Source organism: Carex rostrata, chromosome 15 (genome assembly GCF_964058835.1).
Source record: "Carex rostrata chromosome 15, lpCarRost1.2, whole genome shotgun sequence".
Lineage (NCBI taxonomy): Eukaryota > Viridiplantae > Streptophyta > Magnoliopsida > Poales > Cyperaceae > Carex > Carex rostrata.
Window position 1 is genome coordinate 3,095,125 of NC_135932.1, and position 142,091 is coordinate 3,237,215.

Genomic DNA, 142,091 nt, shown 5'->3' on the forward strand with positions numbered 1-142,091 from the left:
TTATACATGGATTGGGTGGTTTAACCTTACTCCTCCGATACATGAATTTAGGGATTTATCCAATGAGTAAAGAATAGGTAATTAGGACGAAGTACTTAACCGAGAAGTCCTAAGTATCCTAAAAGTACAATAATAGCCCGCGAAGTACTTAACCGTGAAGTGTACGCTATTATCAATGACTAAAAATCACTTGTGTTAACTCCCCGATCAAAAAGAGTAAAGAATAGGTTATTAGGATGAAGTACTTAACCGAGAAGTCCGAAGTAACCTAAAGGTAAGATAATAGCCCGCGAAGTACTTAACCGTGAAGTGTACGCTATTATCACCTTAAACAGGATGCCCACGTATGCTTTAGAGACATGAATCGAGTAGATTGAGACCCTAGCGGATAGGAATGCCAAAGCCCCTAGAACTCCTACACTTGAATCAGACCCCAGACATTTATTATTTGCTCCTTTCAATTTAATTAGATTTAAAAACCAACCCAAACTCCGGTAGTCTAGCTTAGTGAATTGGCGAGAACCAGTACTTTACGAGTTGTCCCTGTGGATTCGACACCCGAACTACTACTTGACAAGGTTGTATGCTTGCAACCAAATTAGGTGTATTAGGGTTCATAAATAGCTATAGAAAAATACTCATCAATAATACAGAAATGTGGTATGAAGAACTAACATATGTTGCTATATAATTTTTTGAGAGAAACATATGTTGTTATATTTTAATCTTACGGAAGATTACTGACCAATAAGGGGTGTCAATGATATTCCCTACCTGTACTGTATTTGCTAAAGCAGATATGGGTTTTTTTTTTTTTTTTTGTTAGCTTATTAAGTTTGAATATGGATAAGGATCTTTTTCAATAGTTAAACGGGTAATTGTATGGATAAATACTATTTCGTAGATGCTATTCTATAGGATAATTATATAAAATAAAATTATATGATAATATTTGAGGAATAATTAGTAATGGTAAAATTTATTTGTGTGATATTTCATATGATAATATTTGAGCAATAATTAGTGATGTACTTTTATTACTTAGTGTATGTTTTTTTGCTATAAGAAAGTTAAACATATTACTTTTATTTGCATTTTTTTTATTTAGTCAAATAATTGAATTTGTCCAAAGTGATATTTGTGTTTTTTTAATTATCTTGTTTTATAGAAAAAAAATCTAGTTGGAATTGATTACATGTTTTTTTTATTAGTAATGTAAATATGTGATTGCATATGTATGAAATTAATGAGTTTTGACGTTCTAATTATTTGTAAAATATAATAAAATTAATTATTATATCAGTATCATTTGTTATTTGTTCGCTATTTGTTTTATTATCCGATAATTTTTACAGATAAAGATAGAATAGAAATTATAAAGATAAAATATATATAAAGTCAATTATTAGTGAATATGAATATAAAAATATTGTCACCCTACCGTATCATATCCATTGACACCTCTACCGACCATTAAACATAATAATTGCCATTATGAAATGAAACAGTTCTTGCCTTTATTATCCCTCTAATTGCATGTACGCAATAGCAATGATAACATCATCCTTTAATATTTAATTTTTTTTAAGATCATTTAATATCTAATTTGTTTGACTTTGACACAATTAATAGCAACTATGTTAATTAGTCTGTCTTCACAAAAATTGAGGAATATGGAGTTCTATAGTAAAGATAAGTGGAAAAATGTTACAATCCCACAAATAAATAAAAAGATGCATATTAATGATCTGTTGGCTTGAAAGAGTTCTGCATGAGCAATTGCATTTTCAAATTGGGTTGCTGGTCACACTTTTTTGTTGTATCAAAGACAGTTGGGTGGGAAAAAAAAATATTCGAAACTTTTTGTAAAAAAAAATTAGATGGGTAGTTTGACTCCGACCTCTTCTCGAAAAATATTGAATTCTTTTGGAGTGAGTCTATGGTACTATGCATATCACGGGTTGTTACTGTGTTACGGCTCTATATTCGAGTTTTTAAATCCTAACGGTCAATCCAAACCGTTCATCTTGTTCTCCATATTAATATGTGTTTGGAGACCAAATTTTACATTTTTTGAAATTTTTTTACTATTTTTTTAGATATTTAGAAAATCACTTGATCTGAAAATTCTGGACCATCCAAAAACAGTAATTTTCAATAAATCTAAAAAATAGTAAAAAAAATTTAAAAATGTAAAATTTGGTCTCCAAACACATATTAATATGGAGAACAAGATGAACGGTTCGGATCAAATCGTTAGGATTTGAAAACTCGAATATAGAGCCGTAGCACGGTGCCAAATCGTAATATGCATAGTACCATAGACTCACTCATTCTTTTGAACTAATTGAACTTTGAAAAACAGTGACTCCAACCTTTTTACAAATTTTGTACCGTCCGATCAAAATTAAATGTGTCGAATCAGAGCTATAATAGTATAATACATTAGCAGAAGAAGTGATGATTCAGTGGAAATTCTCAAATCCAGAAGTTACATGAAGCCTGTTTTGATTTTTATTTTTTATTTTTTTTAACAGAAAATTAATCTCTTTTTTTTTTTTTTTTAATTTCTTTGACCATTTGTAAATCCATCAAAGAGCTATTTCTAAAAGCCCTTGAAACCATTTAATCAATTACGGTTAATAAAATAGGAGCATGACTCCTATTCTTACTCAAAAAAAAAAAAATAGGATAATACATTATAGAGAATTTGGTCTGAATCAAAATCATCCAAATTTAATAAAACAACTTCTCTTATAAAAATTACGATAATAATATATCCTAGAAGAATTTGACTATAAGTAGCATATGAATATACGCACAAATTGTTCTATGATTAATTATACATTTCGTAAGATATATGCATCTAAAAAAACAGTTTTAAATGCATCATGTGCCTTTCATATCTCAATTGTATCTTATATTTTTTATCTTCGTTTTTAAAGTTTAAACAGTCAATCCGAATCATTTAACATGATTTTCATACTATAATATGTTTGGAATTTTTGAAAAAAAATTACTTCTTTTAGATAGATACAAAATCATAGTTTTTAGATGGTCTAGAATATTCTGAAAAAATAATAATTTTGTGCATATGAAAAAAATGCTAAAAAAATTCAAAAATATAAAATTTGGTCTCTCAACATATTTTACTATGTAGATCATGTTGAATGGTTTGAATTAATTATTTGAATTTTAAAAACAGAAATAAGAATGTGAGATACCATTGAGGTATGTAGATCATGTTGAATAGTTCGAATTAATTATTTGAATTTTAAAAACAGAAATAAGAATGTGAGATACCATTGAGGCATGACATGAGGAATTTGAACCCTACTAAAAATAAAATGGAGGTCAAAATTCCCGCGAGTCCTTTCAGAAAAATAGAGGGAAAAAATGAATTAGCACTGCATCGGAGGTGATAGGAATTGTTACACGAGTTAGTGCCGCAGAAGATAGATACTAACAAGTAAAAAAAAATGAAGCTAAGGCATGAAAACTCAGTCAGAGGATAGATACTGTAAACACATGCAGATTCGCATAATTAAAGTAATTCAACATTGATATCTTGCATATCTTGATTAGGTGAAACCTAATTTTTGGGTGACCCACTTTTAATTTTGTACCCTTATAACTTCACTACTAGATAATTTATTAATTGAACTCGATATATGTGAAAAATACTAGCTAGTAGAGAATTAATTTGCTTCTGCGCGCGTACCTCAAATAAAAGGATTAATAACATTTCAGAAAGATAATTAAGAAAATATATTTACTTTGGTTTCTTTATATTTAATTTTTAATTGAAACGTATACATTTTATTATATTTCTTTGATTTTTACGATAAAATGTGTCATATATATGCTTTAACTTCTTTCTTTTATTTAAAAAAAAAAAATGGTGGCATATAGGAGACTGAAATGAGCATCAAACACAATATAACAAAACACTGCAAGGTAAACCTAAACCCAAAAGGCATCATACAACTAAATCAACCCACAAAATGATCAGCAGAAGAGCTAGAGTCCGAATTAGAAAATAATAGGCATGCATCAATATATAGCAGCACCCTCAGCTCTATCACGCAAGAAGTCAGACAGATCAGATCATTCTAACCCAAGTCGGCCGCCAGGATCGTCCTCTGAACCCGACTGGAAGCTTACCTTTTCCTGGATATCGGAATCTGACAGGATGATGCGTGATCCACAAGAGTTACATTCATAAACAAAATTATATGCTTTAAGTGACATTAAATATAAAGGTTCCTTGAAAATCAACCTTTGATCTAATAACAAAAGATGAATTGAGAAGTTATTATCTATGTGAAAGGTCGCATGTTCGAAATATGATTGAGAAGCCCTTGTAAAAAAAATTGTATTAACGTTGCTTTATGCAAGTCCAGAGGTGCAAAAGCATTTATTCATCTTTGTCAATACAAGCATTCAAACAAACCATTAGTCAACAAATTAGTTATCATGTATATATATTTCTATTTTCCCTAAAAAATTCCTTCATTATTTTCATCACAAAATAAATCAACAGCCATCATTGCTTCAAATTATTATGCAATATATCTAATTAATGTACGAGATAATGCAATAAAGGTCTACACCCAAAAATATAAAATCAAACAAAAATATTCAAATAAACATGTATATATGAATAAAGAAAGCTCTATGTTGTATATGTGAGAATGCCAATTGGCTTAAAAAAAAAGGGACCTACTGAACTACGACGAATTAAATTCACCATGAAGTGCGTTGCCAACAAGATATGGAGACGAGAGCCCGAGCTCGCCATGCTAAGGCTATTTCATGGCCTTCATCTCTCTCAAAAACCTCAAATCCACAATTAGCACCATCTCCTATCATTGTGCATGGGCTTTTAATTTTAAGGAGGAGCTTTGCTTGGCTCAATGACCTAGAACTCATCTTTTTTCTTTCAAATCCAAACCCCTTCATAGTTTCTTTCCATGATTTATCATGCTCAAATGTTTCTTCTATGTGCCCTTGACCAATTTCTAGTTTAATTTTTTTACCAAGATAGTTCTTTTCTATATTAAACCTCTCAATGCTTTCCAAAGGCAAAAGCTCATGCAAAGAATCAAATATTGCCGTGTAGAAGTACAACAACTCCATGAAATTTGGTAGGAAGCTTCTTGTTCTTTGGTTTCTTTCTTTCTCTACCAAAACCACCAAAGATGGATTCATAGAATATACAGAGGCCAGGGTATCCTTTATTTCTTGTAAACTGCTCAAAGTTTGTAAATAAAAAGGTAAATTCACAGCTAGTGTAGAATTAGCCTCAACACCTATACTAGTAAAACTTGAACCTGTCAAGATCCCTTCAAATTTAAAGGATAGGTTAGCACAACCGTTTGCAAAGCTCTCTAGCCTCTCCTTGGTTACCCTGAGCTCCTCGACATTTCTACCGTACCCTGTTATAGTTAGAGAGATTGTTCTACTAGCTGTGGTCATATCAGAGAGGGACTGGATAAGAGAAGGCCATTGAAATCCATAGGATGCATCAAAATCGATAACATGAATGCGACCTCCATTGATCACTGCTTCTTCTTTGAATGCTTCAATGATCTCTTGATTTGCAGTAAAATGTGCAAATTGGTAGAATGGAAGAACTCTATAGTACTCCATAAATGCCAAGAATTCGTCTTCTTGGGTAGCACATATTTTGTCCATAGAACCATAAAACTGCGATCTAGGAGAAAAAAGCCTAGTAGCTAAGGCATCAGCGAAATATACCACCACTCGTTGGATTGGATCACTGATAAGAGATGAACTCATGTAGATCTCCTGCAAGGTATCGATAGCCGAACTCAGATCATGTATATCTACAGCTGTTGCAGCTCCAAAAAGTAAACCAACCAATCTTACATTCTTGCTTTCTTCATGATATCGGGGAATATCGACACGACCTTCCCCGAACACTTTATCTCTTGCTTCCAATAACCTCGAAATTTTACTGTCAACGGAGGAAACATTACCTGCGCTGACGGAATCATCTTCTCCCTTCTCTTTAGAGGTCCATTTGCTGTCGATGCATAAGCGTAGGGTTAAGAGCTCTTCTTCATCAAGAATTTCACTCATGTCCTCTCTTTTAATTAATTAAACTCTAGCTCAAAACATGTAAATGTTTTTGAGAAATGTTTATACAAGTTGGTGTACGTAGAATGAGAGGTTTGCTAGGTCGGTACTAATAGGAAATGTAGTCAAAGTGTGTCTTTCTTGAGAGAGAGAGAGAGAGAGAGAGAGAGGTTATACTTAACAGTCGCTGCAAAGGATTTTAAAAAGAAAAAGAGAGAGAAGAGATTGGAAAAAAGAGAAAGAGGAATTGGTCATGGCCTCCTTTTAGGAATGCAAAGGGAATCTTAGGTGAGGGACATTTCCTTTGGATAAATAACCTCTTCTATAATTCTATTCCTTACATTAAATTGTCCTTTTTCTTGATGGATTTTGTAACCGGTTCTTCCAAGCAGACATGCATTTTGTTTTCTTGTTGGAATTGTATGCGTCAATCGCCTAACATACAAATTAATATTGCTAAACTCTTTTAATTTATAATAAATCATTTTTGCTGACTACGCAAGTTGCTTGACTTGACTTGTACGCTAGTTTAGTATAGAAAAGGAAAAGAGAATATTAATTAGTCCTATAGTACTTTTGAAGTGTACATCTAATACAAATGTATTAGTGTAGATGCATAAACGCGTTGTTTGGAATCATTTCTAGTATATAACTAATTGTAATGCCGGTACAGAAGAGATGATTTTTTATGTTACTTCAAGCAAAGGCAAAGCCCAAATTTCCGTGTGAATTTTATATTTATTCTTTTTAGATCAAATATCCTTTGCTCTGACAAGAAAGATATCCTTTACTTTTTCCATTTGGAAGACAACTGAGTCTAAGTATTCGGAAATACATCATCAAATTCAGAAAGGGTACGTATGCATGTTGATGCTTCATTTTTCTCTGGTTTTATGGGTTTTTTGTGACAGACTTACAATTAGGACGGAAAAAAAGTTCAGATAAATATAGATTAATTTGGATTATTTTTATATATAGGAGCAAGAGAATGGTTCAGACACAAACTCATCAATACATGAGGCAGTCGCAAGTACAGCGCAACAGAGTAGAAAGCACGGGGTAAGTACAGGCTATATTAGAGGATAGACTACGGCGACATATTCACTTGGAACCACCTCATCTGCATGCAATAGCACAGGATAGATACTTGGCCCCTTCAAAATTCAAATAGTCAAATGGAACACAAGATTTGAGACTTCATGAACGCAGAAAACGGGCTCAGGTCATTGGATGGGCAGTTTTACTAGCGGCTTAATTATAATATGAGAGTAATTAAGGTTAAAATATTCAATTATTTATGTCTCAAATATGGCTCCCATTTTTAACTATATATGTTTTCAAAAGCTCAAATAGTCAATTCAAAATATTCAACATGATCTTGAACTAGCTAGGGTGTAATTAAGTTTACTATTGATCTTGAACTAGGATCGATGTACTTAACTTTATCAAATTCTTGTGTAAACTCAACTCTAAAATTTGCTGGATTAACTTTAAATGAGGAAGCCAATCCGTTAAAATCCATCTATCTTACGAGTAATGTGTCTACATGAAAAAAATTTTAACTTTCAAACTAATTCAATATAAAATCAAGCAATCAAAATTAAAAAATTTATAAATTAATTTTAATGCATTCATTTTTTGAACCTTTTTTTTACCACTCGACTCTATACAAAATTAGTTCTAAAATTAAATTTTTTTTTTACATGTAAATGCATCACTCATAAAGTAGATGAATATCTATAGTTTGAATTTATTGTTTGAAGTCAATTTGAATAAATCTTAAAATTGAGTTCACAAAAAGACTTGGTGAACTTACGAACACCCTAGTTCTACTCTTAAAATATGCTTAAAGACCAATTATATTTTCTTTTTACTATTTTTTTTAGATATGTACAAAATCACTATTTTTGAATGGTCCAAAATCTTTTAAAAAAAACACTTTGTATCTATATAAAAAGTTGTTAAAAAAATAAAAAATTTCATTTCATTTTATTATGAAGATCATATTAAATTGATCAAATTAACTATTTGAACTTGAAAATGAAATTTAAAATGCGAGACATGATTACGATGCAAAAATAGTGGAACATTTTAACCTTGCTCTATTAGTATACACTATACACTATACACTAATCGAGCACTGTGTTAATGTGTTTACTGGAGTACCTCCTAGAGCATCCGGGCCTACATCGTTAACAACTCTCTACAATTGGATACTTTTTTTTTTTTGGAGTAAATATTGGACATCAAGTCAATCAAATATTTAATATCCAGTCATCCACAGAATCTTCATCCAGATTTTAAACCTACAACCTCCTGTGCATAATCTCCCACACAAGACAATACCTTTGGTTTAGTATTTACCACTAAACTAAAGATTGATTCTCTATATTGGATAGTTTCTTAAACTCGTAACTTTTAAAACAAAAACCAAAAATCTTGACACCTCAGATCAGATTCGGTTCAAGCTATAATCCATTAAAAATTAGCTTTAGCTTATGACAATTACACCCGACTTCAAAAAAAAAAATATATATATATATATAGATTACACCTGACGTGATTCATTTACTCCATCTATTTCACTGTAATGAGTAACCGTATCTATTGAGCAGGTCATGACGATTTACTGACGGTACATTTGGCAAAAACTATTTTTTACATAATAAAGTGAATAGAAACAAACAACTGCAAATTCAAAGAAACTGCCTATAGCTAATCAACATATTCGATATTTCCCACCTCAACAATTGCCTTTGATGCATTTAGTCCTACACATAAACAAGAGCTCAGAGTCGAGTGATCCAAGAGGTGCTAGTAATATGACAGGAACTAACTTATCACAACAAAAGTGTTATACCTAAATATTTGTTGAAGTAAACTTAGGCCAAGAATGTGTGCAATGTCAGCATTTTGATTTGCGCTTTGAGAGGACTAAAATGCAAAATTATACAGATACTGAGGATTGCTGAGCTTTTTCTTCCTCCAAGAGCAAATGCACAATGGACTTAACCACCTGATTGTTGACCAAAGTAGTCACCTGACAACAAAAAAATCTTTCAACCTCAAATATGCAGCACTTTATCTATCTAAAGATTACTTGGTAAGCTGCCTTGGATCCAGCTAGTTCACAGGGGGGGAAGCTTTCGGGTTGGGTCATTTCAGAAATGCATTTGTTTGGGTTCGGGTCATTGCAGTTTGTGTTTCAGTCACTTGGTTTCAGGTCATTTTTTATTTAACCTGTTTTAGGACTCAAATCATCCTAGATTCAGATCGAGGGGCTTCGGGTTTCAGGCCAATTGAGTCTGAGACTCAGGTAATTGACCTGGTAAAGTTTATTTTAGAGCAGCAGTTGTGTTTTCGAGGTCAAATCAGTTCATAAGTCAGGTTAAGCAGATCAAGGAATCATGTCGAACCAGTCAGGTTGAGGTCTCGATCTAGTCAAATTCCGGTCAGCTCCAATTTCAGGTCTACTTAGGTCCTGGACTATAGTCGTGTTATGGTGCGGGTTGATCATGATTGGGTCAGATCAAGTTTTGGGTCATTGACCATTCAGAAAAAGAGTAGGGTCAGGTTCAGCTTATCCGATTAACTTATTCACTCCAAAAATATCACAACACAGTATATGCAGAGTATTAGACCCCCAACTAAAAACATCAAGAGAAATATTTGAATAATAACATACTACCTCTGGCTTTCTTATGAGTTCTTTTAAAACTGCATCAAGGGTTGTCCGGAGTTCTTTAAACAAGACTGCTGTTTGCGCTGGAGCAATTAACCTTAACCAACCATCTATTACCACAGATCCGGACTAGCAAAGGATAAAACAAAAGCAATGAACATATGAGTTTCTCGTTCCTCTTTAAGGAACATTAACATGTTGAATAGCCATCAGATCACAAGAGTAAAATTACCTGATGCTGAATAACCATGTGACTACCAAATAATAAAATCGAATATGGAGAGACCACACTTGAATCACGCAAAAATATTTTTGATGTCTCTACCTAGAATAAAATTAAGAAGAATAATCAAAGAAATTGAGATATTTCCTCTAAGGTCCTGTTTGTTTCAGAAATATGATCTGAAAACTAAATAAACACATCATTTGATCCCCTCGAAAGCAAGGAAAATTTCACATACACCATACAAAATATGAAAATACCACTTCTGGACTTCCCAAGTTTTATCCTAACATATCTAAGCTACTACTTCCATCCTCAATTATTGGACACACCGATGACGATGGAGGGGTAATTTAGGAACTCTTAAAAAGAATATGTGTGTGTGTGTGTATTAGATTACAATAGTTTCATGAAGCTTGAAAGGAGACATGATTCCATTATATCTTTTCAGGTAAATTTAAAAGATTGCCGCACTTATTGAATAGGAAAAAAATAATAACAATGAGAGAAGATGTACCTTTTCAAGATAGACGAGAAATGGGTATTGAAACGAATTCAAACTATGGTTAATGGAAGAAGGATGTATGTGAACTTCACGTCGTCCATCAAACAAGAAATTAGATCTAGTGCCAGATGTCCCCCTACCACTTAAGGCTCCTTTTTCAATACCTTCTATTGTAGCAGCTACATTTGGATATAGACCTGCACATATAACCGACTATATGCTACTCTGTTATAACTTGAACCAATTAGATCATTCTTGTTTCATTTCTCTTGTTCATTTGTGGTTCTGTGTAAGGTTGAGTAGACTTTCTATCTTTAACTGAGGGTTTTTTTCTTTTCTCAAGGATGACGACACAATTGTACATATAAACAAGGTTTGCATTATACCAGTCAGGACCAATAGGAGTGCATATAACTTGTGTTCCCCCAAAATAAGTAACTTGTTAACCAATTGTTGAATTTGGAAGAAATAGCAGCCTTTTAGCAAAGAATGAAATGTAAAATGATAAGTAAAAAAGCACAATGTAAAAAGGAAATCACCTTGATCACTGATGAGTGTTGTGCGTTGACATTGAATGGAAGAGACAAATTTGTGAACCAGGTATCAAGGTTGCCTTTCTTTTTCCTATCAATACGCTGCATAACCGCCACATAAATAATGGTCAAGCAACAATCTCCGATCAGAAGAATAGTGAGAAGAAGAAAATTAAAATTTGATTTTCTACCAAAATATCTTTTGGCATCTCAATGAGTCCAATATCTGCCAAGAGAGTCCCAAACTGTACACGCATGTCCCTGCAATGCAAAAGACATTAATCAATGTCTCACATTCACTTCAAAATTGTATGAATTATAAGTCTTAAATAAAAAAAGCAAAAAAAACAAAATGCTCATAACCTGATCATGTACATAACTGAGCTGTTCAAAAAGAAAGATCGACAAAACTGCTGAGCGGCTTTCGGTCCATTCTGCATCAATCATTCAAATTTTGCACTAGTAAAGGTCAGACAAACTCAGAAATCATGCCCAAATGTACCAGTAAGAGTAGAGCCTACCTGCCCTGTATCTTATAATCCAAAATTTTATTACATATATACCTCAATGAGAACCTTGGCCCATTTGTTGTAGGCAAGAACCATTAGAAGGTGATCTGACTGCTTGTGGCCACCAGTAGAAGTGGTCCCATCAAGACCTTCATTTAGTAGCATCGTTTTAGCTTTCTCCACATTTGACTTCTACAAATATTAATTATTGCATTTTATTATATGAAGGTCCATATTTACTTCATCTGCAGTTACCGTTCTAACATTAAGAAATTTAATAAAGAAATACAAAAAAGGGAACTGAATTTTGAGTCAACATAAAACCCATTTTCATGGGGCATATCTTAATTTTTTGTTCAGTTATAAATCATGGAATGAAGAAAAAGAGACCGATTTAAAGATAAATATGCAGAAGTTGAAAAGTTTATGAATTATGTTGCATTAAGTGTAAGAAACTACCTCCTCTTTGGGATAGACAAATGGAAATTTGTAGCTCAAAAATGCTGCTACTGAGAGAATAGGGGAGAGGCAACCAAATATGGCACCATAGAGCATCATCTATACAAGAAAAGTATAATATTGGAAACATTTAAAATTAAACAACAGTTTATTCACTTTATTGTCATAAAAAATATTGACGATAAAACTAATAATAGTAATGACATATATAGAGCATACCTTTCCAATCAGAACATCAACAGGTAGTTTTGACAAATGGTAACCAAGAGGTGAAAGCTTCTCATCCCCTTCGAAGGCTCCCACCTAAAAGTCGAAAAAAAGTTGGCAGTGACCATAACAATAATGACATAGAATTGGATTATTACTGTCCAATTTTAAAATGAAAAATGGAAAAGAGTTCTGTACCTTATATAACAAGTCGATGGCAGAGGTAACAGTTTCTTCTCTAGGGGGCTCTATGGCCTAGCTTGCATAACAACACAAACATATTTTGCAATACGAAAAAAGATGTGATCAATAATTCAATATAAAAGTATAGTGTAAAGATAAAAAACAAGAGAACATATTGGACAGGTGCAGTTAAGCCAGAGGTTCAGGAGGCCGCGCAAATCTGGATGCCACAGGAGCTGGATGCAATACCTCTTCAGGTGCTGGACCCGGAAGATGTGCTGATGATTGAACGGGTGACTGGTACTGATGATGAGTGATCATCTAGAAGACTTACTTTTTGTCACATCCAAAGTTTGGATTGTGTTCGGTACTACTATCCTAATGCATGGAGTATGTTATCTCCAGAGACAATATTTTGATATGCCTGCATGCATTTTACTTTTCGTAGTTTGTAATTCTGATATTATGCTTAGCTTGTCTGGGATACCATTTGATAAGATGGACTGAACTGATTAACTAGTAGAAGTTGTAAGTTACCTATTTTCAATATATGAAACGGGCCTTCGGCCTTTTATCAAAAAAAAAAAAAAATATATATATATATATAGGAATATGCTAGCATGATATGCATAGCATAGAGCCCCTCCATGCAACGGCTCGGATTTCGAGTTTTCAAAATCCTAACGGTCGATCCGAACCGTTCATCTTGTTCTCCATATTAATATGTGTTTGGAGACCAAATTTTACATTTTTTGGAATTTTTTTAGATTTATTGAAAATCGCTGTTTTTTTATGGTCCAGATTTGCTGAAAACAGGGATTTTCAATAAATCTAAAGAAATAGTAAAAAAATTCTAAAAAATGTAAAATTTGGTCTCCAAACACATATTAATATGGAGAACAAGATGAACGGTTCGGATCGACCGTTAGGATTTTGAAAACTCGAAATCCGAGCCGTTGCATGGAGGGGCTCTATGCTATGCATAGCATGCTAGCATATTCCTATATATATATATATATATATAAAACAAGAGAAAGAGAGAGCACCTTAAGAAGGAATGATTTTATGTCTCCCAAAGAGAGCGATTTTATGTGTAAACACAACTCAGTTAAGGGCATTCGCAGCATCTCAGGTACCTTTATTTACAAAGAAATTCAAGACCAAGAATAACAATACATATATATAAAACCTGTCAAAAAGAATATTCGTATATAAGAAAGAAAATAAATTCTTAAAAGTACAAAGATTGAACCTGAAATGGGCGCATAAGAACTTCAAACCGATAACGGGTATAGAGGCAAAAACAGATACCAGGTTTGACCCGACCCGCTCTCCCCCGTCTTTGCTTTGCATTGGCACGGGATATCCAATCCTCAACAATACTTGACATTTTCTGGAAAAAATATATAAATATAAAAAAAAACAATTTCAAAACTATATGGTAGTTAAAGCCGGGGATTACTTTAGTACTTATGGTACCCGGCTGTTTCAATTTTATTTCACATGGATACATGTAGTATAGCTTTGCATGTCATGCTCTCTATATAAAGACCGCCAGTGGTCAGCAATTTTCTAAAATCCAGAAAAAAGAGAGAAGAAAACGACAATTAGAGATATAAACAACAAGAGAAGGGCGAAATACATGCCTTTTGTGGATTGTACCGATTTTCTTTGTGCTTTCCAGTCTCAAGAACATATACTACATCGTCTATTGTGATGCTAGTCTCAGCTATATCAGTTGCAACTATTACCTACATGAGAGTTTTACGTTGAAAATCTTGCAAACGTTAAATCTTGAATTATGCTAAAATTGTCAAAGCCATGCTATTGGGTACCATCAGGAGTTACCTTTCGTATGTTTCCAGGTGGAGATTGAAAAACCTTTCTTTGATCAGCTGATGAGAGAAGAGAATGCAAGGGAAGAACCCAATCTGAAGAAGGCCCGCCAAACCGGTACGAGGCGGTCAGTTTATCAACAAGCAAATCAATTTCAGCTACTCCCTATAGAAACATTGTTCAGGTTGAGCATATGAGCAGTGAAAAGTACCAACCAAGCGCATGGTCTCAAAGCTTAAACAAATAGAGTAGGCAGCTGTTATTTAAACATGTTATACTCTAAATACTTCTCTATGGCATTCTTGTAGACTCATGCATTCCAAGACTTCTATGACAATTAATTTATAATGAAGGACTAGCCGTACTTAAATTCAGGACCTCTATCTCCCATACTTGTTAACCAATTAGTGTTCCAAAGTTAACACAACAGTATCAACACATAATATTTATATTATCAATAGAACCAAACTTGAAGGACAGACTAAAACAAAACAAAAAACTTGAATTTAAGACTTACAGGAAGAAACACAAGAATGGCACCAGGTGGAAAATTTTCATCTATATAGCAGACCAAATCTTCCAAAATATCAAAATCGATAACATCTTCATTTAAACGTTTCTGCATATGGAGAAGTCAATAAGGTAGTATATATGGAGAGAGCAAAGTTGCGCATTTTTAACAAGAAATGGCTGCAAATTTCATTGTTTTTATTTTGTGGAAAAAAACACAAGAATTGGCCTCGATCAGTTGGAGATGAATAGTGCAAGGGCATTGTGCACTAAAATAACATCTGGTATTTGAAGGCCTAGCATCTATTTAATCACTAACAAAACGTATTAGCTGTATGCTAGAGCCAATCTTTCCATAGCCCAAAAATCACACCTTTAAGAAGGGAGTATTTATTTACATTCAAGAAATACATACAAAAACAAAATAAGTAAAATTAGGACACTAATTTGGACTTCAAATGGAAACTTTGAGCTTTGGGGTCACTAAGGATTTATATTAGATCCAACAATAATTAAAAAAAGGATAAAGTTGAAGGAAAGAGAAAGAAAAGACAAACTTTACCCCTTTCCAAAAAAATAAGAGCACTCTGATAAATTATTAGGTACTTAACTAAGTTTTCGCATGTTCTTTCACTGTATGACTTGTATGAACCGGCATTATAATTGGGGTTGATATATTCATCAGAGAGTATGGAGTCATCACCCCAAGAAGATAGCACCAGATTCTTCTTTCCTCTTCGATTATTTACCGAATTACTTCCTTTTTGTCCCTAAATCGCAAAAAGAACAAAAAAGAATAATCATATGCAAATTGTTTAATGAAGGAAAATGAGTCAGAAATAAACCTTCTCTCTGTTATATAACATGAATTCTCCAGAGGCAGGAGAATCAGATGGTAAAGAATAATCAATTTTCTCATAGACATCCTCTAAGAAAACTGTCGAAACAGGATGAGTTCTCCCTTCTGCAGTAATCACAGGGCAATCACCAAAGTATCTTGAAAATAGACTTGCATCCACAGTTGCCGACCTAGAATTTAGATATAGAATGCATGTAAGAATAAATCAAAATGAGGTGGTTCTTCAATTCAATAAAAAAGAAGAGCACTTACATGAGAATAACCTTCAGCTTGGAACATCCACTAGAAGCTTGCTTTTCAATTAGGCTCTTTAATACAATCAGAAGGAAATCACCCTGGAAGAACAAAGAGTTGGATAAACATACAACTAAAATGTTGAGCTTAGAAAGAAAGGGCAAGATATTACCAAAAGAGAGCGTTCATGTACTTCATCAACCACAACATGGGTGATACCTTCAAAGTTTTTATTTGTCTACATAATAGCAAATTAAAATCAGAAAAAACGAGTAGAAACGTGTGCACTTTAATCATATTAGAGACAAGAAAGGCTCACTGCAAGTTTCCTAAGGAGTATTCCAGTTGTACAAAAAAGGAGTTTTGTCCGTTCATTCCTATATCATTACAAAAGAAATAGTCATCAACAAAATCAAAAGTTTAAATCAGTTTGAGGCCACATGTTAATGTTAGTAGCATGATAAAACCAGCAAAATGAACATTTTAGTAACAAGTACAAGGAAGAAAAGTTGACACCTGGCACTGTCAAGTCGAACTTGGTAGCCAACCAATGAACTGTCAGAACCAGGTGAGAGTTCACATCTCTCATCTGACACCCTTTCTGCCACTGAAATTGCCTGACAAAATGATAGGATGAGATGAAAACTTGAAAGTGGTTCACAAATAGGAGACAGTGGCCTGATATATAGCAATAATGGCATGGTAGTAAATTTATAGTTTGATCCTTTTTTTCCAACAATAACCCTACATAAAACAAATAATAGCATCCTCATCTGACTTCTTTAGTAGCTTTAACAAAATTAGTACATCAAATGTCTGTAGATGGAAAGAAATTATGAGAAATAATAAGAAGATTATTGTTCCGATTTGAATCTGTTTCTTTCTTCCCTCTCATATGAATATCAAACAAGAAAATCATACGAGCCATACTAGCTTCCTAAAGCATTTTCAGCCAATCTTAAACAAAGTTAACAACTAGCAAAAGTGAACTTATTTATTGGTATATACTTTATAAAAGAAACCTCTGTTTCAATTGTGCTACCATACCGCAATTCGACGGGGTTGTGTGCAAACAATGTTACAGCATCCGCCAAGACCAGATTCAATCATGTCATCCAATATAAATTGAGGGACCTGAAAATAAAAAACAGTCATTAGAAGACAGCAATTGGAAGAAACATAACATCTGATAGAAACTTTTGACATGATACAGAGATTACCTGTGTTGTTTTCCCACACCCAGTTTCTCCACAAACAACAATCACATCATTCTCTCCAAGTAAGTTTAAAAATTGGTCCTTTAACTTAGCTATAGGGAGAGCTGCTCTGGCCTCCATCATTTTCTGAAACAAGACAAGGATCATTTGTGACACCACAAGATTGACATTGTTTCATTTCTTTTAAAATACTTGTGTATTTGTACAATTCCAGGTTAACAGCTTGAGACTTACCATTGGTTTCTTTTCTTGTCTAAGTTAGGTCTTTTTCAACAAAATTTTTATCACCTATAGTGCATGATGGTGTCTATGTGAGTAGGCAACTGTTTATATTTGTAAAAGAGGATAGTAAATTTTACCATAAACTTGGGCAGATTCTTCTTATTGTCCATCTCTTCTTTCAAAAGTAAACTTTCAGATTGTTGCCGAGCAGTTAGTCCTAGGAATTTAATCATACATGAAAAATGACACCAACACATTTAGTTTAGATTTTTACATGGTGAGCCTCCAACCCAATTTCTGAAGAAGGTAAAGCAGAAATCCAAAAATAAAAGATAACTAAAATAGAGAGCACCTGAACTTTCTGTCATGCTCTTATGCTTTTCAGGAAATGTGTTTTCTAGCACATTCGTATTTTCAACCTTTTGTGCACTAACAGAAGTAAGCGCATCTGATTTGACTTTATTCAATAACATATCAACGAATCCATCCCTTCGGTTCTTATCTCTCTCTAAGATTTTTGGTGAGAGTGCACCTGTATACATTTCAAATATGAAGGATAATGAAATAATTCTGAAACATTTACAAGTACAACCAAATGAAGTGAGAGGTAGCAGATCACCATTTTGCCATTTTGAAACAAGAGATGAGTATGGTTCTGCAAGTATTTGGTGAAGAGGAAGATCGGCAAAAAGTTGATAAAGGGCGAAAGATGCAACTTTACTTTGTGCTTCCTGCAAAAAATATTGTAGTTATCGTTACATTGTTTGAATTGATTTTGAAGATATGTTTGTATTTGAGAGAGAGAGAGAGAGAGAGAGAGAGAGAGAGAGAGAGAGAGACCTCAACAGACTTAGATGGCTCCTCTTCATCAGATATCTGAAAAGTGGTCAAACCACCAGCCTTGCGGCTTTTACCTCTGCCAGTAGTGGTCCGCATTACATTGACAGAATATATGAAGTTGCTATCCTTGTCAGAAACTTTGCTATACTTCGGTGCCTCCCACCCCAGCCTCTGACAGAATTTCTGAAGAATTGCCTTGGGCAGTTTACCAGGTTCACCCTGCAATCACAAAATAGTAATTAAAGACTACAGTGCTAAATAACTATAAATATTATTAGAAGGAAGAGGTACAAGAAAATTACCTTCTTCCATATGTCGTCAATATTTCCTAACATGTTACCATAACCATCATCTGACACTTTTTCTGGTTTCTCTTGCTTCCATGCATCAGGGTTATCTGTGGAAGAGTCTTCAAAAAATAAGTCATTAAGCTCTACTTCCTCTTCCACAGGCTCACAAGAATCTTTCTTTCTCTCCAGTGTACTACCATCCTCATCCTCTCCATTTCGAAATACTGTAACATCAACACTTGTGTTTACTGTTTCTTCTACCGGCTCAAAAAACAGGATTTCATCACTGAGACCTGGAGATTCAGATATAAAAAGTATTTCTTAATATCTAAGGATTTAATAAAGCAAATAATACATATGTACTTGATACATACATGATATGTTATGCTTGTTAAAAAAGGTTCATACCTAAAGAAGACAACTCTTGCTTGAGTTCAGCAATAATTTTACCAAAGTGACTTTGGCTTTTCTTATCCTTTTTTTGCTTTGCTTCAAGGGCACCAATTCTGGCAAGTCGGTATTCTTCGATTATGGAATCAGCATCACGAGGCGGCCTTTTATGAGAATCAAGCTCCTATTATGGACAGGAATTACAGTGCATAAGACAATGTACTATGTCATGTACAGAACACTAGCTAAGGATTGTGATCTTGTATTTTATTCAAGGTTTATCAATTGTGCTTAAATGAGACTCTAGGCACAACATAAAGATAATAAAACCAATGTAAAAGCCTGACAAAATCATGAAGCTACCAGATAACATTCCTGACCAAAACAGTAAAGCTTGGTACCTGTATGAATCAATTGGTACCAAGACTAAGCAACTTGTGAGGCAAACCCTGGTTAGTTTCTTTTTAGATTGTTTGTACTTTAAGCTCAGTAGTGTGCTTACTTTAAGGTGGGGATATCTCTAACCCTTGTACGTACACTAATATACCAAGCCATTAAGGAACAGATTCTGGTACAAATCAAAAAAAAAAAAAAAAAAAAAAGGAGAAAGACAAGGACGGAAATAAACCAAAGAAAAAAGTTAATACCTCGTCCTCTTCTTCTTCTTCTTCTCTTTCCATGTACTGACGAATCCAAGCTGCCTGTGCAGATCTATCTTCATCCAAAGAGACCTCTGGATTCTTCCCTTTAGTTCTAACTGACAATCCTTCAATTTGCTCTTTCACCACTTCAATCTGACGTGTCTCTGGCGCCCAATCTTCACGAGCTGAAGAGAGCACCTTAACCGAGACATCTGTCCCTTCTGATCAATCACATTTCAAATACCAGAACCATATTAGCTGAATAACAATCATAAAACTAATCTGTCGGTGAATGTGTATTAGAGAGAGAGAGGATGAGTACCTTCATGATATAATGAGGTGACACCGGTAGAAAATTTGAGAGGGAGCTCACTTCCTTGCAGGTTGAAGCATAGCCAATCTAGAGCTTCCTCAAATGTTGCGGTCTCCTATTCGTTTAATTCAAAAAACAAAAAATGAAGAGAAATACACACTTTAAATGTTGGTAAAAAAAGGAAAAGCATCAGAGATGAAGTGTAAGTAGGATTACACCGAGGGAAGAGAGAGACTTCTCGATCTGATCAGAGGTGAAACCCTCGATCGACAGCTTGTCGTACACATTTGTAAGGCGCTTCACCTTCTGAGCTCTCGTCTCGCCACTAGCACCATCACCACTACTTCCTCCGACTCCGAATGTTAAGCTGGAGGAGGAAGGTTGCGCCGCCGCATCAGGCGGAGGCTGAGACGGAGCGGGGCGGTCGGTGTTGAGAAGTAAGCGGCGGAGGCGACGCTCGTTCTCTGCTGAAATCTGGAGCTTGGGTGCAGGTTTCGAGTCGGACGAACCAGCTTTTGGTTTTGGTTTTGATTTTGTTTTGGGGTTTTGCTGCTGGGTTTTCTTTTTGGGCGCCATTGCTTCTTTGCTGGTGCTGCGTCGCGCGAAAATAAAAGAAGAGAAGAAGTGGGAAGTGAAACAACGAAGGTCGGACTTCATGAATTCTGATTCCCTAAAGTAGCTCAAAATTTGTATTTGGATCTGAACCGTTCGATCAGATTCTGCATTAAGACACCATGAATTTTAATTTTTACCTCGGACCGGATTGACCAGATTTTGATCGGACGGTCCAGATCCAAAAGTAAATTTTGGGTTACTTTAGATGTCTCTGCGGATATCGCACAGATACGGAGACGAATATAATATTGTCCTTACTACAAATGCCTAACATGATCCAATATACGTGTCACATTATTGTCGATTAAATTTCTCACGAATAGGGGTGGCAACGAACCGAACCGAACCGAACTTATCTTAGGTTTGAGTTTGGTTTGAATTAATTTTGAACCGAACCTGGTTTGATTCATTTCGAACCGAACTCATTTCGAATCGAATTAATTGCGAACTACACATTTTTTGAATCGAATCACGAACTAAATTATTTTTTAGCAGTCCTAGTTATACCGGTAGTTTATACATTAATTTTTTCTCACGGGACAAAATTCACATGGCTTCCTTTTACCGGTATGAACTATGAAATAAGTGTTTTTAAGTTAAAAAATTGTTCATGAAAAAATACATCAGAGACGGCTTTCCTGGTATGAACTATGAGAGACGACCGAAGAGAGAGGAGAGACAGTCATCTAGGCTGGAGAGAGGAGTGACAGTCGGAGAGACAGCCAGTTGCCGATAGCGTCGACTAGATTTTAGAGCTAGAGGGAGAGTGAGTTAGGGAGAGGTGGAGAGAAAACTAGGTTATTGAGATTTGAGAGCGAGAGAGTGTCGGCTAAGTTAAATTATGACTCTCTATTTTGGATTTTAATTTCATCAGGTAAATGGATGGCCGGTGACTTTATGAGATTCGAACCAAAAAAAAATCACGAACCTATTTCGATCGAACAAGGCTAGATTTGAGTTTGGTTTGAATTAATTCTGAACCGAACATGATTTGGTTCGTTTCAATTCGAACCCATTTCGAATCGAACTAAACTTGAATCAAACCCGAATCAAACCCGAATCGAATCACGAATCTCGAATTTTTTTGCCAGCCCTACTCACGAGACACAAATATATGTCAACATCTGTCTAATTAATCACAGCCGATTTAGAAATATCTTGCTGATACATTGGAGATTATGCCAAACTACGTTCAAAGAGAGCCCTCTCAAGTCTCAAATACTTGTCGAGTTCAAAAGAGAATCGTAATAATGTGCATTCCTCTCTATCCATTGACACCCACTTTGGTGGGTATTGTTACTCGTTACCTCGTTCAGCTGACGCAATCGGTAGCGCCACCTCTTGTCTCGACATCTTTTCTCGCCTCTGTCTCGTTGTCTCTCCTTTAGAATCATGCCTCTGACTCAAGGTAATTTTTCTTGTAAAATTTCACTCAGAGTCGTACCTTGAAGAGAAGAATTTGTTGTAGGTAGTTAACATATTATAATGAGTTGGAGCTATGCACACAAATGTTGGTTTCTATTTGATTTTTTTTTCAATGGAGAAAGCTCCCTGCAATTTCACCTCTATATCTTAGACTCGCTATGATATAGATATATCTCCATTCTATTATTAAGCACGTTGGGTGTCCGATCCGCCAACGGCTGTGATTGAAAAATAAAACTTCGAATTTGATCTCAGTCCTCCAATTACATAATTTGTCTTCTTGTGATTAAATACATCTGATTTATGTATAGAAGTCTAAATTTAGTTAAAAACATACTCACCACATGTGCTGCCACACAATACGTTACAACTAAAATTGAACAAATATGAAATTTAGCGATATATTTATCCATTTCCTTATTTCTTTGTTTCCATATTTCTCCACTTCAATTAAGAAGACTCCACCTTCCATTTTTTTTTATTTCTCTGTTTCCTTACTTCTTCTTCGTTTCTATATGGATCACAATGAAAATCATTTTTTTTTATTTTTTTATTTCTCTTTCTTTGCTTCTATATATATTGTTGTGGGCAATTTAGAATATATTTCCAATATATAATATATCAATGTGTGTGTGTGTTCTAAATTGGAAACAAAAAATAATATAAATTGGAACGTGTGTGTGAATATATATTTCTCTTATAATATGTGTGTGTATATCCTATACATACACACGATAACATTTTTTTATTTATGTTTTTTATATCATTATATGTCGATATTGAATTGTTGTATGATATTTGATATTAGATTCGAATCGAGCTATTATTTGATATCATCGGTACTTAAAAATAAAGAATTATCCCATCATCAAATTGTTATCAGAGTTCATGATTTATTAAAAATACAGAATCATATAAATTTTCTATTAACATGTGTCTTAATTTTAGATCATTATTATTTTCATTGATATTTTTTTTTATAATATGTCCCCGTTGCAACGCACGGGTATGATACAGTATACATATAATATACATTTTATTCGAAGTCAAAGTTTTGAGTACAATTGCATCAATTTGCCTTAAAGAATTTAAGTACTGTAAATACTGTGATATTTTTGTCTAATTTTAAATTTATTGATCTATTGTAATCAGACTAATTATCAATTTACACAAGTTTGACTAATAGTGATCACTAAATTTAGTGATCGAATTTTAAAATAGGGACTAATTATCGTTTAGTGATCTAATTTTCACAATTTACATAAGTTCAATTATTGTGAAATAGAGACTAATTATCGTGCCTCAGACTAATTGGTTGTTTCGATTAAGAATTTCACAATTGACTCAAGATATATTATGTTGTTTGTTATCTTGTTTTTCACCGATACTATGCTTATGTGCATAATCAGAGTTATAAGTCTTTAAATCTATAAAATCACACTAATTACATGATTAAAAGAGAGCATATAACCTTCTTATGAATATTTAGTTAAATTTCAATTCCATTAAATATTCTTTTTCAGAGACTCTTAACTATAACATAGTTTCATTTCTTTTTATAATACTATTAGTTTAATCTTTTTATTTGAATTGTTTCCTTCGTAAGTACCAATACAGTAAATAGTTATGTCCAACCCTTTTATACAATTTACAACTTTCTAAATTTACTGATATGTTGTAGTGAAATTTATTGATATGTTATCGATGACTTATTCTAATTTGTTTTCTTAGGTATTATGGATAATTTTAAATTTGAGGAGCTTATGAATGTTTTGAACGATGATGATGAATCATGGATTTTTTTTTAAATAATATACTTCCTAGTACCACATTTGGTTCATCATCATCTTCCACACAAGATCAAGATAAGAAGCCAATGTCAGGTGTTGAATATATAAACGATATACTTAATGCGAGGCCAGAAGAACCTTATGATTATTTACGAATGAACAAAACCAAATTTCTTGTTCTTTGTGATGCAATATTAGCAAAAGGTATCGTCAATATTGATGAGGTGACAATAAAAGAACAAGTTGGTATGTTCTTGCACATAATTAGCCATGCCTCAAATATGAGAGGTGTTAGTTATCATTTGCAACGTTCTCTGGACACTGTCTATCGAACATTCAATGATGTCTTGTGGAGCATCATTGAGATTAGGAGCAATTACATCAAGTTATCCGAAGCCAATGCACCAAGACATGCTTGTGCCGGGGAACACACAAGTTTCTCTTCATTCAAGGTATTGTCATTTGAATAATTTATAAGATTAAAATATGAACATATTGAAATATTGGATAAATATTTATTATTATTAATTTAGGAGCTTTGGACGCTATTGATAGTACTCACATCCCCGCTTTCGTAAAGAAAAAAAAAAGCAACGAAGACACATTAACAGAAAGGGTTTTATTTCTCAAAATGTCATGGCTGCAATTGACTTTGACATATATTTTGTTTACGTGTCAGTCGGATGGGAGGGTTCAGCTACAGACATGAAGGTCTTGCGTTCAGCATTAAATGATGGTGGATTCATCGTTCCTTCCAGTAGATATTACCTTGCTGACTCGGGTTATGCAAACACGGGTAGTTTTCTTTGCCCATATCATGGCCACATTTATCATTTGGCACAATTTCAACAGCTATCTACATCAAATCGGTACCAAACAGCAGAGGATTTGTTCAACCATCATCATGCCCAACTTCGTAATGTTGTTGAGAGGGCCTTTGGAGTATTGAAAATGAGATTCAAGATTCTTAGAATCATGCGACCTTACAAATACAAAAAGCAAGGTCTAATTGTGTTTGCATGTTGTATTTTACATAATTTCATCAAGCGTCAAAATGAGATTGAAACTGAAAATGATATTTTCTTGGAGGAGCAGACAATGATGAAGATGTTGAGCAACCCGGAATTACCACCGATCTCAATGAAACACAGCTTGGAGATTTACTCCGAACGGATATTAGAAATAGTCTGTGGAAAAATATGCCAAACCATACAAGAAATAAAAAAAAATATGGGAATTAGATATTGCAGCTATTTCTTTTTAATTACTCATATATGCTGGAAAGGAATTCAACCTCCAATCCATTTTGATGATTATTTTTAGAAATTATTACTTCAAATTTAGATCTCATATAGCTGCATTTTGTATTATGTTTATCAGATTCTATTTATATTTGTAATCTAAAACTCTTGTATTTCTAATTTATAATTTATAATTTTGTAATATGCAAACTTTCTTTATCTTATTTAGTGGGTGCATTTATTATTTTATATTATTACTTTTATTTATATTTTAATTCTATTTGTAATAATAATTCTGGTCAAATTTAAAGTTTACTTTAATAAAATTTATTTAATTATATTTAATTAAAATTATAACACATTTTGATTCATCAATTCTATTATATGACAAGAACAATCTAAGGGGTAATTTGGTCTTTCATTCATCATATGTATATTTTATTCAAAGTACATGCTACAATCTTAATCCTTTACATTTGCTGAACACGAACTCCTTAGCGCTCTTAATCTTTCACTTCTTAATCTATGTCGCTGAACGGGACCGTTGAGGTTAAATTCTACGAGAAGGATGAAGCATTTCATTTGGTGGTCAAGTGCTTGCAAGAAGCTATAGCAGAATTACCCAATTGTCGCATCATCACGACCTCTGCACGACCTTTACACTAACTAAATTTTTTGGTATATGTTATGTTGTTTATTATCACTCTGGTTCTGCTGGCAGGGTATAATTGAAATTTTTCTTCTCGTCGTTTGCTGCTTTAGTTATTTTAGTTTTAATTGCTTACTATTATGTCTATTATGGATTTGTAGTTGTTATGTGGGGTACTGGAACTACTGCTGATGAATTCTCATGTCAAGCTAATAACATGTTTTACTTTCTTTCTGTCTGTATGCATTGGTTATTGATATTTTGGTACACATGACGATGCTTTCTAAGTAACCCAGCATTTTTCATGATATTTTTGTTTTAGAATTACCTACAACGTAAGACAGTTCTAACCTGGTATTTTTCATGCTCTTTCCTCGTCTCACATTATTTTGCTTCTTCTTTTTTGTTGTTTTTGTCTTTGTGCGGGATTGGGTCTTCTCGTATTGTTTTGGATCCATTTTCTTGGGCTGCCTACCAGGTCTCCATACCATCTATATATTTAGGTTTTATTATTTTTTTTCTCTTTTGCTACATGATTATTATTTTCATTTTTCTACTTATTTGTAAAATTAAGACAAATGAATAGGAAGTGAAAACCTAAAATGCATTTATCAAGAAATTGATTAATAATCTACAAGAATGTGTACATGATTACTAATGGTCTCATGAAAAATATTTTTTATCATGCAGTTCTCACGCTGAATTTGATCTTTCATGATCGATTATTGGGCAGCCAAAACTTCGGAAATGAGAAACAAATATTGCATAACATAAATAAAAGTTAGATGTTTTTGTTCTTTTCTTTTTGAAGCTGAGGACTAAGTTTATAACTTTCCAAATGAAGTTAAAAATTGTACATGATGTAAAGGTTACAATTCTAGTCAAATTTGCTTTCAAAAAATTGTTAGCATTGCTCCTCTAGTCTTAAAAATTTACTGTACCTCTGCCCTTAATCATTAATTTCAGTAAATCATCCATATTAAATACAAACTCAATTGATGTGAGAATATTAAGAAGAAAGGCATGTTCAACTTAATTAAATTATCAGCATATATTCGGACAACAGTCTATAGTTTTTAAAATAAAACATAATTCAAGATAAAATTGACACCAAATCACAAAGAAGATTGAATTAATATTAAACTATACAAATCCATCGTGTGAAAATAATAAGAATTTTTAATAGAAGAGCAGTTTTATGCACAGCATAATTAAAATCTACAATTAGCACTAAAAGAAAGAAAGAAAAATTTTAAATTTTAAATTTGAAAAAATGCTTGGATCCGTCTTGGCAACTGGCATGGTAGGTATGGCCTAAGAGTTCTCAGAAGAAAAAAAAAATAGCCAAAAAAGAAAGTAATAATAGAGAGAGAAAAAAGAAAGCCTTGCTAGGTTGGTAACAATTATATCTCTTATTCACAATGCAACCACAGAAATCGATCAATAAGGATATTGTGCGATTTTGACTTCAAATAAACTATACTGAATATGACATTCCCTTGCTTATATTTAGTTCATTTTTTTAACTTATATGATTATTGCTCCCAAGTATGGTAAACCAAAGTCACTTCGTTGGTGTTCTGTTGTCATTTTTTTTTTCAATGTTAAAATCCACTAGCAAGTAATTACCCTGAACAATTTCGATAATATTAACATATTTTTAACTTTTAAAGCATGGACGGATTCAAAAAAAAAATTAGTAGATTAGAGCAAAAAATTTGAGTGACACACAATTTTGTTTTGAAATGTAAGTATAATTTTATAGTTTTTCAGAAATAGAAGCATATTTTGGCGACTGAGACATAATTTTATCATTTTTAAATCTTATATATATTTTTATAATTTTCTAAAAAAAATATAAAACTAGATGTATCTTTTTTTATATCAAAGGGCATGTATATCTTCTGGCTCTATGTGACTCTACTCCTGACATTACATGATATACCAGCATGAATATTTTATATCTAGGAAATGATAAACTTTAATTTATAATTTAAATAATTAAACAATTTGAACTTTTCAGATAATAAAATATAATGATCATTAAGTAGTCTATAATGATAATCATAATCCATACAAACTATCCGAAGCATCAGTTATGACTATTATTGGTACAGACCATGACATATTTCACGAGAGTAATTAAAGTATATTAAAATTTGATTAGTTTGATTAACAGCAATTAGTGAAATACTAAAAAAAAGTGTTACACTTTAGATTGATTTCAAAATACTATTAAGATCGTCAAAATTATTATCATTTGTTTATACTTTACTCAATAGATATCTCTTTTATCTCTCAAATCCCCGGCCTGCAGTAAATAGTGAGAAATAAAACCCCCCTTTTCTTATTTTATTTTATTTATTTTTAATTAATTGAAAACTTATCTCCCAAGTTACAAATTGCAATAACTCATAATACACAATTAAATATCTCTCTCTCACGCCTCATTAAAGTGTATATTATCTAATTATGAACATTCTAATAACATGTTAGGAAATGAGAGCGGTGGAAATAATTCCAACTGGCTCGGACCGAAATGCATGCGATGCCCGATCTAAACCGTCTTATCATTGATGAAATTTGCACGATCAGATTTAAATATGTACTAGTTTCAATTATTCAACCAATTTAAATCGTCTGCACAAATCTTAATGTGATTCGCCATGTGTCCATCAGAATCCCTCCTTGTGGAGAAAAATGATGATCCATCTAGGCAGGGGCAGAACTAAGAGGGTGCAAGCAGGGGCAAGGCACCCCCCATAAAATCTGATTTTCTTAATGAATCTACTGTGCATCAAAGAAGTAATGTTCATGTGGTACCTCCCAAATTTATCAAATAAAAGCCTCCTGATTCCACCTCTGCATCTAGGTGGTGGTCGTTACCATATCCTATGTCAATTTATTATCTATTTTTTACGAAATAGATAATAAATGATTTCGATCCGATCCATGTTCTTTGCTCAACCTTCGCAAGTCTAATCATTGAGAGGAATGTCTCATTTTAAGTTGAATTTATAAAATAATTTTGCAATGAGGGAGATGGTGTGAACAGTGTTACCAGAACCGGACCGGACCGGTCGGTTCGACCGGAAAAAACCGGAACCAGACATCTGTTCGGTTCGGTTCTTCACAAGTATCGTTTAAGATAATAAACCGGTCATAGCCGGTTTAACCATCCGGTTTTATTAAAATTCGCTGAATCGAACGGACAAAAAATACCCGGTTCATTTCTCAAATCTCCTTCTCAGAGTTCTGGTAAAATTCGCTGACTCCATCTCAGATCTCTCTCAAGTTTCGATCTCGCTAACCTAATAAGTTCCATTAAATTTAATAAGTTTCGATCTCTCAAGTTTCTCAAATCTCCTTTTTCTGGGCTTTAATTTTTCTTTGATCCGATATTGACACTTTGTAAAATGAGGATCAAAGATTGATGCTGCCTTTGGTCGTTTTGTGAGGAAATATGTAGTCGTTGGTATAATCAGCTGTTAAAAAATTATTGATTAGTTGTGGTGATAAAGTGATACCTAGTACCTTCAATTGTTGCCCTCGTTGTCCCATATCACTTTTTTTTTCGGTTGTAGTTTTTCAACCAAATAAAATACTTTTCTCTACTGTAGTCTGTTTTTTATTTTATTCATTTGTAAAGGCACCAGAAGAAGTTATAAAACTTACAATTCTTTCTATTGGTACAAGTACAATGTTCGAACTTGTGAAAATTTTATACCATCAATGATATATCCCTTTTCAAGGATGGAGTCAGTCACGAGCCTGTACACAATAGCTGCAGGTACTGGTAAAACATAGCTGTTGCAAAATGATGGAGATTTAAAACTGTACCGGACTGGTACATGATACTGCTTGTACGATAGGAAGAAGAACCAGGGGCTCTCGTGTGAAATAGCAACTTCTAAAGGCTGTTTCTTTTGTTTCTGTTTTTTCTGTCATTTTTTATTCGCCCATTTAGGGACTTCTCTTTCACTTGCTTTAATTTTCTCCAATTTATTTTCTGGTTTCAAGCTCAATTGTTTTGAGCATTTAAAATTTATGTAAACCGTGAATACAAACTTTGTAACCACAATTATCAATTAAATATGAAATTTGACCCAAATTTTTCTTAAAAAAAGATACATCCTTATTCAAGGGTCTTCTCATTTCCTTGTTTCTAATTATTAATTCAATTATAATGTGTCTCTGAATATTTAACTCCAATCAAATTGGCAAACTTTGTTTTGTTCAATTTGAATGTCAGACTACTTATATTCCTAATGCAAGTGTATCATATAGCATGAACAATATTGACCTATTAACAAGTTCTGTAATTTATGCAAGTGCAACAGATTTCAATCTGTATGAACGCGTTCAGAATTGTTGGATAGAGTTGAATTCACTTGGAAAAAAAGAAAAAAAATACTCTGCTAATTTGATCTATGATTTGCAGAGAGATCAAATTCTTGATCAAAGCTCACATATAACTATAAATATTATAAAAAATTCCTAGAACGTTTATTCAGCTTATTAAAAAAACCAGCAATTAAACCGGTTAGACCATTGGTCTAACCAATGAACCGTTGAGCCGGAGCTTTACCGAATCGATGTCCGGTCCGGTTCTGATAACATTGGGTGTGAAGGTGTTACTTGCCGGTTACCACTTACCAAGCAACAAAAATGATAGCACAGTTGACAATTCATATAACAGAGTACACTTACCAAATTATAAATTAGCATGCATGTGCCTATCAAATGAAATTTTATTCTATTAAATACAACAATTTATGTTAATATTAGAAACCCCGAGACATTAGAAAGAAGTGTTGATTGGAAATGTAATCTTATCGAATTTCAAATCTACCATCTTTTACACAGAAAATAATATTTTAGTTATGAACTTTTAACGTAAATCTTAATTAGATTTACCAAATGATACTATATTATAAATTATGTCTTTGCTTCATTTCTTTATTCATTTTTTTTTTTTTGCTAGTTGTCTATTTTGGATTATTAAGTTTGAAATTGAGCAAACTTCTTGCTGGTGCCATTAATTAAATATAATATCATTGCACCCGTTGTACCCCATCAAAGTTGTTAAGACGTGCTTTATTTAAGCTACATAATAAAATAATAATAGAAATAAATTTTGCAATTATCTGGCAGCAATGGTGGCGAAGGTCTGTGACCAAGCAATAAAAATGATTGTCATGTCAACAACTGATAAAATTAATTATACTGATAGTGTCTCCATGCATTTAGGTAGGAAAGAAATAGAAAAGAAATTTAATTACATCTAATTACATCAATTAAACTAATTTGTGGCCAGATCTCCACAGTTGACCTGATCTAACGGTTCAAAAGAGTAAGGAATAAAGGTGTGTTGATATTTAGCAGGACTAGATGCCCATTTTTCTTTTGTCATGGAAAGAATATCAATTTTGACATCAAATTTAATTGCAGTTAATCTAACCCTAACAAACGTTGTAATTTGAATAAGTCTTAATTAAGTGTTTGTTTATTATCTGCAAATTTTCATGTCTTTTTATTTCTCTAATTCGAGCTTCTTCTTTTTAACAAATGATAAAGATATAAAAATACTTTATTATAATTCATATTTTTTAGTTAATATTTTACTAAAAATTAAAATTAAGTTTTAAAGGCAAAGCAAAAAAAAATTCCTACCATCATCAGATTCAGATGGTTAATTACTGAATTTTCTTTAATAAAAATATAATGTACTGTTGCATTATCATATATTTTTTTTGTGTTGCTTGACAATAGTTGACATGGCCTTGGAGTTGGTTGGGCACCTTTGTCACTTTGTGCATTGTTCCAACTAACACTAACATGCTGTGTGGGGTCCACTGTCCAGGAATTAACAAAACCATCACAAATTCTTCAAATTTTTTTTTAATAAATTCATTCTCAAATGAAATCATGTACCTTGTATGACCATTTAAATGTAAAACGGTTGCTCTCTCTTCATCCCGCCATGACCAAAAGAACATTTCCCTAAAAAACATTCCACCATGACTCCATCCTCCTCCTTCAATCCTAATTTCAGGTATCTCGCCCCAATCCTTGGCTTCGTGCTCCTATGTACTCTGTTTCTTTTTTCAAATCTTGATTTCTCGACCTACTCGGTATCACCGGCCTCGGACCCCTCTGTTTCATCTCCAGTTATTACCACCAAAGATCTCTCTAACCCTTCTCCAGTTGTCCTCACAGCCGTTGATTCGATCGGGTCAAGACCGAAAGAGACCTTTTCTAACCTTATCACAACCTTTGACCGGTGGGATAAAGAGGTCGGTTGTGACCGGTTTCAGGCGAAATTTAAGGGATGGAAGGTCAATGCATCGGCTGTGCAGGAGATCAACCGGCATGACTGCTCTGAGCTGAAGATGTCGCATACAAGCGTGTATGTAAAATTGGCCTCGTGGGTCCCAGATATACTTGACGGGTTGTATCAGTGCCGGTGCGGGTTGAGTTGTCTGTGGACCCGCAATGAGGCTCTTGCCGACAAGGCGGATCTGTGGCTTTGGGTTACCTTTCATCTTCAAAATGTAATATTTCTTTCCATGTCTATCTCATAATTAATTAAAAGTGGAATAATAAATGTTCATGTATAGTAGTACTGTTAACATTTAGCAAACAGACAGGCCTTGTCACTATTTTCAAGAAAAATAAAACATTTAGCAAACAATTTGTGGGGTCATCTAACTTGGATCTTTGCATTTTTCTTTTCTTTCTTATTTTTTTTTTTTTTTTTTTTTGTGGAAATCGGACGCGTAGTGTCTTAGAGATTAAACTGCTGAGCTAATATAGACAGAAAGATCCATTTTAAACTTTAAAATGATTTGAATCTTCAAATTCAATCAACCTTTGGTCAAAGAAATTTGTGGATAAACAATTCATATTTCGTTGTCTTCTTGCAGTCCAAAATTGAAAACCTGTGCAAAGAAAGTGTCCCCTTATTTATCTTTTGAAAATTCAACCTTCTTTTAAATAGCGACTTGTTTTACTGATGATAAAATTATTACTTAATGTTACTTGCAAAGGAGCGTCACTATCCATGAGAAATTGCTAGAACATGTTTTTCAAATAATCCAAAAATGAATTTCTTTTCCACGTAAACAGCAGCATTACAATCAATCGAAATGCATGTATATCTGACTTTAATACCCGATTTAAATAACAGAGAACAGAAGGGGATCCTCTACATGCATTCTTCCAAATCGAGGCACCAAGATGGCGATCAGGGCATGAGGATATTTTCATCAGCTATCATGCAAGCAGCGAAGTCCAAGCAACGTATGCCGGCAAATTCTTTCGCATGCACCGCAGTTACACCGTGCCCAACAACAAGCGTGATGTAAGTACTTGCACATTCCAATCAATAAATAGTTCATTTAAAGGATAATATTGTTCATTTTTTAATCAAGTATCCCTCTTGCTAATTGCAGGATGTATTAGTCTATTGGTCTTCGTCCAATTGTCTCCCGCACCGTGACGAGACCGCCAAGAAATTTCTCTCTCTAGTCTCTCACCACTCCATGGGCAAATGCCTAAACAATGTTGGCGGCAGCGACATGGCACTAACTTTCTATCCCGATTGCAAGATGGAGGAAAACCCGATTCCACACTGGTGGGACCACCTCCATTGTGCCATGTCACACTACAAATTCGTGTTGGCCATAGAGAACACATTCACTGAGAGCTATGTTACAGAAAAGCTCTTTTACGCATTGGATGTTGGTGCAGTGCCGATCTACTTCGGTGCGCCAAATGTATGGGATTTGGTCCCGCCTAACTCAATCATAGATGCATCCAAGTTCAAGTCCATAGAAGAGTTAGCAGACTACGTGAAGGCAGTTGGAGAAGATCCAGTGGCATATGCCGAGTTTCATGCTTGGCGCCGGTGTGGTGTGTTGGGGAATTATGGAAAAGTACGGGATGCTAGTCTCGACACATTGCCATGCCGGTTGTGCGAGGAAGCTAGTGTCCGAGGCGGGAGGAAGGCGCCACTAAGAACACCGTCATAATAGGTCTAATGCACATTATTCAAATTAGATAAATTCAATATGTTATAAATTCCATGGTTTGAGGATCCCTGTATAATAAATTCTCCATAGACTTGAAAGAATTTTTGGTATGCACTAATGCTTCAAAAATGACTTCAACAACCTACGGATTTTACATATACTTTGAAAAAGGGATCAAAACATCAGCTTGTAGTTTCATATATAGGTTATCGAATTCAATTGAGCCTCTTGCCAAAACACAATTTAATTTATTATTATATATATTTTTTTAAATGCTGACAGTGGCTGTCAGTTACAAGATACAATTTAATTTTCATGTTGTAGAATTCTTTTATGACTTGTAATATTGACTTTGGGATACTAAAAAATTGGTTGCTATTTATCATCAGTATGCAATATTATCTAGAGTGATAGAGATAATATTATCTCCTTCAACTTTAAGGCAGTGTATATAATTATTGTTCATCAGATACAGGTTTCCACAATTTTATAACACATCTATGCAAATATATAGCCTATTTGAGTTTCTCAGTAGGATTGAAAATTGAATTTCCAGAAATAAAAAATACATCTGGACTTATATCTAGCTTTCTAGATAATTGACATGGCCCAATTGCTACTTATGATTCAAATTAGATTTTAGCCTCATAGTGCAATGGTGTGTATTGAATAATAGTAAATCACGGACCACATTTGTTGTCAGAATTTGTGCAATAGTTTGCACCGCATCAGGCCCGGTACATGGCCCTTTTTCTACTAAGCTATTTCTTTGGAAAGCTCCTACGGAGACAGGAAATTCCCTGATAAATTAAGCTGTTAGTGACAGGTGAACTCATATTGGCCCAAATGGAAGATGAGAAAATGATAGAGAGATTCGGCATGGTGCTCACTAAACCCTCATAATATCTAACAAGTCGAGTTATTGAAAACGTCAGCACTTAAAAAGAGGATAAAAAATAACATTCCCCACTAAAGAGGAGGATGAATTTCTACCAAAATATAGTCATCTCAACTAGGGGCGCATAATAAACTCATGACTCATAAGTCGTTTAGAATCAATTTAGATTCAACTCGCTAGCAACTTGAGTGGAAACTGACTCGAGTTCATTGACTCGGTTGTCTCACGAGTTGAATTCAAGTTGCTCTTAACTCGGTTTGGAATCAAACTCACCGACTTGATAAACTATATAATGTTTTGTAATACTTTGTACATTAAGTAATTTGATAAACTTTGTACTATTTAATTATGTATTTGCCACTATTTCATTATGTAAAGTTTTAAATTGTGTACTATTTGGATAAACTATGTACTACTTATTTTGTTAGACTTTGTTTTGGCAATTTTTAATTTGATAAACTATGTACTATTTACGAGTTACGAGTCAACTCGAGTTGTTCGCGAGTGATGTGAATTATGCAATGCAAGTAATAAATCCTAAATTGCACTCAATTTGGTTGCAAGTGTACAACCTTATCGAGGAGTACTTAGGGATCGTCTCCACAGGGACAAGTCGGAATTTCAAGTCTAACCTAATCAATTTAATTTAGTAAAAGAAAATAAAAGGAATTTGTTTGTTTTTAGGATGGTTTGGTTGTGATTAAATTGAATTAAATTAAAGTCTTAAAGCTAAATTCGGTTTATAACAAGTATGAGAAAGTAGGGTTTCTTAGGGTTCCTATCCACTAGTGTTATGACTAATTGGTTTATTAAATTTGTTCTTTTAGTTATGAAGGCACAGTTGGGTGTTGTAGGTACAAAGGGATATCTCTATATTAATACCATCTTTAAATTAGAATAAACGTCACTTCTCGGTACTTGGCTACCCTAATCTAAAGTCATTAAGTTCTTACTGTCCCAATAAATCTAGAAAACTATCTTTCACCTCTCGGTACTTAGCCTATCAAATACCCTATTCCTTATGGTCTTGACCTAATATTCAATTTCTCAATTGCAAATACCAAATCCTAGGGTTTCATGTTATTTCGATTAAGTCCTCACAATCAATTAAAATAAAGAATAGATCACAACAAAGAACAAGAATATATAAAATAAAACCAACTAAATCATAACAAAAGTTTCAAGTACAACCCTAATCAACCCTAGAAAAGCCCTTAGCCAGTCATGGCTAAAGCACAAATCAAATCAAAAGAATAAAAGAGTTTCAAAGGAAGAAAAGAAAATAATAAAACCGGTTGATCAATGATCTCTCCTCCTTTCTTCTCTCTTCTTGCTATTCCTTGCTTTTCCTTGTTAAAACCCTAGAAATTCTGCCTAAAAAACGTCCCCCAATATGTTCTACAGGTTCCTATTTATAGCCCCCTCTAAAACCTAGAAATAACCAACCAAAAATAGCAAATTCGGACTCTGAACCGACCTAATTGCGGGCCGCAATACATTCATTGCGGGCCGCAATGTACTGTAGCAGTTAACAGACTGCGCAGAAAAATTCTGAAGAGGTCCTTGCGGGCCGCAATAAAAGTCCTTGCGGGTCGCAATACATTCCTTTTATATTCTCTGGTTGTAGATCTTCTCGTTAGCTTTCCAAAAAGTGGTCACAAGCCTAAATCGGAGTTACGAGTCAAAAATTATGGCCGTTTTAAGTTCAGACTCTATTTTTGGCTGACTGCTACAGTGCGTTGCGGGCCGCAATAACTGTGCTGTAATGAAGAGGCTCTGACTTGTTTGGTTGCAGGCCGCAATAACTCCATTTCGGGCCGCAATAAATGTTGGCAGAAGCTCATTTCTTCGTGCTAACTCACCCGTTTTGCTTCTTTAAGGTCCAAACACTTGATTACCTGTAAAACAAACATAACTAGGGCAGTAACTTGAACTTTTGGACATTTCTAACCTAATTAAACCTAATTTAAACTAATTTAACCAAAACTTGGCTTAATTTACATACCTAACCCTAGGTTTAAATAGATACAATTTTGGCTTATCAGCGAGTTGAATTCAAATTAAAATTTCTGACTCAAAATTAAATTAGCAATTCGGACTGAACTCGACTCATGAATTCACAAAGGCCCTGTTCGGCCGCGTTACTGTTCACTGAATTTTTTTTTTCCCACAGAAACAGTACTTTTCAGTTCAATTTCTGTGCCCATGCCCATTCTCAATTGGAGGCCGAACAGGACTGAATTGAATCCAAATTATCTTCAATTCAGGCTCATGAGTGGCCCTAATCTCAACAGAGGCCGGCCCGCATGTTGGTGTTGCGCACGCAGTTCTACACTATTTGATTATCTGTGATAATATAGTTTTCACACTTGGTCCTTCCATTACTGTATCCAATGATGATGGTGTAGTTGTGCCTGGATTTTGTGATGCATTATTTAAGAGAACATAGAGGTTTTGCATTACCTTTTTTGTTTGTAGTTTGTACTGGGTGGATAGTCCAAAAGGTTAAAATCAAAATTGATTTTAAATTGATTCTCCGTTTGAACCCGAACTATGTAACTTTGATTTTCATGGAAGGCATATTTTCTACGGACTTTTAATGATTAAAAAAAAATTATCAATTTATGGCATGGGTTTTACAGTTTTTCTTTTGTGAAAAGAAATAAATATTTTTTCAAAGAACAGAGAGAGATGGCCAAAAAAATTCGATGTCATGAAAAGAACCGCACTGCACCAAATGTGCTGTTTTCTTTGATAATTTATCTAGGATTCTCATATTCGACGTGATTATTTAGCGTGACACAGTATCATTCAATCGACATTCACAAAATTTCATTGGAACCACATATTTGATGCGGTTTATTTATACTCTTGTCTTTTGCGCAGTGCATTAATTTTGCTATTATGCAAGAAAAAAACTTTCAGAATATGTGGTTTCTTAAGGAGGATAGCAGGTTGCACGATCAACCTTACATTACTGTAGCATACTAAGAAACTGCACCAAATATATAGTTCCTTAGCAAATTATAAAAAAACCGCATGTTTGATACGCTTCTTTTTATGTCATCGATTTTTTTTTTTTTTTTTTTGCTTTCATTCTAAAAAATATTAGACAGATTCTGGAATCGATCAAAAATATTTTGGACCATTCATTTAGTTACGATCGAATGGTTCAGATAATTTGTAAGGACCAAAATTATCTGTTAAATTTAACAGAATATTTTTTCGAAAGGGTATCGCTGGAAACATAAATTGGCGCCTCCTTTACCAAATAAGCTCCAGTTGAGTCTCGCCAATTCTCACGATGCTTGAGGCAACAAGGACGAGAGAAACAAGAATTTGTTAGCATCGCACGGCTGGGGAGGCGAGAGAGCAACGAGAAGGGGCAGAATGGTAGTATCGCACGGGGGTCTGAGGAGTGGTAGCGTTGCACGGACTGGGTTGCCTCTGACGGCGGGAGGAGGTTGGAATATAGAACGAGCGTGTTCTTCTTCAGAGAAAGAAAAGGTTAACGGAGCAACTAACGGAGAGCACTACATAAAGTTAAATACCAATATCACCCTTAATCAATTAACGGCTCTGATTCATCTAAAAATTTTAGCACTTTTTTTTTTGGTCCATGACAGACTCACTCAAAATATTAATATATTTTCTAAAATATAATAATTGGGCAATTTGACTTCAATAGTCGTTCCAAAACTATAATTTATCATAAAATTAAATTAGCATCCAAGTCTGGCATAATTAACGTGAGTCCGCCCCTGGATCCAATACAAGTTAAATTGCAATTGACATTTTGACATTCAACTCTATCGATTCAAACATTTTACTTGGGAGGCGCTTAAAAAGACAAAAGAAAATACGCATGTGGGTGTTTTAATTAGATTGACTTGTTCTGCTTTCCACAAATTCCGTTTACTTATTTATGGTTCTCCTATTTCAAGATTCAAAATCACACCATTAATTTCTTACAGGTTCCTATTCATCAACAAACTCGTTCTGTATAGAATAAGGACCGTCAATTTTTAATTCTTTGAATTCCACGGGTCCTGTGCAAAATCTCAAAACTATAAAACAGTGATTGATGGAAATTTATGAAATGATGAAGGCCATTTCAGCATATTGTTTAATTATTTTAAATAGCTTTTAAGTTCAAGGGTCAATTGTCAGCTCATCTTTGGTGCCCCACATGGCCGCATGCAGCCACGCTATTATTTATTAATCAACTGGGTCAAACAAGAAACCAGGGAATAGCCGAATAGGTGATTCAGACTTCAAATATAGCTACTCTTGAGAGGAGAGAAATATGACTTGTTTAAAAGTTGTAATTAATTGCGCTAGTTTGATTATGAATAATATATGGTTCAATTGTGATTAAACTGACTGTTCCCGATTGGTCCCACCAAAAGAGAAGTACTAATCTGTAAGACAGAGACGTTGTAATAAGCTTATGTAATTATTTCAATCAAAGAAGCATCCACTGACAGAGACCTTCTAGCTGTAGATTCTGTTCATATAAATTGAAAATTATTTCTTCAATTCAAAACACGCATCTCCTCTCACCAACCTTATTCCATGGCTGCTTCAAATTCTAACTCCAGTTCCATTTTCTCAACCAATCACATATACTACCTCGCACCTCTCATCGCCGTTGCCATCGCACTCACACTCTTTCTCCCGTCTTTTCTCGGCTCATCCTCATCCCTCTCACTTCAAGTCAATGACAAAGAAGACGACATTCAAATTCCCATAAACATCACAACTGCAGTCGACTCCATTGGGGCTAGACCGAGAGAAGCCTTCGCCGACCTAAAACCGGCCTATGACCGCTGGGACTCTGAGATTGGCTGCTCCCGGTTCAGGGACAAGTTTAGGAGATGGAAGGTAAATGAATCAGCAGTACAACAAGCCGATGATAGAGATTGCCCGGAGTTTAAGCTTCACCATGTCAGCGTGTGGGCCAAGGCGGTGTCGTGGGTGCCTGAAGTCTTGGACGGGTTGTATGAGTGTCGGTGCGGGTTAAGTTGTTTGTGGACCCGAAATGAGGTGCTGGCGGACCAGCATGATGTCGACTTGTACCAGGCTTTCGGTCCACCTGAAACTGTAAGGTTCAACATAAACTTTTTTTTCCTTGATCACCCCACCCCCTCTAGATTTTGTCCTTTGTAGTGAGACAAAGCTGTATGAGAATCTCTTGAAATTAAAGAAAACAAAAGAACCAATTATTGTCAAATGATTATTCAGAGGTGCACTAGAACTTCCTGTTGTGCTGTGCTGAGAGTTCGATGATCTATGTGGACCCGCCAAATAAAATAAACCAGAACTCCCGAAAAATATTCTGTGTAAGATGTGTCATTTAAACTTGATCAGACAGTCCGGTCCACATGTGGCAGGGTCCAGAAAGTTAGGTTCATTTAAATGGAACCTGTAATGTGGAAAAATAAAATGTACCTGGAAGGATGTTTGCAGCTTTTAATTTTGTCTTGCAAACTTTAAGAAGAAAATATGCTGTGCCTGTACAATTGTTAATTTTCAGACTCATAATGTCATTATGTAGAGAAAAACAGGGGAGCCACTTAGAGCCTTCGTAGATCTGGAGGCTTGGAGAAAACCATCAGGGAACGAGGATATCTTTATCAGTTATCATTCCAGTAGCGATGTCCAAGCAACCTATGCTGGCAAGACATTTCGCATCATCCACAGTTACCATGTGGCCAGCAAGAAGAGAGATGTACTTTTCTCTCTTTCTCTCTTTTAAATATTGGCAACAGCTGCCAATTGAATTAAATTGAACAAAGAATAGTACAGACATCATTACAAGAAGGAGCCGGACTTCTACTTGGCTTACATCCATATCTACCTAGCGCCACATACAAACTTGAATTTTAAGAACATCAAGCTAAAACAATTTAGTCAGACCAACCATCAAAAAAAACAATTTAGTCAGACCACAAACTAGTCCGGATCCGGAAATAAATTATTACCCATCAACCTTCTATTGCCTGCGTTGCAATGTAATCTACATCCTACCGAGGGTGTCGTTCTCCCTGAGAAAGTTTTCTCATTTTGTCGATGTGCCAGCATGCGCATACAAACATAGATTGTCATTATGTATGCCTTTTGAGTCCCCGCTCTGTTGTCCTTTGATCCGAATTGAGCCAAATTTCCTCCACGGTTGCCACCGGTATCAGGAGCCGGTATCCAATTTTAACTGAAATTTCATAACAGACTTCCGTTGCAATCGGGCAGAGGAAAATTAGATGGATAGCTGATTCCGTGGGACAGTTGCTGCACATTATTCATCCTGAGTCTCTCTCTCTCTCTCTCTCCCGCTCATTCTCTCTCCTCTTTCACACACATTTTCATGGATATATAAAAAATCAAATGGTTTCTTGAATGTCATTTCCTGACTAATACTCTTTTTAGATGCAAAATCAATTTTAATTATATATTTACTGAATTTTTGAACGGGAGATGATTAAAAGATGCTAAGGTTGAGAATTGACTATACTACAGCTAACCCCTCAACATATGTCTATTCATATGGCAGGATGTGTTGGTCTACTGGTCTTCGTCAAGATGCATTGGTCACCGAGACGCCACTGCAAAATCCTTCCTTTCCCTTGTGCCACATCACTCCTTCGGCCACTGCCTCAACAATGTTGGAGGCGAGGACAACGCTCTGACGATGTACCCCGACTGCAAGATGGAGGAGAACCCGATCCCACACTGGTGGGACCACCTACACTGCGCCCAGTCACACTACAAGTTTGTGCTGGCCATTGAGAACACATGGACCGAGAGCTATGTCACCGAGAAATTGTTCTATCCCTTGGAAGCCGGGTCAGTGCCAATCTATTTCGGTGCACCCAATGTGTGGGACTTTGTGCCTCCCAATTCGATTATCGATGCATCCAAGTTTGAGTCGATTGAGAAGTTGGCAGAGTATGTTAAGTCTGTCGGAGATGATCCTGTGGCTTATGCAGAGTTCCATGCATGGAGACGATGTGGCGTGCTAGGAAATTATAATAAGGTGCGCTCAGCTAGCCTTGACACATTGCCATGCCGGCTTTGCGAGTTTGCTAGCAAGAAAGGTGGAAGAAATGCCAACTCTACACAATGAGCTTTTATTTTCAATTTGGTTAGCCTTTTGAAGATTAGTTTAGCGGAGTAAATTTTTGTCCGTTCTCTCCATACCATTGAAAAAATTTCGTGCTCTTTCTAAAAAAATATTTAATACTACTATAAAAATAAAATAATTGTGCAATTGGCTTCACTGGTCGTTCAACAACTGTAAATTTATCGTACAATTAAATTAGCATCCAATGGAAGTTAAATTGCAATTGACTATTTTACAACCACGTTCCAATGCATTCAACTCTATTGATTCAAATATCTTACTTGGAAGGGGCAAAAAGAGAGAGAAAATCCGCATGTGGGTGCTTTGTTTTGGATGTATAAAATGAGAATGACTTGTTCTTCTTTCCACAAATTCCGTTTACTTATTTATGGTTCGCCTATTTCAAGATTCAAACTTCAAACCATTTCTTACAAGTTACAACTTCCTAGCTAGTTCCTATTCGTCAACAAACTTGTTCCGTATAGGATAAGAACCGTAAATTTTGAATTCTTTTAGTTCCATGGGTCCCGTGCAGAATCTCAAAACTATAAAACAATAATTGTTAGAAAAAGATAGATTAAATATAGAACAACCCATCGCTGGCTTGAAATTAAGTATTTTCAAGAAGCTGTCTTTGCTTCCTCAGCACAGTGCCCATGGCTTCTCATTTCTGTTTTATCAAAAATTTTGGGATCTAATAAAGGATGACCTCTTGCTCCTCTGTACACACTTCTATCATCATAGACTTGAATAGAATTAGTAAGTCCATTATTTGTCTGATTCTCAGAAAAATATGCTTACCTTATAAGTAAATTTAGATCAATTAGTATAGTTACTGTAGTTTCAAAATTATCTCTAAAATACTTACTAATAGACTAGAAGTGATTATGAGTAGAATTATAGATATTAGTCAATCGGCATTTCTTAAAAGCATAATTTAGATGATGTAATTCTTAGTCAAGAGTTAATATATTACTGTAAAATTCAAAATAAACCTGGTGTAGTGATCAAAGTGGATTTTGAGAAGACATATGATAAAATCCACTGGAATTATATACTAGAGATATTATCCAGTAGAGGATTTGGAATTAAATGGAATAGATGGATTAAGGACTGGCTTATAGTTCTCAAAAATGTGTTAACTTTAATGGAGAACTCACACAATACTTCCTCTGCAAAAGAGGGATAAGACAAGATCATCCCTTGTCACTTTGCTTATTCATCTTAGCAAAAGAGGGGTAAGACAACATCATCCTTGTCACTTTGCTTATTCATCTTAGCAGCAAATACTTTGTGTAAAACTTTCTAGACAAAGATAAAATAGTAGGATTAGACCCTAAATGTTTAGCTGGAAAAGCTATAACAAACTGTCATTATGAACCTCCTCAAAACTGAATTATATCCAATACACACATCAGGTGGTGCCACATATGCTCTGTAGGGCCTTGTTAGCACTTGGCAAGACGTAGAAAGTGATGCTGGTGCTCCAACTGAATAACCGATGAATTAGTTCTTTTACTTTTGGATAGATCCTTGTTTAGGATTTCAGATCGATGTACCCCAGCTCCATTATAGCCTTATAGGTGGCTTAGAACTATATTATTTTACCATAATTGTGATATGGTGGCTACGGAAACGTAGAGCATTTGTGTTTTGCTCTATATTAGTTTTTATGCTTTTATTATGACTTGCTATGGACATGTAACGGGTATGTTTGTTTGTAACTTAACTTTTGGTTTCATCTAATGAAACAGGCATATATATATATATGCCTTCTAATTATAACAAAAAAAAAAAAATTGATGGAAATTTAAGAAATGATGAAGGCCATTTCAGCACATTGTTTAAATATGAAATAGTTTTAAGTTCAAGGGTCAATTGTGAGCTAAGCTTTGCTGCCCCCCACATGCAGCGACGCTGTTATATATATATTAATCAACTGGGTCAAACAAGAAACTAGGGTATTAGAGTTTAGGGTTTAGCTACTCTTGAGAGGAGAGAAATATGACTTCTTTCAAAGTTGTAATTAATTACGCTAGTTTGATTATCAAAACTATATGGTTCAATTGGGATTAAACTAAACAGTTGTCAAATGGTCCCACCCAAAGAGAAATCTTTCCCTAGTATTTACCTATAAGACAGAGACATTTCAATTATGTTTATGCAACCATTTCAATTAAACAAGCATCTGCCTAAGAGTTTTTCATCAAAAAATAAAAAAAATCAAACAAGCATACCCTGACAAAAACCGTCTAGCAGCAAATTCTGTTCATATAGATTGGAAATTATTTTCCAATTCAAAACACCTCCTCTCACCTACCTTATCCATGGCTGATTCAAAGTCCAACTCCAGTTCCATTTTCTCAACCAAACACATATACTACCTAGCACCTCTCCTTGCCGTTGCCATCGCACTCACTCTCTTTTTCCCGTCTTTTCTTGGCTCATCCTCATCACCATTCCATCAAGTCTATGACAAAGAAGACGACATTGAAATTCCCATAAACATCACAACTGCAGTCGACTCCATTGGAGCTAGACCGAGAGAAGCCTTCGCCGACCTAAAACCAGCCTATGACCGCTGGGACTCTGAGATCGGTTGCGCCCGGTTCAGGGACAAGTTTAGGAGATGGAAGGTAAATGAATCGGCAGTGCAACAAGCCAATGATGGAGATTGCCCGGAGTTTAAGCTTGGCCATGTCAGCGTGTGGGCCAAGGCGGTGTCCTGGGTGCCTGATATCTTGGACGGGTTGTATGAATGTCGGTGCGGGTTGAGTTGTTTGTGGACCCGAAATGAGGTGCTGGCAGGTCAGAATGATGTCGACTTGTACCAGTATTACGGTCCACCTGAAACTGTAAGGCTTGACATAATTTCTTTTTTCCTTTATAACCCCACCTCACCTACTCTAGATTTTATCCTTTGTAGTGAGACAAGCTGCATGAGAATCTCTTGAAATTAAAGAAAACAAAAGAACTAATTATTGTCAAATGATTATTCAGAGGTGCACTAGAACTTTCTGTTGTGCTAGTAGTTCGGTGATCTGTGCAGACCCGAAAAATATTCTGTGTAAGATGTGCCACTTAAACTTTGATCAGACGGTCCGGTCCACGTGTGCTATCACAGGGTCCAGAGAATTAGGTCCATTTAAATGGCAACTGTAATGTGGAAAAAAAAGGTACCTGGAAGGATGTTTGCAGTTTTGCATTTTTCCTACAAAGTTTAAGGGAAAAAAAAAATGCTGTGCTTGTAGGCCCTGTACAATAGTTAATTTTGAAGCTCTTAATGTCATTCTGTAGAGAAAAACAGGGGAGCCACTTAGAGCATTTATAGAACTGGAGGCTTGGAGAAGACCATCGGGGCACGAGGATATCTTTGTCAGTTATCATTCCAGTAGCGATGTCCAAGCAACCTATGCTGGCAAGACATTTCGTATCATCCACAGTTACCATGTGGCCAGCAAGAAAAGAGATGTACTCTCTCTCTCTCTCTCACACACACACACAGAGACCCATATTTTATGGAAATATTGAAAATCAAATGATTCCCAACATATTTCTATTCATATGGCAGGATGTGTTGGTCTACTGGTCTTCATCAAGATGCATGAGTCACCGAGATGCCAAAGCTAAATCCTTGCTGTCCCTTGTGCCGCATCACTCCTTCGGCCACTGCCTCAACAATGTTGGAGGTGAGGACAACGCTCTGACGATGTACCCTGACTGCAAGATGGAGGAGAACCCAATTCCACACTGGTGGGACCACCTACACTGTGCCCAGTCACACTACAAGTTTGTGCTGGCCATTGAGAACACATGGACCGAGAGCTATATCACCGAGAAACTGTTCTATCCCTTGGAAGCCGGGTCAGTGCCGATCTATTTCGGTGCAACCAATGTGTGGGACTTTGTGCCTCCCAATTCGATTATCGATGCATCCAAGTTTGAGTCGATTGAGAAGTTGGCAGAGTATGTTAAGTCTGTCGCAGAAGATCCTGTGGCTTATGCAGAGTTCCACGCATGGAGACGGTGTGGTGTGCTAGGAAATTATAATAAGGTGCGCTCGGCTAGCCTTGACACATTGCCGTGTCGGCTTTGCGAGTTTGCTAGCAAGAAAGGTGGAAGGAATGCCAAATCTACACAATGAGCTTTTGTTTTTGTATTCAATTTGGTTAGCTTTTGAAGATTAGGTAGTTTAGAGGAGGAATAAACTTTTCTGTTGTTCGGTTGTCAAACGAGTTGTAAAACATGAAGAGTAAGACGGAGTTACTATGAAATAAGTTGAAGGGTCCACTGTTGTAGACGTATATTCATTTCTCAATTTATCTATCATTCAAATGGATTAATTTAAATCATAACTTAAACTGTCAGCTCAGATATAAAACAAAAAGAAATAAGATGAAGCAAGCAAATCTTCTTTAAATTTAATTAGCAACCAAACGTGGCCTTTTTATTTTCCCTGCACCTGTTCGAACTTTCAGACCGAGTCGATGACTTAAAACTTTTGCGTTATTGCGACCTACCAACCTAAATAACTCTTTAATACCATGAGTCCCGTGCAAAACCTCAAAACTATAAAACAACAATTGATGGAAACTTAAGATCTGATGAAGGGCATTTCAGCATTATTTTTTAACTATTTTTTTTTTTAATAATAAGTTCAGGGGTCAATTGTCAGCTCAGCATTAACGGATTAATTTAAATCCAGGGGCGGAACATAGTATGACCTAAAGGGTGCTAAGCCACCCTATCATTTCAATTTTTTCTTACCAAGTGTTAGAAGTTCATCTGAATTTTACATTGTATATATAGCAGCCCCCCATGTAATAATACAAGCTTATAAGGACTTGAGCATAAAAGTTGAAAAGCAAAACTTCCTGTTCCTACCCGCATATTTCATATCATGTCCCTAGGTTTCCGCATCATCTATATTAAAAAAATGAGGAGGTTCAAATGCCTCCATTTTTTTGTCTCCATTAAGACTCTATTTTTTTAAACTTTAATAATTTAAAATTCAAATCTTAAAATTTAAAATAAAATTGTTAGATATGAACTACATCATTTTATCTATGCATGTGTAAAAAATTATGGCATTTCAACTTTGTTTTGGTTGTCATCTTGAGCTTGTAAAAATGTATACTAATGTGGATAATTTCTAGACGTTGATTTTTTAACTTATTGATTCACATAAAAACAAAATCAAAATGTGATAATTTTTTATGGACACATAGAGAAAATAGTATAGATCACATCTAATGGTTTTATTTTAACGTTTAAATTTTAAACTTTGAGTTATTTAAGTTTAAAAAAATAGAGACATGATGGAGGCACAAAAAATGAAGGTATTTGAACCGTCCTCTTAAAAAATAAAGAAACTTCTTGCTTTTGAAATTTGGAAAGCCCTCATTCTGTCGGCGAATAGAGAAATTCAAATTAATTACACGAGTTTGATTATGAAAAATAAATGGTTCAATTGAGATTAAACTGAACTGTTCTCAAATGGCCCCACCAACTTGCTTTTGAAATTTGGAAAGCCATCATTCTGTCGGCGAATAGAGAAATTCAAATTAATTACACGAGTTTGATTATGAAAAATAAATGGTTCAATTGAGATTAAACTGAACTGTTCTCAAATGGCCCCACCAAAAAAGAAATATTTGCCTAGGAAAAGTACTTACAGATAAGACATAGACAATGCAATAATTAAGCATATGTAATATGTAATCATTTCAATCAAACAGGCATCCTCTGACAAAGACCTTCTAGCAGCCAACTCTGTTCATATAAATTGGAAATTATTTGTTCAAATTGAAAACACGCCACTTCTCTCACCAACCTTATTCCATGGCTGATACAAAGTCCACCTCCAGTTCCATTTTCTCAACCAATCACATATACTACCTAGCGCCTCTCCTCGCCATAGCCATCGCACTCACTCTGTTTCTCCCATCTTTTCTCAGCTCATCCCCATCCCCATCCCTTCAAGTTTCTGACAAAGAAGATGACACTGAAATTCCCATAAATATCACAACTGTGATTGACTCGATTGGAACTAGACCTAGAGAAGCCTTTGCCGACCTAAAACAGGCCTATGACCGCTGGGACTCTGAGATTGGCTGCTCCCGGTTCAGGGACAAGTTCAGGAGATGGAAGGTAAATGAATCAGCAGTGCAACAAGCCGATGGTGGAGATTGCTCAGAGTTTAAGCTTGACCATGTCAGCGTGTGGGCCAAGGCGGTGTCGTGGGTGCCTGAAGCCTTGGACGGGTTGTATGAGTGTCGGTGCGGGTTAAGTTGTTTGTGGACCCAAAATGAGGTGCTGGCAGACAAACATGATGTGGATTTATACGAGGCTTACGGCCCCCCCGAAACTGTAAGGCTCGACTTGACTTTGTTTTTTCCCTTTATCACCCCACCTCCCCCCTATAGATTTGTGAGGAATCTCTTGCATGAAAGAAAACAAACGAACCCATTATTGTCAAATGGCTATTCAGAAGTACACTTCAACTTCCTGCTGTGCTGGCAGTTTGATGATTTGTGTACAAGTTCACATCTGCAGCCATTGAGAGCATGATAGGTGGACCCCCACCAAAGATAAAATAAAATAGAACTCCCTAAAAATCTTCTGGGCAAGATGTGCCATTTAAAATTGATCTGACGGTCCACATGTGCTATCACAGGGGCTTACCATTACACCAATGGCAGCAAATACAAAACCATCTTTGTACAGGGTCAGACTGGTCTGTTATATTTGATTTCAAACAGTTTTTGTTCCAGAAAGTTAGGTCCGCATTAAATCGAAACTGTAATGTTGAAAGAAAAAAAAAACTCAAAAAGAATGTTTGAATGTTTGCAGTTTCAACTTTTCCTGCAAAATTAAAAGAAAAAAACTATGCTGTACCCCTTCAATTGTTAATTTTTAAGCTCGTAATGTTATTCTGTAGAGAAAAACAGGAGAGCCACTGAGAGCCTTCATAGATCTGGAGGCTTGGACAAGACCATCGGGGCACGAGGATATCTTCGTCAGTTATCATTCTAGTAGCAATGTCCAAGCAACCTATGCCGGAAAGACATTTCGCATCACCCACAGTTACCATGTGGCCAGCAAGAAGAGAGATGTACTCTCTCTCTCGCTCTCTCTCTCTCTCTCTCTTCACACACACACATTTTTTCATGGAAATTTCAAATCAAATGGTTCCTTGAATGTTATTTCCTGAATAAAAGGATGGCTAAAAGATGCTAAGGTTGAGAGTTGACAACAGCTAACACCCCTCAACATATGTCTATTCATATGGCAGGATGTGTTGGTCTACTGGTCTTCGTCAAGATGCATCGGTCAACGGGATGCCACTGCAAAATCCTTCCTGTCCCTTGTGCCGCATCACTCTTTTGGCCGTTGCCTTAACAACGTTGGAGGCGAGGACAATGCTCTGACGATGTACCCCGACTGCAAGATGGAGGACAACCCGATCACACACTGGTGGGACCACCTACACTGTGCCCAGTCACACTACAAATTTGTGCTGGCCATTGAGAACACATGGACCGAGAGCTATGTCACCGAGAAATTGTTCTATCCCTTGGAAGCTGGGTCGGTGCCAATCTATTTTGGCGCACCTAATGTCTGGGACTTTGTGCCTCCCAATTCGATTATTGATGCATCCAAGTTCGAGTCAGTTGAGAAGTTGGCAGAGTATGTTAAGGCTGTTGCAGAAGATCCTGTGGCTTACGCAGAGTTCCATGCATGGAGACGATGTGGCGTGCTAGGAAATTATAATAAGGTCCGCTCGGCTAGCCTTGACACCTTGCCGTGCAGGCTTTGCGAGTTTGTTAGCAAGAAAGGTGGAAGGAGTGCCAACTCTACACAATGATCTTTTGTGTCTGTATTCAACTTGGTTAGCTTTTTGAAGATTAGTTCAGTTGTGTAGCAATTACTTGTGTTGGATTCCAAGTCATTTGATTTTATTCTCTTTTCTGGAAATTTGGTTATGTTCAGAAGTTCAAGGAACAAAGATGTATATAGAATATAAATTTTAATTCCATTGCTTACAAGCAAAAGTTGTGGGCGCAAAAATACAAAAACACACAGCATATCTTGCTTCAGCAATCCTAAGAACAACTCCATATGACGCATAATATGTGTGAGGTCAAGAAGACAGAACAATCAAAATTGAACTCCAAGCTGAAAACAAATTTAACTTAGAGGTGCAGATTTGGGAAGAACATTGGAGAATATAATTACTCGGAACAAATTACACGATGATCTTATAAAGCCATGTTCTTTATATTTAATCATACCTCTTCATCAAATTATAATGCAAGAAAGCAAAAAAAAAAAATCACAAAAGCCCCACCTAATGATACAACCAATTCCTAGCATTTGCAACAGTACAACAAATTTATCTCCACAAAAGTACTAAAGAAATTACCTCCAGTGAAGGTCTCACATTCTCGTGCATGACGGGTCGAAATCATCAGGCGCGACCTGTTGGATCCAAGTCGCCAAGGTTTTCTTCACCTCCATATGATTGACATATGCAAGCTCATACATACTACATAGATTGACCACTATGGTTTCATCCACAGCCACCGTTGGAATCCTCTCCAATGCACCCTCCAGTCCTTTCACCGCATCAGAGATATCCCTTGAGTACATCAAGCACACTGCTTTATTGTTCACTGCCACCACATCAGAACTGTCTCTCTCTATGCAGGTCTCATACTCTCTCACTGCTGATGTGAAGTCCTTTGCCACAACAAAACCGAGTGCATTGTTTCTTCCTATAAGATTCCCTGAAATGATACAAGAAGCCACTAGAATCAAACAGATACACATGAGAAGTGCTGGTACGCATTGACTGGTACGGACTGGTACTGAGATCTAATACTGAAATCCAATCAGACTGGTTATAAACCAAAATCACGGCCGAACAAAATGAAATTTATAACTTTGATGGCATTCAAATAACCAATTTACCTTTTGCTGCATCAATCTCTGATCCCGCTTCTCTAAGTGCTGATTCGACTCTCTGAAAAGAATCTTTGGCACCGTTCAAATCTCCAATTTGAAGTTGCAAATACCCCAGTCTAGACAGAATCACTGGGTCAGAAGGGTCCTTGTCCAGCATCTCTTCAATCAGAGAGAGCACCACGTCATACTCCTTGAAAGAAAAATGATGAGCAAGGAGAAGAGATAGCACGTAAAGTTCGCGGCGGGGCCATTGGTGAGTGCGACAGAGGGATAAGAGATCGTACAGCCGATCAAGGGTTTGCGGCCGGTCGCCGAGCCTGTGGGGGAGGAGTGCATGAAGTATGCGCAGAGAGAAGGGCACAAAGGATCCAGAGAGAGAGGAGTAGATGGCAGGGTAGGATTGGAAATGGTATTGAGGGGAGTCCAAGGGGGAGAGAGTGGAGAGGAGCCTGGATAGGTCGGGGTAGCGGCGGAGCTTGAAGAGCGAGAGAGCGGAGAGAGTGGAATGGAGGAGATGGAGGTGAGGTGGATCGGAGAGAGGGGAAGAAGCGGGGACGGAGGAGAGTAGGAGGTTCCACTGGCCACGATGGCAGAGGGAGAGAAGGGAGGAAAGGGAAGGGGAGATGTCGTCTGGAGAGGTGAAGGTAACAGGGGAAGAAAGCGGGTCGGGTTGAGGAAGTGGATCCATGGGAGGAGAGATTGGTTGAGAAGAGAGAAAATCAGAAAAGAAGAGAGGAGAGGCATTGAGAGAGGAATTCAGATCCAGTGCAATACCTGACTGCCTGAGTCGTCAGTTTTAATCTGCACGAATCTCTAAACAGATCTCATGTCCAAATAGACACCGTTTTACTTTGGTTCGGTTGGGAGTATTGTGAGGAGAGGTGGGTTAAAATGGGCCGACTAATGTGCACAAGACGAACACACAAGGAGACGTACAAATTCAACAGAAGGCCCAACATACAAGGGAAGCGTATCCTCTGGGGAGTCGTTCCGTGCGGAGCTTTTAATCTGGTCCATTCGTTTCGGATTGGAAGGATCAGATTAAAAGCTCCGCAAATTTTGAGAATTTTTTTTTTCAATTCGGGCAAGATCTAATATGTTCCGTCCGATTCGAAACGAACAGACCAGATTAAAATCTCTACACAGAACGACTCTCCGCAGAGGATACTATTCCACATACAAGACATGTGTTTAGTTGGATTTTGCGCAGGCGATGGGAAGGCCAGCGCATAGGATAAAACATACTGTGTGCTTTTGTAACGCACCGAGATATAATACGCTGTGATTTTAGTCTTGTTCCGTGGTATGCCATGGTTAAGTTAATTTTGTAACTGTCATGACTAAAATATCAAGAGGTGGTCACGGCATGCAAATGATTACGCCATGTGAGTCATACTGTTCTCAAATGTGCCGTGACCAAACGTGTCTCACGTGACCATTTAATCATAATTTAAGTTAATTTATTCAAAATTCATCATTTAATCAATATCTAATCGTCATAATTACACGTGACTCGCATGACTACGTATCGTACTGTACCGTAACTAAATTTTTCACGTGACGTGCCGTGTCAAAGTTTCAAAAAATGGTCACAGCACGGGATACACAAGGCACGTAACTGATACACGTGTCATATCGTTCTGTTCCGTATCGTAACCGTGTCGTTCCATGACGGAGCCAGCTACCGTGCCATTTTCAGCGCAATTGGATTAAAAAAAAAAAACCAGCAAGAATTTACTTGAGCCCTTTCAACAATTCCAGTGTTTTGAATACTATTGGTAATTTTAACCAATTCAAGCTTCTATAATTTGTCTTTTAGCAGTTATGAGTGAGATCAATGAAATAACAAATATTTTAAATAACCAAGTGGTGCATCAGTATTTAGGCGCAACATGCATGGAACAATTGGTAGCAGCCATACTCTCTTCTCCTTCGGATACTTTCTTTTGTTTTTTTTTGGGTCCTAAAGCGATCCCCTCAACAGATTACACCGGTTTTCTTTTTTAGAAATTGACATATTGCCAAAATAATTACAGATATACATTCACATAATACAATAAACAAATGATAATTTTTTTTTCTCGAAAGGTAAAAAATACTGAAAAACAAACTTCTAATATGATAATTAATAATAAATAAACGAAATTTCAGAGTTAGGTATCTCGTAGTGGAAAGAAATTTCTCCATATAAATTTTGATCTTAGTTATTTTAAAATGTTATTGTTTTAGCGGCAAAAATATAAGAGACGTGTCGAAGCTCATTTTTAAAATTTGCATCGGCTTTTAATTATTTAAAAGATGTCATTGACTTCTGACAAAAATGAGGGAACCGGTGAATGGTTTTCGGATAAAGGTACGGTAAAACCATTCATTAGATTTTGAGTGAGTCTATGGTACTATGCATATTACGATTTGTTACCGTGCTACGGTTCTATATTCGAGTTTTCAAATCCTAACGGTCGATCCGAACAGTTCATCTTGTTCTCCATATTAATATGTGTTTGGAGACCAAATTTTACATTTTTTGAAAAAATTTTATTATTTTTTTAGATTTATTGAAAATCACTGTTTTTGGATGGTCCAGAATTTCCAGATCAAGTGATTTTCTAAATATCTAAAAAAATAGTAAAAAAATTTCAAAAAATGTAAAATTTGATTTCCAAACACATATTAATATGGAGAACAAGATGAACGGTTCGGATCGACCGTTAGAATTTGAAAACTCAAATATAGAGCCGTAGCACGGTAACAACCCGTAATATGCATAGTACCATAGACTCACTCTTAGATTTTTATCAAAAGCATATCCAGAAACAACATTAGTTAACAAAAGGAAAAGTATAAATTTAAATTTACTCGACTGTTCTTTGTTACAACAAACACAGAAATAACCCATCTCAAGTGCCACATTATTGCTCCCGATCAGATCATCAGACTCACACTAAAAAGATGCAACAGCAATTTTCGTACAAATAATCAACAATACCCGTATAACATCAAACCCGACTAGTATACCTTTTCCAAATTAGGAGATGTAGAATAAAGGGAGGAACCAAAGGAAGGATTAGACTTGGGATTAATAACTCCAAAGAATGCTTCAAAGCTAAAAAAAAAAAGAGCAACACATAAGTAGGTTTCTTCTTCTCTTTCTTGCACCCACCTCAACAAGTCCAAGAGGAAGATCTCTTGATCAAGGGTTTCATCAATCGATCTTCCTCCAAGGATATCATGCCTAAATGAGACGGGTCTTCGAGCAACATTTTCGCAACCAAATAGCCGGCAATTGACCAAGTTTGGAATTTACGAGCTTGTTTACCGACATAACGGCCAAGTTTACCATCGTAATACTCAGGCCATCCATCTTTCAACAAACGGCTCTCTGCTAGGTCCATCGCTCGTCGAGCAATCTGAGGCCGACCGACCTTGATGCATGCGGCGGTCAGAAGCCACAGAAGAACTGCAAGGGAAATTTTGGAAGATGAATATAACATACAGGGAATAATAAAATTGAGCTTCTTGCAATGTCAGGTTTAAACTATAAACTAAGTTTGACTCTTTGCCAAGAGTTAAAATGGAAGGGGGAAAAATAACAGAAGAAGGTTTTTTTTAATTAAAATAGCAACAAGAGATATTACATGAGGCTATGGTACTACGCATAGAGCAGATTGTCTGTACTATGGATCAATATCTCAATTTTCAAAGTCCAAATAGTCAATCTGAACCGCTGAATATGATCTTCATATGAAAATTACTTGTAGATCAAATTTTATATTTTTTACAAATTTTTTACTATTTGTTTAGATAGGTAGAAAATCACTTGATCTAAAGTAGTGATTTTCTACTACCTAAAGAACTTGTAAAAAAATTCTAAAAAATGTAAATGTAGTATGCAAGTACATATATGGAGATCATGTTGAACGGTTCAGATCGACTATTTGAACTTTGAGAAAGCAGATATTGATCCATAGTACGGACCAATCCGCGCTATGAATAGTACTATAGCCTCACACAAAGAGCTTTATGCATGCAACTAACATCCAAATCTTTCAGGGGAGTTGTGACCGACATTCACAGACTTAAAGGAAAGGTTAAAACAATAAACCAATGTTCTGCTGGAGAAAGAGGAAGCAATTCATAAGGTGTCATCCAAACTTAGACCTCCAAAACAAAGTTGTTGATTTGATATTAATTCAGTATGTAATTGGAAGAAAGTAAAATCTGGAGTGTGTTGCAATTCGGTAAAATGTTAGGTGCAATCTAAAATAAACAATATAAATACTAGCGTTGATCTCAGTTACCTGGCCAGGAGCCTCCATTGTGGTAACTCCATCGAGTATTTTTTGGGTCGCAACCTGTTACTATCCTCCATTCATGGCTCTCGATTGCGGGATAACAAATTTTCATAGGTGTCTCTCCTATCAACTCCTCCCACCTCTCCTCTAGCAGGTCCATTATGGCTGTTGACTGCTCTGGTGTGGCAAGAGAACAAAGAATCGCTACGCAATTCCCCAATGCAAACCACCTGAAATTAGGAGTTCAAATAAATAAATAACAATGAGTAAGAGATAATTGATATATATAACTGATCATAAATTTAAATGCACATACCTAAATTAAATAGTCTACACTTTCATTCTAACATACATTGAAGTCTAAATGTATGAATTGCAGAAGGTTGTTGATTCTGATGCCATTACAAGTAAATTAAGTTACTACCTAATAAATTGTATTTAGCATAAACTATGGATCTATCATCTACATCATAATAATCAAGCTAATCTATAATCTTCATGGATTTGACTAGACAAGGTTTAGAAAATATCATATTTAATTTCGTCAAAAGACTAATTATCAAATTAGCATCTACCTAAAATCCATTCTTGCCGGGCTGACATTTCCAATGAAATAACCACCACGGGACGGCATGAAATCAAACACCCAGTCAGGAATAGAGTCGGGAATAACATTGAACTTATTCACAGCTGTGTGGGAGTATTCCTCAGTCTTGAACCGGTATATATCGTTTAGCTGTTGGAAATCAAGCCAGAAATAGGTCCGCATGTGGTAGCTCAAGGCATGGAGGCGCGTTACTATTCTCTCTATAACCTCTTTTCCCTCAGCATCGTGTTTTAGCAAGGACAAAGCACACCTCAGTGCCATGAAGAACAGAGCCTGGATTTCTATGGGATAGCCATACACTCCCTACAGAAAGTAAGAACATTCAAATTTTAATTCATAATTTATGTTAATTTAAGGCCTTGTACATAATGGAAGCTTTACTCACTGAAATTGAGGGCTTGATTGAAAATTTGAGTGTGCATTGTGCCAAAACTAGACTATTGAGGCTTACTTAGGCTTATTTAGGGTGCTTAATCCAATATCTCCGGCACAGTTGACACATTATTAGTCTGAATTAAACTTATGACAACTCTGGTGCAGGTAAAGACTAGTACAATATCCCACCAGTCAAATAATACATTCAAACTTACCATTCTACGATCAATCATGCAGCACCCATCAGCACAAAGTAAAGTGGGGAATGTATCAAACCCCTCCGACAAGCACAAAGACAATATAAGCCTCATTCCCTTCTGACACTGAGCACTCTCTGCCAAGGTAATATCTCCAGTAGATTTTGTGTATGCGCGAAGCAATATAATCCACCAGAAACCAGAGTCAACCGGTGCGACCCGACCAATGGCACTCTCACCAAAATCAGCGACAACAGTATCAATACCTCTGTTTGGGTCATGAAGGACCTTGAAACTAGCAGGCATAACCCCTTCTCCGAGCTTGAACCGGTCAACTTTCTTTTCCCAGCCTTGGAGTAAAAGTGTTCTTAGTAGGAAGTTTTTTACAATTTCATGTTCACCATTCATTAAGAATGCGAGTGCACTTGGCACAAAATCTCGAACAAATACCTGAAAGGATCAAATTGGTTTGATGTGAGTTTAATTAGCAATTGAAAGGTACAAATTCATTTTCTTTTCTGAGAAAAGTGCAAGGAGCCAGCAATTTCATTAAAAAAAAAATCCAGATAACAAAGAAACTGAAATTTATTAGTTAAGCACATGTTTTAAGTATATTTGTGGACTTAAAAATCAAGTCAGGTCAATATTGATTTGCTATATATTTGTTCTGAATATAAGTCGTGAAAATGCTAGCTAATTTATACGAATGAGAGTTGCTACATAGCTGGAGACCTTTGTGTTTTTTTTTTGTCATAAAAAAAAAGAACTTGATTCAGGTAAATAATCTCTTGGAAGAAGTCCATTGGACAGCTAACACTTCAAAAGATTTTTATGCATGCAATCAACAATAAAGGAAGTAGAATATTTGAGCTGGTTATGCCTTACAAACACAACGAAAGAAAAGAATCCTGCGATTAAGAGCTTCCTGGTATCAAAATTTTGCAAAAATACACAGCAGAGAGCATTAATCAACCTGTAATTTGGCCAGTATGACCAAATAGTGACAAATCAAACAAAAACGATACACATCATGCCAAGCATGAAATACATGTCCAAGGTCTGATGGTGCTGCACACCAGCACTGAACTTGAATATTGCACAAACAATATTTTTAACAATGATTGCATACCTGATCATAATTGAGCACCTCCTCCGATGCATGATCATAAGCCGCAATTGTCCCCACAGGTTGCCCCTTAAAATAAACTAGTGACCGTCTCAGTGCCTCCCATGCCTCACCTACCATGGGGTGTGGCTCGAATGAATTTCGGGCTGAACTGAGCGGTGTGTCGAGACCTGATATGATACCGGGGGAATAGACAGCATCATATCCATCCATACCGGCTTTGATGTTGCCCCCAATTGAAAATTCACTCATTGACCTGTCATCAAATGATCTCTGCCGTTCAATGTTAAGTCGAGGCTTATCCAACAGTCGAGATAGATCATCGAAGGCGTCTTGCTCGGTGATTGAAGCATGAGAAGGTGCTTTTCTCATGTCCCCTCCTACAGTAGCTGTTGCTACTGCTGCGTCCATTTTTCTTTTTCTCGTTTTCTTTTTCCTTTCTTGTTTCTTTTTTTGGCTACCTACTAGCCGTTTTCTTGAGTTATATATTTGGTGCGCGGAGGGTCCCTTGAGATCTGCACAGACGGTTCAGATTAGATCAGGTCCCCACTCTGTGAGGAATAAGAGGTTAAAAATAAGATTGTATAATGATCTCTTTCTTTCAGAGAGAAATTGGACTTTTCTTTGTGGAATAGACTTCTATTGCTGGACTCTCACTAATCGCAGCTGGAATAGACAAGGATAGGACCTGTAATATGCCTTATCCCAGTCTTGTCATCTGCAAAACGCTAATTTAAAACCGATCAGGTAAAAAAACAGAACACGTATCGCTGTCAGGAAACATTGGAGAAGAGATCTGAAGAGCAAACAGCCAGATCTGTTAAAAGTGCATGCACAACAAGCGATTTAAACCGTGGATGTACCAATCCTATATGAACTAGATCCAGAGCAATCGACGATCGAAAGAAAAAGCACATAGAACAGTCCAAAGAACTTACGGGAGAGCAAAAGACAAATATCAAAAGTAAAAAGGTACAGAAGAGGGGAGAGATAGTGAACAGTTGCAAACCTGAGCTCCTTTGAAGGAGGAGAAGGGGTTCTGCAGGGGACAGGTGGAGCACAACTGGAGAGGAGGGGAGGGAGGGGGTAATGGAGAGTATAAAAGGAGGAGAAAGAGAGGAGAAAAAAAGAGCATGAGGGAAGGAGAGGGATATTTATAAGAGAGGTGGAGGAAAGAGTGGAGGAAAGAGAGAAGGGAGGGACGAAAGGAGTGGGGGCTGCTAAAGAGTGGGGAAATGGTCTCCTCTTCGGCTTCGCCTTATTGGGTCGGGCATCATCTCCTCCCATCACTTTTCCTATTCGCTTGGACATTTTTTTATTGCATGCACTCGGTGTATATTCCGTCAACTGGTTGTTACTTGTGGCTCCCGGCGCCAGTGACCTGTTACTAGGCTGTGGGGTTTCCTGAAATGAATGAAGATCAGACAAGCAACGATATTTGATAGAGAGCATCTTTTAATTGCCCAAACAGTTTAAAATGCTTATTTATTTGATCCGAGAGGGCTAGAATGTATTAATGGCACATTATATTTGACAATGGTTGTAAATATTAATTCTGTTTTTTTTTTTCTTAAAGAAGTGTTAATTTATGTTTCTACTTTTGTTCATTCATCTCTTTCTTGGAAAATATTTATAATGGGTCTATCACAGTCCACAATTGAAAAATATATATATATTTGAAAGTGTTGCGATTTAGGTTGTCATACTTTAGCAATCTTATTATGTATCAATTAAATAGAAATGAATTGGTTCAAATTGGATCTTTTTTTAATAATAATGTATGTCAAATAGAGTAATGTTGATTAATATTTCATTCCTTTTATTAACTAAATACAATTTGGTTTGGCAGATCAACTGGCTCAAAAATATAAATCAACATTTTTTTATTAATTTTTCTTTTTATTAGATATTGATAATTACATCTACATTAAAAATAAAATAGCTTCTTGTTTGATTTTTTTTTCATTTTTATTTCATTATTGCATGTGTTTTGATTGGATTGAGAGTTGTCCCTCTTAATTAATACAAAACACGAGACATTCTAACATTGTAAGGTACATCAATCATTGTATCACTAAAACTATAATTGTGATGGAAACGTAGCGTGTTAAAACAATGATAAATTAATACTCTTATTGTTATGTGTAGGAATAAAATAGTAAGATTCAACTTTTTATTGAGATAGCGAAAATGAAATTTAAGCTATGACAAATGTATGTTGAATTGATTTTAAGCGATAACGTTATGTGATAGAATACCTATTCCGAACTATTAGTTGTTTGCATCATTCATAAGAACAATGCTTTTAACACAAAAAATATTGAAATGTCAATAGAACAAAGGCTAAAATTCACTACTCATATCACAATGCACTTCAACCGCTACGCAGCATGCTCGGATTAAATATTGTTATTTTTCCATCTGCACTAAACTAAAAAGAAAATATAAAAATGTTAGAACAGTGTTTATTAAGAAAAATGAAAAGACATAACTTCAAACATTGTTGCAAAAAAACGAAGAAAATACTACTTTTAATTATTATTTTATGAGAATCGAGTTTTGATTTAGTAACAAAAGGCAATGTCTCAATGTAGAAGATTGCAGATTCAAAATTAGATGAAGGATTTCATGTAAATATTATAACTTACTAGCAAAAAAAAAATTATTGGTTTCTTTAAAAAATGAAAAAGATAATTTCATGTAAATATTATAACTTACTCGCAAAAAAAAATTTATTGGTTTCTTTAAAAAATGAAAAAGACAGCCGGTAGACCAAGATTTGGAGAAGGATAAAAAATCCTACAATAAAAATATTACATTAGTAAAAAAAAATATCCGGGGCTTACCAAAGCTTGAGTCAACCAAAAAAATTAGTTAAGAAGGAAAAGAGAAGTAGGGAACTCTTATAACATTTATCACGTCGAAACCAGCAAATTTGACCCCAAAACAACGGGCTTGTGCCAATTCATGCTGACATGGCAATTGAAATAATGCATTTTTTTATTATATAAGGAAGCCTATCTTAAATTCCCCACAATTGTGAAGCAATAAATGGAATCCAATTATCCTATATTAAATTGGCATTTTTATTGTAGACACTTCCCACCGCGCAATTAATTTTTGTCTACCCTCTGAGGCTGCCATTAAACCCCAAGAGCGAGGAGATCGGAGAATTAAATAATTATAATAAAAAATTGAGGCTATGATACTTTACAATTCGCACATATAAATGAGGTTTGTTTTAATAATATGCAACCTAAAACAGCTAGATCATTGATATATCTAATAATCTCTTTGGTACTGTATTGGACAGGAAACAAAAAGACCAAGACCAAGACATGACAGGAGGCAACAACATGGCTCCCTGATGAGGAGATTTTGGAGTGCATCCCTCTGCGGGTGATTTTCCCAGGAGAAGACGAGGCAATTTCCCTTCAGCTAGAGAGTGAAGACTCTGCTCAGGGGAGTTTCACCACTAGCTAGAACAATTTGCCTATAGCTATATATCGGATTAGTGTGACAAGCAGGAAATTTTGACTTGTAAGATAAACCTGCATAAGTGTTTGTTTAGCGCGTATTATTCTGACCAAGTCAGAGATCCTTTTTTATTTCATAAGGCAGAGGTGTATTGATATCCTCTGGGGATCCTCCCTGATGTAATCACTGAACACTTAGTTTCATTTTTATTAATGAAACTGGACCGTAGGTCTTTTTAACCAAAAAAAAAATTCGCACATATAATTATTTAAAATTAAAACATTCCATCCGAACTGCTCATATAATCTTCATAAGATTATGTACTTAAACAAAAATTTCCATTTTTTTAATTATTTTTTTGTAGATAGGAAGAAAAACACTATTTTCATATGGTTTAGAATATTTAAATCGAGTGATTTTCTTTCTATATAAAAAGAGAGTATTTGTTTTAAAAAAAATAATGTAAATTTTGGTTTGTAAGGACAATTTTTATATGGAGATAGAATTGAGCCGTTTGAATTAATTATTTAAATTTTTAAAAACATACGTATAAATTCGTAGTACATATCTAAGCACACTTTGTAAAGTACCACGTCATCACTCGTAAAAAATATATATGTTAATTATTAAGGTATGTCCATAACCCCTGTGCCGATTTGTTGTGCTCACTTTGTCATGGTCAATGTGATTTATTGAAAAAATAGTGGACATCCATCCATGCATTCAATCATATGTTGTTCGTTAGAATCTGCTTTGAACTTTAAAAATGATATGATTTATTTATGTTGCTTCCGGTTATCAATCACCTTGCAAATTGGAATGCAAAAACGAATTAAGAAGCAAATTATCATGGGAACGGAAAAGCAATTAGAACAACCTTATCATATTGTTTTTTTATTAAAATTTCGATTTAAGTAGCTCAATAAATTAGTTATATAATAAATTTTTACTATTTTTAGAATTTTTTTTACTATTTTTTATGATTTATGAAAGATGGCAAAAAATGACATAAAATATTGACAATTTCTTTTATTTTTAGGCCATTTTTGCCTATCTTTCATAAATCATAAAAAATAGTAAAAAAAATTCTAAAAATAGTAAAAATTTATTATATAACCAATTTATTGAGCTACTTAAATCGAAGTTTGACATTTATACGATAGGTTTTTGAGACCGTAGCACAGATGACCTTATGCTATCCATGACACCCAAGCCTTACTCATCAATGATATCTTGATAATGATGGATATTAATAGAAATGTTAAGTAGGGGTGACAAAAAAGCTCGTAGCTCGTGAATCAATTGTGACTCGCATCTGATTTGTTTGCTAACAGCTCGTTCATTTGTGGACTGAGTTGTTAACGGGCCAGCTTGCCACTAGTTCAGTCTAAAATTAACAAGTTTGAGCAGGGATCTAGCTCGCTGGTGAGCCAGCTTGGTCCAGGTATAAATTTGTTAATTTGTATGAATTTGTGTGAATTCAGTATGCATGAATTTATTTTGTGAAATATAATTGTACAAATTTGGAAATTTAGTATTTTGATACGTATGAATTTAGTTACAAAATTTATGAGAGTTCACTTTATAATACGTTATCTATTGCATTTGGACTTTTAGTCTATGAGTTTTTACGAGCTGATTCGGCTCGCTCGTTAGCAAAATAAGCGAGTCACGGACCACTTTTTTTGGCTTAGACTCTAATGTTAGCTCGTTCATGGCTCGCTCATTTCAACGAGCGAACCATAAACTTGATCAGACCGAGCTGACTCGTTGCCACCTAAACTATTAAGAAATAAGCTCTTTCAAGATTTAGAGTATCTTCTCGCCCAAAATTTACCGGTGACATTCAGAAAAGTGGAAAATCATAAGCCAATTATTTATTTTAACAATTTCAACTATTATAAAAATATATAAATTTAAAATAAAACATTATAGACAGGTCTATACTATACACATACGATGTATATAATAGATAGCGAGGTTTGATGTATATTTTAGCATGCATTAAGAAACATGAAATTTCAACTGTATAAAATCAGCGATGCTTCGTGCATCATCAAGCAATGCATTTCAACTTTATTTGAATTTTTTTAAATATCATTGTTAGAATTGTCAAACGATCCCTCTTCTTTAAAATTATTTTAAAGCAGCATCATTTTACATGCATTTTAACCGTCAATTTTATATAAAACCTAGAAATATATATTTAATGGGGGTAGTTAGAACAACTCAACAATGAATCATTATTCATAAACTGGTAGAGTAGGGGCGTATATTCAGAATTAATCGTCGCATCTCATGGATAGCAACAGTGAATATAAAATTAAAAATTAAACCTATTTCAAATGATCTAGTTGCATAGTCAGACAAAAATGAAAATAAATAAAAAATTGCATGAACCAATAAACAGGCAATACAAAAAAATTACTCTCACCGATAAAGATTCTCATCTCTGGTCATGCTGCCCATCATTGGATTTATAAAAGAAAATGATAGTATCTAGTTTTAAAATACTACTTTACAAATGAGTGGGTTTAAATGTCCTATATATTGATTTTTTAAATATTCAAACAGTTAATTTTTACAGTTTAGCATGATATTCATGTTAAAATGTGTCTGGAGATTAAATTTTATGTTTTTTTTTAGAACTTTTTTATTATTTTTGAAATAGGCACAAAATCACTATATTTAGATTGTCCAAAATCTTATGATTTTGTATCTATCTAAAAAATAGTAATTTGTTTATAATTATTATAAAATTTGGTCTCCATACACATTTTAATATAGATATAGTGTTGAGCAGTTCAGATAGAGTGTTTGAACTTTGAAAACAAAAATAAAGATGTGGGACTAGGGCTGTATAAAAAGCTCACAACTCGTGAGCTGCTTGAACTCAGCTCGGTAACGAACTCGCTAACAACTCGTTCATTTAAAATTTGAGTTAGTTTGACTCGAGTTGAGTAACTCGTGACTTAAACGAGTTGAGTTTGAGTTGGATTCAACTCGTGACTCGTTTGATTAACAATTTCCTCCGTAACCTTTTAAATATGTACTTTGTTTCTTTTGTTAAATGATTACTCATATGTTTTTAATTTGTGGATTGTTTGTTGAAATGTTATGGGCTGGTATGGGGAGGAAACAGTTGCTGAAATGTTATAATTTTTTTCTTTCAATCGAACTAGTTGCTGAAATGCACATTCCCACTTTTATTTTGATTCTGATTACTATATATTTCGGCAGTCAGCACAGACTGTATATGGCATATGCCTATGCTAAATTAAAAATAATAAATAAAATCTTACTGAAAACGAGTTGATTTATGAGTCACAAATCAACTTGAGTTCGAGTCAACGAGCCAGCTCAACTCGAATCAACTCACCTCACTGTCTTCCAAATTGAATTCGAGTTATTTATAACTCAGCTAACTCAGCTCATTAGCAGCCCTATGTGGGACATAAGTGAGACATGAAAACAATGATAACATTTTAACCACACTCTTTACAAATACATCTATTTAAATCCACATTGCACGTATTTATACGGGGGATCTCTATTCCACAATTACTGTCAAAAAAATTGGTGTTGTGTGCGATATTAATTTCTCAAAATTGCATCCAGAATTTTGAAGGAAAATTTAAACTTCAAATGGTATTTTTACTTATTCAACAATTATTTTAACTCATATAAAAATAATAAACACTACTAATATATAAAATGGTGTAAAGTTCACATATAAATTAATTCTACATTAAATGCAAAAACTTTTATATAAAAATGCAGAAAGAGAATAGAATGCAAAAGTAATTTTTTTTTTTTTTTATACAAAACGTTTCCAACGCTGTCCGTATAAATCCCGTCCGGTAGCTGACGTACCGAATCCCACAACGTGGGCTCCACTTCGCTGAAGCACGAGCCGCACGCGTGTTATTTTATTCATTTGCTTTTTTTTTTAATTTAAATTCGTTCGCACTCGCGGCGCGCCAACCGGAACGTATGCGTATCCTCTGCATTAACTCAAAAAGGAATCTTCCGAGTTAATGAATCTCAACCGTCTGATTTTAAACGGACGCCAATTCGGCACCTGCTTATACTATAGGGGCTTTTCAATATTAGTGTATATCTAATCCGCACAAATCTTAAGACAGAGTGACAGTTGAGATTTATTAACTCAAAAGATTTCCTTTTGAGTTAATGCAGAGGATACGCATTCAACCGGAACCTGCTCGGCTGCTCTCCTCTCTCCTGGTGCCAGCGCTATATTAACACGTGGCTGTTTCCCATTGGTTAAAAGTGTCGCTAGCGATATTTGACCAGAAATTCTCACATTATCCGCAATTGGACGCTTTTTGTCCGGCTGTCTCCTTTCTGTACCGTGGGGTACGTGACATATCAACCGTTGGATTTGGTCGTATAGTTGACTGAACCACGAACTTATTTGGATGGACGTGGAGTTGTGGGGCAGATTTGATTTCTGAAATAAAGAAAATATGTTGTGAGCGGGCAATGATTTTGGATTTGAAAGTTAATTCTTATTGAGGATGTTTATTGTGGAATGTTATTAGATTATAAACGAATGAAGAGAATTAACTAAAATATTAAATAGTCAATTAAGTATTTATTTACTGAAAAGAGATTACTCGATAGACGTTTATTTATCGAGATTTTATAACCAGAGTGTTATGCATCGTGTACTGTTATTTTTGATAATAATTCATTCATACATAATGTAGGTAGGTTGATCTCGTACGTTTATTATTTTTATCGGTTGGTGAGGAATATAAAATTTAGTGTTTCAGAATCTAATTAATGATAATAAGAAATATGAATACATAAACATGTTAGATATAATAGTTGAGAAGACTTTTACTTCTAATTTTATTCTAATAAAAATATTAAATTTGAGCTCACTGCAGTGATTACCTGATTAGTCATAAAACTGGTAAATTCTTGCTTATTTGATTCATTATGATAATCACGGACATGCGCCGAGTGCATGAACTGACTGCAGCTTCTACAGGACAGAGGGAAAGACGAGAGGTCAGAGGAGCCGTAGGAAGAGTCTGGCCCACCTACCGCGCCAAGTCACCAACTCGTTTGTTGGGACCCTGCTTGTGAATCACGTGCTATAGGAGCACAGCTAACCCCCAAAATAGGGACGTCGCACGTGACTGCACGTCAGTGCGGCCGTGGCTGCTCTCGGAGCACTTCCATTTTCTGAGCCGTTCGGATGTGATCTGCTGTTGCGTCAGCAGTATTACACTCCGTGCGATGGGATTTTGTTGCTTGAATTAATGGAATTCGCATCCTCTGCATCAACTCAAATTTTGAGTTGAGATCTGAACCGCCCGATTTAAATTCGCACTAATGTTAAAGAATAAGGTGCGTTTATGCAGAGGATGCGGATTCAAATTGTTGGAACTCAAGAGAATATCAAGTATCAACGCTACCGAGTTCCCGAATTTCATACCGTGTAGCTCTTCATGAATGTATAGTTGCTCAATTTAGGATTGATTCACAGTCAAGTCAAAAGTGCTTAGCTTCTTTTATAATTTTAATTTTTTTTATTATGTATATTGAAATTTAATTAATTTTCTTTTAATATTTTTATTTAGTTCATTCTTTCTAATAAATTGCTAAATTTGTGTCTGTATTAGTCGTTAGAATTCCACTTTGTAAAGATCTATATTCAAATTTCAAGTGTCACATATTGCATTTTACTTTTGAACTTTTCAATTAAATTTGTTTAGTTTTGCCGATGGCTCAAGTACGTATAATTACAGAAAATAACTATAAATTTGAGATTGGAGAGTTGAAGAATCTAGTATAGTATAGTGCAGTGTAATTTTATTTTATAAGAAGAGTTAGAAATAATGATGTATATAAAACAAAATTTTCAATTTTCAATTTATAGGAAAGTTTAGCCTCATTTTTTTTCATTGTCATCCGTTCTTGTTTTACTAGCGCTTTTATCTGTAGAGAAAAAGTTTGTAGTATGCTATATTCAAAATTTTATTTTAAAAGGGTTTTATATTAATTTTGTTTCCTTCAATTTGTTATTTATTACGGGCAAATTTTAGTCTAAGTTTTATGTTTAATAGTATACCATTTTATGGATTAGTGATTTGCGTTCAGATATTTTATTGTAAATGGTTGAATTTGAGGCAGGTTAGGATCAAATTCGAATTTAAATTACGTCTTTTTTACAGTGAGGATTATAAAGATAAAAATATAATTCGATTTGAGGTAATATTTCTACTGTAATACTCAAATCTGATCAAACTTTTTTAGTATAAAATTCTGAAAGATTTTGCACTGTTTACCTACAATGAAACCACCTCTTTGATCCGTGAGACTGAGACCCGTATCGATCTCACGGCTGAAAATAACGTACTTTCTCACACTTACGTTTTTTCTCTTCTTCGCTGCATATCATCTTTTCTTCTCTCTGTCGATAGTTGTTCTCCGTTCGCTCATCGTATCAATATATAAAGATACGTGTAACAACAACAATACCGTACTTTATGATATTTCTTATGTGATAGCATATCAATAATCAAGTAAAATCGTATTTTTATGACTAACAATCACTCCAAAGTCCAAACTAACAATTAAGATTTTTAATCACTAATGTCAATAATTAACAAATATTTTTAAGATTTTCTAAATAAATTAAAATATCATATAATTTCCAAATTTTATAAAAGTTATGATGTTAATTGACACCACTAAAACTTTACCAGCTCTGTCGCCAATCTAGCTGCTATCTGTTCAATGCCTGTTAATTTCATGCTCTACACGTCTGTTTTACAACGGTTGCATTTTATTATCATATCTTTTTTTGAAAATTTGGTAGTAGCTACCAAGGTTCATGAGGGGGAATCGAACTTTCGACCTTTGGATATAACAACTTTAGAACATTTTTCTAGCCAATTGTGCTACCTCCCTTTCTTGCATTTTATTATCATATCAATTTGATATCCCACATGTGGTCTAAATTCATCTCCCAGTCCTCTAAGCAAGCAATTAATGTCAAATGATAAGTGCGGCATTCTCTCTGTCAAAGGTTGTAAAGTGATACGTTGATTGGTTGATCTCCTCGGCATACTACCAAAAGAGAATAAAACAAAAGCAGATATATAGCACAAAGCAAATCGACAAACAATTTTTTATTTATTTTAGATAATAATTTATTTAAAATATAACAAATCATTTATTTGTTTTCTAAAAAGAAAAATGACCGACTAAAGTCTTGAGCGAAAACAAAAACAGGAGAGGCACATAAATGATGTAAAAAAATGTCAAGATCAAGAAACCAGAGCCAGACAGGTAACCAACAAGCAACAATACATTGACGGTAGATATGCATACAAGCACTGGACACTGCCCCTTTGGACAGGCAAAAAAACAAAAAGGAGATTGAGCATCTCAGGAGCCGTAGAGCCGTAGAGGTGTTTTCCTTTTTATAAATTACAAATCAGGCACAACATTGGACGAATAACAATAACAATAATACAGAAAACTGTAGATAAGTCTAGGACTTTGTAAATATTTCTTCTTTTTTTTATCAACACAAATATTAACTGTAAAACCGTTAACCTTAAAAAAGGAAATAATAATAATAATGAATTGTTAACGGTAATAACATAATGAAAAACAAAATCAACAATAATACAACAGAAGTAAGGGGAGGCTGGTGAGGGGTCCAATCTCCGAATTCATATCTTCTGCATTAACTCAAATTTTGAGTTAAAATGTGGACCGTCCGATTGAGATCTGTACTAATATTAAAGAGCCCCGTGCGTTATAGGCTTGGGACGGATTGTACGGTTCATAAATTAACTCAAACAGTACGTTAATGCAGAGGATATGTGTCCCCAATCTCCTGGGTAACTAAATTTTAGAGTTTGGATTCGGACCGTCTAATTAGAATGTGGAGTAATGTGTACCGATTTGAAATTTTACAGGGTGTCTTTAATATGCGTGCTAAAATTGCTCGGACGGTTCAGATTAAAACTCAGAATTTTAATTATCTTTGGAGTTAAAAAGGGATTCGACCTCGAAAGAGATGAATAAATTAATTTTGGGCCTTTGGCAAACAGAGAAGCACGACATGAGCAATTTGTTTAAATGTTGAACCTTTTTATTTTATATAAATTGAGAACTTTTGCAATTTGTCATAATTTATTTGTTGCTTAGTATGCTACGTATCTTTGAAATAGAGTTAATTGGTGGTTGCTTTTATCTTCAAGGATGATGATTGATGAAATATACAGAATAATTATTGCTTGGAGATTCTTAAGCTTTAAATTAATTCTAATCATCATTATTTAAGCAATTATTCAAGGAGTAGGGATCCAAACCTTAATGAAGTATCAGAAAAATAAATAAAAAATAAGTGCAGAATTCAGATCCAGTGCAATACCTGGCTGTCTAATATCTGAGTCGTTCATTTTAATTTGATACGAATCTTAAAGCGGACCCTCCATATTCCAAATAGACACCGAATGGACCATACCACCATAGATTCCAGAACTTATTGCATTGATGTGGTACCACCACAAAAAAAATGTATGAAAGATTAGTTCATAACTCATACGCTAAAATACTTGAGGCTGAATAATAAAATCCAATTAAACAATTTATTTTTCCAATTGCCACCTATAGCTGCTCTCATTTAAGAGGACGATATTATTGATTAATAATTGAGCAAATTGTCTTTGTAAGAGTCCGTATTTATTATCTAAAAATTGAAAATGTGTTTCTTGTGGGATTGATCTTCTTACTCAAAAAACATAATAAATAATAATTGCTAATACATCAAAAATCAAACGGCCAATTGTGGTGACTTTATGTGAGGAATACATTTGGGGACCACTAGCATTTAATTTCTCAAACTAAAATTATATTTTGCCACCTAACTCTTATTAGTTCAAAAGAGGAATATTATTGAAGCACTATTTTGAACTATCCTCAAACACAAGGCAGTTTTCCTTTCTAGTTTCTACAAACTTATCCTGCATTAATTACATAATAATTCAGAATTTGACATCTTCTATCATTCAAGAAAGAACCACAACATCTATATCAAAGAAAGTAGAATATAATTAAATACAATTGTCATTGAACATTTTTATTTTTAAAATTAATTAAAAATTGTCACGTTGGATAAAAAATTAAAACTGCTAGCGATTGACAATCAATGGATGAAAATCTATAATTTTGTCAGTGTGAAAATTATAATATTTTTTTAAAGAAAATTTGCTAATTTTGAAGTTATCATAAATCTTAAAAATTTGAAAAAAAAAAAAAGTTAACACTTCGGATAATACCTCTAATAGAAAAACCTAACACAACTTCATTTTTACGGTTTTAGTTGTGTGTCTGTTAATGGGAGCTTCAAAACAGGTGTGGCTTACTATTAACAATTTGGTTGTTGTTTGAGGACTATAATGGAAGGTTCTTCGTGCTAAATAAAATTTCAATGTCAACAATATTAATCGTATTTCTTTTATTATGCGTAGATTCTTGATTCAATGCTAAAAATAAACACGCTGATAGTAAATACCATTCGAATCTTTCCCCTGCAAAGAAAGGAAGACAAAAAAAAAAAAACTAAGGTGGTGCTTGGTGAGATCTAGAGTTTAGGAGGTCTAAGTTAGTTAACTTCGCTTAGGTTAATCTAACAGGGGCAGACCTAGCATGTAACAAGGGAGGCAGTCGTTCCCTCTGAATTTTAAATTTTAGTGGTGATCCATTGGTACTTATTGATTTTGTCCTTTCTGAAATTTTTTTTGTCCTCCTCTGAATGTTTGATTTGTAATTCGGATTAAATTTAGTGTTAAAATCAAAATAAATTTTTTGAATTATGATAGATAATTAGAATTATAAGTTAAAGCATCAGAAATTACAAGTCAAGAGCATTGAAAAATATAAGCCAAAATATATTTTTTTTATCGAATACCCAATTCGTTAATGAGTTTAAATCCGATTAGCTATTTAAACCCGATTCGATATTTTTTTGCCTCCTCCCTCCTGACAAAAATCCTGGATCCGGTCCTGTGGCCTAAGTTATTCATGTTTGATTGAGTACTAAAGTTATGTCATGTTTTAAATTATTTATTGTTTGATTAGATTTTAGTAGCCTAAAGTATGGATTTTTTTTATATTTTATTTTTTTGGGGTCCACTAACTGTAATAATTTAGGTAATAAGCTCAACGGAAAAATTATGTAGGTCTTGCAACCTTTTCTGACTTACCTTTTCTATTAACTTTATTTTGGTTTATTTACTTTACTTAACTTGATTGTACTACAAAAACAAAACAAAGAAAATTGAATTAATTTCAATTTTTATTATTCCAAAACATAATACAAAAGACTGGTATCAGTTCAAACAAGCTTTTATAGTACCAGCTTAATTATAGTTGAAACATAGTAGTACAAATTACGAGTCACGTGATTTCTTACAAGGAATGAGAAATAGCACAGAAATATATAATTACTACAAAAATATTACAAAATTGTATAATTTCAAACATTACAGTAAAAATCAATAGAAGGAATGTGAAATAATATCATTACATAATTTCAGCAAGATTCAAATGCAATTGCATAGTAGCAATATCTTACAAGAGTTCATGTTAGATCTAATCTTTTTTTTTTTTTTTAATTTGTACATGCTAAATGTAATTAGGCTAGTTCATTGATCGCGCTTTTTAATCATCAAGATAAAAGAAAATCTGTGAAAATTAAGTATATTTGCTTTAAGAAAAGCTAATTTTCTCGAGTAATCAAGCTGGTTCATTGATAACTATTTTTTATCAATCAAAGCCAAATGGAAACAAGTGAGAAGAGAAAAAAATTATCACAGCTTTTGATTGATCAATCAAGAGACTCCAAGTGTACACAAATGCAAGATCATGTGAAAAAAAGAAAAAAAGAAAAAAAAAGTTAGGCCACATAAGAGACTAAACGTTAAGCCATATTGACATGTGGCTTAATTTTGTGTACGTTAGACTAGTTTAAAGCTTGACTTATTTCATCTTAGTTCGGCTCAATTAAATTATATTTGATGGCAACACTGAGGCCTAAACTCTTTATTCCATGATTTAGACCACAACCAAACATAATTTTTTTCCTCCCATGAACTAGCATGTTAATGATAATTGTATCAAATTGGTACCAAAATTGAGAACCATTCACATCTATTTTACTCAGTTAAAACAATGTAGAAAAACCATATTTTATGAAACCGATTAAATGGTTACAGTGGAATATAAAAAAAAAAATATTAATAAATCAAATATTACGATATGCACATTAAGCCAGAATTAATTATTTTCTTAAAGTTTTAAAGAAGAGGGTAGAGATTCAATCCAGCCAACTGTCTATGAACTTTTTGTTTGAGATTCAAATATGCATTTTTGTCATCGGATAAAGGGTTGGTTATTAAAGTTTCTTAAATTATAGTTCCATACTTCATTATTTGAAAAGGGCAAAGGGTAATAAAAGAGATTACCTATAATGGACAAGTCTAACAAGTCTGGTATCCATATTTAGTGTCTGTGGAGACAAAATACACATGACTGTTTCAAAAAGTCATCCTAATAATTCTGGAGGTTAAATTCGGGAGAAAATGATAGTGATGGAGAAAGAGGATTGAATTTCTCTCATAAATTTAAAAATTGTGATTTTGTATATTAAATTTGAGGAGGGATCTATTTATAATATTTTTAAGTCATTATATCTTACAACAATTTGGTTTTGTAATTTTTAAAGTCTAAATAGTCAATCCCGTTCAATATGATCTCGATATTAAAAATGTGCTTGGAGATCGAATTTTACATTTTTTTTAATCTTTTTACTATTTATTTATTAAGTATTTTACAAAATTTGTGTTTTATAGATAATTCTGGACCACTGAAACAATACTTTTGTAAAATACTTAATAAGTATTAAAAGAACAAAAAAAAATATAAAATTTGATCTCCAATTGCATGTAAATATAGAAATTACATTCAACGATTTGGATCAACTGTTTAAACTTTAAAAATTATAACACTGAATTATTGTAAGATGTTGTAACTTACAAATGTTGAGAAATAAATCTCTCAAATAACTCTGTTTTTTTTAACGTATCAATACCTTTTTAACTTAAAATTGGAGTGAGGCTAGAAAATCACTACTTTCGTATGGTCCTGAATTCATTTTTAAGATCGGTGACAATTGTCACCGACATTTGTATCGATGAAAAGATACACAACCGAGACTTTAAATCAAGGAGACTGTATCTCAATTACATTATCGCTATTTCTTAAAAGTAATTGCTAAAAGAACACAATACATACTCGCATAATCTAATGATCTGATCCCTCATCCAACCTAAGCAAATAGTTGCCACTTGTGAACATGGTCTAAAATTTTTACATCAAGTGATTTTCTATCTATCTAAATAATTGTAAAATAATATAAATTTTTGTATCAAGTGGTATGAATTGACTGTTTAAACTTTGCAAGTGAAGATATGGATCCACAGATGTGCGCTACACCAGGAGCGGATCTAAAGCCAATCAAAAAGTGGCTAAGCCACCTCTATAATTTTAAAATATTAATTATATATACTAAGATTTAATTAAAATTTATTTTTTTGGAACATTTTATATAGTTCAGCCCCTCTTATAAATCATCACATATTCACTTTAGTCTAGTAGTAAGGACTTATGTAGTGTTGGAAAGAGCTTGGGTTCAATTTTCACTAGCTACAATTTTTGTATTTTAATTTTTAGCCCTCCTATCAAAATTTTCTAGTTCTGCCTCTGCGCTGTACGCCTATACATAGTACCGTAGCATCTACACTGAATTAAATTACACCGCTTCCAATCTATAATTTCTAGGTTCCATAAACTAATATTGAGAAAATGAATTACAAATGAATTAAACTTTGAAACAACTCTGCTTAACAAATGAATACTCCAATGGGCACCAAATGCGCCAAAATGATTTTCTCGAGTCGAGTCGCTTCTGAAGTCTGAACTTCTGGTTCCAATCATTTTGTTTCTCAACCTACGGGCTACTTGCCTAAATAATAAAAAATAAAATAATAGGCCCAAGGCCTGTCTGGCCCGTTTCAAAAAAGCAGGCCTCTATATCTGCTCATTTTAATCGGGCTCTGATTAACTAATAATTTGCATCCAGATTGGTTTGTATAACAAATCCTGTTTGTATCTTTTCTCAGTTCTTCATTCGAATCACTATCCTTGCTAAAACCCTAACGCCAAAGCCCCCCCCCCCCCCCCCCCCCCCCTCGCCTTCTCTCAGTTTGTTCACTTTCACTATTCCGGCGACCAACTGCGCCTCTCTCACTCTCTCTAGATATCTATCTATCTCTCTGTAGTGCGCGAGAGCGTTATTAATGGAGCAGAGATGGGGAAATACGTGGAGGCCTACAATAAACGAGAAGCAATTCATAGAAGAGGCGCTTCGATCGGAGATTCGAGTTGACGGGCGCCGTCTCTATGACTATCGACGTCTCACTATCAAATTCGGCAGGTACACAGTGTCCTCTTTGCATAACTGTTCTGGCATTTATCCATGGGTTTTAGTTTGAGAATGTTGAATTTGAAAATGTCGTCATTTATGAACAATTGAGATTTTTATTCACATAAAATTGCAGGGAGGATGGTTCATCGGAGGTACAGCTCGGTGAGACCCATGTGATGGGCTATGTAACGGGTCAACTAGTGCAACCGTACAGAGATAGGTCGAATGAAGGCACACTTGCCATTTTTACTGAGTTCTCTCCCATGGCCGATCCTTCCTTTGAGCCAGGCAGGCCCGGCGAATCAGCCATAGAGCTTGGTCGCGTGGTTGACCGTGGTTTAAGGTTTTTTGTTTTTTCTGCTCTTCATATTTACTTTGTATAACATATGAAGTTGTTCTCTAAACATTTGTAAATAATTGGTAAACTAATGCTGAGAAAGAAAAAAATGACAAAACCCTAAACGAACCGCAAAGACATGCACATGGAAGAAAGATTAAAATAAAAAAGATTATGCAGGTATGTGATATCATCCGCATCCGGTAATGTAGTGGTACCAGTTCATGAACCATACTTGGCTTGGTACAGACATTGTAGCTTCTCATGCTGTACACAGTTTATAATTTATTTGTGGAACTGTTAATTACACTTGCTTAAGTTGTGTTGTTATTTCACTCCCTGTTGCAACTCAAAAGAGGGAAAATTTATATACATTTCTATTACAGGGAAAGTAGAGCAGTTGATATGGAATCCTTGTGTGTTGTGGCTGGGAAATCAGTGTGGGCTATTCGCGTCGACCTTCATATCATAGATAACGGAGGGTATACTTGAATACATGCATATATTGTTATATCTTTTGTTTTCATACAATACCTTCAATTAAAGTTGGAGTCATCTGCTGACAAGTTATTAAAGAACTAAAGAATTTTTAAATTAATTTCACTAACCAGGAATCTCATAGATGCGGCAAATATTGCTGCCTTAGCTGCTCTTTCAACCTTTCGGAGACCTGAGTGCTCAGTTGGTGGTGGTGATAGTCAAGAAATTATTGTGCATGATCCCGAGGTTTGTTTTAGTGCTTACGGATTTAAAATATTATTTAATGCCCCTCTTGTAAAAATGGGTTTTGCGTAGGTTTCTATGTTTAGGTTTCTAGTCTGGTGAGCTATGGTGTTCTTGCAGCCAATGATCCTTTTCTCTCACTCTTTGTTTTTTTGGTTTTCCAAGTGATTATCTTGGTGCTTTCTAATCGAAACATGATGTTTTTTTGGATTTGCTGATTTTTGCCCATATAAATAATGCTCTTTTATCTTGATGAATATTTTTACTTCAAACTTCTATATTATATATTGATGCTTTCTGTTCCAAATCTTTGGCTGTACAGGAGAGAGATCCAATCGCACTGACAATACACCATTTCCCCATAGCGGTGACATTTGCATTCTTCAGTGAAGGCAATACCTTGGTATTTTCTAACATGACATTTTGTCATTGCATTAAATTTTATGTAATCATTGGGTTTTTAACTGCATTTCTTTTAGGTTATCGACCCTACTTACAAAGAAGAGGCGGTGATGGGAGGTAGAATGACAGTTACCATGAATTCAAATGGCGAAGTTTGCGCAATACAGAAGGCGGGAAGTGACGGCATTCTGTCAAGTGATGTCGTGCGATGTTTACGTATTGCCTCTTTAAAAGCCGCTGAAATGACCACAAAAATTAAAGAAGCCGTAAGCCCTGCAGGACCATGTTTTGTTTTTATGCCCCATATTGGTACATACTCGCTTAACCTAAAGTAACTCAATTTTGAGTTTAGATCCTGACCGTCAGATCTGTTTTGGCCCGAATATTAAAGGATTCCCGTGCATTGATTCTGATCAGTCGTTCCGGATCTAAACTCAAAATTTGAGTTACTTCAGAGGATCTGGACTCATATTGGTACTGTACTAGTCTGAAATGGAAGTTATACAACAAACTTTGCAATCCTGTAATGATCAATACCAGTTCCTGGTCCTTTTCTATTAAAAGTATTGGAAACCCAATAGGGGATAAAATGATTGTTACATTGGTTATCCATTAATGGCACAGGCCACTGTATAGATATTTGAACTTAAATTTGTTAGTACTCTGTTACTGGTATGGACTTGCAAATTTAGCTAAAAAAATCTGATTTGCTGGTACATACAGGGAGCTTAGCATTCTGCCAGTATATCACTATATGTATTGGTAGCTGAACCTATAGCTAAGTAGCTAATATATTCTTTTTTGTCTTTACAGGTCGAAACCTATAATGCTGAGGTAGCACTTAAGAAGGTGAAGCGGCACCCCTTGTTGGTTGCTCAGAAAATTACTGTACCAGATGTGGCAATGAAGGAAGCTTCCTTTGAAAAGATGAAAAACTCTGATGGTGATATGGAGAGCAGCCCCAATCAAGCTTCAACAAGTCGTACCAATGCCGATGCGTCTGTTGGCCGCCCTAAAATTTGGTATTATTTTCTTGTTCTCTTAATTCGGTAAACAATTTAAAACTAGATTCTGTCTTTCGCAGTAGTTTATTTTTGTATTTTGTATATTATTGGCATGCTTATCTTAGCACTGCTGTTTTTGTTGTTATCCTTCACCTCTTTATAAATTTTGTGCAGGGATCCTTATTCAACAAGCGCACCTAGTATAAGCTCCTCTCAGTTACCTGGTAATTCATTTAAATCCACTGTTTTATTGACTAGTATATGTTTCACTAATTTAGTTTGCAAAGAACCTACAAAATGCTAGTAGTCGTTGCACTCCAGTTAAAAATGGTAGATTTTTCAAAGAGAGAAATTGCAGTATATTTGTAACCTTATTATATGTGTTGGCCTTCTTTTTTGAAACTCAAAACACAATGCAGGTACAGTAGGTACGAGCAACGAACTGAATGAAGATCAAATTATGCAGACAGATGAGGAATCTAAACCCGATTTAAGAAATGACCAAATTTCCGGTGCAACTGGTGTCTCCAGTGCGATTCATCAACAAAACAGCCCTCCAAAGAGCTTGAAGGATGCCGTTAAGCCAAAAAATAAAAGAAAGAAGAATGCCGAAAGGAGTGCAAGATAGATTTTGCTCCTGGTCTTTTAATCAGAATAATTTAAGGTAGGCAATTAGATCTTCTTGATTTGGTGACTAAATTACACCTTGTTAATATTTATGTAAAAGTGTGTTATAGCAGAGAGAAGCCAGCCTAAGTCGATTTTGCAAAGATGCTTTTCATTTGTCTCGAACTTGATAATTTGGAGTTGTTGTTTATGATGAGGCACACTGGAGGAAGATTGGTTTTGCAAATGAGTCAGTTGGAGACGGGGGCAACTTATTTCCATTTGTGGTAAATTTATTGGCATCATTCCACAATTGTTAAATTTGTGGTTTTGCCATCTTTCAATTAGAAAGCGTAAAATTGGTTCAATGTTGACACATAGGAATAGGGTTTAGGAATTTTGTCTGAACGAAAAGCTTTCACTTGTACTCAATTTTTGTTTACTCTTTTGAAGGAATGCGTACCGTTTTGCATGAGCTCAAAAATATTGTTACTTTGGTAAAAAATTGAGGTTCTAGAATGAGAATGCCAAATGGTGAAATTTTCCCATATTATTTTTGTACCGACTGTTTTTTTCTTTCAGAATCTTTGTTGGCAATATAAATAATTATTCACCACCATTTTTCTTGGGTGATTTCCTTTTACTGCAAATGAAAGCATTAATTAAATAAATATCATATTTTCCAGTCGACGAAGTACTAAGGGTCACTAATCAGCCGCACAACTAAAAATTGATACAGATTGTAGCAGTAATGTTAAAATGCACAATTTTTTTTGACAGAATTATTTGATTGATCTCTTGTTTTTTTTTTTTTTATTATTATGGTTCTTTTATTTAATTCGCTCAGCCTATAGTATTGGCGAAGAAAAATTTCCAAAGAACCGTAGCATTTTTGCGGTTCATTTTAATAATACTAAATTAAAAAAAAAAAAAACTGTTCTTTTTAACATACTATCCACATATATTCGAAATATTCGCTGTATAAAATGTTTCACAAATAGTGTCTTATCTCTTATCACATCCGGTCTAACTGTGATCTCATAAGTCATAAGGTCATTTTTCCATAGACCAAAAAAAAAAAAATTAGGCCGATGCTTTTGGAAAAACGGTTGCGAAACAAGTTGTAAGTAGGAAATTTGGCACGGACATCATATTGTGAAACTTTTTTTTTGAAATAAGGATAGAGAAATTAATATACATATTCTTCATTTAGGACACTGCTCTAATTATTTTACTACTAATCTTGTTGTAACATAGAGAATTTTTTTTTTCTAATACCCTAGTTTCTGCAAAATTTCCCAATACCGCTCTGGGAAAATGTCATTTCGCAAATAATGATCAGAGTTTAAAGTTGAATGATATTATTATGTCGCTTTCTTGCATTATAATTCGACGAATAAGTATAGCGTTAAGTATAAATAATCTGGATTTATAAGATTATCTGTGTGATTTATTCAAAATTATTATTTTCTTTTATGTCCTTCACAAATCTGCAATTTCGTCAGTGATTTCTTTATAATAGAAAGTCTATAAATTAATTTGTTGAGACAGTAATGTTTGCTTGGAAATAATGGAACTAAATTGTTTATTGAATGAATACATCTCTGATCTTTACACTTACTGATTATTACTAAATTAATTACCAGAGCAGAGAATAAATCAAATAACTTGTGAACAATTAATTAAAAAATAAAACTACCCAAGTTTGAATGCAAAACATAAAAGCTCATTGTGTTGCAGTGGCATTCCTTCCACCTTTCATGCTAGCATACTCGCAAAGCCGGCACGGCAATGTGTCGAGGCTCGCCAACCGTACCTTACCGTAATTTCCCAACACACCACACCGTCTCCACGCATGAAACTCTGCGTAAGCCACAGGATCTTCTGCGACGGCCTTAACGTACTCCGCCAACTTCTCAATCGACTCAAACTTGGATGCATCAATGATCGAATTGGGAGGCACAAGGTCCCATACATTTGGTGCGCCGAAATAGATCGGCACTGCGCCGGCGTCCAAGGGATAGAACAATTTCTCGGAGACATAGCTCTCGGTCCATGTGTTCTCAATGGCCAGCACGAACTTGTAGTGTGACATGGAACAGTGGAGGTGATCCCACCAGTGTGGAACCGGGTTATCCCTCATCTGACAGTCTGGGTAAATCTCCAGAGCCTTGTCATCGCCTCCTACATTGTTGAGGCAGCGGCCAAAGGAGTGGTGCGGCACGTGGGACAGGAAGGATTTGGCCGTCGCATCCCGGGAATCAAGGCATCTCGATGAAGACCAGTAGACCAACACATCCTGCCATAAAAATAGATGTATGTTCAGTGATGTTAGATAGTCAAAATTGCAATAGTCAATACAAATTTTACCATAAGATTTTCATAAAGACTATTAACAAGGGGATAAGATTTTAAATTTTTAAGGAAACATGTAATGTTTGATCAAACTTCTCCAAAAAAATAAAAGAAATGTAGAGGATGCATGAGAGAGTACATCTCGCTTCTTGTTGGCCACATTGTAACTGTGCATGGTGTGAAAAGCCTTGCCGGCATAGGTCGCTTGGACGTCGCTACTGGAATGATAGCTGATGAAGATATCCTCGTGCCCTGTCGGTGCTCTCCACGCCTCCAATTCTACGAAGGCTCTTAGCGGCTCCCCAGTTTTTCTCTACACAATGACATAATGAGCTTGAACATTTACAATTCTATTTTGCTATATAATATATATATATACTTGAAATTGTGTCAAAAGCCTTACAGTCTCTGGCGGACCGTAAAACTGGTACAAGCCCACATCAGCCTGGTCGGCCAGTGCCTCATTTCGGGTCCACAAACAGCTCAACCCGCACCGACACTCATACAACCCGTCCAAATTGTCAGGTATCCACATCACCATCTTAACATGCACGCTGACATGGTCAAGTTTTAACTTCGAGCAATCTCCACTGTCGGTCTGTTGCACTGCCGTTTTGTTTACCTTCCATCTCCTAAACTTGTCCCTGAACAGAGAGCAACCGACCTCAGAGTCCCAGCGGTCATAGGCCAGTTTTAGGTCGGTAAAGGGTTCTCTTGGTCTAGCTCCAATCGAGTCGACTGCAGTTATGATGTTTACGGGTATTTTAGCATCGTCTTTCTTGTCAATGATTTGAAGGGATGGCGATGTGCTGAGAAACGAAGGGAGAACGTGAGTGAGCACGATGGCTACAGCGAGGAGAGATGCAAGGTAGCATATGCGTTTGGATGAGAAAATGAAACTTGATTTGTACTTTGAATTGGCCATGGAATGAGGTTTGATGAGAGGACTTGTTGAAATAATTTCAAATTTATATGAATAGAAATTAGAATGGCGTTACAAGGTCAATGTCAAAGGAATGGTTGTGCTTCAATTTTTTTATTTTTAGAATGGCGTTACAGTGGTATGCTTCAATTTTTTTATTTTTAGAAATATAATAATTAAATTATTAAAAAAAACACAAGTACTGAACTACGTACTGATTCCGTCCCCTTGAGGTATTTATAGGAATTATGTAATTTGTCCGAAATAAATTTGAAAACTATAAAGCAAATCATTGATTAAGTTCTTATAGAAGTTGTCAAAATCGGATAATTCTAAAATCACAGAAATTAAAGATAACAAAACACTTTAGCCTCTGACCAAAGGGACTCAACCAATTTTTATGTCTATGAATAAAAAAATGGACATCCTTTGTTCAGTCCTACTCAGCCCGATTAATTTTTTAATCAAACTTGTGGAATCAATTATTGGTTTAAAAAATTATAATTTCTCTGAAGAAATGCTAGATTTGAAGTTCAAAACCACCTATTTATATTTTTGTTTGTCAAACCCAGTGAAAGTATACTCCTCTTAAGTCTTGGACCTGTTCGGAAGTAATCTCAAATATAGAAATTGATGGGATATTGAGTCTGGTTGGAAAATTTTCCAATTGACTGTTCGGCTGTCTCTTTTTGTGGAGATGGGATTGAATGTGAATTTCCATTTCTGTTTTCGTTTCTTCGTTATTTTGTGGGAATTTTTTTTTGATCAGACTCAATTTGTTTTTTTTTTCCCCTACTTTTTGTTACTTGTTGCATCTCTCTCCACAATTTTTTTTTTTAATTAAGAGATAACACTAATATGTGATAACTATATATAAACTTCTTCACTGATTCATTTTTTCAAGTTTATTGATAAATTGTTGTGTCAAAATTTTGAGGTTTGTCCATACCATACTCCGGAAATAAAAAAAATATATATTCCGGATGTTATGTTGCAATAAGGTAATATATATATATTGTCAAATAATAAGGCAATTATTAATAGTACAAATAGGGGAAAACAAAAAGGAATTTCAATAAGAATTGCATTTCAGTCGAAATAAACAATTCGGTATTTCGGTGCACACATTTACGTTTCGTCGGGAAACCAAACAGTACCAAAGATTATCAGTGTGGTTGATATAACAAAAAAGAAAGTGTACTGTTCCTTGTTCCAATGGCTCACATTAAAATTATTTGGCGTCTCTTAATTACTATGCTTCATAGCATGTTGATGTGTTGGCGCGAACAGAAATAATAGCTAAAGCAAGTGTTATATATGTTTAGTTTCTAAACAAGTATCATGTTTAACAATTGAGTTACAGGTTAACAAGTAACATGTTTAGTCTCACAGTATACTAAATATATTACGCAGGAGCAGAGTTAGACTTTTAAGTTATAGATATCAAATGTAAATAAAGTAAATTATATAAATTTTTCATGTTGCGTATGTGAATTATTTACGGTATCCATAATATTAACCCTCATTTATTATACATGACTCCACTTATGATATTACATGTTGACATAATGATAAAATGAGATGTACAAGACAAATAAGTAATGATAAAAATGTTTAACTAAAGATCATCTTGTGGCAAAATAAGAAGTGATATAATTCGACTTATGTGTCAATTAAAATATTTTATTACGTAAACATGAATAAGAAGATCAGCAATTTATTAAATCAACATGTAATCGGATTTAATAAGATAGTTTAACATATCATTTGTCAAATCAATTACATATAAAATAACACTATAGGTATAGCTTATTTTGCTCAAATCCCAGACGTTATTTAAATTTAACTTGAAAATTATAAATTCAAAATTTCAGTACCGCTTTTACTTCGTCTGACATGAAATGCGTTAATTAAGCCGTAATGGGGGAGAATAAGAAATTGTATTATTTTTTAAAAATTATTTGCTTTCCACTTGTCGAATTTTTAATATTCAACCCTGTGTGTTTTGACCTTCAGACTTTTGACCCACGGGAACCCAACCACCTTTCCCATTTAGGGCATGTTCGGCTGTTGGGGTTTTGATGGGATTTGATTGAATTTCCTATCATATTTCCTGTAGGTGTTCGGATGTTTAGTTTTGGCCCACTTGTTCCTATTTTGGATCCCACCTCGATTTGAGAGTCAGTGTAATTTGATGGGAAAAAAACTATTGACTCAAACTTAATTTTTTTTTTCCCACAAGCTGTCACGTCTCTCTTTGTTCTCTCATCTCTTTACTATTGACTCAAAATTAAATAAAGAGTTGTAATTTATTTAAACAACCACATATTAGATTGATCCGAACAACAATCTTTTATTATTATTATTATTATTATTATTATTATTATTATTATTATTATTATTATTATTATTATTATTATTATTATTACTATTACTATTATTATTATTATTATTTTACAAATCACAACAACTTTCTAAGATATAAGATTTATTAACAATTTCATTCAATTAATAAATGAAACAACTAAAAATTCATTTTATTAAATATAACAGTTAGATTACATTCATCTCATTAAATACAATTTATTTAGTTATAAGAATAAATATTTATATTTCATAAATAAAATTAATAAACATTTTTTTTCTAATTATATATTTTAAAATAAATATTATGTTATTATTTAATATATTTATTAAATTACATTATTGATAATATATTAATAAAGAAAATTATATAATATCAAATATTTTAGAAAGAAAAATAGAATTTCCCATAACTAATCCCACGGTACAACCAAACACTCAATTTAATACATTCCCATAATTAATCCTATGCATACCCATACCCGTGGGTTTTCACCTTTTTAAAAATGAGTTCCCATCCCCATCAAATTCCATCCCGTTTTAAACCCGAGCATCCGAACAGGCCCTAGCTTTCAATTATTTTTCGCTGTTCATCCTTTCGTCTAGGGGTGTCAATGGTACCTTTTCAACCATTTACCTGATCCGTATCGTATTCGATAAGACGGGTATGGATAAGATTTTTTTTTCGTTAGCTTATTGGGTATGGGTATGGGTAAGAATTTTTTTTCGTTAAATAAATGGGTAAGGGTATGGGTAATGACTATTTCGTACCCGTTACCCTATAGGGTAATTATAAAATCCAAATATATATTCAATTCAATTTCCAACCCACTTAAATGTATATTCGTGTTTTTGAATTTTTATTCTTTATAAAAATTAATTTAGTTGGAATTGATTGCACATCTATTTTATTTTTATTAGACATGCACTTATATATGTGTTAAAATGAATGAGTTTTTGATGTTTAATTTGTAAAATATAATAAAACTAATTATTATACTAGTATTATCCGTTATTCACCCGCTACCGTTTCGTTACCCGATAATATTAACGGGTAAGGGTAGGGTAGGGTAAGATCAATTTTTAATGGATATGAGTAGGGTATGGGTAAGATCAATTTTAATGGGTATGGGTATGAAAATGTCTCCACCCGATCCGTACCGTACCCATTGACACTCCTACTTTCGTCTATCTCTATTAGCAACATTTTTTCTTGCCTTTTCGCTTTTTTTTTTTTTTTACAATTCTGATTTTACATAATTTTTATAAATATATTAATTAATGTTTCAAAGAAAGATGTTCATAATTTAGCATAAGCATCTGACTTTACAAGATTATTTTTAGTAAATGTTAGAAGTCAAGCTACTTAACTATTTAATTTTTACAAAGAATTCTTCTATACAGCATTTGAACTTGTGATTTCCTAGACAGAGAACATTGCTTTTGCTTTTAGATCAAAAGCTAGTTCTCGATCTCGCAAAATTTAATATTGAATAGTTAAAAATGAAGTATAAGTATTGATTATGCATGTGTCAAATGTTAATAGGATAATAGAAAAAAACATCTAACAGTGAATGTATTAACAATCTATAATGTATCATGTATCATGTATCATGTATCATGTATGTATAAACACAAAAAATAACAAACACCTGACTATATTTCATATGAAACATAAATTCATATCATCTAAGGGAACAAAATATTTATGTATAGATTCGGACTTTCTGATCAAAACTCAGCAAGAATATTAAAGTCACTCACATTTTATTTCGGGCCGAATTGGTATTGGTATGGATTCTGATCGAACGTCCATATTTAAACAGAAATATTATATTACCTCAGAGGATATGGACTCAGTGAAATATTGGGGCTGATTTGTAATTCTTTTTTATTTTTTTTAATGTGAGGAAGATCATTTATTTTGTTATTATAAATAGTAAATAGTTAAGTAGATAAATTTGATGAATGTAATTAGATGCTTACTTTATTTTCTTTGTTAATGAAGCACGCAAGCAATTTGTTATTAGCTAAAAGAATACTATACATAAATCTTATACTACACTGAAAACCAGATAACAATTTATAGGAACCATTAGAAATGTGTGTGTCATTAGACGATGGTTTTTCTTGAAATGATTTAAGTTAACCTGTTTTTTTTTTTCTTTTGAAAGAAGAAAATTTGAATCATTAAACCTGAATTAGTTGGAACGTGGTTGTCAGCCAATTTTGAACTACTTCAACGGATATATATATATTTTTTAGAACTTCAACGGATATATATATATTTTTTAGAACTTCAACGGATATATATATTTTTTTTAGAACTTCAACGGATTTTAATTGTAGGATAGAATATTTTTAAAGTATATTTATCTCCATTTCATAAAATGATGAATCAACTAATTTTAATTTGACCTAATCAAGCCAAACATATTCTTTTTATGTAGAACTTCAACGGGTTTTAATTGAGTATAAAAAGAGATTTTGTACGATCAATGAAGTACAACTGTACAAGTATATAAATCTCCATTCATAAAATGGTGTATTTAATTTTAATTTGACCCAATCAAGCAAAAAATTAAAACAAATCGTCATGGACCGGGCCTTGTGCGGTTCAAAATCAGATAATAAAAGTATTATAATATAATATATCCCCAGTTGTTTTCAGTTGCAACTAATATTGGTATATCTGTAGCTTCAGTTCTAGATTCTGAGAATATTAACTTAGCTTTTAGGAGACAACTAACAGGAGAACTTAGGGATGAATGGTATAGTTTAGTTTCTCAAATGAGGGTAATGCACTTGGATATTGACGCGACAGATACTTTGAGTTGGAGATGGAATACTAATGGTAAATTTACGGTAAATTATTTTTATAGTTGGCTTGAGTATGGAGGGATTCAAAATGTTACTTTTAATACTATTTGGAAAGCAAAGATTCCATTTAAAATTGATATTTTATTGTGGCTTGTTAAGCAGGATAAGATACTGACTAGAGTAAATTTGAGCAAAAGAGGATGGCTAGGAGATGTAGCTTATCAGTTTTGTGGGGCATCTAAAACAATAGATCACTTGTTTGTGCAATGCCCCTTTAGCGACATTTTTACATAATTTGAGCAAAAGAGGATGGCTAGGAGATGGCTAGGAGATGTAGCTTGTCAATTTTCCCATTTAGCTTTCAATTATTTTTCGCGGTTCATCCTTTCATCCATCTCTATTAGCAACATTTTTTCTTGCCTTTTCGCTTTTTTTTTTTTTTACAATTCTGATTTTACATAATTTTTATAAATACATTCATTAATGTTTCAAAGAAAGATGTTCATAATTTAGCATAAGCATCTGACTTTGCAAGATTATTTTTAGTAAATGTTAGAGGTCAAACTACTTAACTATTTAATTTTTACAAAGAATTCTTCTATACGGGATTTGAACTTGTGATTTCCTAGACAGAGAACATTGCTTTTGCTGTTAGATCAAAAGCTAGTTCTCGATCTTGCAAAATTTAATATTGAATAGTTAAAAATGAAGTACAAGTATTGATTATGCATGTGTCAAATGTTAATAGGATATATAATAGATAAAAACATCTAACAGTGAATGTATTAACAATCTATAATGTATCATGTATCATGTATGTATAAACACAAAAAATAACAAACACCTGACTATATTTCATATGAAACATAAATTCATATCATCTAAGGGAACAAAATATTTATGTATAGATTCGACTTTCTGATCAAAACTCAGCAAGAACATTAAAGTCCCTCACATTTTATTTCGGGCCGAATTGGTATTGGTATGGATTCTGATCGAACGTCCATATCTAAACAGAAATATTTTATTACCTCAGAGGATATGGACTCAGTGAAATATTGGGGCTGATTTGTAATTCTTTTTTATTTTTTTTAATGTGAGGAAGATCATTTATTTTGTTATTATAAATAGTAAATAGTTAAGTAGATAAATTTGATGAATGTAATTAGATGCTTACTTTATTTTCTTTGTTAATGAAGCACGCAAGCAATTAATTTGTTATTAGCTAAAAGAATACTATACATAAATCTTATACTACACTGAAAACCAGATAACAATTTATAGGAACCATTAGAAATGTGTGTGTCATTAGACGATGGTTTTTCTTGAAAGGATTTAAGTTAACCTTTTTTTTTTCAACTTTCTTTTGTTTTTTTTTTTTCTTTTGAACGAAGAAAATTTGAATCATTAAACCTGAATTAGTTGGAATGTGGTTGTCAGCCAATTTTGAATTACTTCAACGGATATATATTTTTTTTAGAACTTCAACGGATTTTAATTGTAGGATAGAATATTTTTAAAGTATATTTATCTCCATTTCATAAAATGATGAATTAACTAATTTTAATTTGACCTAATCAAGCTAAACATATTATTTTTATGTAGAACTTCAACGGGTTTTAATTGAGTATAAAAAAAGATTTTGTACGATCAATGAAGTACAACTGTACAAGTATATAAATCTCCATTCATAAAATGGTGTATTTAATTTTAATTTGACCCAATCAAGCAAAAAATTAAAACAAATCGTCATGGACCGGGCCTTGTGCGGTTCAAAATCAGATAATAAAAGTATTATAATATAATATATCCCCAGTTGTTTTCAGTTGCAACTAATATTGGTATATCTTAGCTTCAGTTCTAGATTATGGAAATATTAATAACTTAGCTTTTAGGAGACAACTAACAGGGGAACTTAGGGATGAATTGTATAGTTTAGTTTCTCAAATGAGGGTAGTGCACTTGGATATTGATGCGACTGATACTTTGAGTTGGAGATGGAATACTAATGGTAAATTTACGGTAAATTCTTTTTATAGTTGGCTTGAGTATGGAGGGATTCAAAATGTTACTTTTAATACTATTTGGAAAGCAAAGATTCCATTTAAAATTAATATTTTCTTGTGGCTTGTTAAGCAGGATAAGATACCGACTAGTGTAAATTTGAGCAAAAGAGGATGGCTAGATGTAGCTTGTCAGTTTTGTGGGGCACCTAAAACAATAGATCACTTGTTTGTGCAATGCCTCTTTTTTAGAACAATTTGGAATTGGATTGCTGATTATAATAATTTTGCGTTTGATATTACAACTATGGAGGAATTGTGGTTTATTGATGCTTTAATTCCTTTCAAGCTTCTAAATAGCTAGCTATAGCGGTTTTGGACCCAGAAAGCTAAGCTACGGGCTAAAACTGCGCTAATCAAGCTATGACCGCTATAGCGGTCCGCTATAGCGCGTAGCGGCAATAGCGGTCCGCTATGCTACATGGGTTATGATTTTGCAATTTTTTTTTTCTGAAAACATGATTTTGCAATTTTAATGGGCCTTAATATCTAGATTGGTTTTTTTTTCTTTTTTTACTTTATTAAGCTATATCAATACAATGGAACATGTGCGGGCTATACCGCTATATCAATTAAATTTTGTATCATGCATTAATATATGGTAGTGGTATATTTTGAATATAAAATATATCGATAGTTTTTGAATTAGGGATATTTTGAATGACAATTTGAACTTTGTATTGGTTTAATATGAATAATATTAGAACTTCTTAATTAATTTGATATTTTTTTTCTTGATGAGACATTTTTACTAGGCAAAGCCTTCTATGGACATAAGGACCTATTTGTAAAATGAACATATTTTTATTTTTAAAGTTCAAACAGTCGATCCGAACCGTTCATCTTGTTCTCCATATTAATATGTGCTTGGAGACCAAATTTTACATTTTTCTGATTTTTTTTACTATTTATTAAGATGGGTACAAAATTCAATGGTCTGAATTTGATATTTTTTATACCCATCTTAATAAATAGTAAATAAATTCAGAAAAATGTAAAATTTGGTCTCCAAAGATATATTAATATGGAGAACAAGATGAACGGTTCGGATCGGCTGTTTGAACTTTGAAAATAAAAATATATTCATTTTACAAATAGGCCCTTATGTCCATAGAAGCATCACTCTTTTTACTATTAGTAGAAATATAAAATATAATTTTTGAAATAAAAAAACGCTATTTATAATAGCTTTCGCTATCACTAGTGGAAAATATGGAATCAGGATCGGTTATATACACATATCAGTATCGGAATCCAACCGATCCTGTTGAAGGCGATACTGATACTATCAGGATCGGTTTTATATTTTTTAAAGAACCGATCCAAATAGAAACTATTAGGATCGGTTTTTTAACAAAACCGATCTTAATAGTTGTTATCTAGATCGGTTTTTGACTAAGAACCGATCCAGATACGTACTATCAAGATCGGTTTTTATAAAAAAACCGATCCTGATACAAATTTTTTTTTTTCAAAAAAATTTCTGCAAAAAAAAAAAAAAAAAAAAAAAAAAATCAAGGTCGGTTTTTAATAAAAAACCGATCCTAATAGTATTAGGATCGGTTTTTTATTAAAAACCGACCTTGATTTTTTTTTTTTTTTTTTTTTTTTTTTTTTTTTTTTAAAAAAAAATTGTATCAGGATCGGTTTTATTGCTAAAAACCGATCCTGATAGTACTATCAAGATCGGTTTTTATATAAAAACCGATCTTGATATTTTTTTCGAATTTTTTTTTAATTAAAAATTACATATCAAGATCGGTTTTTATATAAAAACCGATCTTGATAGTATTTTCGATTTTTTTTTTAAAATTACATATCTAGATCGGTTTTTGAATAAAAACCGATCTTGATACGTACTATCAAGATCGGTTTTTATATAAAACCGATCCTGATGTTTTATTGAGGCTAAAAAAAATATTTTTATTTATTTGACCAGCTTCCATATATATTTTGCTGGCCAGCATCCTAAATTTTTTTTTTTTGCACAGTAAGAAGCAATAATCAATTAAATATCATATACACATTCTAAATTAATTATCATACACATCTTAAACTATTACAAAAAATTCATGTACTTCATACAAAGTTTTGTGAAGCATTACATATTATAACAATAAATTTAAATCCAAAAAAAAAATTAATTAACAAACATACAAGTGACTAATTGGGCTATTTCTTCAATTAACACACATTTATGCAATATACACAATTATGCAATTAATGTAAAGCACAACAATAAAAAAATCAATAATTACCTCTTTTGCAATCACATCACTTGAGATTAAAAAAAATCCTAAAAACAAAAACAAAGGTAACAATTAGATAGAAAAACATTTTCCAATAAAAAATACAAAAAAATGTGTTTTAAAAGTATAATAATGAGAAAATTAGATAAAGCTAATACCATGATAGTTGATCGGCCGGATGATTAAGTAACTTGAGAGAGATGTCCTCAAAACTGTAAAACAATATACAAACACCATTAATTCATTTTTGAAACAATAAAAAAAATAAAAAATTGGCACAATTGAGCCGGAGGTGCGAGATGCTCGGATTTGAGAGGAAGAGACGGAGAGAAAGATAGAGAGACACACGGAGGAGAGAGAGAGACGGAGACAGAGAGAGAGAGTACTGAGGATTTGAGAGGGAGATACGGAGACAGAGACAGAGACGCTAAATTGAAAATGAGAGGCGCGAAATGAAAATAAGAAGAACCCTAGCTAAGCTGGTTATATAGAAAGTTATCATTAGGATCGGTTGTTTATAAAGAACCGATCCTAATAGTATCAGGATCGGTTTTTATAAAAAAACCGATCCTGATACTAATTTTTTTTTTCAAAAAAATTTCTGCAAAAAAAAAAAAAAAAAAAAAAAAAAAAAAAAAATCAAGGTCGGTTTTTAATAAAAAACCGATCCTAATACTATTAGGATCGGTTTTTTATTAAAAACCGACCCTGATTTTTTTTTTTTTTTTTTTTTTTTTTTTTTTTTTTTTTTGCAGAAATTTTTTTGAAAAAAAAAATTGTATCAGGATCGGTTTTATTGCTAAAAACCGATCCTGATAGTATCTGGATCGGTTTTTAGCAATAAAACCGATCCAGATAGTTTTTTTTCTTTTATTTGGAAAATCTTTTCATATGGTTATGTTTAAATAAATATAAAAAATTACATATTAGAAATATAAGTTAATTATTTAATAAAAATTTTATTTAATTTTCAAATGACTTGTGCATATAATATATTTTCTTTTCATATGGTTATGCATCAATGACTTGTGCCATATAATATATTTTATTTTCCATTTCAACACTTAAATAAAATGAAGGAAGGGGATTTTTTTTTTTCAGCTATATGTTTAATTTGATTATCTTTAGATATATATTGTGGTATATGTATAATTACAATAATAATTTATGGAAGAAACTTTCTTATTAAAACAACAGTTATCGGGTTAATAAATTAACAATGGCTATTTATATGATTTTTATGTAGGAGATTCTCTCTGATTTATAACAATTGACGACCAATGTCAAATTCATTAATTTCTATGTATATTTTGACCGGTTTGAAATGATCAGATTTGCAACGACCAATATTGTTGCTCTTTATACTAGAATTGTTATTGGTCGTCAAAAGAACGACCAAAATGACTTTAAGATTCTCAAATATCATTAATAATAAGACAATAAACTTTTACATTTTTTTTAATTAATGTATATATATATATATATATATATATATATATATATGACAAATGATGTAAGCCTCATATACATATAGTGGTAAGTATAATATGAGTAAGGCTGGGGTGCTATGGATAGCATATAGGCCTCTATGCTACGGCTCAATATTCAAGTTTTTAAAATCCAAACGGTCGATCCGAACCGTTCATCTTATTCTCCATATTAATATCTGCTTGGAGACCAAATTTTATAATTTTCTGAATTTTTTTACTATTTATTAAGCCACTTTGAAAATCGCTAATCCAACGGTTTTACTGTTTTGTGCAGCCACCGTTGGATCAACAATTTTGTAAAATACTTAATAAATAGTAAAAAATTTCATAAAAATGTAAAATTTGGTCTCCAAGCAGATATTAATATGGAGAATAAGATAAACGGTTCGGATCGACCGTTTGGATTTTAAAATATGAAATATTGAGCCGTAGCATAGAGGCCTCTATGCTATCCATAGCACCCAGCCTTACTCGTATAATATATATGGTTCATCTCTCATGAGTCATGATTATTAGATACATGCATTAATTTTGGATTGAGAAAAAAAAATGCACGCTTTCTAAAATTTCTATTAAATAATTAACTTATATTTCTAATATGTAATTTTTTATATTTATTTAAACATAACCATATGAAAAGATTTTCCAAATAAAAGAAAAAAACTATCTGGATCGGTTTTATTGCTAAAAACCGATCCAGATACTATCAGGATCGGTTTTTAGCAATAAAACCGATCCTGATACAATTTTTTTTTTTTTTGCAGAACCAATTTTTAAAAAAAAATTGTATCAGGATCGGTTTTATAAAAAAACCGATCCTGATAGTATCAGGATCAGTTGTTCTAAACAACCGATCCTAATAGTTTAACTATTAGGATCGGTTTTTTAGAACAACTGATCCTGATAGTATCAGGATCGGTTTTTTAGAACAACCGATCCTGATAGTTCACAAATTTGGATCGGTTGACTAAAAAACCCGATCTAACTAGTTTTTAGGATCGGTTTTGTTCAGAAAACCGATCCAGATAGGTATTAGTATCGGTTGTTTCATATAACCGATCCAGATAGGCCGATCCTGATTCATGTTTTTCCACTAGTGTATGGCTCCGCTATTCGGTAAAGCTTTTTTTTTTGTCTCCCCGCTACACCGCTATAAACGCTATTTAGAAGCTTGATTCCTTTTAAAGATAGGTATTTGATCGAATTGGTAAGAAAGGCAGTATTGTGGGTCACGTGGTTAACAAGAAATAAACTTTGTTTTCATGGGATACATACTTCTCTTAAATCCATAGGATCTCAAATTATTTCTTTAGCACAATTTTGGGTGAGATCCAAAGGAAGGGGTACTCTTCTTACACTATCCTTAGTTCTACATACTGATGTGATTCAATTGCCTGTTTTCTTTGATAATTTTCTATTGCAAGAGGAGAGGGTAGCTGAAACAAATGGTTTATAGCATCAGACTGATGATGATAGCTTACTGGTAGTTCATTCGGTCGTTTCTGACATTTAGCTAGATGATATGTGTGTTATTTTGTATATGTTGCTGTTTGATGGCTTTGTGTTGCAAACTATTTCTCTAGTTTCAATTTGTAGTAGGCTATGTGATTTTCTTTGATGCATCGTTTACTTTGTAGTAGGATATGTGTAGACAGATACCAGAGGTTTGGTACCACGTCTGATAAACTCTGTAGGTTTCGTTTCTTAATGAAATCGGTGGTATGTACCACTTTTATCAAATATATATATATAGAACTGGAGAATCCAGTCCCCCTTTATATCATAAACCAATAATTCTACCTTGGAGTTAATTGACCACTTGATCAAAATCAAAAGGTTCATTGTATACCATGAATTTTAGGTTATGATTTTTTAATATAATCTGAACGTCCGATTTAGATCCAATGGTTCACATGCAAACTATGACCCAAAATTATGTCAATAGACAATCTGTGATTCACTAATATTGAATTTGCAATTTCGCCCCATGAGCCCAAATCAGAATCTCAGATATTAAGCAATGTAAAATCTAGCCAAAGTTTGACCCATTTTTTAAAACTATATATATTCTACAAGTCTAGATGTTTTCTTGATTTAAGGTATTTTGTTTTGATACTTTTTTTTTTTTCTGTTTTCCTAGATATTTTGATTGAAATAGGGGATTTTTGTTCCTCTCTTGGATCAAACTAAGGTAATAATTTCTCTGTAAAGAGAGTAGTGATTAGATTGTTGGACGTGTAATTTTTATTTTATTAATCCATTAGATATTGTGTTAAAAATGTTAAATATTGATGTACTGGAAAGAGATTATAAATTATATTTTTTTAGCTTCTTTTTCTCCCTGCTCTCAGAGATATTATTCTCTCGACGTGCCAATGATAAAAGGAACAATGAATTTAGTTTTCCAAAAGACAAGTGACATAGATTTTCTACAACAAGAAATTAAATTGTGTTTTGACAAGAACCTCAGCAAAATTCATTACTCAGTAATGAATTTACAAGCTGGTGTTCTTCTCCCCTAGAAATATAACATATATGTTAATTTTCCCTAGGTTATAAAATTCATCAGTGAAGCATCAGTATACACCATAAATTCTTTCAATTCTATGGAGAATTAATTTATCATACAGGGATCCTCAAACCATAGATTTCCATAACATATTAAATCTACATATTTTGAATCCACATATTTCTATGGCAGATATGGAAGGAAAGGAATGCAGCCATATTCAGAGATAAGAGATTAGAGATACACAGGTACGTAACAGAGAAGATAATGCGAGAAGGATACCTATGGAAGAAATTAAATACTATTGATGCATGAATAGGGGGCAACAGTGCCATGCAAAAGTAGATGTTGCATATGCATTTTGTTTTATTTTCATTGCTGTTCGTATGTGAGCTGTAATAAACTTCTAATATGAAACATTGGCAGCATCTGTCAATTTCTTTCAAAAAAAGAATGTGCATTAGACCGATTATGGTGGTGTTTTTAGCGGCGCCTTCCTCCCGCCTCGGACACTAGCTTCCTCGCACAACCGACACGGTAATGTGTCGAGACTAGCAGCACGTACTTTTCCGTAATTTCCCAACACACCACACCGGCGCCAAGCATGAAACTCGGCATATGCCACCGGATCTTCTCCAACTGCCTTCACGTAGTCTGCCAATTCTTCCATAGACTTGAACTTGGATCCGTCTATGATTGAGTTAGGCGGGACCAAATCCCATACATTTGGCGCACCGAAGTAGATCGGCACTGCACCGGCATCCAATGCGTTAAAGAGCTTTTCTGTAACATAGCTCTCAGTAAACGTGTTCTCTATGGCCAAGACGAACTTGTAGTGGGACATGACGCAGTGGAGGTGGTCCCACCAGTGTGGAGTCGGGTTCTCCTCCATTTGACAATCAGGATAGAATGTCAGTGCCATGTCGGAGCCGCCTACATTGTTTAGACATTTGCCCATGGAGTGGTGAGGGACGAGAGAGAGAAAATTGTTAGCAATTTCGTTGCGGAATGGGTGACACATGGACGACGACCAGTAGACCAGTACATCCTGCAATTAGCAAGAGGGGTACATTTATTGAAAAGAAAATCTTTTTAAATTGCAGAAAATAAGCAATTTTATCTTTTATCTAAACTAATCATTCATTGGAATGTAGAGGTTACCTCAATCCAGAAAGTACCAAATAAAGGCGCCTATGCAAGATCAAATGGCAATGCAAACCAGCAGTAATTATAATCTATATTTTGGTCTCTTCTCTGAAAGCAAACAGGTAAAGATATTGACAACTGTTTTGGCTTCATGCAGTGTACGAGTCCTATATTTTTTTATTTTATTTTGACACTATTGTTCATGCGCTGAATGAAATAAAAACAAATATCCGGCAGGGATTTGGGCTACAGTATTGAGGAATCTACATGGCATTACGAATGTGGACCACTTACGCAGAGGCGAAACTCAACTTTGAGTATAGGGGAACTAACAGACTAAACATCATATACTCAAAAAATATTATAATAAAAATCAAAATCTATAAAATACAAAATAATACGATTCTTCACTATATGATTTTATAAAACTTACAATAATTAACAAATACCAGTAAATGACATGTTTAACAAAATAAAAAAATAATATATTCAAACATCATATTTTTTATATTAATTTAATTTAGATCTACGCTTTTCTAAAATATCAAATTTGACAATAATCTCATCTAAGATATTCTTATTAACTATTTCTTTCTCGATATAAACAAGCATGTAATCTCTAAAAAAATTTCTAACTTCAAAAATTAATTTGCTACTTTCGAAATATATAGAATGATTATTGATGGAGCACTAATTTTATCTTTCTTATTTTAAATTTTGTCTAATATGAAAGCTAATTTGTTGCTTTCTTCTCTTGTCATTGCTTTTTATTTTTACAACTTGTTTTTTCGCTCATTTAAATTTACAATACTTTTTTTTCGGTAACCGTGTGTATGTTGTCTTTTCTCTATTCTTTTTTTTTTTGAGGGAATCTTTTCTCTATTCTAGTTTGTACCTTTTTATACTATAATATTAAACAACTCTTAAAAGTTTTCAAATGAGTCTAATTGGTTATTGGTCACGGATCACGTGAAACTATACCATAATATTAAACAACTCTTAAAAGTTTTCAAATGGGTCTAATTGGTTATTGGTCACGGATCACGTGAAACTATACCAAAATAGTTGATGTTACTTTTACACATGAACCCTTGAAATTTTTTGTATCATCATAGACGGGGCTGAGGCATACAAAATATAAATTTTAGTAAATTTTCAAGGTACTTGTTAAAAAATTTGAAAATACTGGAGTTTACTCAGCCACCTTTCAATAGTACTACCTTCCGCCCCTGCACTTACGCGATGATACTAATGCATCTTTCTTTATCAAAGATATTGCCAAACTGGTTCACTTTTACAACTCGGTAAGAAGGGTAGTTGATTTAGAATGGCGATGGAGTACATCACGGGCATTCACATGCTCGTCGGCGTATAGAATGATGAATGACAGAGGTATAATATCACTCGTGGGTAAGAAGCTTTGGAAAACAAAAATCCAAATAAAAGTCAAAGTTTTTATGTGGCTGTTTTTTGACAATAAAATCCTGACTCAGGATGTCCTTATATCAAGAGGTACAATTACGCTGGACTGTCTTCTGCAACTCAAGCGTTGCGGAGACAAGAGACCACTTGATTTGAGAATGTGCATTCGCAACATTATTTTGGAGGGGTTGTGCGCAAACTTTAACATTATTTTGGAGGGGACACGTATCCTCTGCATTAACGTACTGTTTGAGTTAATTTCTGAACCGTACGATCAGAATTCGGGCCAGTCTAATCTATCCCCGAGAGCAAGAAAGATATGGATCATAGCTTGGGCAGCGGAGGTATGGGTAATTTGGAAGGAAATAAACTACCGAAATTTTTATTAATAGGAAATATATTAAATAAATATTAAAATTGGAGAACGCTTTTGAGTTTTTTCGAGATATAGTGAAAATGTGATTATTAATCACGGTCTTTGAACGTTATGAATTATCATGGCCAGCATTAACTCTTAATTAACAAGATTAACCATTCTAACTGAACTATAAAAAAAACCCTGTCCGTGATAGATTGAAACGGCCAGACGCAAAAAAAATAAAAATAAATCATGTCCGCGATAGATTGGAACGGCCAGCCATTTTTTTTTTCAAAATTTGCTGTGGCAATTTATACACACTGATCAAGGATGTGGGCTAAAGTCAAGTAATTTGTAAAATTTGAATTGATGAACATTTTGTCTTATTAGCCTATTTTACTATCATTCTCATAATTAATTACATGAAAGCACAAACTACAAATCGTTAGAATTATGGGCTGAGTGCCCAAAAAAAATATATATATGGTGCTAACAAATTGCTAAATTAAAGTCATAATTTCTCATTTTTCATGGTTCAAACCATCAATAATTGCTATAAATTTGAAAATAATGTTCAAACAACAATCACGAGTAGAACTAGGGTGTTCTTAAGTTCACAAAGTTCTTTAGTGAACTCAAGTCTAAAACCCGTCAAATTGATTTTAAATGACAAATCCGAACTGTTGAAACTTGTCTACCTTACGAGTGATGCGTCTACATGTGAAAATTTTAAATATTTGAATTAATTTAGTATAAAGTCAAGCGGTCAAAAAACGTTCAAAAATTGAATGCATTAAAATTAATTTATTAACCTTCTAATTTTGATCAATTAATTTTATGCTAAATTAATTCGAATGTTTAAAATTTTCACATGTAGATGCATTACTCGTAAGGTAGGTGGCTTTCAACTGTTCGGATTCGTCATTTGAAACCGATTTGATAGATTTTAGATTTGAGTTCACCAAGAAGCTTGGTGAACTTAAGAACACCCTAGTTCTACTCCAACAATCATTTTTCATTTTTTATGGTTTCCAAATACATTTTAATATGAAGATTATATTGAACGATTCAGATCAACTGTTTGAACTTTACAAATAGAAATATGAATTATATGGAGCATGATTGGAGCATAAAATCCACGGTGCATTTAACCCTACACCTATACTATATTTTCATTTAGCTATCGGATAAATATGAATCGAATGTTAACTAAATAGGGAAGGAATGTTAATAGAGTGTGTCCCTTGTCATGATCTCTTTTATATCCTACTATTATTGACATAAGACCTCCACGTAATAGTGTACACATCTAATATAGATAATAAGAGAAATGTTCTGGTACCTCGAGCTATCATATCCGAGTACATCCTCCAAGTAGTTTAATAGAAAAAACTTTCAATGTTGTCTAATTTTCATTTTCAACGCTAATATCCAAAAATTTAAAGCTATGTTTATAACATTTTATAATGCTACTCACAAGCATATAAACCTCTGTTTGAAAGCATTAAACTTCTAAATCTGTATAGTTTTAACTCCTAACTACTTTTGTCTTCAAGCTAAAAACGAAAAGATTACTTTCACCCACTCTTTTTTATTTTTTCTCTGATCATTATAATTTATTTTTCCGATGATCCATGATGAATTTTACGAATCTAAAAATACGAACGTTTTCTATTCGATTTTATCTTTCAAATAAGATCCATGAAGAAATATTTTTGAGCAATTTTAAAGTCATTTTTTTAAAGTAAAACTCATGATTACTTTAAATTTTAAATCTCAGTCACAACCATTAAAATTTTCAAGGCTTTGTACATGAGGTTTATATGCTTTGTAAATGAACTTTGTAAATGCAATGTTATTGTTGAGGTTTAAATTCTTTGTACATGAGGTTTATATGTTTTATTCGAGAGATTTTAAGTGTTATTAATGAGGTTTATATGCTTGTAAACAGAGGTTTAAATTATTTTGAAGCAAAATTAAAAAAAAAAACTGAAAGTCACAAAGATTTAAAATGACAAAAAAATTACGACACAAATATAACTCGAAAGTTATTGTTCATTGATCTTATTTGAAAGAGAAAATCGGATAAAAAACGTTCATATTTTTAGATTCGCAAAATTCATCACGGATTGTCGAGAAAATAGATGAGAATGATCAGAGAAAAAATAAAAAAAAGTGGGCGAAAAGAATTTTTCGTTTTTGTCTTGAAAACAAAAGTAATTAGGAGTTAAAACTATACAGATTTAAAATTTTAATACTTGCAGACAGAGGTTTAAATGCTTGCGAGTAGTATTGTAAAATGTTATAAACAGAGTTTTAAATGTTTGAATATTAGCGTTGAAAATGAAAGTTAGATAACATTGAAAGTTTTTTCTCTTAAACTACTTAGGAGACTCGCTCAGAAATTTTGTTTGGGATACAATTATCAAGCTCCTAAAAATTATATGAAAAAGGCAAAGCTAGGTACACCATATCAAATTTTCCAATGTAAAACTAATTAATTAGAGCTAGCTAGATTTAGGTGTTGACTAATTAATAACAACCATGTGTACAGAGTAGAGAGATATTGATAAAGTGGGCCCTCACCAAGGGTACTATATTTTATTTTTACCATTTAAAATATAACAATAATTGGGAAGAATTGGCAACAACTTTGGCTGGCCGTTCCTGTCTATCACGGACAAGAATTTTTTTTTTTTCACACCTGACCGTTTCAATCTATCACGGACAGGGTTTTTTTCCGGTTTTTTTATGGTTAAGTTATAATGGTTAATCTTGTTAATTAAGCGCTAATGCTGGCCGTGATAATCCATAACGTCCAGAGGCTGTGATTAATAATCACGTTTTCCCTATAGCTCGAAAAAACCTAAAAGTGTTCTCCAATTTCGATATTTATATAATATATTTTTTATTAATAAAAATTTCGGCACTTCTTTGGGGAGAGGAAATTGGTGCAGCGTCTCATAGCAGAGGCGACGCTGGAAACGACTGAGTGGTTGAGACATGTTTAGGGAGGAGTTCATAATTTGAATTTTATTTTTTTATTTTTCTAAAATTTCGTATTTTTCTATGTCGTAATTTCTGTGTAAAGGAGGTGGTCACAGTAACTAGGAACCTTGTAATTAACTTTTTTTAATGAAAATTATAGTTCGCGGTTTTATACGATGGACCATCAAAAAAGAAGAAGAATGAAATCAAAACATCACTCTCAATATCTTTACCCGAAGCAGACGTGCAATTTGGGTATGCATTCAAAAGGGTTCCTTTAAAATTATTGTACACAAAGAAACTCAAAATTCTTTTGCGTTAGCAACTTAAGGGAATCCGATCCGAAAAAGGAAAGCCCGATCCATTTCGTTACTCAACTTTCATGGATTATATATGCACATTGCTACCTAGCAGTGTCTTTGCTGTGGATGTTGTTTTTACATATTTTGCTGGTTTTTGTTGGGTTATATACTGTGTTAGTTTGCTAAAAGATATTACTGTTAATACCTAGTGTCAGTAGGTTTGTAAGTGTTGGGTCTATGATACCAGAGAGGTGGTACCAGTTTAAAGACATTGTAATGGTTTTCTTTTGTAGAAATTGGTGGACAACCCACTTCTTTAAAAAAAAAAAAAAAAAAAAAACCTAGCAGATTTCTCTTTCTTTTCTTCTTTTTCTTTTTAAAAGAAAGGTATTTGGTATGAAGCACTTACATCGCGCTTGTTGTTGGGTGCATTGTAATTGCGGTGCATCGTGTAGGATTTTCCTGCATACGTTGATTGGACTTCGCTGCTGGCATGATAGCTGATGAAAATATCCTCATGTCCCGACCGCCATCTCGCCGCCTCGCATTGGTAGTATGCATTAAGAGGACCCCCTTCTGTTCTCTGTTAAATCAGACAGTACAGGGTAATTAATTAAGCTATTATAGCCACTGTTCTATTGTCGATTTATTAGTGGTACAGTTTAATTATGAAAAACAATTCATTTTTGGATGATTTGAAAAACATGGTCTCGTAATTTCTTAAGAGTAGTGGTATTTCTTGCAAGTAAATTAAGTAATAACTAATAACTTCATCAGTAAAACAAAACAACTATCATTAAGTTGAATTTCTGATAAAATACCACCACCAAGAAAAAAGAGAAAAAAATGCAAGGCGTCAAATGAGCTGATACAAATTGTCACTAAAACGATATATAAAAATTTACTATTTAGTTGTCATTATGAGATAAGAAAAGAGAAATTACATTTTCAAGTTGAAAGGTAACCCAAAGCCACACATCAGCCTTGTCAGCCAGAGCCTCATTGCGGGTCCATAGACAACTCAACCCGCACCGGCACATATACAACCCTTCCAGTATGTCCGGCACCCATGAGGAGATTTTTACGTGCACGCTTGCATGCGACATCTTTAGCTTGGAGCAGTCGTACCGGTCGATATCTTGCACTGCTGATGCATTGGGAGCCCAATCTTTAAATTTCGCTTGAAATCGGTCACAACCAACTTCACGGTCCCACCGGTCAAAGGTTGTGATAAGGTCAGAAAAGGACTCTTTAGGTCTTGATCCAATTGAATCGACCGCTGTGAGGATATCTGGAGAGAGATTAGAGGTTTCAACCGGAGAAGGGGTAGAAACAGCTTTGGTGGTAGTAACTGGAGATGAAACAGAGGCGTCTGGAGCCGGTAATACTGAGTAGGTCGAGAAATCGAGATTCAAAAAAAGAAACAGAGTACAGACGAGCATGACACTGAGTATGGGAATGAGATACCTGAAATCAAAATTGGAATTGGTCATGGTGATGTGTTTTTTAGGGGAAAGTTTTTGGTTTATGGCGGGTTGAGATGAAGAGAACAACCGTTTTATAATTAAAACTGTTGTACACTCAACATCACTTGAGAATGAATAAATCTTTTAAAATTCTAAATTTTATTTGTTTCAAGTTTCTAGACCCGGTACCAGGTTTCTTTCAACCCAGGACAAAGTCAATCTGGTTTTTCTTTCTAATTTGGTTTTTATCCTAAGCTAAGAAGATTGAATCATTGGAGTTGAATGCAATGGCATGTTTGTTGTTGTCACTTCAATGTTAGTTGATCTCCAAGTCATAAAATTGACTAGTTTAATTATTTTGAATCAATGGACTTCATGTTTTTTTAATAGTAAAGACATTGTCAACGCTGATTTAGCTTTCATATTACGCACAAACAAGAGAGTAAAAATAACAAAGTACATGACTTGTGCTCTGCATAAGATCAAACCAGTACTGTTAATATCCTTGCTCTTTTTGGTTGATTCAAAATAAGATAACAGTTGTTAACTAGTAAAACTAAAAAAATCCAAACCCCTTCATTTATCTTATTTTTTTTAGCTTTCCCCAAAAAGATGAGAACTGCTAAAGATATATTGATCGACATAATTAACGTTTTCAAATTTAAATTATTAAATTTTGAAAATTAGATTTTGTCAAACCCCAGCTTCCTTTTGAAAAGTTCAAAATGCCAAACACACTAAACACAAAATGTCACAATTGCATTGAGTAAAATTGCTGCAGCCATTAACAATAGAGACATAAAATGAAGATATTGAACAAGGTGAGAACTGAGGAGACTGACAGATTTGTGCGGTCGTTTCCGTTTTTTTCGCTATATTCATGTAAATCGGCACATTAATCTTCACAAAGCAAGCTAGTGCATTTGCAAAAAATAATAGGAGAGAAGACTTCGAAATTCTCCTTGAGTCCCTGTCATTGTACCAATTTACGGCTGTGCCATTATTCTGCTCTTGAGATGATTTACCGAAATACCCTCAGGAATCACAATGCTACAAAGTGCCAGTAAAGGTCTCACGCCATCCGCCTTCCATTGGTTGAGACCAGAGGCTCAAATTTGTTAGGTTTTGGGTTTTACTTGACAATGCTGCTGGTGAGTCAGTACCTATGTGACTGGTACTGCAATTCATCTTGGAAGGAAACGCTGATATGTGAACAACAGTCTGATTGCCAAAAAAAATTAAAAAAAAATTCTATGACCAGTTTCATTAAGGTGGAGAAGCCTCTAAGCGTGATTTTATCATGAAATTTACCAGATCATAAATTTTCAACATGTTTCAATCCAATTTTCAAAACAGACGTTACAAAACTTCGAGAAAATACTTTTCAATTAGAATTGGTTGGGGTGCGCCAGGCCTATGCAATAGTGCAGCACAAAGGCGACGCTCGAGGGCCCCAGTAGCAAGCTACTGTGGTGGACCCTCCCCCACAAAAAATAAATTTAATATCATTGTGAACACATGGTCCACATATCAGATATTAAACTGATAAGAACAGATACTACACTTGATCTTAGCCAAAAGGCCGAGAAAGGTATGAATTGCTAGGCTGCCGCACCTCCTATTTTATAGGAGCTCTTGAGACTTCATAAGATAGCACATGGGTTGTGGGACTAAAAAAGCGCTTTGCTCTTTTAGTTGTGAAGCGAACCGGTCGTGCATGCACTTTTTTAATGGACTGGGTTATTCTGGACCAAAAATTGATTTCAATATGGGCCTTACTTTAATAACTTTAAGCTCGGTGCTCATTTGTAATGAGCGGAGATGTTTCAATTGGTTCTAAAAACCTAATTTGTGACTATAATTTTTCTTCATGATACTTATTGTATGTGTAAAAGCGACATCGTGTGATTAAAAATGAATTTAGGTTTGGTTTTATTGTTGGAGATCAAATAATTTTATACCATTACAACTTGGTTCCTAAAAAACAGTTTAGGATATTAAACTTTCCTCATGTTTGCTTATACTACCCATGACCAATAGGAAAAAAAAAATTTCAGTTGATCATCAGAAGTATGCTGGTGTTTACTCCATCTTAGTTCTTAACTGATGCTTGTGCATTAGTCATCAGTAAAAGATAATAAAAGACAAAGGTATGAATGAGTTCCTTAAGTTCTATTTTTTTTTTTTTTTTGCTTGAGGTATTTTTTATTTTCACATAGGAAGAACATGAAGCAGTTTTCATGTCCAGAGGTCCAACACAGACACACAGTTACGACCAGTCCAATTAAATGATATGAAAATTTTGAATTTAATTTTAACTTAATAATTTGTCCATCGGTGTGTATAAAATGACTTGTGCTCAGCATTTGAGCAGAGATGGCGAATCAATTAAATAAAGACCGCAATTCTATTGAAAGGTGGATACGAAAAATTTGAAACAGAAAGGATATGAACTTTTGGATAATTTGACCACTTAGTTATTTGAAGGAGTTTCTTTTAACCAAATGACAGGCTTACAGCATGCTGCCAAATTAGCCTTAGATTCTGACACTGGGCTTAAGCAGCACACTTGCGCTATAATTCTTGTTTTCTCTTGGGCAGTAGAGTTATTTTGTGTGAGGAGAGAAGTAAAGAAAAAGAGAATACCTGTCAATTTGATTTTTAAAATAACTAAATAATATGTTAATAAATTTAAAAAAGGGATAAAAGAAATAATGTTAAGTTTTGATGGAGATATTAACTATTATAGTGTTTCGATAGACAACTCAACCCACACCGGCATAAATACAACCCCTCCAGTATGTCAGGGACCTGCGAGAAAAATTTTACGTGCACGCTTGCATGAAACATCTTCAGCTCGGAGCAGTTATACCAATCGATATCTTGCACTGCCGATGCATTTGGAGTATAATATTTAAATTTCACTTGAAACCTGTCACGACCAATTTCACGGTCCCGCCGGTCAAAGGTCATGATAAGGTCAGTAAAGGACTCTTCGGGTCTTGATCAACGGCTGTGAGAATAACTGAAGAAGGGGTAGAAACAGCTTCAGTGGCAGCAACTGGAGATGAAACAGAGGTGTCCGAGCCCGGTAATACTGAGTAGGTAGAGAAATCGAGATTTGAAAACAGAAGCACAGTACAGAGGAGCGCGGCACCGATTATGGAAATAAGATACCTGAAATTGAATTGGAATTGGTCATGGTGATGTGTTTCTTAGGGGAATATTTTTTGGTCATGGCGGGATGAGATGAAGATCTACATCATTTGAGAATGAATAAATCTTTTTAAAATTTTACTATTATTTTTTTTAAGTTTCTAGACCCGGTATCATGTTTGTTTAAGCAAAGTACATGTAAACCTGGTTTTTCTTTTTAATTTGTTTTTTATCCTGAACTAAGAAGTTTGAATCATTGGACTTGAATGCAGTGGAAAGTTTGTTATTGTCACTTCAATGGATTTTGATTATATGATAAATTTTTTTTTTTTGTGTGTGTGTGTAATCAGTGAAGTAGATCTCCATGTCATAAATTGACGAGTTTAATTGATTTGACTTATATATTATTGGGCCTTATGATGTTCTTTTTCGGTAAATATATTAAGAAGGATATTTAGTCAAATAAAAAATTATATATATGACTTGTGCGCTGTATAAAATCAAACCAATATTGTTAATATACAAAATAAGATAAAAGCTGTTAACCAGTAAAACTAGGAAATCCAAACCCTTCATTTTTTTTTACTTTTCCCATAAGGATGAGTACTCCTGTGAGGAGATATTAATCAACATAATTAATGTTTTCAAATTTAAGTTATTAAATTTTGACTATTAGATAGGACGAATTTTCAAACTCCAGCTGGCTTTTGAGAAGTTCAAAAATGCCAAAAACTCTAAAAACAAAAATGTCCCAAATGTATAGGTGAAATTGCTGCAGCCTTTAATGACTAGAGATAAATAAAATGAGGATATTGAACAGGTGGGAACTGACGAGGCCAACAGATCGATGCTTTCGGTCCCGTTTCTTTGCTATTTCCACGCAACCTGGCACATTGATCTTCACAAAGCAAGCTAGTGCATTTTCCAAAAGAATAGGAGATACAAAACATTGAAATTCCTAATTGTACTCTATGTCATTGTCATCGTACCAATTCACAGCCGAGTCGTTATTCTGCTATTGAGACAATTTACTGAATTACCCTCAGGAATCTCAATGCTACAAAGATCAGTGCACCATTGGTTGAGACCAGAGGCTTCAATATGTTAGGTTTGGGTGTTTACTTGACAATGATGCTGTTGTGGCGGTACCAACAGCACTTTAGGGGACTGGTACTGTAATTCATCTTGCAAGAAGATGCTGATATGTTCACAACAGTTTGGTTGCAAAACAAAATTTTCTATGACCAAGTTTCATTCAAGTGGAGAAGCCTTCTTTCTAAACATATGTGTTTTTATCATAGAATTTACCAGGTCATAAAATTTCAGTCTTAAGTTTTGAGTTCTGTTGGGCTGAAATTATGTAGAGGGGGAAACAAAGGAGTGATGCATGTGTTGGAACCTTCATAGGCTGCATTGAAGTCGAGTGTTGTTCACATGCATGAATTGCATGGTGAATGGGATGCTTTTGCAATTTACTTTTTCTTGTTATCTAGGCTGGTAGCTTCTTCTTTCAAAACAAAAAATGTTTTGAGTTCTGTTTTCGTTAATACATGTTGATATTAAAAATTGACCAAATTAGGGTCAAATTGCTGAACCAAAGCTTAAGACCCAATTCACAGTATAAATCTTTTCATATTTATACTTACAAATAAAATAAAAAGAACAAAAATACTTTTCAATTGAATTTGGTAGGGGTGCGCCAGGCCTATGCAATAGTGCAGCGCAAAGGCGACGCTCGAGGGCCCCAGTAGCAAGCTACTGTGGTGGACCCTCCCCACAAAAAATAAATTTAATATCGTTGTGAACACATGGTCCACATATCAGATATTAAACTGATAAGAACAGATACTACACTTGATCTTAGCCAAAAGGCCGAGAAAGGTATGAATTGATATGAAGCGGCACCTAGTATTTTATAGGAGCTCCTGGGACTTGCATAAGATAGCACAGGGATTGTGGGACTAAAAGAGCGCTTTGTTTGTGAAGCTAACTGGTCGTGAATGTACCTTCTAATGGACTGGGTTATTATTCCTGGACCAAAGGATTGATCTTAATATGGGCCTTACTTTAAGTAGCTTTAAGTGCGCTGGCTGTTTGCAGTGAGTGAGAGGCTTCAATTGGTTCAAATTTTAATTTGTCAAAAGACTAAATTTTCCTTTTTCATGATATTAATTATGGGCGATCAAATAAAGAGATGGGCATTAGATGCGCTGAAATGATAGTCTTGCTAACATATATATAAATTGCGATGCTTTATGTATTTATAGAATGCAACTAGAGATATATATAATTTTGAAGAAAGCAATTAGATGCGCTGAAATGATAGTCTTGCTAACATATTTGATGTCTTGTATCCCTCTTTTTGCTACCATTTTTGAATTGAGTGTGTGCTATTTTTCTAGATTTTGATTTTTGCATGGCAGTAGTTCAAATATACTAATTCAGCTGGTTTTACTAATTTTTGACTTTCCTTGCTCGCACAATCATGCTTTCACGTTTTGAAATTTGAATTATGAAATTTACCAAGTTATCATGAATTTTATATTGTTTATTTATTGATATTCTTTTATAGTAGATAGAATATGTTCACCAACAATCAACATTTGACTTGTCAGTTGTCACTGATTAAATAAAATGTAATATTACAATTTTTCATTACCAAAAACTATTTTTTTATCCCAATTATTTTACCATGAAGAATTGGATATAAATAGTACAATTTGTTTTGAGTTCATTATTGTACAACTTAATATGAGTTGCAGTACTTGTAACATTATTTTAGTCCTTTTTATGTAATATATATTCAGTTTGGATTCAATATAAATGGAGAAGCAATGAAAGTATAACAAATAAAATCATATTCATTGTTTTATGAAAGTAATTAATCAACAAAAAAGAGCAAATCAAGTAATTAATCAATTAAAATATGGCTCTTTTTTTAAGCTGGTGGATCCCAGTATAGAAAAAGTACTAATCTTTATTAAAAGAAACAAGTGCGGTGATTTAAGTAGGGTGTAATTTCTGAATTCACATCCTCTGAGATATCTCATATTTTGCGCGACTTTTTGGAAAATCCCCAAAGTTCAAATATGTTCTACACGAATCTCAAGCTGAAATAATACTGGCCCCCTCGCTATCCCCGAATAGGCACCGGACACGTCGGTCACGCAAAATATGAGATATCTCAGAGGATACACACTGATAATTTCTAGCATCCTAGTTGTGAGAATCTCAATGAAGTTAATTAATGCACTAGTTAAAAAAGTAAGTGAACGATTATAGATGAGTGTACTCCCCTTGCTCCTCAATCAGAAGGAAATAAATCTGCTACGATCCTAATGGGGATTGTAGGGTCCTACGATTCTAAATCCAACCTTTCATTTTTTTGAGTTGTACGAATCTCTATAGAAGTTGTTTTTATACACGAATCTCAAAACAAATGAAAAGTTGGATTTAGAATCGTAGGACCCTACAATCCCCATTAGGATCGTAGCAGATTTATTTCCCAATCAGAAAGTATCTGATTAGAGATACACACAGATCTTGATGTAATCCAAGGAGGCAATACAGGCAACAATTTCGTACTCGAGGTAATTGTAGCTTGGAACTTTTGTGCATTAGAAACTAAGCAGCTAGTAATCATTTCAAATAACCATAAAATTGTTAACTTCAACTACAAATTCTGATATATTACTCAGGACAAAAAAAACCTACATTAAACCAACAAACAAGGGAACATACAAATATTCCCACTACAATCTATACTTCTAGTCTTACAGTGGCATGTAAAAGTAACTTTTAAAAAAAAAAATCTAGAACAAAGGCTGGACCCACTTGTCAGTCCAAGTGCTCACCGCGTGCGTGAGAATTGTCCCCGCTCTGTCCACCAAAGTGTTGAACAAGCATGAGAACAGCAACAATAAAAACAATTAAATATATCGAGTTAACAGTTATTAGCGAGTTGATGAAACCCATAAAAGAAGGTCCCTTCAATTTCTTCTTGATAGTGTTCCCTTGCCTATACCCTTCGAGAAATCGGCTTATTTGGGTGCCTCGATCCTCTTCTTCTAGCCTCTCTGACCCAACAACCTTTATTAAACAAAATAATATTTTGTTATAAACATACAATGGTTTATGAGGAGTATCATACAACTTGTACATTTGACATAATACAACTTGTAAATTTGACATACCAGTATTCATCATGAGGAAATGACTAACCGGTAATGTCTTACCTGGTCACCTAATATATATTCTATGTTTATAAAAAATTCTCATCTGTATTCATGTTAAATTAATTAATTCAAGCTAGAATGAGAGAAAAAATATGTGCCATAATATCAACAGGGAAAACAATGTTAAAAAAGTCTCACCAGTTCATATTCTTCATTTCCATCCCAAACAACGACTTTTGGAAGTTGCGCGCTTTTTGTTGCATCAAACCCATCAGCAAACTCCTCCCATTGCTTGACCCCGACAAAGCTGAATATCAAATCCCGATTTGCATTTGCGGCTGATCTCAAGACTCTAATCAATTGTTCTGAGTTTTCGTGCATCTCGTCTTGCACTATTGTCAGAACAATTTTTCGGGTCTCCTCCTTGAGCATTTTGAGGGTTTCGTGGTTAATTGGTACGGTAAGTGGCAAAAGAGATTGCTTTATGAAATCCTCCAAGAATTCACCTAATCGAGAGAGACAATTAAATTTATATTAGAGATTAAAATAAAATAATACTTGTCTAATTGTTGTTTGTTCACAAAAATGAGCATGAATGTGCCTTTTTAATAACATTGCTGAGCTTATTACAAGCATTTTGTTTTACTAGTTGTAGGAATGTGTTTTTCAATTAGCCTTCACATTGTTAATTTGTTCTCTAGAATCGGTACCAAAACACTATTAAACCAACCAATTGAACAATTGGTTCCTTACTAAAAATTGAACAGTATAATGATGAAAAATTAAAAAATAAATACAGCATAACCAGAAAATGCCTAGTGGTTAACTTGAAGCGCAACTATGAAAATTCTAGATTCAAACTAACCTTCAAAGGGGCCATAAAACACACTCTTTTCACTATATTTAGGATTGATAAGTACCAGAGCCGGCACTTTGTCAAAATCATAGATCAACATCATATCCTCTGAGAAATCTTTTGCAATAGCAAACCAAGCTTTCTTCTTGTATTTACTCCCAAATTCAGCAATTAATGATTCATCTAGACCAAAGCCTAAAAATATTGGGAAGCTTTTGCCGGCCGAGTCGACAAAATTTTGAATAGCATCATCCGCCTCAAGACGAGAAACATCAGGTGTAACAAACTTTTTGAGATATTGGACTAATATCTCGGCTTTTCTTGGTCCTGTGTATTCTATTGGCACTCCATGGATGAAGAACTTCAGTGTGGGAAAACCACTGAATTTTTTTTTTTAAAGAAAAAAGGTAACGAAATCTAATCAGGCGCAAACAATAATCAACTGTATGCAAAAAATTAATGAACTTCCTCAAGTGCAAATTTACCTACAGTGGTAAATATGATCAAATTTGCAATGCAATGCACTGAGTTTTTTTTTTTTTTTCTGATGGATATCCACAACTTAAATGTCAAAATGAACAGGATTTACTGCATTTAAAGATCTAAATAATAAAGTAAGTAGTGGAATCAGATCAAAAGGAAGAAAGAACCTACTCGATTTCGTATTTGGAAGCAATCTTGCTGTACTTGTCAGCATCTACTTTAGCTATAAAAATAGGTTTACTAAGCCCAGCTAACACAGGAGCAGCCGCATCTAACTAAAACAAAAAAGGAAAAAGAAAAGAAACCAAATCAGATCCTGAATTCACTTAAATATAATATCTATCTAATGGGTCGTGAAATTTGATTCGAGACGATCCTGTAAGGCTGAAATTTTGATCCAGAGAGAAGAGAGAGGGAGAAATACGAAGTACTACTAACCTCAGGAGAAAGGCGCTTGCAGTGGCCACACCAAGGAGCGTAGAAATCCACGAGCAGAAAATCAAAGGCGGAGATTGCAGAGTCGAAATTGGAGGAGGTGAGCTCGATTACTGACCCATCTCGCCTGAATTCGTCTTCTCCAGTTGTCGCCAAGGAGGGAGAGAAAAGGATCGAGATCCATAGAAGGAGAATCGCGATTGATTTCGCCATGAGCTGCTTGCTCTATGTTGTAGACGGGAGTTATTCACTATGGGACTATGGGTAAACTGATACTGAAACGCCGGTCCCACGCACACTTCGGTTCTGATCCTTTTCATTACACGGACACAGTGGAAATCCACAATCCGGGTAAAAATAAACCGTAAATTTTTATCAGAGCAATTTTGGCGTCGTGCAGCAGCGCGTGGACTCCTGGTAGAAAATCAAAATTATGCTTCGTGTTCTGTTAAAATCTTTACCCGTTATGTAGCGTAGTTGTAGTGCTCACTGCTCTTCAGATTAGTCCAGATGGGGTCTTGACGAGAACCAAAATTAACCGTCCGATCTGAGAAGCATTGTGTATGAATGCACTCGCAAATTTTGTTTGCTGACGCAAATGCGCAAAGCTCGGGGCCTGTGATTCAGAACAGGATTGGCTGCAAGATTTGGATGCAGAGAAAATAGAAGCTTAAGGTTGTATTTGGGCCTATACTGTTCGTGAATGAAAGCCCCTTAGCTAGGGGTGCAAACGGGTCGGATATTACCCGTCCGAATCCGGATCCGTATCCGAATTTTTGCAGATTCGGACATTCGGATACGGATAGTTGCGGATTCGAATACGGATACAGATTTTTTTTATGCGGATTCGGATACGGATACGGGTTGAGTTTCGGAATCGGATACGGATACGGATAATTATCCGGATCCGGATATTTTAATTTTTCGGATATCCGGATAGGAATAAGCTAGCATGATATGCATAGCATAGAACCCCTCCATGCAACGGCTTGGATTTCAAGTTTTCAAAATCCTAACGGTCGATCCGAACCATTCATCTTGTTCTCCATATTAATATGTGTTTGGAGACCAAATTTTATATTTTTTGGAATTTTTTTACTATTTCTTTAGATTTATTGAAAACCGTTGTTTTCAGCAAATCTGGACCATAAAAAACAGCAATTTTCAATAAATCTAAAGAAATAGTAAAAAAATTCCAAAAAATGTAAAATTTGGTCTCCAAACACATATTAATATGGAGAACAAGATGAACGGTTCGGATCGACCATTAGGATTTTGAAAACTCAAAATCCGTGCCGTTGCATGGAGGGGTTCTATGCTATGCATAGCATGCTAGCATATTCCATCCGTATATGTTAAGATTTGAGAAAAAAATTTGTGTCTATTTATTTTTTGTATTAGAATATCTTTTGTGTTGGTATTTTTAATTAAAGTTATAGTTATGTTGGTGAATTTTAGTTAATCAGATATATATTTTGTAATGGTGTAACAAGTTAATTAGATATATATTTTGAATTAGAAATCCGAATTATATCCGTATCTGTATTCGTATCCGAAAATATCCGATCCGTATCTGTATCCGTTTAATATCCGATCCGTATCCGTATCCGGTTACTATCCGATCCGTATCCGGTTACTATCCGATCCGTATCCGTATCCGGAAAAAAATACGGATACGGATATGGGTTGAGCACTATCCGATCCGTATCCGATCCGTTTGCACCCCTACCCTTAGCCGAAGTTCAAAATCTAGAAATAGCGATTGGCACAGCATTAAATTTACGGCTCATAAATAGATTCTCTTTGTTAGTTCCTGTGCTTTTATTATCACTAAGGGGTTGTTTGGCTGCCAGGCGAGAATGAAAATGGGTTTGAGTTCGAATTCAATTTGAATAATCGAAACACTATGTATGGAAAAAAAAAAAAATCACTCGGATTGAATTTTTTTGTTCCTACATGAACAGTAAAAATTAGTTCAAAATATTTTTCAATCCCATTCCTATACATCCGCTGAACAGGACCTGGGTGAAATTTTTTTTCCCACAGGCCCTAATAATGACAAGTCATGCAAGTACTGGTTTTAATTCCATAATATTTTTTATTGTTCAAGTCCGCTATCAGTGCCCGATCTCCAATATATTTTTTTTTGCCATAACTCTTCATTTTACTGCGCATTTATGAGATGCCTTTTTATTAGCAGCAACTTCTATAAATTAACAGTGAGCCAAGATCTTGCGTCCTGAGGAAAACCAAGGACAGATGAACAGCTTAATGGCGTGGTGCCTCAGAGGATATGGAATCACATCGTGCAGCACTACCAGAGGATAAAAACACATTAAACTAATGCTTTGCATTGCAATTCGGCTCAAAATCGTTAATAACATCTTCAACAGTGAATAGACTAAGCGATCTGGTTTCCTCGTCCTTAGATCAGGAACGGAAGAATGGCAACACAGAAATTTCTACCCGCAGCACTTCATAAAGGTCACTCTCCCTATGGCTGTCTTTACTTTCCAAATTTAATGAAGATTATTTGTAAAATAATACATTAATGATCGACCGCTTTGTTTCCGACAATATGTAATTATCTTATCATGTTCTGGTGGAAACAAGTTTCAGCATTAATTCAAAGTATGACAAACAGTAATAATAAGAATCAACAGACACAACCATTCTAACTGTAGGAAAACATCAAACACAGAAAGGCGAAAATTACACTAACATCACCAAATAAAAGATCAAGTTTACATGCCTGACAATCATGGTCTTAGCCAAAGTTTTTTTCTTTTTTGACCAGTTAGCCAAAGTTATTATGGAAGCAAAATGTACGATGCTTCTTTTGAACAACAAACAAATTCTTAGAAAAAAAAAAACAGGAGCTGTAATTAAAGTCTCATTTCATTTGAGATATTGGAAAGTGAAGGAAAAAGAGATCAGCCAGAGGCAGTCTTTTTCTGCATAAAATCAACAGCGATCAGCGGCACGGCAATACCAATGCCGAATACACCAGCAACAGACAGATACATCTTCAGCTTTTGGTTCTTCATCCTGTGAAGATTGTACATATGCTTTGCATGGAGATAGTATGGTTCATCGTGCGCATGGGCACTGAGTCTCTTCGTGCCAGTAGCATGCAGGCTGCGAGTAGCTGTTGTACATTACATAAAAAAAATGTTTGAAAACTAGCAGTAAATCATTGAGGGAACTGAAAAACCAGAAGCATAGACCTGATTGTAATAACGTGACTGATTGAGTTTTTAAAATATATATATATATATAGAGAGAGAGATGAGCTACGGTGAGCCATGGAGTAAAACGCGTTTGTACTCCACGCCATATTTTCATTTTGAAAATCCAAACGACCGATCCGAACCGTTAGATGTTTAATCCATATTGAAATGTGCTTGGAGACCAAATTTACTGTTTATTAAGCATTTTGTAAAATTGCTGTTTTGCTGTGTGAACAGTAAAATTTTCTGGACCATCGGATCAGCGATTTTCAAAATTGCCTAATAAATAGTAAAAAAAATTTCAAAAAATGTAAAATTTGGTCTCCAAGCACATTTCAATATGGAGATTGTGTTGAGGGGTTCGGATCGGTCGTTTGAATTTTCAAAATGAAAATATAGTGCCATAGAGCACCAACGCGTTTTACTCTATGGCTCACCGTAGCTCATCTCTCTCTATATATATATATTGAAGAAAAGTTTTTAAAATATATTTAACACACATTGGTAAAGCTACTCATTTCAGGGAAAAAAAAACACACACAGTGAAAAACCTTCTTACTATTGATTTGCTGGAGAAAGTGCTAGTCTGAAATAAAGACTCCAATGACTGATTATGTCATTGTACTAACTATAGATGGAACCAGTTACAATTTAACAAAGGCTCCCATGGTGCTTCTTTCTTGGCTTTCATGGTTGTGCTCGGTTGAAAAATTTCAAATTATTATTACATAGATGACTTATTATATTTCATTTAATATCAATTACCAAAGTATTCTATTGGATTTGGTCATGTAACTATGTAAGATTGCTAGTTCCTGTACTAGTCTAAAACTCCATTGCTAAAATCCACAAAGAAAATAGAGTGAGGTCTCAAGCTCCCGTCTTTTTCAAAGAAAGAGGTGTTGCGAATTGAATCGAACTACAACGTTAAATTCTACGTTAAAATTACCTGATCTCGAAAGGAAGGCTTCAGAGGCGGCGAACAGCTTCAAGCCAGACTGGAGACTTCTGTTCAATGCCATTATTTCCTTTCGTTTCTTCTTCCTCTTCTCTCTTTCTCTCAGGAATTGATTTCTAGGAGACGAAATCGAAATGCCTCTGACTCGAACTGAAACAGGAGAAAAAGTACGAAACCAGGATAGGTACTCAAAACTGTGGGCGATGATACAGACATTTTCTTGAATCAGATTCACTATGGAATTCGATCACTATCTTATCATGTGGTAAACTACTGACGTGATTGTGAGACCCGAGATAATAAACGATTTACGACAGAGGGTCCCAGATGTCAGTAATCAATTCACAGCCGCGAACTTTGCAACCCGCTCCTCCGCTCCTTTAATTTCAGGTCAGCCCATCGAATTCGCTTCCTCTAAGATATCTCATATTTTGCGTGACTTTTTGGTAAATCCAACCGTTCAAATATCCTGCACGAATCTCAAAGCTAAAATAATACTGGCCCTTGCGGTATCCCCGAATAGGCACCGGACACGTTGGTCACGCAAAATATGAGATATCTCAGGCCGTCTGGGTTGCGCTTTGCACAACTCGGAGGACTGTAAAAGGATGCCCCGGCATCGCATCAAATTAGGTCCAGTAGGAGGTTAGACGCGTCAGATTCAGATCAACATTCGAAAATGTTTAATTATCAATAAAAATTAAAAGTTGTTCGTGGGAATCTCAATTCTAATCGGACGTCTATGATTCTGCACAACTTATAACTACTGCTGTAGATCTCTTTGACTTTGATCGATTAAATTAAAGTTGTTCGTGAGAATCTGGATTCTAATCGGACGTCTATGATTCTGCATAACTTATATCTACTGTTGTAGATCTGTTGTACCAATGTGCCGTAGTCTGCATGCAGCTCTATCGATTAAAATTAGGCGGTCCACGTAAAAGGCATAATTAATGTTTCGAAATATGTTTTTTCTCATGCGTGTGAAACATCACGCATGTTGCATATACGAATTTTAATGTGAAATTATATATTTAAATTTTAAAATGAGTTATCAATATCTATGATCAATTTCTTTGTAGTCGTGACAAATTAATAAAGTAATATCCAGAGTCATAAGTAATGATAACATTCAATTTAGAACAATATTAATAAAGTGTGTTGTATAGAAATTAGAATGTCTGCATATGCATCCACATAAACAGGGCTGCATATACGACCACATATTTAAATTCATATATGTGATTGTATGATATTTTTAACAAGCCAATAGACCTCATACAAATACATTGTCCATACAACCAGCCGTAAAAACACTAGTCATAAACGGCTCCCGCTTGAATATATCCAATTTGACAGGCCGTGTGATCTACAGATTCTGGTCCAATATACTAAAATGGTCTGCTCAACAAGACCCAACCCATACTGGGACTTCTTTTAAATTATGGAAAAATAAAAGCCCGTTAATATAGTCGGGTTCGGTCCAATCCAATAAGCAAAATATTCTAATGGAAGGGCTTCTGCCTATTTTTCCAAAAAAATCCAATAAACAAAATACCCGAAACCTATTGCACGACTTTCTACTTTAGAAAATTAAGAAAAACTAAAAGCCCGTTAAGGAAAAAAAAAACTGAAACCGAAATACCCCCTTCTCTCTTCCTTATTCTTTTCGCCTCTTTACCGGGAACCTCTTCTAAGAAATAGCACGACCTTTCCTCTTATATGAATGGCGAAGCTTCTTCTAGAAGTTAAGCGCTACGGTCTCCTATGGCTCGCTGGGTTTAAAGAGGCTTGTTGCTTTCACCGCGCCATTTTCTTCTGCGCCAGGTTTTATTTTCTTCTACTTTTTTTTTTTTTTTTGGATTTTGTTCTGATTTTCAATTAATTAGAAGAAAATAGTTGAATTATCATATGAATTTATTGTGTGCAGTTCGAAAATGCTACTGATAAGAACTGGACAGTGTTTCCTCTTGAACGGACTAATCTTCCTCGGAAGGTAAATCTTTTTAGATTAATGTATATGTTTATTTTTAGACCTTACATTTTTCTGATTAATATGTTTACTGTATAATTTATGTAGCTTATTTATCCTGAGATCATTCGTAATTCCAATTCTCATGTGGATATTACCCGATCAATGTGATCAGATATCAGCCGTGGCACTTTATTCCTTTCTGCGCTCTTTTCTAATCCAAATTTTCTATGTAAGTCATTACTCCAAGTATTCTTCTCTACTTAAGTGATTACTTTGAAAAATGTAATTTCTAATCCTTGCTTACTCTCTTTTTTATTTTATTTTATCTACAGGTGCTTTGGGTTTATCCTCTCTATCTTTTCAGTTTAATACTGGGATTTTTATGGTATGTTAGTTCATCATAACATATATGATTTTGTTTTATGTTGCGTATTACGGAATTTAATTTCAGCTCACATGTACTAATACTGTACCAAACTGGTACAGCATAAGCATAGAAAGGGTGCTAGCTGTAATTAAACCCAATTAAACCCAGTCCCTATGTAAGATAAACCTTAATTAAACTCAAACAAAAGGGTGCTAGCTGGTCCATGTAGTGCTGCACCGGTACCAAACTTTACTGGTACAACTGGGCATCAGACTCCGAGATGGTAATCTCTCCTCTTTACCATTGTAATGCAGCTTATTAATTGAATGACTTCGCATGTAAGCACTAGTGCCTTCATTAATTTTTACAAGAAGTAAATGGTAGAACTAGGGAGGAGACAAAGAAATGGTTTTACAATGAATCTCTCCAATGAAATTTGATATGTATTTTCTAACTTTGGTATATCTTAAAATTAGGTATTCCGACATAGCCAAGTATTCTTTTGAGGTAATAAAAGAACGTGAAAAATCTAAGGCTCAGCCATCCGACAATAGTAGAAATAATGGCACAGAGAGGCCAGGAGTTGATGGGTAGGTCCATAACCAGATTTTGATAATTTTTTATTCATCTTTTGCGAGACCAGAAAACTTATGCCCCTAGAAAATATGAAAAGTATTTTCTGTACCACTCACTTTTCCTTATTCTTCACCACTCTTCCTTTCTCGTGTTTTCTCTTTATCCAACTTCTCTTTGGTTTTTACTATTTTCCTTATCTTATGAGGGAGAGAATTATTGATTCTTTTACCCGAGGATACATAGTATTGTCAGATTTTGAAGGGGCACGTATGAATTTTTTTACCCATTTTCTTTTTGGGTTTTAACTTTTTGCAATATGTTTCTCTCTTATTTCATAGGCTTGCCATTGGGATAGGTGAACAGATCTATTCGGGCCTTTTGCTGACTATATTCTTTTTCGAGGTGCAGTGGTGGTGCGCTTTTATTTCTTTTATTAAGCTCTGTTTATTGCTGGAAATCTTTTTACTGCTGGTTCTAACTAAATTAATGTTAATATATGATTTAACAGGTTTCTGTAGCTGATTCCTTGCCCTTTATTGGAAAAGCAACAAGTTTTTTTCTACTTTCTTGGATGAATGCATACTACTGCTTTGAGTAAGCAAAGACTTAACGTACTAATTAAAAGGGAAATTCTTGTCCCCGTAAAAGTATCTCTCTTTAAATCTCTTGAGTTTGAATAGGGATGCATTTTCTCCAAAAAAGAAAAAAAAAAAGAGGAAGAATGACATTATAAAAGTATTCTTAGAAATTATATGTTATACTTTTTTTATTGGAAATGCATTATTTCTTATGAAACAATTTTTTTTTTTATGTTATGATGAAAGGAAGCCTTGAAATACTGTGCACTATCAGCGTGGAGAAAACTGTGGGATCATAAGCCAAGTGCAATTTCATCTTTAGCCCTAAGCCCCTAATAAAACATGAAAATGTTTGCTGAAGCCCTGCAAAATGAGAAATTTTGTTGATATACTCATGTAAAACTAAAAAAAAAATACCATCGATGCCCCTGTTGCTTTTAACCTGCCAATGAAGCAAAGCTAAAGGATTTTCGTAGTTTTGTAGAAGTATCAGTAACATTCATCATTTCTCATAGTTATATTGAACATGTAATGTCTTTCAGAGACACCTTTGCTTTGACATGAACTAAGGATTGCAATAACAACCAGTACCAGTATGACTCAATTGGCACATTCTATATGGGCTATATTAGTAGCCTCGTCATTCACTTATAACATGCACAAAAGAGAAACAAAAATAAAAATTAAGGCGATTGCTTAATTTCTGTTAGATCCAAGTGGAACTACTCTGGAGTGAGCTTGAATTCCAAGCTTGAGTTCTTTGAATCTAATTGGGCCTTCTTTGCTGGCTTTGGTACGTTTATGGTTATCTCAATCTTTTCTTTTACTTCAATTGTGCTTATTAGTTTTTTCTGTATCAGAAAACGGAGATGAAATGCTTGTCAAACTAAAATGATAATCACTTGCAAACTAAATGTGCTGATGTTTAATTAAACAGGAAGCCCATCTGTGATTCCAAGCCTCTTCTTCACTCGACTTATTAGCAATGGAATTATCGGTTTCCTATATCCTGTGGTATGAGATAAAGGATTTGCAATTGTTTATTGTCGAGAAAATAGTATCGATTTTAATTATGCTCACTTTGTAGTGAATGAAATTTGGAGGTTTCAAAATCCATCATATCTTTTTGCCTTTGAATGATTCCAGATGCTTAGGTCTGGTAACTAATACTATGAAAATATGTTCTTATGTTTATTGGTGGTTTGCTAAAATAAGGGAATCTGAACATTCTACATGTAATAATGTGAGTGAGGCTATGGTACATAGCATGGATTGGTCTGAATTATGGATCAATATCTTCATTTTTAAAGTTTAAACAGTTAATCTAAACCGTTGAACATTATCTTCATATGAAAATATACTTGTAAATCAAATGTTACATTTTTTTTACTATTTTTTTAGATAGGTAGAAAATCACTTGATCTAAAAATTCACCATTCAAAGGTATTGATTTTCTACCTATCTAAAATAATAGTAATTTGTTTTTTAAAAACATGTAAAATTTAGTATGCAAGTACATTTTCATATGGGGATCATGTTCAACGGTTCAAATCGACTGTTTGAATTTTGAAAACAAAGATATTGATCCATAATACGGACTAATCCGCTCTATGTATAGTACCATAGCCTCACTCCATGTAATATCTAGACTTATTGGCTTTTTTTTTCTAAATGGAGAGTATATCTCACCATCTCTTCTTCTTTTATTTTTATTTTTTTGTAGTTTGTACTAACTGCAGCTGGGACCCGAGAAGAAGATGTAATTAATTATATATCAAGATTGAGTGATGGTGTACAAGGAAGAAAGATTCCTATATTCTATTTCTCTCAGAGGATATCGTAAGTATACTCGCTGATGCATTTTTTACTTTGTTTTTTTAGTTATTTGTGGGTCTGGCCTGGATTCAACTTGATATATAATTAATTATATATCAAGATTGAGTGATGGTGTACAAGGAAGAAAGATTCCTATATTCTATTTCTCTCAGAGGATATCGTAAGTATACTCGCTGATACAAATCTTAAATGATTAAAATCTTTAAAGACGCCCTTTCCTACCCACTGGTTAAAGCAGATTCAACTTGCACCTGCATTTACTGCTTTCCTACTCAATTTAATTTAACACTCTTCATTAATTTCTTCAACAATAAGAAAGATAATGTGGAATTCTAATATGTGTTGAACTGTTGATTTAATTATCATTCTTAAATTTATTTATTTATCTTGAACTAAGAAGTGAACATCAAATAAATTCTTTCTTTGATCTCGGTAGGCCTAAGCCTTGTATTTGAGTTTTTTTTTTAATTTTATTTTATAAATGTGGGGAAGACCCATCGATTCCATTACAAAACCAGAATGTTCTTAAGCGTACCAAACGACTGGTACCACTTACAAAGGACCTTGTTTTGGAGTTTGAGAGAATATTTGACGGAAACTGAGTTCCAGCCTTAGTCCCAAATTTTAACTCTGCAATTTCCAGCTGTTTGGTACCAGTCCTTTCCAAAAACTCTTCTCATTTCTCAATGAAATCGGTGGGAGTACCCACTTTTGTCAAAAAAGAAACAAGAAAAAAATACAACTCTGCAATCAGGCATCACTACGGGTATGAATGTTTTGATTAAATGTTTTGTTAATCAAAACACTACCAAAGCTTAAATCTGTTTGCCAAATTTCAGGGAAGAATGATGCGGACCTAACTTAATACCATTAGATTAGTTAATAAAAGTTATAATAAAACAACTAACTGCTGTTATGGACCAAGTTATTTAATTCCCAAGGATTGAGATATTAGATTCGTATGCTATCCCTTATGGCTTCATTATACGTGTACATTTCAGGACCATGGTGCTCGATATATTCCCTAAGGTAGAAAAGGAGAATTGATTTGATTTAGTCAAATCCCACAAGGACAAATTCCTTTTAGTTTTAATCATTTGCATATCTGTCAATTATATGTTGTACTATTGTATTGATGTTTGTAAGATAAAACGTGTTTGACTACAACAAATGTATAGTTCAGCCAATATCTTGCTTGCTTGATCTGGCCATTGTTGTACAATGTATATATTTTATTCAGTTGTTGAAGCCTTTATCCAAAAAAAGAAAAAGAAAGAAGAGCTATTCAAATCCACTTACATCATTCCTTTTTATGGATTTATTTGTTTTTAACTTTAGAACTGTACATGTTCTTTTACGTTTGCATCTGTCAATCATTTGATTTAGGTCTTGCGCTGTAGTCAAAACCCACTTGCACTACCGTATGTGACAAATTATTTTGGTTATTATTAGTTTATAACTGCAATTTATGAGTGAGTCTATGGTACTATGCATATCACGGGTTGTTACCGTGCTACGGCTCTATATTTGAGTTTTCAAATCCTAACGGTTGATCCGAACCGTTCATCTTGTTCTCCATATTAATATGTGTTTGGAGACCAAATTTTATATTTTTTGAAATTTTTTGACTATTTTTTTTAGATATTTAGAAAATCACTTAATCTGAAAATTCTGGACCATCCAAAAACAGTGATTTTCAATAAATCTAAAAAAATAGTAAAAAAATTTCAAAAAATGTAAAATTTGGTCTCCAAACACATATTAATATAGAGAACAAGATGAACGGTTCGGATCGACCGTTAGAATTTGAAAACTCAAATATAGAGCCGTAGCACGGTGCCAAATCGTAATATGCATAGTACCATAGACTCACTTGCAATTTATTATGGCATATGTGATTGAAGTTAATGAAATGTGACCCAATGCGAGCAAATTTTCTAATCTATAGAACCTATTTTTGTCTTTTTTGAGCTTGAACTAGTTGTGCAATTATAGTACAGGTAATTAATGTCCATGTTTAATTCATATAAACTAAGGTTCAGTTTGTACCAACCTTTAATGCAAATCTCAATTTTGAATAAAAACAAAGAAAAAAAACTCCCAAAATTAGTGTTAGTACATGAAGTAATTGCCTCTTCTAGGAGGGAATCAACCTTGATTGCATTTTCTAACTACTTCAAAGCATGTGTTGTCTCCTGTATATATCGCTTCTAATGGTATTTCTCTTTTTAACCATTTTCTTGATACTGATGTTTTGCCTAATCCATTATGAGTTTCATAGTGCTGAAAAAAGGGATTTTAAAATTGTATCACGGATTTGTCAAGCACTACATCACTATTATGTCTTTAGAGGATTATTTAAAAAAGAAAATCATTTTTTACTGAAGAATTTATTTTTAGTTTTTATTCCTGCCAAAACTCAAAGATTGTTTCACATGAGAAATCAGTTTTTTATCGAGAGATTTAAAGGCCATGTTTTTCATATGAAAGGTCATAGGTTTAAAACATAGATTGAGAGTCTCTTGTGGATAGTTACACCTTGTTTGGATGGAGAGTAGAGAAAGGGAGGGAATGGAAAGAAAATAAAACTTTTCGTCGAATCGTGTTTGGTTGACAAAATTATAGCGAAGATGAAGGGTACAGGAGATAAAATGTTTAACCTTGTATCATTGTAATTTATAGAATCGGTTTCCCTCTCAATTTGAGGTGTAACGGATGGAAATAAATTTTGTTACAAATATTTTTAGAAGAAATAACACAAATGCCTAACTTTATATCTTATCAATATAATTCTCATTTAAGTTTTTTATCACAAACCTACAACAGCCACCAAATTTCTCATTAACCTTCTAAATTTTAATCAATCAAACAATAAATGAGACAGAAATGAAAGTTAAATTTATTTTCTCTCATTAGTCATTCACACACGAATATGTTAAATATGTTAATCTTCCTTTCTATTCCATTCCACTTCCTTCTATTGTTCACCTCCCCTTCCTCTACTCTCCATCCAAACATGATGTTAAAGGTGGAGCTTGTCTTCCATTTTTATTTTAAAAAGAAAACTAAATGATATGTATGAATCTTTATCTCAAAGATGAAGGCTCGACCCTCAATCTTTTCTCAAAAAAAAAAAAAATCATCATCAACATAAAATTGCAATGTAATTTTGCTAGATTTCATGTGCGCCTTTCAAAAACCGTGAAATTATGTAATTTTTTTTTTCCAAAATTTATAGCATCATATTAATTCTTTTAATTTAAAAAAGTCTCATATTTGTCAAATTCATTATCATGTTTACCCTTCAAAACTCTATATTTAGTTTTAGTGGAAAATATAATGAATTGCGTAGATACAATAGTTTCTAAGTTTAAAGTAAATATTATATTATGAATTTTGGAGTGAGAATTAAGTAATTTTGATACTTTTCGAATGATATAGATGAAATTTTGCCTATAATTTCATTGGCAATTGGAAAGAGACAAAGAGTATACACCAATTACAGAAAGTAAGCAAATAAAACAGTGCCAACAAAGTGCACCCCTACAAGTTAGGCACTTAGTGCATGACAGTTTGGTAGAGGCACAACATCAAAACAATTTAATATGCGTACGAAATAAACGTAGTAGACATATATGCTAAAAAAATTGATGCTTAGGATACTTATAGTTGACAATTTTAGAATATCATGGCACATCAAATCATTACATTGTGTACAGTTATTTGCCTGACATAACCTGAGGTGACCCTGTATTCTGTTTCATTAAATTAATTAACAATTGATCTTAGCTAATCATTTCCGTACACTAACTATATAGTAATATGTTTGGTGAAAATGATGAAAGTAATTGATTCACCAACCAACCACAATTTTTTTTTATCTCTACAAATAATGTTGAAGTTCTTCAAATTTAAACAATAAAAAAAAAAAAGTTTTCTTCTTTTGGATGTGCCCTTGCTTTCCTTTTCTTGAATCCTTGATCAAGTTGGAAAAATACCTAGATACATAAATTATGATGGTACTAGCAAACCTTCCATTCCCCAACCGACAATTTTGTTGTTGAATCTCTACAAATAATGTTGAAGTGTTTCAAATTTAAACAATAAAAAAAATAGTTTTCTTCTTTAGGATGTGTCCTTATTTCTAATTTTTTGAACCCTTGATCTAGTTGGAAAATACCAAAATACATAAATAATGGAACTAGCAAACCTGCCACTACCCAATTATAAAATTATATTAAAGGACAAATTTATTAATCAGGAATCAGGTGACGTTCTAATTAGTGACACTCTCCAATGATAAAATTATATTAGAATGATAAATTTATTAATCAGGAATCAGGTGAGATTTTAATTAATTAGTCCAACAAATTAAGTTGTTTTGAATTTTAGCACACCTGGTTTTCTTATGTACTGGGGTGAAAGAGATTTATACTTGCATTTAAAGCATGTCAAAACTTTATTAACCTTGTAATATACAAGTCTAACTACTATTTTTGTCTGTGATTGCTGCTTGATCAGATAATTATTCTTGTTTACTATGCATAAATAGTTTTATGATTGACTGTATTAGTTCATAATTCTTTTTTTTAATTATGTATTAGTTCCTGTCTCATATCTATTTTTTTAATTTCCTGTATATCCTACATATTTTTCAATGGCTTGCCAAGTTAAATATACACCAAGCTTCTAAATAGCTAGCTATAGCGAAGCTATAGTGCCGCTATAGCGGTTTTGGACCCAGAAAGCTAAGATACGAGCTAAAACTGCGCTAATCAAGCTACGACCGCTATAGCGGTAATAGCGGTCCGCTATGCTATATGGGTTATGATTTTGCAATTTTTTTTTCTGAAAACATGATTTTGCAATTTTAATGGGCCTTAATATCTAGATTGGTTTTTTTTTTACTTTATTAAGCTATATCAATACAATGGAACATGTACGGGCTATACCGCTATATCAATTAAATTTTGTATCATGCATTAATATATGGTAGTGGTATATTTTGAATATAAAATATATCGATAGTTTTTGAATTAGGGATATTTTGAATGACAATTTGAACTTTGTATTGGTTTAATATGAATATTAGAACTTCTTAATTAATTTGATATTTTTTTTCTTGATGAGACATTTTTACTATTAGTAGAAATATAAAATATAATTTTTGAAATAAAAAAACGCTATTTATAATAGCTTTCGCTATAGCTCCGCTATTCGCTAAAGCTTTTTTTTTTTTTTTTTCTCCCCGCTATACCGCTATAAACGCTATTTAGAAGCTTGATATACACACACGCCAAGTTACAGACCAAATTAATGTAAATTGTGCTAGTGGTGTGGAACTAAAGGAACCAAATCTGCTCCTCTTCTCCTAAAAAAACAGGAACTTGTTTTCCTTCTACTGCTTTTCTCCTCTTCAAAATCTGTACGGCTGAAAATATTTCAACAGTTCGATATAATAATAATAATAATAATAAAAAATAAATAAATAAAAAACAGGTCCCCGCCTCTCACCCAGAGCTAAAGATGCATTCAGTGTATGGAGCTAAAGATACATCAAAAACCAAATTCATCAAAGGAAACATAGTATGATGGAGTTTGTTGCTCAACACACAACAGTACCCCATGCCTGATATTGAACCACACAAACCACATATATAATTTTAAGCATACTGTTTGGTAGATGTGGCAAGTATCCATCATGATACTCTTGACTGCTTCACTATTATGAAACGCTATCCTCTGCGGAGTTTTTCCGTGCGGTGCTGTGCAGCGCTTTTAATCTGGTCCGTTTGTTTCGGATCGGACGGACTGGATTAAGGGTTCACCAAATTTTGAGTTTTTTTAAAATTCGGACAAGATCTGATCTGGTCCGTCCGATTCGAAATGAACGGACCAGATTAAAAGCGCCGCACAGCACCGCACGGAAAAACTCCACAGATGATACTTTTCCCACTATTATTCTGTATTTTTATGGGAAAAGTTGCATGAAAATGAGATGAAATGTCTGATCAACTATCTCTTTAATTATTGATCACTACAAAAAGAAGTCTCTTGTTTGAACTTTGAAGGGACAAAAAGATGCCCCATAATTAATGGTTATATGTTTCTTTTTTCTTTTCCTTTATTTCATTTAAATTTTATTATTTCTCTGTGAGTTTATTTTATAGAAAGCATAGTTTCTCATAGGTGGTCAACCATTCTAGATTTGTTGATGTAATATGATCCATGTTAGTTAAACTGTCGCTTTTAACCTTGTACTGAAAAGGCTTTCCTGCATTTTTTTTTCCTTCTTATTTTGATCTTAACAAGGCAAAAATCAATTATTGAATAATTCATTTTCATTGCTTTATGATGTTTGTCCAAAAATTAATGTGAACATATGTTATATGAATATGCATACGAGGATATGTAGTTTTTGAAAGAAAAAAAAAATCCACGACATAATATGTACTCTGTATATAGTTTTTATTTTATTTATTATTTTTGGGTAAAGAAAACAATAAAAAAAAAAACTAATTTTCTCCTGTTAACAAATATAAAAGTTAAATAATCTATAAAATTACCTCCAAGATAACAAAAAGTTCAAAGGGTTTTTTATTCTGTACATGGTTTTACGATAAGTCGAGCTATTTTAAATAGTAAGATACGCTTCCAATATATATCTATCGCTTGGATGTCGATATGAGATGTGTACCCAACATAGATAATTTACTTATCTCAGTTTAAACTAAAAAAATTATGGAATTGATTTCAAACAACGAATTTGAATTTGAATTGTAGATCTCAATTTATTTCATAAGACATACTTTTCAATTTTACTTTTTTTTAGTTCGTTTTGTTTAAAAGTGCATCAAAATAATTTATTTATTTCTTACATCAATATTTTACAAAATAAATTTAAAAAATAAAAAATTGTAGTATAAACACTGATTCACTGATTTTTAATTGAGGCCTTCAAATTTATAAATTTCCCCAATAAGTCATGCTTCATGCGAACTTTATTCAATAATGTAAAGTATTATTCAAGCACCAAATCAGACTAGCTCCGATAGCCAAACAAGTTTCTGATGAAATTTCCAATTTAACCCATCTATTTTTTTTTTTTTTTTGGGTAGAGTGCTATGTTTTTCATTCAGTTCACAAGAAATTTGCACGAAGACAAGTGTGAAGTGTTTTGTTATTGTTTGATTTCGTCAGTTGATCCATTTTAATTTTACAATAAGGAAAATGTGGAGATATCCATTTACCGACAAATAACAATAATTGACGAGGCCCACTAATTATCGTGTGTCATATTTGCTGTGGACTTTTCTGCATGTCATGTCATTTATAAATCTTCATTTAATTTGATTTCGTCACTTCAGCATGCCATGCCATGCCATTGTTATATGTCTACCAGTCTGAACTCTAATACTTTTCATCTCATATAGAATAATTGTTTTTCGAATATTTATAAAGGGCAAATTGAATTTTTCAAATATTAATACTAATTCACTGGACTTTTTTTTTTTGGTGTGTTATACTCTACGAGCACAAAAATTATAGATGTATCATTTTGACTCTTCTATTTTAATATGCATTAAGAGGAGCAAAGTTAGGGTCCGATGTTCTCATTAAATTTTTGTGATTATCAAGAGGATTTGGTGAGCACAACTCTAAAAATTTATCATGTTGCTTTTAAACGATGAATCCAAATCGTTGAAATTCATCTACTTCATGAGTGATGCATGTATATGAATTTTTTTGAAAGTTTCGAATTTCATTTAGTACAAAATCAAGCGGTTAAAACAATGAACCATTCATAAGTTGTTTTATGTATTCATTTTTTTATTATTTTTTTTACCACTTGATCTTGCATCAAATGAATTAAAAAATTTTAAAATTTAGCATGTACAATTCTACATGCATCACTCATGAAGTAAGTAGATTTTAACAGTTTGAATTCGTCATTTGAAGACAACTTAATATACTTTTAAAGTTGTGCTTACTGAAACCCTCTTAATTAATGAGCACATCAAACTCTAACTTTTCTTAATACATACTAAAATAAAAGAGTCAAAATGATACAACTAAATTTTTGTGCTCGTAGATTATAACAAATTAACAATTGGGATTAGGAAGTTAGTATTATTTGACAGTAATAACAAATTAACAATTGGGATGTTTAATTTCGTCTTTAAATACTACTTTTTATATATGGTTAGCAAAACGACATATACACTGCATCTTATAATTCTATGCTTTGGGAAAACTACATGTGTTCCTATTTTGTCTGTTTGAGAAAAAAAAATGTCATACTTGTGCCTTAAAAAATGGAAAATTTTCTAATAATTAGTTGCTAATCATTTGTCGCTAATATCAACTGCTCCACACAGACAACCTGCAATCAAATTCTTAATTTTTTTTCCCTCAAAAGGCAATCATAATTCTATGCATAACTCATATGTAAGTTTTATTTTTGTACCGTGTATATTTGGGATAATTTTTCATAATTTTTACACGAGAAAACTTCATGATCAAGTGATAACTTGATCTAATCATAGCTCTCTATAGAGTTGTATGGAAAATGTGTACTTCGAGATCGATTTGAATTTAACATATTGACCAACTTAAGTTTAAATCTCTACTCAAAATTATTTTTGTTGATTTTCTCAATCTCGACTAGAAACAACTCAATATGTAATAGTTTTATTTAATTTAGAATATTGTCATAAATAAGATAATATAAATACAAATATTTATATTAAAAAAATTAATTGTAAAAATCGACAAAATATTAGTAAGTAAATACTATAATTTAAAAAAAATAAACATTAATTATTACGCATATTTAAAAAAATAATATTAATAAAAATACTTCTAAAGAATATTAAAGTAAATACAAGAAAATATTCAAATAATTTAGCTCATATAGAGTTCAAGCTTGATTGAACTTGAATTTACATGAGCTATATATAGTTCAATTAATTTTTCATCTCAAACTCGATTCGATTCAGCTTTGTAATCGGATCAACCTAGAACTACATTTACCTTACTTGAGCACTTTAATTGTACGGCCATAGTACTACACATAGCGCGGATTAGTCCGTACCATGAATTAATATATTTATTTTTAAATAATTGGTTTGAATTTAATTTAAATGGTTCAACATAATTTGTATATAAAAAATTATTTGCAGACTAAATTTTACATTTTGTAAAAAAAAAAAATTATTTTTGTAGACAGGTAAAAATCACTACTTTTTAAATGATTTAGAATTTTTAGATCAAGTGATTTTCTACATATCTAAAAAAATTCTAAATAATATAATAATTGATTTATCATATTTTATATGAAAATCATGTTAAACAGCTTAGATCAGCTATTTGAACTTTAAAAACAAATATAACAATTCATATTTTCAAATTTGTGGTATACAATACTATAGCCTCATTCTATACATAGTACACAACGGTCCATACTTTAGACTCATATTTTCAAATTTAAAATTCCAACATTTGATCTGAACCATTTATCACGATCTCCATATAAAAATATATTTAAAAAAAATAAAAGAAAAGAAAATGTATTTAAAGAGCATATTTTATATGTTTTAGAATTTTTTTACTATTTTTTACGCAGGTAAAAGTTTACTTAATTTGAAAATTATGGACCATATAAAAACACTTATTTTCTACCTATCTAAAAAATAATATACAAAATTTAAATTTGGCTTTAAATATATTTTCATATAAGATTATGTTTAACAATTCAAATAAACTATTTAAATTTTAAAAATAAATAAAATAATTTTATAGCACAGATTGATATATAACATGCGTATTATTATATGTTCACTCATATGCTTATGCGAGAATCCGGCCTTGGTAAAGAGAATAAGACATGACAGTTAGATCAAGTACAGACAGACAAGAGAAAAATAATTTAATGCAAAAGGCTATTTCGCCTCTCCCATTTAATTGCGATAACATGAAAAGCAATTTATGGGATAATTTTTTCTAAAACAGGAAAATAAAATAACTGAGAAAAATAAACGGTCATAAATTTTAGAAATTGATCAGAACGACAAAAAAAAAAAAAAAATATCCCTCGAATGCAAGAAGAATTTTCGTTTTAGCGGTACAATACGATCAGAATTAACTGCGACGACGAAGGAAAAAAAAAAGAATCAACAGAATTTTAGAGATCTCAAATTCAGCAGAAAAATCGCGGTCGTAATGGTGGAATTTGTTGAAGACTACTAGAGTAGGTAAAGATATTAACAGAGCATCTCTGACTTCATGCAACATACTAATGATGAAATCAAAACAACGATGTATATGATTTGTGCCCTATATGAAGTTAAATCTGCTCTGTTAAAAATTTTACCCTGAAGAGTACTTGTGACCGAGCAAAAATGGGATAATAAAATTCTGATTAGTTGTGCCTTCACCTATCCTCCTTACCACTTTACTGATTTTGTATTTTTTTTAATTTCAGTTTTTTTTTCTTCATAACTGTAATTCTAGTTTTAAGTGTTTGAATGATATTTGTAGTAAATTGGAAGATATTAATGGATTTGTCATCCACAATACACCTTTCCAGTTATAGAAATTCAATTTTAAAACAGTTCTATTTAATTTATTCTATTAGATAAGAATAATATATGTTGCATAATATGTATATTATAGATCAGTCCTACTATGTATTCATATTTTTTTTGTATTAAAAATCCAAACAGTCGATGAGCTGTTTAATATGATTTTTATATGAAAATCTACTTGAAAAATATATAATTTTACTTCTAAAAAAATAATATTTTTTTTAAAATGTGAAATTTGATCTTCAATATATTTTCATTAGAAGATCATTAAGCTGTTTGAATCGACTTTTTAAATTTTAAAAATAAAGATATAAATTTATACGAATACATCTTCATATCACCCTAACCTCACTAATTAAAAATAAACTAAATATTTCTTAAACGATGGTTCCAATCAGTTTTTTTGTCAAATCCGGATATTACGAGATAATGTACTGTTTGAGTTCCAATCCAGACAGTTCAATGAACCAACTCAGCTCAAGGCCTCAAGCATATAATGCACGGAATATCTTAATCGCTAGCACATAACGGACGGACCGGATACAAACTACAAGATGTGGTAACTTAGGTGATATGATTACCTTGTGTTCTCGGTAAGCTTTGTTGGAAACATATCGGCTTGGGTCCCAATCTGGTGTCAACTATACACCATCTCCAGTCGGCGACACTTTGCAGAAAGCTGGCAAGTGTCAAATCGGTGAGAATATCAACAAATACTCTATAACGGACGTATCCATTTGTTTTCAATGGAGACTATGATAAGATTCACATTTGAAGAGAATTTGTTTTCAATGGAGACTACGACAAGATTCACATTTGAAGCAATTCTCTGTTTCTCTTACCCCATGATTCCGACGGGAAATTGGAGAAACCGTACTACTTCCACCATCGCACCATTATTACTTGTATGATAGTTCATGAAAATATTTATTATTTTTCTTACTAACTTCCTCACAACTCACAAGAGCGTGAGGCAATTTATTACATTATATATAATTAATTTTATAAATATATATATATATAACATCATATACACACATGCACACTCTAATCACCTCCTACAATAATACCATCTCTGCTCCGCTAGATAGATACCTTCTCTCTCATTTCATTTCCCCTTTCTTCCCTCCAAAAACACAAAAAAAGAAAGGAAACGAAAAAATGAAGAAGAAGAGGAACAAACCTTCCCCTCCCCTCCCCTTACCTTCCCCTTCCGACAAGACGCAACCCACCTCCACCTCCTCCTCTTTCTCCTCCTTCTCCTCCACTGCCTCTACCTTCCCTTCCCCTTCCCTCTCCCCTTACCACTTCTCCTCCTCTGTTCCCTTCTCCTGGGAGCGTAAACCCGGCGTTCCCTTCACCCCGCTCCACCCCCTTCTCCCTCCCCCTCGTTTCCCCTCATTCCGCCCTTTACCTCTTCCTCCTTCAAAAGTGAAATCCATTGACGGAAACCTCGCCACGATCCGTCGGAGGAGAAAAGGTTTCGAGGTTTTTCTCGCCTTGATCGGACGCTTGGCGGGGCTAGATCCGTATCGTTCGTGTAAATCTGTGGCGTCCGATGATGTGACCAATCGTGAGGCTAAGACCAGCTGGAGCTCTCGCAGACGCCATAAGAGATGAACTCGAAGCTTGTGCTGTGTAATGTGTAGTGTATAGAGAGAGAGATCAATATATGGTACGTTTCTGTTCTAGTGTAGCACTCGTCGTGTGGTCTTCTCTGTGGTTGTACGCCAGATCGAACGCTTTGGCTGAGCACTTGATTAATTCTGATCTTGCATAAGATCATGCAAGTGCCATATCCAAATTGGGACTTCATTTACTGTAGATTGTTTAATTTGTGTCATGATACCATAAATAATATACCGAATAAAGTTAAGGTAATTTTTCTCGTACCTTGTGTGGATTTTCGCATTGTTTTTTTTTGTTTGTTTTCGTTGGTTTTTCTCAAGAGTGTGGGCTATATATTGTGGTGTTCGTTATTTTTCGCGTTATTAGTATAGAAAATTAATGTTCTTGTTTGTTTTGTCAGGATATGGCTTTTGAGTTTAGGATATTATAATAGTGCATTAATTAATGTTATACACGCTGCTAAATATGCCTTTTTTCCGCATTAAAAATCTCAAAAGTTGTTTTTCCTGCAAAACATTTTACCATCTTTTTATAAATGAAACTTCATAAAACTTTTTATATAATTTTTTATTTCTTTTTTTTAATCCTTTTCTAGAGATGTAAGGGCGGATCGGTCTCATGTCTAGTCGAAACTGATCGATCCACATCAAAATTCATGATATTTAATTTGCACAGATTTTAAAATTTTATGTAATAATCTTGATGTTGATGGAACGACTCTGACCGAACATTGAATCGCTCCATATTCCTCACCCTCAATATATAATCAGAGAATTTTGCATCAGTACATCAGAGTTCATTTAATTTGGGATACGCATACTGCATCACTAATAATTGCTAATTATGGAGATAGTAATTAATTATTTGTGGGGATGAGATATTAATTAATTATAGGAGAATATATATATAAATATTAATTGATTTTAGAAGCTAGTACAAGTACAGAGTTGGAGACAAGCAATTAAAAGGTGGAGTGTTTGTTGAGGCACGATGTCTGCCTCCTTGCTGTCTTGTAATATTTGTTTGTTACATAGTATTATATGACCTAATTAATGTATTATGTATGGCGTCTACCTCAATTAACGGGATTAATTAATTGATGTCACTAGACTTGCAACATTTTCTTCATATTTTATAAATGTATTTTGGTTATAAAAGAATTATCAAAGTAATATTAGGGGGTACTTAGGTTAGGGGTAAGATTTTTGAAGTACTAATCACATATATAAGAATTTAATTAGTATTTTTATTTTGACGTATGCTAGTCCTTGTTATTCCATTACGTGTAGTCTAAAAAAGATATAAAGTAATATTATTGTAGTGTAGATTACTTTTTTTAATTTAATTTGAATTATAAAATAAATCACTAAAAATAAGTGGTGGTGGAGCTAATAAAAAGAAAAAGAAAAGGTGAACTCAAATTGATACCACGTGGTTTATCAAACTACAATTAGATATTCAGTTTTGAGTAAGGCTTGGGTGTTATGGATAGCATAAGGTCATCCGTGCTACGGTCTTAAAAACGTATCGTATAAACTTCAAACTTTTATTTAAGTAGCTCAATAAATTGAGTATACAATAAACTCGTAGAATACTAATTTTTACTATTTTTGAGTTTTTTTTAATATTTTTTATGATTTATGAAAGATGGCAAAAAATGATCTAAAATATTGACAATTTTCTTTTATTTTTAGGCTATATTTGTTCATTTTTCATAAATCATAAAAAATAGTAAAAATTAGTAACTTAGAAACTTATTATATACCCAATTTATTGAGCTACTTAAATTGAAATTTGAAGTTTATACGATACGTTTTTGAAACCGTAGCACGTATGACCTTATGCTATCCATAGCACCCAACCCTTTTTTGTTTTGCTTGTTATATTTATAAGAAATTTGAAACATCAATTAAAAAATGTTTCACTTTATCAGATAAAATAAATTTGTGTTACATAAATAGTATTTATCAAGATTAATAGATCTATTTGTGCAAGATTAATAGGATCTTTACTACAAAATATATATATTTGAACCGCCTTAATTAACTTTTATATATATAACGGCATAACTAACATCTACTTTTAACATATTTTGAATTATTATTATTATTAAAATTAGAATTAAAATTGTGACAAAAAAAAATAATTCACATTGCAAAATAGAAGATGAAGCATTTGAGAGTTGATGCTTCATCTCAGTATGGGCATCAAATTTAAGTACAATTCATGTACTGAGGCCTGAGGGTCTGACGCTCGTGCAAAAAGGTGTCGCACCAAAAAGATTGGTAAAGTAGAATTATACATAAAAGGGTACTGAGATCATGTGTGACGGTAGCAAGATACTTTTCGCAATTGCAATAATTTCCGTAGTAGTCTAATAGACAATAGCAAGATAATTTTTTTTTTTTGGTAATTGTAAGATAATTTCCATAATTGGAATATACATGCACCTCTCCCTTTTTAATCCTTTTTAATGCATGTGCCTCCAATATTCTTTACTACAGAAATTATTTATATTTTGAATAATTATTTTAGTACATGTGCTACAGTACTTGTGCTACAGTATCATACTTAGAGGAATACTGTATTACGGTCCCCCCTAATTATAATGTCTCTGGTGGCCGGCCCCCAACTAATTATTATTCTAAAATTCTAGCAGCATCATTTCTCTATGGTTCCCACTAATTATATAGTTTTCCTTTTACAATCCCCGCACTCGTTCTCGCGTCAACTTTTCTCTAACAAAAATAGTTGACTTCATAGAAATAAATACTTTAATGCATAGATATAAATACTTTCAGTACTTAGATATTAATACTTTCAGTGTCATATATAAAAAATACTTAAATATGTATACATTCGTAGTTATAAATACTTAGAAAATAAGATTTTAACACTTAGAAAATAAGATTTTAACACTTAAAAAATAATAATACTTTGATACATGACTTGTTATGATTATCTCTTTTTGAGTTCCCCAATCATCCCCGCATCAGCCTTCCTCTAACAAAAATAGTTGACCTCATACGTATAAATACTTCAGTGTATAAGTATAAATACTTTCAATACTTAGATATAATACTTTCAGTGTCATATGTAAAAAATACTTGCAAGTATAGGTATAAACAGGGGCGGAACCAGGGGGGTGCAAGGGGGGGCCAGGCACCCCCCAACTGAGGCGGAAGTGCTTACTGGGGTGGTTATTTTGATGTGGTTTTTTTACAGATGCATACCGATTGGCACCCCCCATGCAGTTGTTCTTTCGTCTTTCGGCAGCTCGGCCCCCCCAAGTTCAAGTCCTGGTTCCGCCCCTGGGTATAAATACTTGTAATGAGAGGTATAAAAACTTACGCGACGACGAGTCTGAAAGTACGTCATCATGGATCTCATTTGAAAGAAAAAATTGCGTAGGTATTAATAATATGGAAAAAAAAAAATTTGTGGAGATTTTGCAGTCTCTGCAGGAAGTTATCTTTTTGCATTGAATTTTCGGTGGTCCTCCCGCGGGTACAGTGTTATAGGTACTATTATTTTCGCACTTCAGTACCCGCACAATAAATAATTGTTCACCTCATAGCTATAAATATTTCCATACATAGGTATAAATATTTTCATGCATAGATATTAATACTTTAGGAAAAAAAATTCAAATTGTGCAGTTTTTGTGATCCCCACAGAAGGTTATTTTTTCATATTTAATTTTCGGTAGTCCCCTGTGAATACTGTAGCGAGAGTACTGTTATCAGCTTCCTTATATTTTAATTGAATTTTGTTCTTTAGGTTTGCTCTCATATTTGTTGAATTTATCTAGCCATTTTTAGTGGTTGGTTTATAGAATTTGCATATAAAAGAAATTTATTTATTAAAAAATATATGTACCACAAACATATAAATATATGTAAAAAGGTCATTTCAGATAATAAAATAAACATTGCATCACAGGTTAGAACTTCTTGCACATATCAGTTGATAAAACTAAGGTCAAGCATAACTGCATAAGTAACATAATTAAAAAGCAACAATAATAAATCATTAAATATCCTTTTGATTATTCCACAAGTAACATATATTAACTACAATAAGATGTACTAAACAAACTTTATATATCAATTAATAAAACTTTACCATAGAATATCCTTTTGCAATATCAAGAAAGCACAAGATCCAAATAGATGACTTTTGGACTAAGCTTTTTCTATGGTTGATCCAAAGCTTATCAATCATTTATTTAATGCAAATTAGAAAAGTATTGATACGATGCTTCCTATAAGATCCAAAAGTTGACATGATTTCTTGGTTTTTGTATGAAGTAACTTGTTGCTCCAAATAAACAAAATATTTTGTTAGTAGAGAGGAATCACTAGCTAGTTCTTAGGGGCAAGGTGTGTGCCTAACTTAAAGTTTTGGTTATCTTTCTTTTCATATGAAAAAAGGTATTATCTAGAAAAATGCTTTATGGCTAAATGTAAGTAAACGAGTGAGATTATTATATAAATATTTGTATTTTAATCGAAATATAAATAGTTTACACTATGATTCTTTATCTCGTTGTTAGTTTTATTATACAATGCATAGCTCATTATGTATTTTATAATATATTTTATTTTTTTGAAAAATTTGTTATACAATCCATAGCTTATTTCAATTCCAATGCTTACATTTGTATATATCATAACTTTTTTGTTTTTAGTTGAATATATATCAAAACTAAACATCGAACTATGACATAACACTGAGGGGTGTTAATATTTTCAGGAAAAAAAAAAATAGAAGGATAGTAACAATAGTCAATAGTGCACCATAGGCCGTCCTAAACAAGCAACATTATTTTTCTATAATGTTTTTGGATATAATAAAAGGAGTGAGTCTATGGTACTATGCATATTACGATTTGTTACTGTGCTACGGCTCTATATTCGAGTTTTCAAATCCTAACGGTCGATCCGAACCGTCCATCTTGTTCTCCATATTAATATGTGTTTGGAAACCAAATTTTACATTTTTTGAAAAATTTTTACTATTTTTTTAGATTTATTGAAAATCACTGTTTTTGGATGGTCCAGAATTTTCAGATCAAGTGATTTTCTAAATATCTCAAAAAATAGTAAATTTTTTTCAAAAAATGTAAAATTTGGTCTCCAAACACATATTAATATGGAGAACAAGATGAACGGTTCGGATCAACCGTTAGGATTTGAAAACTCGAATATAGAGCCGTAACACAGTAACAACCCGTGGTATGCATAGTACCATAGATTCACTCTAATAAAATATATTCTAATCAGTCAATTCTCTTGTTTGGAAGGCAATCAAGGCATGTTCTCAAACCAAAGTTAGAGAATGGAAGCTCTATAGCTCCTTTTTTTAAGTAAAAGTAAACATATAGCTGTCACAGCTCCCATCACATCTCTTTATTATTTGAATAATTATATGAATACCCCGTTTCCATCCTCCATCATCTCCCCATATTTTAAATCTGCATTTATGTAAAATTTTGCGAATGTCGTCCATATTTTTCATGATCTATATAAAATTTTGCGAATTTAAAACCACGAACGTATTCTACGCAATTTTATCTTTCAAATGAGATCCATGGTGATATACTTTCGGGCTCATCGTCACACAAGTATTTATACCTCATCGTGCAAGTATTTATATCTATACTTGTAAGTATTTATCTCCAATCGTGTTTAACTTCCATAAACTAACTTAACTAACTAGTTTAATTAAATTTATTCAAAACACTGTGGTCTTCCAAGTTTAATTAAATTCATAGGTATAAATACTTAGAAGATAATAAATTAATACTTACAAACTAAAATATTAATACTTGCATGTCTAACTTGATATGACTATATGGGGACCACTCAAACTACATGGGAAGAATAATCATACACGTTTTTAGTTTTTTTTTTTTTAATGTCGTCCACATTTCTCACGATCTATGAGGAATTTTGCGAATCTAGAACCACGAACGTATTCTACGCAATTTTTTCTTTCAAATGAGATCCATGATGATATACTTTCGGGCTCATCGTCACACAAGTATTTTACCTCATCGTGCAAGTATTTATCCCCAATCGTGGACCCCGTATCTCCGCATGAACTGTCCCAATCGTCCCTGCGTCAACCTTTCTCTAACAAAAATAATTGACCACATAAGTATAAATACTTCAGTGCATAGGAATAAATACTTGTAATACTTGATATTAATACTTTTAAATGTCAGCAGTGTCATATGTGTAAAATACTATGTATAAATACTTAAATGACGAGGTATAAATACTCGCGTGATGACGAGCTCGAAAGTATGTTATCATGGATCTCATTTGAAAGATAAAATTGCGTAGAAGACGTTCGTGGTTTTAGATTCGCAAAATTTCTTATAGATCATGAAAAATGTGGACGAGATTGAACAGATAAAATTGAAGAATAATGGAGGAATGAGAGTGGAGGGACAATTATCATGCCCCTTATTATTTTTCAGTGCAAGTACAACGATAGAAATTTTTATTTTTAGAAATATAATGAATATTTTATCATAAAGGAGAAAATGGAATATTTTTTAATACAATAGAAGGAACTGAATTAATTATTTGATTTCTTTCGACGTTTTCTAAGAATGATATCAATTCTTAGCCACAAAAAATGTCATGTCTGCAACTCTGCATACAATCTCTAAGAGTAAAATCAATGATTATATTCTTTCTATGATATATCTAAAAAAACTTATATTTCTAATTCTATATAAAATATTTAATATATTTCTAAAAATAAAAAAATCTGGACATATAGAGTATAGACCCGCCTGAAATTTCTATTCAACGTCCGCTAGAATTTGATTCTAGGTCTTAGTGGTGAGAGATTGTGCCACTGCTACTGCCATGATCAAACAGTAACATTGATGGAATTCTAATCAACCAAATGTATGTATTAACTGTTTACTAATTGATCTTTAATTCTTCTACAGAGATAGAGGCAAAAGGAGGCAGAGTGGAGTCAAGCCTCCTTATAAATTAGAAAATTGTAATTTTGGCACCGATATAAATCTAAAATCGCACTACACTAACTCTTTCATGCTTACAATTTCAATTATCTTGACTCTCCATGAATTCATATCCAGGGATATGAATCTGCTGCTTTTCCGAATCTAAACGTTCAAAATTTTATATTCACGTATCTCTATAAAGAAACTTTTTTATGCACAAATCTCAACAAATTTGAACGGTTAGATTCGGAAAAGCACTCTGCTGCTTTTCTTATAGAAAAGCAGCAGAGTTCATTCCCATATCCAGATCAGTATCGACGGTAGAATTTTAAATCCAGACATGTACCAGTCTTTAACTTGGCACGAATCTCAATACAGTTCCATTATATATATCTACAATAGATATCAAATTTAAATCGCTCCTTGAAATTAGCATATATAAGTACAGAAGGAATCAACTTACACTATTTTTCAGTGACACTGAATTATACTATATTTTCAAAGTTTTCAAAGTCCAAATTACCAGTCGATTCAAACCGTTCAACATGATGGATGTATTAAAATATGATTGCAGATCAAATTTACATTTTTTTTGATTTTTTTACTATTTATTAAGTATTTTATAAAATCATTGTTTTCAGACCATTGAATTTTGTACCCATCTTAATAAATAGTAAAAAAAAAATTTTAAAAATGTAAAATTTGATCTACAGGCATATTTTAATATATCCATCATGTTGAACAATTTAGATCGACTGTTAATTTAGACTTTGAAAATATAGGATGTAATCTGGTGTCACCAAAAAGAAAATGTAAGTGTCTCTTATTGCTCAAACTTGCCAGTATTATTTTCGGATTTCGTTTTGTAAAGAGAATATCTATTTAAAGAAAAAGTTATTTTTTAAAATGAACAACTTGCATAAAAAATCTTAGATTCAATAAATTTTAAAAACTAATAAATATTTTTTTAAACAATAAAATTATGTATATTAAAAATAGCACGATAAGTTGCAGAAGAATTTTTACAGAAAATACGAGAATATGTTAAGTCTGTTATTGTAACTTAGTTATTAAACACTTTCTTTTAACAATGTTTATTTCTTGAATAGATAATAATGTTTCTTTGGTAAAAGCTCGACAAAAAGTTATAAATTTTCTGTAAAAGCTAATTATTAAGCTGTCGCGATAGATGTGCAAATTATTAATCTACCAAAATTCTATGTTTTTAGCAACAAAATATTTTATATATTCTTTGATTACCCCCCCTTTACATGTCCTTAATTATTAGAATCTAAAATGGTGTCTGGAATATTATGTGCACTTTTATTAACAACTAAAGTAAGATTAATATGTTCATATAATTGAATAAAGTTCATTAAATAAGTATGACCCCATAATGGCCAGACAGTAGTACGAAAAGCGAGCAACATAAAAAGACTGAAAAATGTTCTAAAAAGTTGTGTATGTACCTAATTTTTCTTCTTCTGAAAAGTGTATAGTTAATTAACAAAAAAGATAACATCTGCTAGAAGGCGCTCCAATTGTTTATACACAATTATAACATGAGTTTTATTTAGGAGAGCAAAAGGCAATTTATTTTTTAATAATGGCGGTTCCAAATTATCCTCTTTATTATCACCACAGCATCAAGCTTTTAGATCAAATTATTGCTTCAAGAAAAGTTAGAGAAGATTGATTTGATCAAGTATCACTAATTTACTATGCGCCAGTATTTTAGTGCTCCATAAGAAATAAGTGCATAGAGATTGTAGGAGGAGATTTTGTCATTTGTGATCATAGTTCTATTTAGAAAATCTTAATTTCTTTATGTTTATTACAAATAATTATATAGCGTATATCCAGTTTTTATAACACACTAACACTTAGGACATATATAATTACAAAAATATTATTTAAATTAAGTATTAAAAATAATTATTTAGAGAGGGATTATCAGATTTGGATGAATTTGATAGATATTCAGCCTTCTATGAAATAATTTGATAGATATTCAGTCTTAAAATGATTTTATGATGAATGATCAATCAATTTTAAATTAAAAAAAAAATTATCATTTTTTTATACAATGAACTAGAAAATTGTAAAATTAAAGCATAACAAATTACAGAAACCTTTGGTACATCTCTTTCTACCAAAAGAAAAACATGAAAATTATTTATCTTTCTTCTGTTTATTTGTACATATCTAACTTATTACTGAATAAGTCATAATGCCAGTAATTACATAAAGCTTTGGCACATCTCTTTCCACCAAAAAGAAACCATGATAATTATTTATCTTGCATCTGTTAATTTATAGGTCAAACAGACATCATTCCCTATTGGCAATTATCAAGTTAGTTGTTGGTTAATTTCCAGATCTAGTACTTAAGACCAGCAATGTGCATCTTTTTTTCAATTAATTTTTTTAAAATTTCATTCTCGGCCAGTATAACCCTGTGATTTCAGCCAAAAAAATGTTGAAGAAAATATAGAAAGCCTAAAAATGGCAAGTAAAATAATAGAAAAAATAGAGAAGAACACAGAATAGAAATGTATATAAACCAAACCTTGTATTGCCTAGATTTGGCTGTCTAGTAAATCACCTTTGCATGACAATTTGCAGACAGTTTA

At 33.6% G+C, this 142,091-nt stretch overlaps 14 protein-coding genes and 2 non-coding genes across 26 annotated transcripts; 6 read left to right on the forward strand and 10 right to left on the reverse strand.

The window, feature by feature from the left end:
- Window positions 1–4,447: 4,447 nt before the first annotated feature.
- On the reverse strand, window positions 4,448–6,338 carry LOC144566318 (scarecrow-like protein 18). Of its 2 annotated transcripts, XM_078316319.1 has the most exons (2): window positions 6,003–6,338; window positions 4,448–5,811 (listed from the first exon to the last, which is right to left on the reverse strand). In XM_078316319.1, the coding sequence occupies exons 1-2, from the start codon at window positions 6,018–6,020 to the stop codon at window positions 4,747–4,749; spliced, it is 1,083 nt and encodes a 360-aa protein (XP_078172445.1). In that variant the 5' UTR covers window positions 6,021–6,338; the 3' UTR covers window positions 4,448–4,746. The 2 variants fall into 2 exon arrangements, with proteins under 2 accessions (XP_078172445.1, XP_078172444.1); XM_078316318.1 differs by having other exon boundaries at window positions 4,448–6,338.
- Window positions 6,339–8,562: 2,224 nt separating this feature from the next.
- LOC144566799 (RNA helicase family protein) lies at window positions 8,563–20,376 on the reverse strand. Of its 5 annotated transcripts, none has more exons than XR_013515283.1 (34): window positions 19,972–20,376; window positions 19,765–19,870; window positions 19,449–19,663; window positions 18,820–18,985; window positions 18,424–18,704; window positions 18,122–18,340; window positions 17,901–18,012; window positions 17,634–17,813; window positions 17,419–17,498; window positions 17,063–17,185; window positions 16,890–16,976; window positions 16,359–16,459; window positions 16,162–16,219; window positions 16,015–16,080; window positions 15,861–15,943; window positions 15,595–15,778; window positions 15,361–15,519; window positions 14,757–14,858; window positions 14,252–14,404; window positions 14,050–14,154; window positions 13,656–13,796; window positions 13,450–13,539; window positions 12,419–12,475; window positions 12,233–12,316; window positions 12,014–12,112; window positions 11,609–11,746; window positions 11,409–11,479; window positions 11,237–11,306; window positions 11,052–11,147; window positions 10,525–10,709; window positions 10,017–10,109; window positions 9,791–9,913; window positions 8,963–9,142; window positions 8,563–8,873 (listed from the first exon to the last, which is right to left on the reverse strand). XR_013515283.1 is itself a non-coding variant. In XM_078316825.1 (33 exons), exons 1-33 carry the CDS (start codon window positions 20,329–20,331, stop codon window positions 9,050–9,052), a joined length of 4,296 nt encoding a protein of 1,431 aa, XP_078172951.1. In that variant the 5' UTR covers window positions 20,332–20,376; the 3' UTR covers window positions 8,739–9,049. The 5 variants fall into 5 exon arrangements, 2 of the variants coding, with proteins under 2 accessions (XP_078172951.1, XP_078172952.1); XR_013515282.1 differs by having other exon boundaries at window positions 10,525–10,725; XM_078316825.1 differs by having other exon boundaries at window positions 8,739–9,142; window positions 10,525–10,725.
- Window positions 20,377–31,364: 10,988 nt separating this feature from the next.
- On the forward strand, window positions 31,365–33,896 carry LOC144566408 (alpha-(1,4)-fucosyltransferase-like). Its single transcript, XM_078316424.1, has 3 exons — window positions 31,365–32,029; window positions 32,665–32,838; window positions 32,930–33,896. The coding sequence occupies exons 1-3, from the start codon at window positions 31,496–31,498 to the stop codon at window positions 33,506–33,508; spliced, it is 1,287 nt and encodes a 428-aa protein (XP_078172550.1). The 5' UTR covers window positions 31,365–31,495; the 3' UTR covers window positions 33,509–33,896.
- Window positions 33,897–38,855: 4,959 nt separating this feature from the next.
- LOC144566925 (alpha-(1,4)-fucosyltransferase-like) lies at window positions 38,856–41,607 on the forward strand. The gene is made up of 3 exons (XM_078316974.1): window positions 38,856–39,509; window positions 39,964–40,137; window positions 40,957–41,607. The coding sequence occupies exons 1-3, from the start codon at window positions 38,982–38,984 to the stop codon at window positions 41,527–41,529; spliced, it is 1,275 nt and encodes a 424-aa protein (XP_078173100.1). The 5' UTR covers window positions 38,856–38,981; the 3' UTR covers window positions 41,530–41,607.
- A 1,963-nt stretch (window positions 41,608–43,570) lies between these two features.
- On the forward strand, window positions 43,571–45,874 carry LOC144566928 (alpha-(1,4)-fucosyltransferase-like). Its single transcript, XM_078316977.1, has 3 exons — window positions 43,571–44,381; window positions 44,824–44,997; window positions 45,098–45,874. Exons 1-3 carry the CDS (start codon window positions 43,854–43,856, stop codon window positions 45,668–45,670), a joined length of 1,275 nt encoding a protein of 424 aa, XP_078173103.1. The 5' UTR covers window positions 43,571–43,853; the 3' UTR covers window positions 45,671–45,874.
- Window positions 45,875–47,079: 1,205 nt separating this feature from the next.
- LOC144566926 (alpha-(1,4)-fucosyltransferase-like) lies at window positions 47,080–49,580 on the forward strand. The gene is made up of 3 exons (XM_078316975.1): window positions 47,080–47,895; window positions 48,467–48,640; window positions 48,821–49,580. Exons 1-3 carry the CDS (start codon window positions 47,368–47,370, stop codon window positions 49,391–49,393), a joined length of 1,275 nt encoding a protein of 424 aa, XP_078173101.1. The 5' UTR covers window positions 47,080–47,367; the 3' UTR covers window positions 49,394–49,580.
- A 154-nt stretch (window positions 49,581–49,734) lies between these two features.
- Window positions 49,735–51,254, reverse strand: LOC144566929 (Tetratricopeptide repeat (TPR)-like superfamily protein). Its single transcript, XM_078316978.1, has 2 exons — window positions 50,500–51,254; window positions 49,735–50,315 (listed from the first exon to the last, which is right to left on the reverse strand). Exons 1-2 carry the CDS (start codon window positions 51,179–51,181, stop codon window positions 49,966–49,968), a joined length of 1,032 nt encoding a protein of 343 aa, XP_078173104.1. The 5' UTR covers window positions 51,182–51,254; the 3' UTR covers window positions 49,735–49,965.
- A 2,062-nt stretch (window positions 51,255–53,316) lies between these two features.
- Window positions 53,317–58,549, reverse strand: LOC144566924 (putative alkaline/neutral invertase D). 3 transcript variants are annotated; one of them, XM_078316971.1, is made up of 6 exons: window positions 58,100–58,549; window positions 57,094–57,605; window positions 55,983–56,414; window positions 55,361–55,695; window positions 54,792–55,015; window positions 53,317–53,950 (listed from the first exon to the last, which is right to left on the reverse strand). In XM_078316971.1, the coding sequence occupies exons 2-6, from the start codon at window positions 57,499–57,501 to the stop codon at window positions 53,655–53,657; spliced, it is 1,695 nt and encodes a 564-aa protein (XP_078173097.1). In that variant the 5' UTR covers window positions 57,502–57,605; window positions 58,100–58,549; the 3' UTR covers window positions 53,317–53,654. The 3 variants fall into 3 exon arrangements, with proteins under 3 accessions (XP_078173097.1, XP_078173099.1, XP_078173098.1); XM_078316973.1 differs by having other exon boundaries at window positions 57,094–57,641; XM_078316972.1 differs by having other exon boundaries at window positions 57,094–57,808.
- Window positions 58,550–73,771: 15,222 nt separating this feature from the next.
- LOC144566091 (exosome complex component RRP45A-like) lies at window positions 73,772–77,726 on the forward strand. Of its 4 annotated transcripts, none has more exons than XM_078315961.1 (10): window positions 73,772–74,113; window positions 74,238–74,447; window positions 74,828–74,923; window positions 75,053–75,167; window positions 75,487–75,567; window positions 75,644–75,832; window positions 76,380–76,588; window positions 76,745–76,794; window positions 76,990–77,234; window positions 77,308–77,726. In XM_078315961.1, the coding sequence occupies exons 1-9, from the start codon at window positions 73,977–73,979 to the stop codon at window positions 77,196–77,198; spliced, it is 1,296 nt and encodes a 431-aa protein (XP_078172087.1). In that variant the 5' UTR covers window positions 73,772–73,976; the 3' UTR covers window positions 77,199–77,234; window positions 77,308–77,726. The 4 variants fall into 4 exon arrangements, with proteins under 4 accessions (XP_078172087.1, XP_078172088.1, XP_078172089.1 ...); XM_078315962.1 differs by having other exon boundaries at window positions 77,311–77,726; XM_078315963.1 differs by having other exon boundaries at window positions 77,298–77,356.
- Window positions 77,727–78,744: 1,018 nt separating this feature from the next.
- LOC144566465 (alpha-(1,4)-fucosyltransferase-like) lies at window positions 78,745–80,465 on the reverse strand. The gene is made up of 3 exons (XM_078316489.1): window positions 79,935–80,465; window positions 79,671–79,844; window positions 78,745–79,475 (listed from the first exon to the last, which is right to left on the reverse strand). Exons 1-3 carry the CDS (start codon window positions 80,454–80,456, stop codon window positions 78,903–78,905), a joined length of 1,269 nt encoding a protein of 422 aa, XP_078172615.1. The 5' UTR covers window positions 80,457–80,465; the 3' UTR covers window positions 78,745–78,902.
- A 13,877-nt stretch (window positions 80,466–94,342) lies between these two features.
- Window positions 94,343–101,690, reverse strand: LOC144566307 (alpha-(1,4)-fucosyltransferase-like). The gene is made up of 3 exons (XM_078316302.1): window positions 101,109–101,690; window positions 100,574–100,747; window positions 94,343–94,996 (listed from the first exon to the last, which is right to left on the reverse strand). Exons 1-3 carry the CDS (start codon window positions 101,655–101,657, stop codon window positions 94,418–94,420), a joined length of 1,302 nt encoding a protein of 433 aa, XP_078172428.1. The 5' UTR covers window positions 101,658–101,690; the 3' UTR covers window positions 94,343–94,417.
- Window positions 101,691–103,028: 1,338 nt separating this feature from the next.
- Window positions 103,029–103,225, reverse strand: LOC144566945 (U2 spliceosomal RNA). Its single transcript, XR_013515319.1, has one exon. It is a non-coding gene; the product is annotated as a U2 spliceosomal RNA (small nuclear RNA).
- Window positions 103,226–106,475: 3,250 nt separating this feature from the next.
- Window positions 106,476–106,671, reverse strand: LOC144566950 (U2 spliceosomal RNA). Its single transcript, XR_013515324.1, has one exon. It is a non-coding gene; the product is annotated as a U2 spliceosomal RNA (small nuclear RNA).
- A 1,922-nt stretch (window positions 106,672–108,593) lies between these two features.
- Window positions 108,594–111,091, reverse strand: PDIL5-2 (PDI-like 5-2). Its single transcript, XM_078315964.1, has 5 exons — window positions 110,739–111,091; window positions 110,472–110,575; window positions 109,827–110,197; window positions 109,160–109,467; window positions 108,594–108,875 (listed from the first exon to the last, which is right to left on the reverse strand). The coding sequence occupies exons 1-5, from the start codon at window positions 110,946–110,948 to the stop codon at window positions 108,624–108,626; spliced, it is 1,245 nt and encodes a 414-aa protein (XP_078172090.1). The 5' UTR covers window positions 110,949–111,091; the 3' UTR covers window positions 108,594–108,623.
- A 2,257-nt stretch (window positions 111,092–113,348) lies between these two features.
- Window positions 113,349–115,095, reverse strand: LOC144566479 (uncharacterized). The gene is made up of 2 exons (XM_078316507.1): window positions 114,915–115,095; window positions 113,349–113,883 (listed from the first exon to the last, which is right to left on the reverse strand). The coding sequence occupies exons 1-2, from the start codon at window positions 114,985–114,987 to the stop codon at window positions 113,669–113,671; spliced, it is 288 nt and encodes a 95-aa protein (XP_078172633.1). The 5' UTR covers window positions 114,988–115,095; the 3' UTR covers window positions 113,349–113,668.
- Window positions 115,096–116,541: 1,446 nt separating this feature from the next.
- On the forward strand, window positions 116,542–121,458 carry LOC144566360 (etoposide-induced protein). The gene is made up of 11 exons (XM_078316378.1): window positions 116,542–116,750; window positions 116,854–116,919; window positions 117,004–117,127; window positions 117,231–117,283; window positions 117,742–117,855; window positions 118,180–118,243; window positions 118,350–118,435; window positions 119,130–119,212; window positions 119,357–119,433; window positions 120,143–120,258; window positions 121,257–121,458. Exons 1-11 carry the CDS (start codon window positions 116,650–116,652, stop codon window positions 121,300–121,302), a joined length of 930 nt encoding a protein of 309 aa, XP_078172504.1. The 5' UTR covers window positions 116,542–116,649; the 3' UTR covers window positions 121,303–121,458.
- The last annotated feature ends 20,633 nt before the right edge of the window (window positions 121,459–142,091 follow it).

Coding starts and splice junctions, on each gene's coding strand:
- LOC144566318 (XM_078316318.1), bottom strand. CDS start 6,105: ATGAGTGAAATTCTTGATGAAGAAGAGCTCTTAACCCTACGCTTATGC.
- LOC144566799 (XM_078316825.1), bottom strand. CDS start 20,331: ATGGCGCCCAAAAAGAAAACCCAGCAGCAAAACCCCAAAACAAAATCA. Junction 18,341..18,423: donor TTGACGACATATGGAAGAAG/GTAATTTTCTTG, acceptor TTGTGATTGCAG/GGTGAACCTGGTAAACTGCC. Junction 16,977..17,062: donor GGTGTGGGAAAACAACACAG/GTAATCTCTGTA, acceptor TTTTATTTTCAG/GTCCCTCAATTTATATTGGA.
- LOC144566408 (XM_078316424.1), top strand. CDS start 31,496: ATGACTCCATCCTCCTCCTTCAATCCTAATTTCAGGTATCTCGCCCCA. Junction 32,030..32,664: donor TTACCTTTCATCTTCAAAAT/GTAATATTTCTT, acceptor TTTAAATAACAG/AGAACAGAAGGGGATCCTCT. Junction 32,839..32,929: donor TGCCCAACAACAAGCGTGAT/GTAAGTACTTGC, acceptor TGCTAATTGCAG/GATGTATTAGTCTATTGGTC.
- LOC144566925 (XM_078316974.1), top strand. CDS start 38,982: ATGGCTGCTTCAAATTCTAACTCCAGTTCCATTTTCTCAACCAATCAC. Junction 39,510..39,963: donor CTTTCGGTCCACCTGAAACT/GTAAGGTTCAAC, acceptor GTCATTATGTAG/AGAAAAACAGGGGAGCCACT. Junction 40,138..40,956: donor TGGCCAGCAAGAAGAGAGAT/GTACTTTTCTCT, acceptor TTCATATGGCAG/GATGTGTTGGTCTACTGGTC.
- LOC144566928 (XM_078316977.1), top strand. CDS start 43,854: ATGGCTGATTCAAAGTCCAACTCCAGTTCCATTTTCTCAACCAAACAC. Junction 44,382..44,823: donor ATTACGGTCCACCTGAAACT/GTAAGGCTTGAC, acceptor GTCATTCTGTAG/AGAAAAACAGGGGAGCCACT. Junction 44,998..45,097: donor TGGCCAGCAAGAAAAGAGAT/GTACTCTCTCTC, acceptor TTCATATGGCAG/GATGTGTTGGTCTACTGGTC.
- LOC144566926 (XM_078316975.1), top strand. CDS start 47,368: ATGGCTGATACAAAGTCCACCTCCAGTTCCATTTTCTCAACCAATCAC. Junction 47,896..48,466: donor CTTACGGCCCCCCCGAAACT/GTAAGGCTCGAC, acceptor GTTATTCTGTAG/AGAAAAACAGGAGAGCCACT. Junction 48,641..48,820: donor TGGCCAGCAAGAAGAGAGAT/GTACTCTCTCTC, acceptor TTCATATGGCAG/GATGTGTTGGTCTACTGGTC.
- LOC144566929 (XM_078316978.1), bottom strand. CDS start 51,181: ATGGATCCACTTCCTCAACCCGACCCGCTTTCTTCCCCTGTTACCTTC. Junction 50,316..50,499: donor AGAGATTGATGCAGCAAAAG/GTAAATTGGTTA, acceptor GTATCATTTCAG/GGAATCTTATAGGAAGAAAC.
- LOC144566924 (XM_078316971.1), bottom strand. CDS start 57,501: ATGGACGCAGCAGTAGCAACAGCTACTGTAGGAGGGGACATGAGAAAA. Junction 55,016..55,360: donor CCGGCAAGAATGGATTTTAG/GTAGATGCTAAT, acceptor TCCTAATTTCAG/GTGGTTTGCATTGGGGAATT. Junction 53,951..54,791: donor CAATGGAGGCTCCTGGCCAG/GTAACTGAGATC, acceptor TTTCCCTTGCAG/TTCTTCTGTGGCTTCTGACC.
- LOC144566091 (XM_078315960.1), top strand. CDS start 73,977: ATGGAGCAGAGATGGGGAAATACGTGGAGGCCTACAATAAACGAGAAG. Junction 74,448..74,827: donor GTGGTTGACCGTGGTTTAAG/GTTTTTTGTTTT, acceptor TTTCTATTACAG/GGAAAGTAGAGCAGTTGATA. Junction 75,568..75,643: donor TCAGTGAAGGCAATACCTTG/GTATTTTCTAAC, acceptor CATTTCTTTTAG/GTTATCGACCCTACTTACAA.
- LOC144566465 (XM_078316489.1), bottom strand. CDS start 80,456: ATGGCCAATTCAAAGTACAAATCAAGTTTCATTTTCTCATCCAAACGC. Junction 79,845..79,934: donor TTTACGGTCCGCCAGAGACT/GTAAGGCTTTTG, acceptor GTCATTGTGTAG/AGAAAAACTGGGGAGCCGCT. Junction 79,476..79,670: donor TGGCCAACAAGAAGCGAGAT/GTACTCTCTCAT, acceptor TTTTTATGGCAG/GATGTGTTGGTCTACTGGTC.
- LOC144566307 (XM_078316302.1), bottom strand. CDS start 101,657: ATGACCAATTCCAATTTTGATTTCAGGTATCTCATTCCCATACTCAGT. Junction 100,748..101,108: donor TTACCTTTCAACTTGAAAAT/GTAATTTCTCTT, acceptor CTGATTTAACAG/AGAACAGAAGGGGGTCCTCT. Junction 94,997..100,573: donor CACCCAACAACAAGCGCGAT/GTAAGTGCTTCA, acceptor TGCTAATTGCAG/GATGTACTGGTCTACTGGTC.
- PDIL5-2 (XM_078315964.1), bottom strand. CDS start 110,948: ATGGCGAAATCAATCGCGATTCTCCTTCTATGGATCTCGATCCTTTTC. Junction 110,198..110,471: donor GCTTCCAAATACGAAATCGA/GTAGGTTCTTTC, acceptor AAAAAAATTCAG/TGGTTTTCCCACACTGAAGT. Junction 108,876..109,159: donor GAAATGAAGAATATGAACTG/GTGAGACTTTTT, acceptor TGTTTAATAAAG/GTTGTTGGGTCAGAGAGGCT.
- LOC144566479 (XM_078316507.1), bottom strand. CDS start 114,987: ATGGCATTGAACAGAAGTCTCCAGTCTGGCTTGAAGCTGTTCGCCGCC. Junction 113,884..114,914: donor AGCCTTCCTTTCGAGATCAG/GTAATTTTAACG, acceptor AATGTACAACAG/CTACTCGCAGCCTGCATGCT.
- LOC144566360 (XM_078316378.1), top strand. CDS start 116,650: ATGGCGAAGCTTCTTCTAGAAGTTAAGCGCTACGGTCTCCTATGGCTC. Junction 117,128..117,230: donor TTCTAATCCAAATTTTCTAT/GTAAGTCATTAC, acceptor TTTTATCTACAG/GTGCTTTGGGTTTATCCTCT. Junction 119,213..119,356: donor GGCCTTCTTTGCTGGCTTTG/GTACGTTTATGG, acceptor TTAATTAAACAG/GAAGCCCATCTGTGATTCCA.